Source organism: Phocoena phocoena, chromosome 8 (genome assembly GCF_963924675.1).
Source record: "Phocoena phocoena chromosome 8, mPhoPho1.1, whole genome shotgun sequence".
Classification (NCBI taxonomy): domain Eukaryota; kingdom Metazoa; phylum Chordata; class Mammalia; order Artiodactyla; family Phocoenidae; genus Phocoena; species Phocoena phocoena.
The window spans coordinates 71,603,349-71,707,530 of record NC_089226.1 but is presented as its reverse complement, the minus strand read 5'-3'; the positions used below and the strand labels follow the sequence as shown (position 1 = coordinate 71,707,530).

Genomic DNA, 104,182 nt, shown 5'->3' with positions numbered 1-104,182 from the left:
CCCAGGTCCAGTCAGCTGTGGCTGGGGAGTGGGGTCACATCCCACCAGACATGGCTGCTGAGGCAACAGGGACTGTGGGCAGCAAGTCATGATCAATGGGAGGGGCAGAGAGAGAAAGAAGGGGAGAGGGAGAAACTGCTGGGCTTTCTGATCTCAGTAGAGACAAAGCCACAATGACCTCCTAATAGCTGGCTCGCAGCCGTGCTGAGGAAGTCTGTGTTTTCTCATCTGGCTCCTAACCTGGCTCTGGAGACAATTCCAAAGTGAAGGTCAAAGGAGGGGTCTCACATTTGCTGACACCTCCTATGTGCCAGCCCTGGGCTGGACCCTGCCATCTCAAACTGCAGTGACTGGGATTGGTGCATGGCCCCTGCAAGGAGCCCGGTGATAACAGCCAACACTTAGATAGCATCGGCTATACACCAGGTACTGTTCTATGCTAAGCTCACCTACCTCCCTCAATAACTCTACAAGGTAGGGACTGCTCTTATCACCAACCCCATTTTATGAAGAGAAGATTGAGGTAGAAGGAGGTGAAGGGACTTTCACTAGGTCACACAGTAAGGAAGTAGTGGAGCTGGTATTCAAAACCCAGGTGCTCTGACTCAGGAGCCGGTACCCTCCTCCACTCTATGCTGTATGGGGCAGGGCAACCCTCACTGGAATGTCTCCGTTTTTAGGCTGTTGGCAGGACAGTTCCTCCCACAATTGAACAACTAACGTCCTGCTGTTCAGTAATGGTTACCTCTTCATGTGACCTACTAATACTGCTGCTGAGGCCTTCGACTCATTGATGCCTGGAATCTTACCGTTTGAAATTCATCTACAGCTATTCTTAGTTATTGGCACCTCAGAGTCAATGAGTTTATCAGTGCTTGTCAAGACTTGATGAGTGGGACAAAAAAGAGGGCTTTGAGCTCCTGGTTAGAGAAAAGCCAGGAAAGTGTGCTACTGGGCAGGGCAGGAAGAGGGAATAAAGAGAGGCTGGGGACATGGGTGACATAAGTCCTGAGCCATTAGGTCACCTAGGCCTGGCAGGATGTGGGGACTACTATGGGCTTCAGCCTCCTTCTCTATGAGGCCTGACTCTCTCACTATCATCAAGGAAACCAATTCTCATGTTGAACCCAAAGTACCCAGCAGACATTGGCATTAACCATTTAAGTGGAAAGGTCCAGAGAATGTGTATAGAGGTGGAGTCTAAAGCAGTACCTGGCCTTCTGTGAGGGCCGTGAGGGGCACTACTGGGCCAGAGTCCACCTGGGGGATTGGGCCAGACATGGGAATCCACCTCAGTGCTAAGACTGAGTACTCAGGACTAAAAACCCATCCAGGCCAAGGACAGCCCACACACCATCCATTGCCTTCTACACACATGGCAGACATCACTCCTTCAATCCCAGCACTCTCTCTAACCAGCCAACCAGGCAGCCATTAAAACTGATGAAGTCTGGCCCACAAGAAGAACCCTATTTGCCACCTTTGATTCCAACCCCTGTTATTGGAAATTCAGGAAAATTGAGGCCAAACAGGAAGTGACTTGTCCAGAGTCCCCCTAAGTTGGTGGCAGAGTTGCCATTTCTACTGCACTACACAGTGGTGGGGAAAAAAAACAAAAAAACCCAAAAACAACGAAAAAGGCTGGGAATTCAAGGATGCCCCTTGACTCTGAACTTTTAGCATTTTATCCATCTCATTGAAGTTGTTTCCCAGAGCCAATCCCTGGGGTTGAGCCTGCTTTGAGCCTCTCACCTCTGCATCTGGAAGTTGGAGTGAAAGGGCTGAGTTTACAGCCTCTGTGCTTCCAGGACACCCTCTTTGGGCTTGTGCAGGGCTGGGAAGCTGGTTTTCATCCGATTCCAGCCTAATTCCCAAGCCTAAGTTTTGGAGAAGTATCTTTCCAGAGCTGAAAGCCCTTTTCTCCTCCTGTCCCTTCAGTGACCCTTCCCAGCTCCCTGGGGCCTGGGCTGGCCATGCCTCTGTGAGAACTGGAGGGGCAGACGCGGCCCCTGGGAAAAGCAGGGGGGGCTGGCACAGGGAAAGGGCAGAGAGCCGAGGCCTGCTGCTGCTGGCCTCCTGAGGCTTGGGTTTTGCGGCCCAGGAGGCCGCCCACTGGCCTTAATGAGGTAAGAGTGCTACTAACTACTAGGTGTTTACTAGATGCCAAACACTGCTGAGCCCTAAACATGCAGAGTGACAATTATTATAAGACATTAGTGAGAGGTGGATAATGATGCTGTTTCACTAAGGAAACTGAGGCACTAAGACTTAAGTGACACTCCTGAGGTTAAGTAGATAGTTAGTGGCAGAGACAAGACGTAGACTCGGGCAGGGTGGCTCCGGGAGTCCACGTCATTAACCACTGCGCTTTACTGTTTCGAGGAGATGAGGGGGACATGATGCATAGAACGTGATTTCAGGAGCACCAGGAAAAACTCCAGCCATAAAATAATTCCTCTCTGCTTCTGTTATCTCTGCATCCTGTGTGTTTCACACTGCAGAGTGAACCAACCAAAGCCTGAGTCAGGTCACATAACTGCTCTGCTTAACATTCTCCAACGCCTCCCTTGCTGGCCTTGGGACAAAGTCCAAACTCCCCAGACTGGCGTTCAAATCCTGTACCACCTGGGCCCTGACAACTTCTCCAGGCCAGTCTCTTGCCCATCGCTTCTTTCACGTCCGCCACATTGAACTTGTTGGTTTCCTGAGCTTACTGCGCTCCATCCCTTCCCTGTGTCTTTGCACGTGTTCACTCTACCCCGTCCTCCTCGTGTCCATGTGAACTTCTATGCATCCTTTAAGGCCCAGGTCAACTGTCAAAGGGGAGCAATGGGCCTGGCATGGAACCAGAGCTCAGTCAATGTGAGTTCCTGCTCCCTCCTGAGATGGACCTTTTGGGTTGTAAGTGACAGAAACCCAATTCAAGATGACCACTTAAGTGGAAAATCCAGGGGTATTTGATGTCAGGTCTGGCTGGATCCAAGTGTTAAAACAATGACATCAGGAATCTGTTCTGGCCAGCTGTGATTGTCAGGGGGAGAGAGAGAGAGATTTTAAGGAATTGGCTCACATGATTATGGGGCTTGGTAGGTCCAAAATCTGCAGGGCAGGCCAGCAGGCTGGAGACCTAGTGAAGAGTCGATGTTGCAGCTTGAGTCTGAAATTAATCTGTCCCCCTCTTTCTCAGGGGACATTAGTCTTTTCTTTATTATGGCCTTCAACTGATTGAACGAGGCCCACCCGCATTATGGAGGATAATCTTCTTTACTCAAAGTCTACTAATTTAAAGGTAATTTCATCTGAAAAATACCTTCACAGCAGCATCCAGATGTGTTTGACCAAATATCGGGGTACTATGGCCAAGCCAAGATGACATAAAATTACCCATCACACCATCACTTGTCTCTACCCTCCTCCGGTTGGCTTCATTCTTAGATGGACTCTTCCATGTGGTGCCAAGATGGCCTCCAGTATTCAAAATATATTCTACCAGGTAGTGTTACCCCAGCGGAAAAAAGCACACCTCTATCCTAGTAGTTCCTGCTAAATCCCAAGGATTTACTCTCATGAGTTGTCTTGGGGGTAAGGCCTTCCCTGATTGGCCAGACCTGAGTCACATGTCCACCCATATAGCCCCATCGGCACCCCATGGATTGAGTAAAGGGAAAAGGTGGGTTCCAAAAGGAAAACTGGAGTGCTGTCACAGAGGAAGGGGAATAGATCTGGGCAGGCACAAAGCAGTGTCCACTAAGGACCTCGGTCCCCCAAAGCTCCCTTCCTTCCTCTTTTCCTTCTGGTCTCCCTTTTCCTTTGCTTGTTATCTACTCTGGGAGGAAACTGAGGCTCAGGAGGCCAGGGGATAACTCCCTCAGTGTGCGGAACACTCACCAACTCCAGCTGCCAGGGCTGGCTACTTCGTCACCACTTGGGGACAAGAAATGGGGAAATGAAAGTTCTGCTATGACCACAGAACTCTCGGGCTGAGATACAGGGGTTCCAACACTCACTCCCGAATGTCCCAAGAAGTGAGAACTGAAATCTGACCTTGGGCACATTATTTAATCTCTACCTCCATTTCTCCAACTATAAAAGGGTTATATAAACAGTACCTACTTCACAGAATTGTGAGAATAAAAAGGAATAGAGATGAAGTGCTTAGAAATAGTTCTTGGATCTCAAATTAACATTAATTTTTTAAAAGTCTAGGGCAGGGCTTCCCTGGTGGCGCAGTGGTTAGGAATCCGCCTGCCAGTGCAGGGGACATGGGTTCGAGCCCTGGTCCGGGAAGATCCCACATGCCGCGGAGCAACTAAGCCCGTGTGCCACAACTACTGAGCCTGCGCTCTAGAGCCCATGAGCCACAACTACTGAGACCACGTGCCACAACTACTGAGCCTGTGAGCCACAACTAGTGAAGCCCGCGCGCCTAGAGCCTGTGCTCCACAACAAGAGAAGCCAACACAATGAGAAGCCCGCACACCAAAACGAAGAGTAGCCCCCGCTCACCGCAACTAGAGAAAGCCTGTGCGCAGCAATGAAGACCCAATGCAACCAAAAATAAATAAATAAATTTACATTAAAAAAAAAAAAAAGTCTAGGACAGATAGAAGGAGGCACTTGGGACGCATTTCAGGATGGGGCTTTCCAAAGGTGGGCTCTGAGGTAGAGGCGTTCCTCAGCCTGCCTCTGTGCCCCCACACTCACAACTATGGTAGCTGGGGGGAGCCATCTCCCCTCTCCACGGGTTCGGTGCAGAAAGTCCTCCGTGCATCTTCCCTTACTAGGGAATGCGCACCTGCTCCCCCAGCAGGCCACCAGCTGAGTGTGTGTGTGTGTGTGTGTGTGCGTGCGCACATGTGTACAGGTTGGGTGTTTAATATTCATCTTTATTAATTTTATCCTGAATGTGTGCAGGAGGTATTCTAGATCAGAGACAGATTTCCTATCAATTATCTTACAGGAGATGATTAGGGAGTCAGCCCCTCCTTTCCCTCTCTTCCCTTTGCCCTAGATCTTACCCCTGAGATGATGAGAGGAAAACAAGACGGAAAAATCTCCTACGTGAGCAATAGGACAATCTAAGGCCAGGGATGGAAAATAATGGGTTTTCTCCATTTATATATAGGAGGGAGATAACCATTTCCCTCCCCTCTAGAAAGGGGAATTCAGAAAAAAAAAAGACTTTGCTTCTTTGAGAAGGGATGGAAAGGATTCTCAATCTAAACTTCTGGAATGTACATACCTAGGGAACTAGGGCTCTAGTCTCCCTGGCACCTTAGGCGCTTAACCTGGGGAACTGGCCCTGGCTATAACCTTCTGGTCCTCTTAGGGAGATAAGAGAAGTTTTAATATACGTTTTCTAAGTTGTGGTAAAATACACATAACATACAATTTACTGTCTTAATCATTTTAAGTGCACAGTTCAGTGATATTCAGTACATTCACATTATTATACAACCATCACCACCATCCATCTCCAAAACTCTTTTTATCTTGCAGAACTGAAACACTATACCCATTACCAACTCCTTATTCTCCCCTTTCCCAGCCCCTGGCAACCACCATTCTACTTTCTGCCTCTATGAATTTGACTACTCTACTTATCGCGAATAAGTGGAATCACGTAGTATTTGTCTTTTCGTGACTGGTTTATTTCACTTAGTATAGTTTCATCAAGGTTCATCCACGTTGTACCATGTGATTTTAAGGCTGAAAAATGTTCCATCGTATGAAAATACCGCCTTTTGCTTAGCCATTCATCTCTTGGTATACACTCATGCTGCCTCTACTCTTTAGCTATTGTGAATAGTGCTGCTCTGAATGTGGGTGTACAAATATCTCTTCCAGACTCTGCTTTCAATGATTTTGAGCATATACCCACAAGTGAAATTGCTGGATATGTTTTGTTATCCTTTTGGGTAAGACCAATTATCTAGATAAATGGCCGCAGATCTAATTCTCATGATATATGAAGGGCAAAACACTCCTAGAGAAAGTAAAAGCAAACATTTCCTCTTTATACCTTATACATTTCCAAGTCTCAGGATGCTAGGGCTTTTTTTTTTTTTTTTTTTTTTTAACAGGAGCACTGAGAAATCTAAGGAAGTTTTATTTCCCCACAGTCCACATGCTGGTCACAGGTGGGCAGAAAACGGAGGTTCTCAGCGAGCGTCACAGGCAAGCAATGGAGACAGCCACCTCAGAGGAAGCAGAGTTTCTCCCTCTCTGCCTATGAGCTTCACAGCTGGCCACTCTGGCCACAGACTCTTCATTGGGCTAGGGCAATCCTAAGACCAGTAAGTCAGCTCAGGCTCTCCTCTTCAGGCCCCATTACTCACTTGACAGATACCATGGGCAAAATTCTGGTTCATGTGGCTCTAAACCTTCAGCACAGTTCAACAGATGCCCACCTGACAGCCACCTCAGGCCTGCAGTTCCTAACTCAGGGCCCACGGATAGACTTAGGGAAGGTTTATGAACCCCAGAATTTTAATCTCCTTTTGGAGAAGTGGTCCAAAGCTTTTATCAGATTTTCAAAAGTATCTCTGATCCCAAAGAGGTTAAATCCACTCTATAAAAGGGTGATGATTAAAACAAAAAACAAAAACCTTAATAGTGAGGTGCTGGGAACTCCCAGAAGATTAAACAGTAAGCTCCCTCGGTGCAGGCCCTGTATTCATCACTGGGTGTCCGGCACTCAGTAAGGTGCTGATCACATAATATGTGCTCAATAGAGATATGCCAACAAGTGAATGAAACAGACAAAGAAAGTGCACCTCCATGATACGGTGTAAGTCAATGAGAAAGCTGAATCGATTTATAGACATCAATTTTCCACTTAGTTGACGAGTTCACAGCTGGTACGTCCATGGGGAAATATTATCACTGATTGACTTGTTCGTTCATTCATCTACTTACTCATTCGTTTAACAAATATTGAGATTTGAGCACCTACTCTGTGCCAGAACCAAAGCTACATAAGACTCAGTCTCAGCCCCAGGTGGGGCAGGCAGACCCGCAAATGAATCATCACTATCCTGGGTGGCAAGGGCAGTGACAAGGACTGTACCAAGTGCTGGGAGACCAAAGGGAGGGACCTTTACGTGGCCCACCTCGTGAGATGGCCAGGGAAGGCTTCACCCAAGGAAGTGACATTTGAGCCCAGGGCTGAAAGCTGAGAAGCAAGCAGTCAGTGGGTCAGGGAGCCTGGTTTTAGCTTCCATTGCCTGGTGCTGGGCACACCTAACAGGTGCTTCCTAAATGTGCGTTGTCAAATGAGCAGTGGGGCAGAATCTAGCTGGAAATTCCAGAACACTAGCAATCAAGCCTCCCATTGTCCTCCATGACTGCCCCTCTGTGACTCCCCTCAGAGAACCTCATCCCAACAAGACTCATTGGTTCCCTCACTGCCTCTGGAAAGTCTGATCCCAGCTTCCCCACCTTTACACACACTGATATCCCTCCCCACCCGGACAGTCTCCTCCTTCTTCCCCTATACAAGCTGGGCCATCTCTCAAGGCCACCTTTCCCCTAAAGCTTCAAGAAGGCTAACTCTCTAAGCCCAGTCACCTTTTTTAAAAAAATAAATGTATGTTTATCTTGTTTTCCCAACCAGGTTGTAAGCCCCTGAGGGAAGGGACAATCTGTTATTCCTAATCAGGAGACAATGCGGTAGAGAGCAATGGTTTCCAAACTCTACATGCATCAGAACACCCAGAGGACTTGTTAAAATAGATTTCTCAACTCCACCCCCAGAGTTTCAGATTCTGTAAGTCTGGGGTGGGCCAGAGAATCTGCATTTCTAACAAGTTCCTAAGTGATGCTATTGGTCCAGGGGTCTCACTTTGAGAACCACTGGTATGGGAAGCACACCAGTTCCAGACGCAGCTGAACCTGGGTTTCATTTTAGGCTATGTATCTCACTGGCTTGTGAGTTACGGCAAGTCCCTCAACCTCTCCAGGCTTTAGTTTCCTAAGGACACAATACTACTCAGTTTTACAGGGTTACGGGGGAACCCAGCCTACACCCAGTGGATACCCAATAAATGTCTGTAATCAATTGGCTAATTGCCTCAAATACAGATCGGATCACCCATTGACTGAGCCAAGTTATTTCTCCCAAGTAGGGGAGCAAGCAAACCTCAACACCCCTGCCCCAACACTCTCCCACCACGGGGCTGGATCAGCAAAGGAATTTGATTTGATTCTCCAGCTCCAGTGGAAAAGGTGATGCTTCTCTCCAAACCACTTGGCTCACTCTTCCTAACAAAACTCCTCCTTATGGTGATGGGAGGTGGGGGGGTGGGGGAAGGGTGGGGGGAAGGGATAGTCAGGGAGTTTGGGATTGCCATGTACACACTGCTATATTTAAAATGGGTAACCAAAAATAAATAAATACATACATACATACATACATACATGAATACATAAATAAAATGGATAACCAACAAGGACCTACTGTATAGCACAGGGAACTCTGCTCAATATTATGTAACAACCTAAATGGGAAAAGAATTTTAAAAAGAACAGATACATGTATATGTATAACTGAATCACTTTGCTGTACACCTGAAACTAACACAATATTTTTAATCAACTATACTCCAATATAAAATTAAAAGTAAGTAAATAAATACACGGGGGGCAAAAAAAAAACTTCTCCAGGATCTGTCCTTTGCTCAAGCCCCAGAGCACCCACATCATTAAATGACTGTCTTCTCAAGGGCACATTGGCTATTTAGAAAGCTTAAAATTAAATATATTCACCAATTTGAATTTTTAATGTACTATTTTTAGCTAAAAATAGATTTTGACTCTGTACAGGGCATGAGGGGGGAGCACTTCGGCAATGTTTCCTTCGAGCAGGTAAACATTAGGTAGTGGCTGTCGGCCTGTCTCAACACCTCTGTCTCTCTCACCCCCAACTCTCCTTCCCTCCTTCCCTTTCAGGTCTCTGCTTGCCTGAGTGAAGAGGTCATTCTTTGCCCAAGCACCAGAGAGAAGGGTCTTCTTCCCTCCTCCCCAACAGAATCACAATGGCAGGACTTCCCTGGTGGCACAGTGGTTAAAGAATCTGTCTGCCAGTGCAGGGGACATGGGTTCGAGCCCTGGTCCAGGAAGATCCCACGTGCCACGGAGCAACTAAGCCCGTGCGCCTAGAGCCCATGCTCCACAACAAGAGAAGCCACCGCAATGAGAAGCCCACGCATCTCTACGAAGAGTAGCCTCCGTTCGCCCCAACTAGAGAAAGCCTGTGCACAGCAACGAAGACCCTACACAGCCTAATTAATTAATTAGTTAAATTAAAAAAAAAAAAAAGAATCACCGTGGCAGGTATGCCCACACTTACCTCCATCTATACACCAGGTTTTCACCAGTGCACCAAGAAATAGGCTGTGTACTTAACATACAGGTCCACACCCAAGCGGCCAAGTCTAAGTAAGGACTGTGGTCTTGCTCTGCAGACACCATTTCCAAACAAGTCCGCATTACCTCCTCGCACCTCCTTCCAACTGGAAAGCTCCCACGCCCCTTTTGGCCTTCCTCATTTATCCCACCCTTACCCCAGCCCACCCCTGTTTCTCAGCAGGATGTTCCAACCTGAGCTCTGCTACCTACTTTGCTGGGGGTCCTTGGGCCAGTGACTTTCCCTCTCTGCCTTATGCTCACCTATGTAATGATGATTCTATCACCTGCTTTAAAGGGAGATGATGATCAAGCTAGATAATGCTATAAGGGGCTTGGCACTTTGTCCTTGCCCACTTAAGTTTTAGGTAGGAACTCAATCAATTATTAAAAATCAGTAAGTGTTGCAGCATTATTTATAATAGGCAAGACATGGAAAACAACCTAAGTGTCCATCGATGTATGAATGGATAAAGAAAATGGATAATGGAATATTAGCCATAAAAAGAAGGAAATCCTGCCCTCTGCAACAAAATGGATGAATCTTGTGGACATTATGCTAAGTTAAATACGTCAGAGAAAGACAGATACTGTATGACCTCACTTATGTATGGAATCTAACAAAGCTGAACTCATAGAAACAGAGCAGATTGGTGGTTACCAGAGATGGAGGGTGGGGATGTGGGATAGGGAAAATGGATGAAGGTGGTCAAAAGGTACAAACCTCCAGGTATAAGATACGTAAGTTCTGGGAATGTAATGTACAGCATGGCAACTGTACATGTGAACAATACTGAATTGTATATTTTAAAGTGGCTAAGAGAGTAGATCTTAAAAATTCTCATCACAAGAAAAAATATTATAACTATGTAAGGAGATGGATGTTAACTAAACACAAGGATAATCATATACATATATTTAATCACTATGTCATACATCTTAAGTTTATACAATGTTCTGTGTCAATTACATTTAATAAAACTAGCAGGGGGAGGATCAGTGTCTTGATCAGTGTCTTATCTTTGGATAAAGCCCTCAGCTGATTTGAGAATTGAAAAGCTTGATATGAGGTCTATTGTTTGCCAGGCTTTCTCACACATCTGATCCAGGATCAGAGAGGCTGACTTGCCCAAGGTCACATGGCTGGTCGGGGTAGAGCTGGGACCTGAACTTCCCGAGCATAGAGTTGGGTCCAGGAGCCTCTCCTCAGGCGACAGGAGCTCAGGTCCCTCTGGGGTTGGGGGAGGGAAGAAGCTGAAGGGAAGACAGGTGGTCAAGCAGCACTCCCCCCTCCTCCCCTGCCTGGCCTCAGCTCCTGCTCTGGCAGGGCCCTCCAGGCCCAGAGAGCTGAGACCGTGCTGTACCTGCCAGAGGCACCGTGCTGTACCTGTGCCAGAAAGAGGCATCCTCCTTGGCTGAGCCCAGATAGCGATCCTGCTGCAGTGCGGCCTCGGGTGGGGAGAGGGGCAGGCCAGCGCACCTTACGGGATCCCCATGCAGCTCACATGCAATCATTCCCCTCCATCACTAATGGAAGTTGTCTCCAAAGCAAATCACTGCCAGGTCATTTGTGGGCCTACTTCACCCACAGGTGAGGCCCCACTCAGCAGGACCCCCTCACACTCAGGTCCTCCCATCTGGCTCCCCAATTAATGCCAGTGACTGACGCCATGACTGGGTATTTCCTTTGGCTTCTAACACAGAGAAGAGGCATAATGTACAGATGTGCAAGTTTCCCCAAAAGTCTGTTCTCTGGGGCCTGCACTCCCTCCTCAGGAGATGAAGACTGAGAGGCAGTAAAATCCTCAGTAACCTCAGCATCCCTTTAAGGAGTGACTAACAGTGCAGGCTTTGAAGCAGGGCCTGACTGGGTTTGAGTCCTTTCTCTACTGATTCCCAGCTGTGTGATCTTGGGAAAAGAGCTTAACTCCTCTGAGCCTCAGTTTTCTCTGATATTAGTAACTACTAGCCCGTTCCTCTGAGGTTTAAAACAGGTAAAGTGTGAGGCATACACTAAGAACTCAACAAATGTCGGTAAAACAAAAGAGAGAAAATCTTATTCTCTCTCCCAGTAATCTCTCCAGGAAGAAAGCAGGTTTGAGGTCAGTCAGCAGCTCGGGAAGGGAAACAAGGCATGCTTGAGAAACCCTGAGTGGGTGTGCAGGCCAAAGACAAAAGCTGAGTTGCTCTGAGGACTGAGGGGCATGTTTACAAGAAGAGGCTGTGTGGAAGAAGGAACAGGAGATACGAGAAAACACACAGCAGAGAAGACTGCTGGGGCTGGGGGAGAAATGAGGGGTTTTACTGGGTTTCTGTTGTGAGCTGTGCAAATTACATCTTTCCCGCCGCCCCATGAAGAGTTCAGTAAAGCCTCCTTTTTTTTTTTTTTGGCAGTACGCGGGCCTCTCACTGTTGTGGCCTCTCCCGTTGCGGAGCACAGGCTCCGGAAGCGCAGGCTCAGAGGTCATGGCTCACGGGTCCAGCTGCTCCGCGGCATGTGGGATCCTCCCGGACCGGGGCACGAACCCATGTCCCCTGCATCGGCCAGGTGGACTCTCAACCACTGTGCCACCAGGGAAGCCCTCCACTTTTAATCAATGCACTGGGGAGCTGGATGTTTTGGGGATAAAATGAGGGGACGGGCTTGGCCTCAAAGAGAAACCAGGCCATGCGTGGAGTCGTCCTCTGGCCTGTGTTACTGTAGTGAGGGTGATCTTGGACCAAAGCTTAAGTGGGCAAGAACAAGGACTTTATTTAATTTCTATTTCAAACCTCCATCCCTTCCAGGCTGGCAGAAAATGTTAACACCGGACTTTCTGGGAGTTCCTTCCCCACCTCCCCAGGTAGGTAATGCCAAGAGACGAGGGAGGATTTATCTTGGTCCTGCATCATTCCTCCAGGCAAGTGTGGTGGAGGATCCCCTGTCTCTTCTGTCAGTCTGGTGTCCCTGCTCCGGGGCAAGGATCTTTCTTCAAAATAGCCCTTGTATGGATTTTCTGGCACAACTGACACCTAGCCTTTCCCTTGCTGGCTATCCACCTCCCCTGCCCTCCCAACACACACACACACACACACACACACACACACACACACACACACACACGTGCGCACATCAGGCAGGTAGGGAGGCTGAGCGCAGTCTCCTGATCTCAAGAACTCTCTTTTTGATACACCACTTGTCTGTTCTCCACCTGGAGTTTGCTTCACAGTCATCTGCCTGAAGGGAGAGCTGGGGGGGGGGGGGGGGGGTGCGGGGAGAAGACACCTTGCCGAGTCAGTGCAGATATAGCCCTACTATGTGCTCTGTACTTGCTGCATAGTATGTATAATACCATTTTTGGTTTTGTTTGTTTTTAATCATCTCACTATTGATTGGGGCTATTGAAAGGGTTAATTTCTTGAAATATCACCCCTCTCTATTACGTCACCATTATCATCTTGATGACCCTCTCTGTCATGGTCACTGACACACCTGAGACAGGGCACTGGCGCCTGAACAACATCAGAGCTAGAAGGGACTTTTTTGAAGCCTTGCGCCCAGCTTTCCTTTTCATGCACAAAGGAAGGGACGGGTCCTGCCTGTGGCCACACTCACCTAGTGGGTCCGGGAGCGCAACAATCCAGGTCCATGAAATCCTTCCCAGGTTTTCCATTCTGCTCTGAGGAAGGCTGAGCATTTTCAAAGGGGAATACCCTTGCTCCGAGCCCGCTCCCGATGCAAATCCATCTTCCATCCCCCTGCAGCAGAAGCCAGCAAGAAACTTTGGGTGTGGGAAAGTGTGACTGAGACCCAGCCCTCCCCACAGAGACGTTGTAGCTCTGCGTCTGTTTCTGTTGCAGAAATAAAATGGTTTCATGCTTCACTGACTGCTCTACATCTATGTCTTGGACATCTTTCAGTGTCTGTGTACATAACCCTACTTTACTCTTTGTATTCGCCTCACTGTACTCCACATCATGGAATTACCATGTTGTTTGTTCGTGTGTTAGTTTTATTTTAACCAGCCCTCTATTGATGAGCATTTGGGTGTTTCCAAGATCACAATCCATGTTACAGCAGGAGTCATTTCATGCCTTTTTACGCACCTGACTCCACACTTTTCGAGATAACACCCACGTGACGGGCAGTGTGATGGGTATCCTCACTGGAAAGCTAGGTGTAGGAAAGGGTGGGATTTGCCCATAGTCACGCAGTAGGTTTGTGCTAGAGATGGCAAACGTGGTGCCCTCGTCCAGCCTCCTCTTAGTCCCAGGTGATGACCCCTTAATTGTCCTTTACACCTGGGTCCAGCTTGGGTTGGACAAGGCTTTTTGTTTATTTCAAATGGCCCAGAAGAGGCAAGTGTGTGGGATGTGCCAGGCACTGTGTGCTGAGTGCCAAGGAAGGGAAAGACCACTAGATAACCATGATTGATTGATGGGGTCCCATGGGTGGGCACCCAGAGGATGAGGTAGCCAGGACCATCTTCCAGGTTTACACAGCACATTTATACCCGTGACCTCATTTTAATCCTCTGGGGTCTGTATTATTATCTTCCCCATTTAGAAAAGAGGAAATTGAAGCACAGAATCGGTAACTTGTCCTACATGACACAACTAGTAGTGGTGGAGCCAGGACTGAGGACTTAAAATATATACATATCTACTACTGAAAGGAAAAACGGCACTGCTGAAAGTGTGAAAAACTAAAATTATAACTACAAAAACAAAATGGCAACAGAAAGTTTGAAAAAAAACCTTGGAGCCAAAAACAAAGACCTAAAAGCAATTTTGTTAGGTGGCCAAGGGCACATCATCTCATCTCTTTGTTTGTTTAGTTTGTTTTGTTTTGTTATTTTGCCGTGCTTCGAGGCTCATGGGATCTCAGTTCCCCAACCAGGGATCAAACCTGTGCTCTCGGCAGCAGTGAAAGTGCAGAGCCCTAACCACCGGGCCATCAGGGAATTCCCCATCTCATCTCTTTGAACCTCAGCTGCTTCGTTCTTACAGAAAGAGAATGGTAATAACAATAATTATAAACACAGCAACGGTAGCTAATGTATACTACCCACCACCCTAACGTAACAGCCATTTCCAAGTCTGAGCTTCCCCCGCGGGCTTGTATTCAAACATACATATTTAATATGGCTGTAATCAAAGGAAACACACGATTTTGTTTCTTCCTTTTTCACCTGACATTGTCTCATAAGCTTTTCCCACTTGACTACCACTTGATAGACTCAGCAATCACTTTTTCAGTGGCTGCATTCACCCAGATTAATTAACTCCTGCCACCGGTACGGGGTATTTACAGCCACCAAGTTTTCACTATTTTGTCTGATACTGCATGAAACATCTTTTGCCCTCAGAGAGATACCCAAAAAGTCGGAGACTGTCTGAGGACTTTGAACCCTGAGCTCCTGCCCTCCCCAAGCTCTTCACTCAGCCCCACCTGCCCTCTGCTCTGGTTCCTGTTTCTGCCCTGGCCTCTCTCAAGTCCTAAGGCAAAGCTGAGTCCTTGCCTGACAGCGTCTTGTAAAGGCTTCGAGCCTCAAAGCAGCCTCAGAACAGGCTCAGAGAGGCTCATAGGGAAAAGGGCCGAAGAGAGCTTCCTTGATGACCCCCTAGCTCCTCCTGAGAACAGATGCATTTATGCTCCATATCTCTAACTCAGAAATTTCTTCTAAAATCTAATCCCAAATCCCCTTTCGTCTTCTTTCTTCATAGGATGTAAACTTTTTTGGTCACAGACCTGTGAGAATTTCTCCAAAATGTATAGGAAGGCATAATACTGTCTTTACGATTTCACCAGGTTCTTGAACTCCTTAAGCCTGTCTGTGTCAGGTTAAGGATACAGCCTAGGGTGACATTATCTCTTTCCACCCCTCTTGGCTGCCTTCCATTGCCTTCACTGGATACAATTCCACAGCACCTCTTTTTCAACCTTGGGCCATGATCTATTCTATCCATTCACCTGCCAGTCGCTGGAGGTTTCAATCATGTGATAGACGCATGCCTGAGGTAGATGGGGGCTGGGAGTGCGGGTTGAAATTCGATGAGCTGAGTTCAAGTTATGCTTCCCTACTTGTTGGCAGTGAGACCTTGGGTCAGTCATGTAACCTCCCGGAGCCTTAGTTTCCTCACCAGAAAAATGGGAGCAATTAACCTGTACTTAGCAGGAGTATTGGAAGATTCCGTTTGTGAAAGCGAGGGATACGCTGTAAAGCACCTATGAACGTCCCCCGCCTGGAACCACTTTCGAAAACCTTCGAAGCTCCCCCCTAGGTAACGTTTTTGAATGCTTTTCCTATTCATATGGGATGGGGCTTGTCCCACACTGCCTCACCAGGACCCTCCGCTCTAACTATACCCACGAGAGCCAGGCCCAAGTGAGCTTACACCTCAGACCCCGGGCAGGGAGGTCACACTCGAGACTCCGACCGCGCCCACTCCCGAGCCGCGAGGACCCTCCTCCTCTCTTCTGCACCCCTCACCCTCCCATCCAGACTCGAGCGTGCCCACCCACCCAGCCTGTCGTTCCTGCTTCCCCAGCGCACGCGCGCAGCGGGGCACTCACAAGGCGGCCCCCAGCGCATCGTGCGGGCCGCCACAGCTGGAACTCGGCCCCAGCGCGGCCCGGCGGGTCGGGCTCCCCGCCACCCCTCAGGCCCGCAGGTGGAGGAGCTGGGCGGGGTGGGAGAACCGGAGCGCCGACGGGGCGGGGCCTGCGGGGTGGGGGCTGGGGCCTGACGGCCGGGCCGGGCGGCGGAGCTACAGGGGACAGAGCGCGGGAGGCGCGTGCAGCCAGCCGCAGTTGGAGCCCGAGCCCGAGCCCGAGCCCGCGCCGCCATGCCCCTGGCCTTCTGCGGCAGCGAGAACCACTCGGCCGCCTACCGGGTGGACCAGGGCGTCCTCAACAACGGTTGCTTCGTGGACGCGCTCAACGTGGTGCCGCACGTCTTCCTGCTCTTCATCACCTTCCCCATTCTCTTCATCGGTGAGCGCGCGGGGCGAGCAGCGGAGGAGGGGAGGACGGTGGGAGGGAGGGAGGAGAAGGAGGCGCTGCGCGCCGCAGCGCTCCGCGTCCCCTTGCAGCCAGGCGACCGCCGCTCGCCTCCCCCTTGGGGTTCCCTGCCCTGTGTTATGCCCCGCGGTGCCGGCGCTCACACACCCGCACAGACCTCACTCCCGGGGTGTCCCTGAAACCGCACGCACCACAACGGAAGCTCCTGACCCAGGGGACCCCCAAGTTTTGCCACCGCAGGGCCAGAGCTGCGGTGGAGAAAGGGGAAAGCAGGGGTCTCTGTACGCGCTGGATAGGTCGGGAGGGGGTCGGGCTGTAACCTCAGAGGCGCTGTGTAGGGAGCCGGGCCACCCTCCCCCAAGGCACCCTTCTCGTCAGCCGCAGCTGGGCCCAGGGAGGAGTGCAGCCTGCGCCTCAGAGGCTGGGTGGAGGCCCTGCGAACCCTGTGCTTCCCAGGGGCTGAACCTGACAGTGGTCAGTAGCCTCCGGCAATCCTGGGGTTCCACTCGACCTGATCGAGAAGAGGCTCCACTTCCCCAGCTAACCCCACCGCGGCACGCGCGTCTTCGTAGCTCAATTTCTCGGGCTCGGGGCAGAGCCGATCCGACTTAGCAGCGACCCGGACGGAGGCCACTAGCGCCCCAGTTCGAAAGCCCTCCGCAGAGTTGAGCGTCACTGCCCAGACAGTTGTGTGTGCCTCTTTCCTAGGGTCCCATTTATCTCTCTCCAAGACCTCGAATTTCTCAAGCTAGCTAGCTCTGTCAACTCATAGGGTGTTCCCTGCCTCCCCCAAAACGTGTTAATTTGCTCTAATTAAGAAAAAAAGCAAATCTTAAGATTCATATACAGCTTTTGAGAAGAAAGGAAAAATTGCTACAAAATTTAAAAGAGGAAGATGCTGCAGAAGCAAAAGTTGCTAGTTGTTGACAAAGACAACGAGAAATAGGAAGGAAGCTTATGTTCACATGTGTATCAAAAACTGTACCAGCATTTACACTGTTGCTCTCCACCAAACGTTTATTTACGCGGTTATTTGTCACACAAGGCATATAAAATGGGTACCTGCACATGTGGGCCTCTGTAGGTCCGGGGTTTCATGCAAGGACATTTAGTTCATGTGTACCAGACTGGAGCATTGTCATGGGTACACACCTCATCCCCATCATGGACCCAATGCCAAAGCACCCTCCTGGGGTTCGCGAAACCTCCTCCAGGAGAGCCAGGCTTCCCACCTCTTCCTGTCTCTCCTTGCAGGATGGGGCAGTCAGAGCTCCAAGGTGCACATCCACCACAGCACATGGCTCCACTTCCCTGGGCACAACCTGCGCTGGATCCTGACCTTCATGCTGCTCTTCGTCCTGGTGTGTGAGATCGCGGAGGGCATCCTGTCTGATGGGTGAGTGACTCTCAGAGGACCCAGGAGAGTGGATCTACTCAAGGGTGCTTCCTAAAAGGCCCAGGGAGACCCCAGCTCAGCTGCATTCCATGAGCCAATATCGTTTCATTTGCTAATAAATCCAGCAACTGTTTACCCAACATCTGTGTGCCAGGCTCTCTGTGCCAGGCACTGGACAGTGAGAACCAGGCCCTGCTCTCAGTGCAGCAGGGTGGAGGGGACCCAGATCTGCACACCAAGACCTGGTGAAATAATCCTAGAGCCTATTAGAGTGGATATGCCCAGCCTCTCCCACAAGCTGCTGGGGTTACCTTCTTGGAGGGAAAAAAATCACTCTTGCTTAAGATCTTTCCTTGGTTCCCAGTTGTTTACAAGGTCCTAAGTCCTCAGCCTGGCATCCAGGTTCCTCACAGTCAGCCCTCCCTCTCTCTAGCCTCATTCCTATGGGCCTTCTCCCCATGCCCACCTTGCCTCTGGACCTCACAGCATACTCTTCACACCTCTGCCACAGCATAGGTCATACTGTATGTTAACATCTATATCTATTTGCAAACTGTCTCCCGCCTAAGTCAGAAAGGCCTCAGAGTTGGAATCTTCATGTTATTCATCTTTGTATTCACAGTGCAAGGCACATGAGAAAGCTCCATAGACCCTTAGGGACTCCTTAAGAGAATAAATGAGATAACGTTACAAGTAAGTACTATGGGAGGATAAAGGAAGGCAGAGTTGGGCAAGCTTCATGGCTGAGGGGACTTCTGAGCAGGATCTGGAAGGATGACTAGGGTTCTGACAGGCAGAGGAGTTCCAGAGAGGGAGGGCCAGCGGGGAGTCGTGAGAAAGGTACCGTGGGCGAGTGAGGAGTGGTGGGAGGGGAAGCAGGCAGGGTGGGAGCAGTGCAGCAGTGCGGCGGGGCTGAAGCGTGAAACACGTGGGAGCGATGGAGGCTGAGATTTGGAAACTGGGGGCATCTGCAGGAAGGCTTCACATGCCAGGCTGAGTGTTTGGGTTGAATTTTCTAGGCAGTTTGGAAGAGAAGAGATGTAATCAGCACAGCACTTTTAGGTGAGAACTTGAGGGCAGGGTGGAAGCAGGGAGAGGCTGGAGGTAGAAGCAGCACTTCGGATTGATTGCAGTAGTTTAGGTGAGAGATAAGTGCAGCCCGAAGCGATGCGTCAGCAGTTGGGGGTGCAGATGAGGCGGAGATGAAGCAGCCGTCTCACTAAGGAAGAACGGAAGGATCGGCAAGGCTCAGTGACTGCCTGGGTGAAGGGGTGGTGGAGGGTGGTGGACATTTGGCTTAAATACTTGAGGTCCAATCCCTCTGAGCTGGAATCAGTCTATGCCCAGATTCCACTCCTGCCAGCCCTGGCTCCTGCAGCTGGATGGCAGGGGGATGGGATCCTCACCTCCACCAACACACACACTGCCTTACCCTCCCACTCCCAATGTCCCTGCATCCTGGCTTCAGCAGTAATCTCTGTGATAACTGCTTGCCTTGGGCCTCCTCCTGGCTATCAAAGCCCTCAGATGAGCAGGACCAGAATGCATACTGCCACATAACTAGCAGGTGACAAGTCCGCCTCCCGCCTTCCATCCCAACACCCCTTCCAAAGCAGCACAGATGCTAGAGACGGGAGGGATGCCTTGTGAGCCCTCCGGCCAGAATATACTCACCCGGCTGTAATGAACAAAACAACAGAGGGGAAAATACCCTTCCTGCAGAGAAGGTAGACCTGGGTCTTTGCTAGCATTTCTGCTATGCCACGCACCAGCTGTGGGACTTGGGTCTCACTTTCTCTACCTGTGAAATGAGCGTCATAATTCCTGCCTTGCCTGCTTCGTAGGGCAGTGGAGGCTGAAATTAGAGCATAGACAGGGTGCAGAGTGCAGAGTGGCAGAGCCCTGGGCAGCTGGTATATTCCCAGAATGTGGGAGACTGGATAGAATATGGTTGGGGACTCTGTCCTGCTGGCTGTCCAGCAGGCCCTCCTGTGTAGGGCAGCACCTGTATCCCAAACCTCTCCAGTTCAGTGCAGATCGCCGTCTCCTCCCCAGAGAGCAGGTCAGCTCCTCCATAGGCACTTATCTGGTATTTGCTGGTTTCCATCTGTGGCCTGCACCCCTGGGCAGGGGAGCATGAAGGAGGATGGGAAGGGGAACGGACATGAGGAGAAGCCACAGTCCCTGTCCTGGCTTGGCCGACTTGCCGGAAGTGTACGGGGCAGATGAGAGAGGGGGGCCGTTAAAGCAGTGGCCTTCGAACTTGAGTTTAGTTTAAGGTAAGCCTCATTTAGTGATTAAGTAAGGCATCTAACATGTAGGGCTTCTTGTCTTCCTTTAAGTATTATTTCTCTGTGATGCTCTGAATTCACAACAACCAAAGCAGTTTAGGTTAGTTAGAATTTTTTTTAAAATATAGAATGTTTTCCCAGACCACCATACACTGGAAAAAGCCATATATAAAACTTTTACCTAATTTCTTATCTAAGTCAGTGTATATTATTCAGTAAAGCAGCCAAAATCTATTTAAGTCGTGTCATAAAATACTTATTTCAATTATGGTTATTCACTGTCTTATTTCATCTTATAAAATGTTATCATTTCTACCTTCTATTGCAAAAAAAATGAATGTACTTAAACTTACAAAATAACATTTTGGATGTCACTTAAAAATGTATGCAGGAGTACAGAGTTTTTCAAAATTATTTCAAGGAGTACAGAGGCAAGCGTTTTGAAGACCTCCTGGACAGGGTGTTGGTTGTTTCCAGTGCCCCCACTAGTGACTGCCTTGTACGTCCTGTAACAGTGCGAAGACCTTGCACTGAGACTATCCACTAATCAAGCTTGAAGAACGTCAACGTGTACAGTCTCATTTAACAAGAAATCTGGAGGCCACCTTTTTTAGTTGGTGTGGTGGCTTAGTAATGGCATCAGGGACCCAGCTTCTCCACATCTTTCTATGCCATACTCTGTGTGTCCACCATATCTTCTCTTATGGTTACAAGATGGCTGCCCAACTCCAGGCATCAACTAAGCAAGGAAAAAGGGGGCATGCTGCCCACAAGCCTCTTCTTTATGCAGGAGATCATCTTCTACAGACATTCCTTACATCTCATTGACCAGAATTGGGTTGTATGGCCACTCTTAAACCAATCACTGACAAAGAAGTGTGCGATTGCATGGCTGCTTGAACCAATCACCATCCATTCCCTGGGGCTGGGCGCATGGTTGCTGGAGCAAACTTGTGGTTCTTCTAGCAAGGAAAAAGGGAAACACACTGCCTCTATGCTATATCCTAGTCCCACCAGACCACCTGGGGTCCCAACATGGCTCTCCTCATTCCCCCCACCTTCTCCGTTGAACTCCTGCTCATCCTTCAAAGTTCAGCCTTGTGCCACCTCCTCTGTGAAGCATTCCCTGCTTGCCCACCCTCCCCTGTGTGCTCTCAGCCTTCTGTCCATCTGCAATACCACTTCCCTAGACTGCCTAGTCAGACAGTTAGCTCTGAGCATGGTTGCTTCCCTCCCTACTGTCAGCTTCTCGAGGGCAGGGACTCTTTGCACACTGGATAGAAGGAGCAACGCAAGCAAGGGCAGCACTGAAGCAGAAGACTGGAGAAGGCCTCCTGGGAATGGAGGGGTTCCTAACCATAGCTTCACTAGAAAGAGCAGGCTGGGCAGTGCTGGAAAAGACTTGAGGCCATATCACCTGTGCCTTTGAGTTTTGCTTTCTATAGAAGGGAGCCTTGGAAGGGCATGACCAGGACCAGGCAAGTCGAGCCTCCTCACCAGTCGTGGAGAAGCTGAGTTCTGGGAGGGAGCTCTGGCTCCCTATGGGGCTTATCACCAGACCAGAGCCCACCTACTGAGGCCTCTGTAGGGGGATAAGCTGGTTCTAAGCCAGAAGCTTTGCAGCTGCGACTGCCAAGGCCAGCTCCCCTATGCCAGATTCTGTAAGCGTGAACCCAGAGAGAGAAGGCCATGAATTTCAAAGCCTGAACACCGAGCTCTCATAGCATCTCTGTGTGAACGCCTGGGCCCCTTAGTTAACAGGTGTGTTTGGGGTCTGGGCTGGGCAGAGCTGCCAGCATATGGTATGGAACTATATGGTTACGTGTGTTCTGGAGGCCCCACTGTGTGCTGTGCCCTAAGCACGAGGCCTGGGCTACTCTGTTAGAGTACGACGCAGCTCATCTACATTTTCTCTCTCTCTCTCTCCTTCTCTCTCTCTCCGTCTCTCTTGTCCTTATCTCAGGGTGACCGAGTCCCGCCATCTCCACCTGTACATGCCGGCCGGGATGGCGTTCATGGCTGCTGTCACCTCTGTGATCTACTATCACAACATTGAGACCTCCAACTTCCCCAAGCTGCTGATTGGTAGGGAAAGGGGAGGAGTGGGAAACGGGGAGGGATAGGTACTTCCGTTTGTTCCTTCAGATAATGTTTGCTGAGGACTTACTATGTGCCAGGCACTGTTCTAAGTGCTAGAGGTTCAGAAGTAGAGAAGAAAAATTCTTGCCATTGTGGAGCTTCCAGTCTGGTGGAGGAGACATACAAGCAAAGACAGTAAACAGACAAACAAATAAGTAGTGATGACGCTATGAAGAACATAGAGCTGGGTAAGGGGTAGAGAGTGAAGGCCGTGTTGCTGTCTGTATAGGATGCTCAGAGGAGGTCTGTGATAAGAGTGAGCACGCAGATATTTGGGGGTAGATGTTTCCATGCAAATGGCACAGCAAGTGCAAAGACCTTCTGCTAGGAACAACCTTGGCAAAGAGGCTAGTGTGGTCGAAGGCAAATGAGCCCAAGGAAGAATGGTAGGAGATGAGGTCAGGGGCCAGGAGAGGAACAAGGAAGACTCCTAGGCTTTGGGCCAGAGTACATGGGTGAACAGCGGTATTAGTAACTGACATGGCAAAGGAGCAGGAGTTGGGGTGTTTAGGCCACAGTTGAGTTTGAAACAGCCAGCTCAAGTGTCAGGCGGTCAGTTAGATAAACAAGTTGGGCGTTCCAGAGGAGGTCTGATAGTCACGGCTTCATAGGTGGCATCTTGAGCCCAAATGAGGTAACCGGGAAGAAAGAGAAGGGCCCCAGGACCAGAGCCTGTGGTTTGCCAACGTTTAGGAGTGCCCGCTTAGACCTTCTGACACCATGTGGCCGGGGTCCCAGTCCGAAACAACAGTGATGGATGTTGACATTTACTGAGTGTGTGCTGTGTGCCAGGCTCCGTGCTAAGCTTCCTCCGTGCATTATCTCACTTAACCCCCACACTCTCCCTCTTGTACTCTTGCTATCCCCATTTTACAGATGTGAACACTGAAACTCAGAGGGGTTCCAAATAATAACAGTGAACACTCATTTAGCACCTGCTATGTGTCAGGCACGATCCTAAGCATTTTACATATATTAACTCATTTAATCCTTACAACTCTATGAGGTAGGTACCATTATTATTTCCCTTTTATAGATCAGGAGACCGAGGCTCAGAAGTTAAGTGGTTTGCACTAGTCTCACCAGCTAGTCAAGGGCCAGAGCCAAGTTTTTGTTTTTGTTTTTGTTTTTAACATTTATTTATTTATTTGGCGGCACTCGGTCTTAGTTGTGGCATGCGGGATCTTTCATTGCGGCGTGTGGGCTCTTCATTGCTGCACGCGGGCTTTTTTCTAGTTGTGGCGGACGGGCTCAGTAGTTGTGGTGCGTGGGCCCTCCAGTTGTGGCACACGGGCTTAGTTGCCCCACGGCATGTGGGATCTTAGTTCCCCGACCAGGGATCGAACCTGCATCCCCTGCATTGGAAGGTGGATTCTTAACCACGGGACCACCAGGGAAGTCCTCAGATTCAAGTTTAGATCCCAGGAGTCTGGCACCCAAGCAGGCTCTTAAAAAGGCTGAGACTGTGTGTCTAAGGGTCCTCAGACTGTGCTTAGGCCAGAGGTATAAATCCACAGATCTGCCTCTATGTGAGGCTCAGTCTGCCTGTCTAAGGCCGGGGCTGTACATCTGACTGTTAGGCTGTGGTCAGACCGTGTGTCATTAAGTCAGACTATGATTTTTAGGAATCATAGCATCTAATTGACATCTGGAGTCTGGAACTCTCTGCTAAGCCAGAGACAGCACGGTGTCATGAATGGGTAGCGAAAGTTTCCCAAGCTAATCACAGGTCTACCTTCCTGTGTAAGGTGGGAGCTGGCTCCATCAGGATCATCCAGATGATGCCCCCACCCCAGGGGCCCCCAAGTGAGTATGGTTGGGGGACTAGGGAGCAACAGATGGAGAGGTGTTAAATACAAGCTTCGGAGAGCCTCCCACGCCAGTGTCTGAAGCAGCTCCTCATGCACAGAGGCCTCTCATTAACCACGAGGCCTGGCTGAACGGTGCCCCTGGAAACACCCTGTCTGGGCATCTGGCGAGTTCATTTTCTCATTCTCCAGAAAGAGCATAATGTTCTCTCCGCAAAGCACAAATGACCACCCATGGATTGACCAGTCCTTCTCCAAGGAACAAAGACTAACTCCCCCCTTTGGTAGAGCTTTGCTCTCCACAAAGCCAGAAATTCTAGAACAGGGAAAAGGGAAGAGGATGCACCCCATGAGCTGCAGGACAGCAGGTATTAGGGGAATAGCTGACCCTTTGAGGAAGCTACTGTCCGGTCACAGGTCTGGAGTCCTGCAGAAAGGTGACCCATGATGCGGCTTACATCGTCCCGCGAAGTAACCTTGTTCCTGGACCCAGGTGAGATCAGAAGGTGTTCTGTGAGAATGTCATGTTTGAGCCGAGAACTGAAGGATAGGTAGGAACTAACTGCGAGAAGGGACAGGGGAATGCTTCAGGCAGCAGGAGCAGCATGTGCAAAGGCCCAGAGGCAGAAGATGCAAAGCACATTAGGAAATCTGGGCAAAAAACAGCAGCTGAAGTGCAGAGAGCAGAAGGGAGCTGAACTTTGAAGGTTGGAGTGACAGGTGGGGCAAGACCTTGAAGGCCACACTACAGGCGTTATTCTTTATCCCAAGGGCGATGGGAAGCCATTGAGGACTGGGATGTGTGTGTGTATGTGTTAACATATGCATAACATAAAACTTACCATTTTAACCACTTGTAAGTGTACAGTTCAGTGGCACTCAATGCATTCACGTTGTTGGGTAACTATCACTACCATCCATCTCCAAAACTCTTTCATCTTCCCATTAAACAATAACTGCACCCATTAAACAATAACTCCCCTCAACCCCTCGAAACCATCATTCGATAATACTTTCTGTCTCTATGAATCTGTCTACATTAGGCACCTCGTAGTATAAGTGGAATCATACACTATTTTGTCCATTTGTGACTGGTTCATTTAACTTATTATATTCTCAGGTTTCACCCATGTTGTAGCACGTGTCAGAATGTTCTTCCTTTTTCAGGCTGAATGATATTCCATTGTGTGTGTGTGTGTGTGTGTATACACACACACACACACACACACACACACCATATTTTGTTTATCCATTCATCCATCAATGGGCAGTTGGGTTGCTTCTACCTTTTGGCTATTACAAATAATGCTGCTATGAACATGGGTGTGTTGAGACCATATGTGATTAAATGTATTGCTCTACGGAGGCTAGGTTGGAGGAGGGCAAGAGGGGAAGTGGGGAAACCATGAGAAAGCTCTTAAGGCGGTCCAGGGGAGACATGATGGTGACCTGACCCAGGTGGCCACCCAGATGGACAGAAGTGAATGGATTCAAGATAATTAGGAGGTAAAATAGAATTTGGTAATAGGTAGGATGTGGGGATGAGGGAGAGGAAAGGGAGGGAGGAAGCAGAGGTAATGGGAACTCAGAGTTTAAAACTCACCAGCAGCCCCTGTGTTTTACTACTTTCTTTCCCTTCTCCTGTTCTCTCGGACATGCACTAAGCTTTTACCGAATGCTGCTGTGTCTGGCAACAGGCTGAGGGCTCAGCACTGTAGGATGGGACTGTGGAAATAACCCCTGGGCTTAGTCCTGGGTCCTCAACTAACTCCCTGTGTGACCTTGGACAAGACACTCAGGCTCTCTGAGCCTCAGTTTCCCCATCTGAACAGGAATAGTAAGTCCCTGCCTAAGGCATAGGGTTCTTATAAAGATCAAATCAAACCATATCTGTTACGTGTTAGAGGCAAGACCAATCTGAGACATATTTTAAAGTCTTGGCCTCAGGAGGAACCCTCACGAAGGTCTAAAGAGGTTCTGGTGCCTGGGATAGAGTCTGTTGGGAGAGTATAGGTGTGGATGCAGGGGAATGTCCCCCAGCTAGGGGATTCCTTGTGACCTGGAGACCTGACCCAGCTGAGGGACATCATCCCAGTCTTGAGGGCTGGGACCAGAAGCAGATGCTCCTGCCCTCTATCCTAATGCTCTCAGGTGGCATTTGTCCCTCCCCAGTTCAATGTCTCAACCCAGTTCCCAGCCCAGAGCCAGGCTGGGACAGACCCCAGCTTTTGTCCCCAAGAGATGCCCTGGCATTTATGTCCTGGCCCTCCTAGGGATGAAGGCAGGATGACAGTCTCCTTCCCTCTCTGTGATTCCTCTAGAGAGGAGCTCTAGGCATTTAGGCTGACCTTATATCATATATAAGATCATATATATCATATATCGCAGAGCATATGACTCTAGGGGGTAATTGGGGAAGGACTACCTATGCTAAAGCACCCCCTAAAGGGGCACTTAGTTACTGCTGTCTTTTGTTGTCACCAGCTGACTATGGTTTATTGGTGGATTTGGATGGTGGTGGGTGGGAATTTATAGGTTAGAATCCACAGATGGCTCCTGGTGTTTATGGTCCAAGGTCTGAAATCTGGAGATAACAGATATATTAACAGCTGATATCCAAAGAGCACCTACCGTGTGCCAGGCTCACTGTGCTAAATGCTCTCCATACATTGCTCATGACGACTTTTGAGGTAGTACTATTATTATTCCCATTTATGGCTGAAGAAACTGAAGCCTAGATGGGTTAAATGACTTACCCAAGGTCACATAGCTATTAAGTCAGAGGATCTGTGCCCAGGGGTATCTGGCTGCAGGCCCAGCTCTAACCACTATACACACTGCCTCTCAGGACTGTGACTCATTTTTTTGTATCTCCCACTCCCCAGGCTCCCTGAGGAGCATCATCATGCCGTAGTGGACTCTGGACTTGGGGGCCAGGGACCTAGGCCCTCACCCTCTGTCTGTCACTAACTTGCAGTGAGCTTGGGCATGTCACCTCCTCTCTCTGGGCCTCAGGTTCCTCATCTGTTAAATGAAAGGGCTAGATTGAAGGACCTTTAAGATCTTCCCAGCTTGGGAATTCCGCAAGGAAGCCATTGTAGGGTGGAGCCTACGTGCACAGGCTCTGGCCCTAGGCTGGTCCACTTAATGGCCGTGTGACCTTAGATCAGTTACCAAACCTTTCTGAGCCTCGATTCCCTTGTCCGTTAAACTGAGCATGACGGCAGGACTTCCTTCACAAGGCTAATATAAGAAATAAATGAGATAAATATGTTGAAAGTGCTTATTTGGTATGGTGCCTATAACTTAGTTAAATTCAAGAAATAATTCCACTATTTTTCTTCTTATTTATTGTAAAGGGAAATTTGGCTGACCACCTTGACTTATAAGATGATTATTATTTTTGGACATGCCTATCATGAATGTTTTAATGTACGCACAGTCGCCTCAAAATTACATGCTCATATATTCACACACACGGACACCCCCTTACTCAGAAATGCATACTCACACCCATAACACTTGCTTGTCCGCACACATACCTCTTCCCTGACACACTTATTTTCCGTCCTCTTCCACACAGTCGCACACACACACGTGAATATGTGCACACACATCCTCCGTGCTCTCTTGTCTCCCCTCGGCAGCCCTGCTAGTCTACTGGACCTTGGCCTTCATCACCAAGACTATCAAGTTTGTCAAGTTCTACGACCACGCCATCGGCTTCTCGCAGCTGCGCTTCTGCCTCACGGGGCTGCTGGTGATCCTCTACGGGATGCTGCTCCTCGTGGAGGTCAACGTCATCAGGGTGAGGGTAAGCAGGCCGCTCCTGGGCTGCCACCCACCTGAGGACACACCTGGGCCAGGGCGGGGCTTCTGACCCGTGTCCTGCGCCTGGGTGTGGGTCCCCACCCTCTTCTTAGCCAAACCCTAGAAGGAGTCAGCTTCTTTTACCTGCTCCCAAAAGGTGAGTGGAGGCCAGTGGGAAAAGTTTCAGGAGGAACATTCCATCCAGCCCAGCTGCCCTCTACCCCAGGCTCCCAGGGGGAGAGGAAGTGACAGCTGAGGCTGTAGGAGTCTGGGTTTAATCCCATAGAGAGGAAATAAAAGCTTCAGGTACTGGCTTCTCTGAGTTTGTTTGATTTTTTTTTTCTTTTTGAGGTCAGGGAGGCTTATTTTAATGTATTCATATAGTTACACATGAATGAGTAAATGTGGTAAGTGTGGCTGCATACATGTCTTTTTTTTAAATCATTTTTGCTTGCCCCCTTTCCCTCTCTGAGAGTCATACCCTCCCCTCCCCCAACCTTTCTCTTCCCAGGTAACCCAGATTAACAGCCTAGTATGTGTCCTTCCATTCTTTGCTTTTATTAATATAATACCTTTTATTATACCTCTTTGCTTTTATTAATATAATACCTTTTATTATACCTCTTTTAAATACCTCTTTGCTTTTATTAATATAATTAATATAATGTGTTAAGAATTTCTTCTCAACACATATAAGTATTGTTTTTCTCTTTCAATCTTAGTTTTATAAAAATGGGATCATATTATACATAGTTTTTCACAGCTTGCTTTTCTCGTCTAACAGATATCCCTTGTGACTCCCTCCAAGTCTGATATGGTTAATTTCGCTTCCTTAATGGCTGCATAATATTCCATCGTATGGATGAGCCATAATTTATTCAGCCATTACCCTATTGATGGGCATTCACTTCGTTGCCAACTTTTTACCTTCATAAATAATGGCATATTCAACATTCCTATATCTTTATGTATTGCTGCTTTTATTTCTGGGAGAGAATCCAAGGAGTGGAGTTACTGGCTCAAAGGGTCTGTGTATTTTAAATGTTAATTGATGCTGCAGATTACCTTCCGGAAATGCTGTAACCTACCAGCAGTGAGTCAGAAAGCGCTTTCCCTTTCTCCAACCAGCAAGGGGGGCTATAGCCACTTCTAATTTGCGCCAGTCTGATGAGCATAAAGTGCTCCTTTGATCTGCATTCTCTGACTCCTCTGCTTTAGTTGGTGATTTGCAGGCTATAGAGGCTTCTATATTCCCTACCTCCACTGACCCTCACATCATCCCCTTTTTAGATGAGGATACACTTTAGATGAGATGTGTCCAAAGACGCCTTGCTAGTAAGCGGAAGAGGCAGGATTCAAACCCAGGTCTGCATGGCTCCACATTCTGCAAACCCTATATGAAACACAATGGCATCTTCAGAATTGTAGGAGAAGATGGTATATGGGAGATTCCTGCTCCTCCCCAACTCAACCCACCCCAGGGGATTCAGAGTGGCCCTCAATGAAGGGTTATGAGTCAGGAGGCCCTGGCACTGGTAGCCAAGAGGAGTTGGGGGGTCCTCTTCCTGGGAATAGGCAAATGATGGCCCCATCTATTAGAGGTCAAGGGTGGGATGTCACAACCCCAGATCTTTGCTGAGGCAGAATGGAGGGTGGTGAGAAGGTGCACTTACCCATCCTCAGTGACCCGTGTGCCCCACAGAGATACATCTTCTTCAAGATGCCGAGGGAAGTGAAGCCCCCAGAGGACCTGCAGGACCTGGGGGTGCGCTTCCTGCAGCCCTTCGTGAACCTGCTGTCCAAAGGCACCTACTGGTGGATGAACGCCTTCATCAAGACTGCCCACAAGAAGCCCATTGATCTCCGAGCCATTGGGAAGCTGCCCATTGCCATGAGGGCCCTCACCAACTACCAGCGGCTCTGTGAGGCCTTTGATGCCCAGGAGGTCAGTGGGGGCATGGCCCCACCATCCATTCCCTGCCCTCTGGTTTAGAGTCACAGATGGGGACATCAGAAAGTATCAGGTCAAACCCTTGATGGGACAGTGGGGAAACTGAGTCCCAGTGAGAGGAAGAGGCTTGCCCTAAGTCACACAGTGAACCAGGGACAAGTCCAAGACCAAAGACTCATAGGACAGTCACAGCTGGAATGGCCCTCACAGTTTAGCTCATCTGGTCTGACACTTTCATTGTCCTTGTGGGGAAACTGAGGTCCTGAAGGGAGGTACTGATTTCCCATGCCCTGTGCTCTTCCTTTTGGAGCCCAGTGACTGTAAAGGTGGGAATTTTCATCCATTTGGAGAGCAGGGGCATTAGTAGCCTGATCCTTACAATAACTCTATGATTTGAGCTAGGCAGGCATCTTTCCAAATCACTGATGAGGAAACTGAGGCCCTGAGAAAGGCTGTGACCTCCCCAGAGCTGGCCCACGGCTGGTAGGTAGTAGAGCCGGTTGCCTGACTCCCAGTCCCGTGCTCCTTCGCTGCTTCTGCCCTGGCATCAAGGGGAGACACTGAGGCAGACACAGCGGCACTGGACTGGCATATTTACTCCCTCATTGCAGTTCATCACAGTGCTGTGCTCACCACGTAGGCCCTGACCAGCTGTGTGACCTTGATCCATCATCTGGCCTCAGTTTCCCCATCTGGACCATGTTGGGTCCCCAGGTGGACCCACACAACCACACACTTGGTGGTTCCGTAATGTCTTCCTGGAGTTCGCCTTTTTGCAGCAGATGCCACTGGGTTTCCCCAGGCAGCAGGAGCCAGGAGCTCCCTGGGAAGCTGGGCCCTGCTGTGAACGGGCCCTCAGCCACTCTGACCTGGCCATGGGTCTCTCTGGACAGCGGAAGGACATGCAAAGCACACAGGGTGCCCGGGCCATCTGGCAGGCCCTCTGCCATGCCTTCGGGAGGCGCCTGGTCCTCAGCAGCACTTTCCGCATCTTGGCTGACCTGCTGGGCTTCGCTGGGCCACTGTGCATCTTTGGAATCGTGGACCACCTTGGGAAGGAGAATCACGTCTTCCAGCCCAAGGTAGGCCACCGAGGGGTAGAGCAGGGCACCCTTTGCAAGGTTTTCACTCACGGGTGAGAAAGCGCAAGAGGCCGAAGTGTGTGAGCTGTGGCTGCAACGGGGCAGCTCCTTATGACGCACAGAGCCCTTAGCAATATCCCCCTCTAGGAGATGCTCTGCATCTGGTCAACAGAAATGTTAGAAGGCAAGCTTGTGCCCCTAGAGGATTTGTGGCGCCTTGCTCTTTTCACCATACCATAGTCACCATAATACCTCTCTCAGTTACGTCATCATTCAGAAGGTTGCAGGAAGTGCATTTGTTTATCCAGTGTCTAGAGCTTCTATTTGTTAGCTTTTCGTTCATGTCATCTTAACAGACTCTAAGTAACTTTTCGGGCATCTATCTTCTTCAGTTTTGTATAGGCACAGCACTCAAGGTTCTGCAGGGCCATCTTGGTGGCTGCTGTTGGGGGGAGGAGAGTGGGAAACCTCCGTGTGTAGGGCTTTTTCTCCCTCCACTACAAATTTTATTAAAAGCTGCCCCAGTTTTATTAATATGTTAGACTTGCCCATTAAAATTTCTTTTTTAAAAAGAGTTCCATGTCTTAAAAATATTTGAAGCCCATTGGACTAGATGATATCCAATGGCCTCTCCAGCTCTAAAGATGCTACAGACTGAAATTTGTCGGACAACAGCGACAGAACAATCTTTCTGGGGTTTAGTTTCCTTCCTTGGGGCAATAACATCCACTCTGGGGGTGAGGGTGGAGTACTTAATTCTTCCATCTGTTTCTTTGCTGCCACTTAGGTTTAGATGGTCACAAAGCGGAAAACTTTTCACCTCTAATAAAATTCAGAGTCTTATTTTCCCAGCAGGAACATCATTATAACCTTTTAACCACAAATAGACAGTCCAAAAATGATGCAGGGAATTACTAATTAGGGATCTGACTACTAATTTACGACTCTCCCTTGTGTAGTGTTATTCATCTCGTGGGCTCCAAAATTGCAGATACCATTTAATCCTCAGGAGGTTCATATGAATTTTTTCCAGAGGTATAATTAATCAGCTGAGTACTTTTGGCCGGGAATATGAGACACTCCAAGACTGTTTGTCTGATTTACTCAGCAAATGATTTTTTTTTTTTTTTTTTTTGCGGTATGCTGGCCTCTCACTGTTGTGGCCTCTCCCGTTGCAGAGCACAGCTGGGCTCACGGGCCCAGCTGCTCTGCAGCATGTGGGATCTTCCCGGACCAGGGCACGAACCCGTGTCCCCTGCATCGGCAGGCGGACCCCCAACCACTGCGCCACCAGGGAAGCCCGGCAAATGATTATTGAACCCTACCATGTGCCAGACCTGGGTTAGGCTGTCAGAATATAGAGGCAATGGTTACGATGAGGAGATTAACAATAATAACAACCATTTATTGACTGCTTAATACACGCCTGGCTGTGTGCAGAAGTTATCCATTTGCTATCTCATTTAATCCCTAAAACAGCCCTTTAGGGTTAGTTTTTTTTGTAACAGTTTTATTGAGATATAATTCACATAACCATACAACTTATAAGGTAGGTATTTTAATTACCATTCTACGGATGAGGAACTTGAGGCTCAAAGAGGTTAAGTAACTTTCCCTAGGGTCTCTCAGCTAGTCAGTGACAGAGTCAAGATTTGAAACCAAGTCTCTTTCACTCCATAGTCTGGGCATTTACAGTCATGATGCTAAATTGATTATTATTATCAAGCCATCACCGCTGGCTCCAAGGATTGTGAAACCCAATGGAGGAGAGAGAAATCTAAATAAAATATTTTTATACCATGTGTTAAATACTACTACTCGGAAGTAGATACAAGGAACTATGGGAAGAAGGAGTGACTAACTCAGCCAGTGATCATGACAGCTTCGTAGAGGAGAGGGTATTGGAATGGGACCTTGACAGATGCATAGGAGTTGGCTAGGCTAAGATGGGTAGATTTCTTGTTCAATCAAGAATGTGAGGACTATTAACTTTGAAATAAATTTTACGAAAACTTTACTGTACTTCACAATTTTTATGCTTTTAGAAAATGCTTAAATAATGTATCAATTTCTTAAAAAAGAAACTTGAGAAAGCCTAAAAAAAAAAAAAAAAAACTTTGAAGACTCTTTTTGCTTATTTAGACTTCAGTGGCTTTTGAGCCGCTGAACTTTATTTGGCCTCAAAAGAGGGGGAAAGAGACCGCTTCTCTTGTCCGCAGGAGTGTCACCTTCAGGTTCAGTCTGACCTTAGGTGACCCCCAAATACTCCATATTGATAAAACTGCAGCAGCATGGAACCAATTGTTAATATTAGGGGGAAGTGACACCAGCCAGAGCCCTTATCAGCTTGTCCACATCGTCTTCTCCTTCCTATGTTTCCCAAAACTCTTATGCCAGTCGCCTAAGAACTCTGACGGCGGATGTGTCAAAGAGATGGTGAGAACAACACTTAGAATATTAGTTCATCTGAATGTTAGCTTTGCCTTCTCTTTTCTCTTTGTTTATACACAAACCCTGAGATTTGCTGCCCTCTCATTGGAACGCTCTTGTCTCAGTTACTTGTTGGCACATAAATCACCGAGACAGATGGCACTGCCTCAGTGGCAGCAGGCCTTATCAAATTTAATATTTGTTCCCTGCAGCCCAAATACGATCAGCAAATTACAGACATAGAAACGAGAGTTGAAAGTAAATATAGTCTCCAGTGTCAGCAACAAAGAGTCCTCAATCGTGTGGTTGCTTGGGATATGGCTTAATTCTCATTTGGGCTTCTGGGCCCAGAAAGTGGGGGAAAGGGGTCATTTATTAAAGTTACTTCAGGGCTTCCTTGGTGGCGCAGTGGTTGAGAGTCTGCCTGCCTATACAGGGGACACGGGTACGTGCCCCGGTCCGGGAAGATCCCACATGCCGCAGAGCGGCTAGGCCTGTGAGCCATGGCCGGTGAGCCTGCGCGTCCGGAACCTGTGCTCTGCAACGGGAGAGGCCACAACAGTGAGAGGCCCGCGTACCGCAAAAAAAAAAAAAAAAAAAAAAAATGTCACTTGGTACACCCCACTGCCTCCCGGCAGGCAGCTCTAACCCAGAGAGACAGGTGCTATTCTGGTCTTTATGAACAAAGAAGGAAGCTCTCTAGCTACACGTCACAATGTTTAACAACCCTCTCAGTGAGAAAGCCCTTCTTTCTGCTCAGCCTGAATCCATCCTGCTGCAGTCAGCACAGCCAGGCGCCCATTGTTTACTTTATTATCAGTGGCTGCCCTGTCCTGTCTTCCCTTGCCAGGATACTCACAGTTGGCAAGAATCATACCGCCCTTGGCATCTTCAAGGACAAGCATTTCTTATCTCTTCTTTTATTGTTGGAAGTGTCATATAGCTTGCTAGATCTTTGACACTCCTGTCCCCCTGCCACTCCCCAAGGAAAGCTGGGACCCAGGCTGTGCACAACCCACAAGAGATCTCTTTCCAGCCCCCTCTCTCACCCAACCCCCTCCAACAATCTGTCACCTGCCATGAATGCCTCTGATCTGTCAGGCGGGCAAGGATTTATAAAGAACTGCTGGCATCTGAAACCTGCCAGCACTGCTCTAGGCTGTGAGCTGAGTAGAGAAAAAAAGAATAGTCTGGGTTTGATCTCAGGGCCAAGCTTCGAATGGCCTCTAAACCTCAGTGGGAGTCATGTGTAGGTTAGTGAGTGTGTGTTGTTTCTGAATGAGTTCTCCTGAGACCTGCTTATGAGTGTATGCGTATGTTCATTCTGTTTGTCCCTGTGTCTCTTGGTATGTCTCTTTCTGTGTATATCTGTGTCCCCATTTGGACGCCTATATTTGTGGCTATCACTGTGGGTACTTTGAGAACTTATATGCATTTCTATGATTTTGTGATGTCAGCATGTGGGTTGGTCTCTTTACAACAATGCCCATGAGCTGCTCTGGTCTGGCGTGCGTCACTAACCCCGTCTCAGCTGCCAAGATGCATCTCCAATGTCACCTCCTCCAGGAAGCCTTCCTCTGGTTGAATTAGATGCTCCTCTTCTGTGCTCCCATAATGTCCTCTGCTTGCACCATCAAAGCACCCCTTTTCTTTTTCCTCAACTTGACCCTGAGTCTCCTAAGACAGGACCTGCATTGTCTGACCTCTATGTGCCCAGCTCTGTGCCTGACACCCAGGAGGCACAGGAGAGATTATTCTTCAATGAATAATGTAGATGTAACTGTTACTGCTTACACTTACTAAAAAAATTTGTTACCTACATTGTTACATTGGATTCTCATAACAACTCTGAAGTAGAAACCCTTAATGGCCTCATTTTTCAGGTAAGGGAACTGACGCTCAGAGAGGTTGAGGAACTTACTAAGGACACAGTAGCTAACCTAATGAGTAAGAATTCAAACTCAGATATGGCTAACCTCAAAGTCTAAGCTCTAAACCACGATGTCAAATGGTTGTGGATGGATGGCTGGGTGCCTTGGTCTGTGAGTGGTCAAAGACAGTTCTCAGTGTTTTTATCCAGGGCCTCCCGGAACTGGGACCTACAAGCAATTCACTTTTTGGCCCTTGCCAAAATTGGAAGCAAGATCCCAAGTGTCCCCCTCTCCTTTAAGCTCCAGAGAACAAGGGAAAGGAGGCTTTCTAGTCATACCTCTGGCTAGGCAGGGGCAACGGGAATCAGACCTGTAGAGTCCTGGGTGCTAGGCCTACCTCTGCAACAAACTCCCTCTGCGCCCTTCAACAGTCACTTACATCCTGCAAGCCTCTGTTGGCTCGACTGTAAAATGGGGAAATGTATAGCTTCTATAAAGAGTAGATGGGGGATGAAGATCATATGCATTGATTAATTTAAAATATATTTATTGAGCGCTACTGGGGAAACCCCTGGAAACAAACACAATTTCCTCCCTGAGAGCTTGTGAAAATGTGAGACAAGGACATCTGATCTTCCAAAGCATTTACCACCCGCCAAATGTCAAGTTGTAAGTCCTTGGCCTTTTCTCTCCAGTCTTCAAGGTGCTGGGCAATGCCGGTGCTCTCACAGCCATTTGAAGCTTCCCAGGGCCTGCCTGCCTTGGGCAGCATCCTAGCCCTCTTTGGCTAGTCTACAACCCACTTCTTAATCAAAATGTAGCTATTCTGGCCTCCATCTCTTTTACGCTGTGTCTTTGAAGAGAGATCAAATAATGACCCAATCAATGACTTATACCTGCAAGCAGATTTTCATTTTAACAGGTCACAAAATTCTTGATCCAAATAAATACTATTTCTGACCCTAGGGTGTGTGTGTTGTTAGGGGAAGGGGTCAAGGCTTTGCCTTTAGACCTGAAAAATGAGAATTTGTTGCTTTGTGAAAAATGTACAAATACTGATGAGTGCATTTAATAAATAGCACCCATAGCCTAACCAATGAGATCGGTTGATTTTTCTAGCCCTCATTCCCCAGCGTATGTGCTTTCTGATCATTGTGACACAGTGAATGAGCGCCATTCCGTGCTGCTCGAGAGCTTTCATGGTAACTGGTGTTCTTGGTTGCATAGCGTTCCCATGAGTATCCTAATATACTTACCCATTCCCTGTGGTTAGATATTTACATGGATTTTTGCACTCTCCCCCTGCTATAATCCAGAGATAGTACATCTTTGCACATACAGCTCTTTCCTTATGTTAAATTATTTCCTTTGGGATAAACCCCCATGATGTGCTTTGTGGCTTTAAAATAATGGACTCTATTCTCCAGAGCTGGGTCTCTACAGAGGCTGGTAGAACAGAAGAATTCCAAGGCATGTTAAACAGGACCAGGTTTTTCCCAAGCCCGGGTGACTATATTTTTGACCCAGAACCATGCAGGTGGGCATCTTTCAGTCCCCCACAAGTCACAAGCTTGTAGCTGACAGTAGGAGACTCAAGGTCAAAAGACTGGATGAGACTTAAGTAGTGGATCTACGGTAGTGATCTTGGCATCATACAGGTTCATGTTCACGTGTTGTTTTCCTTTATCAGCATGTGACCTTGGGCCAGCCACTTAACCATGCTGAAACTCCATTTCCTCATGTGTAAAATTGGGCTAATAATGGTACTCTTCTCATTACATATTGTGAGCGTTGCACCTGGTAAATATTGTATGCTGCCCCTTGCTTCCCTGTAAGGTCAGGTTCTTAAGCCATGTGGCCTAGTTTTAAGGTCCATTTTGCTGCTTCCAGCCATCCCCACCCTCTCCCTCTCCCTTCTCCCTTTTCCTGTTGTACTTTAACAAATGAGACAGAGTCAGGGGCTTCAGGTGTCAGTAGGACCCCCTTCTAAGAGACCTCACTTCTCCCTATATCTGCTTCCTTGCTGTCCCCAAAAGGGAGAGACCCCATGCCACAGAGGAAGGGCCATACAGTTGTAACCAGGACCGGCTGCATGGAGCTGTGAGAGCTGGTTAAAGGGGCCTGTTGAACCAAGAGACAAGATCTTCTCTACCATCAGAAAGGCCTGTATCCAGGATGTAGGAATTTCTGACTCTAGGAACAGGACTCCGCTTAGAATCCTGACCCTTTCAGCCTGCTCTGGTGTGGACATGCCATCAGGCTCCTTCTCAGCACTTTGTTCCCACCACTCTTTATCCCGCAGCAGCAGTTCCCACACCCTTCCAAATCACTTGCAAAGTTCAGGGCAGAGTCTCCGGAAGGGGAGAGCTATGTCTTCATGGAAACACTGATGTGGCTCTGCTGGGGAGCGATGGACTTAATAAAGATCAAAGTTTTCCCAGGAGCTGTTGATGATGAATCTAGAAACACATGCTGTTGTTCCCTGGTATCTTTAGCAATGAAGTCAAAGTGTTTGGGTTTTTTTTCCCCCACTGCTTATCATCTGAGATCTTGCTGGAGGTGCAGGAAACCTTACATTTAAAAGGAGGTCCCAGGAGCCCACAAGGCTGGGGCGCTTGGGTCTGAAATAGTCAATTATAGGCAATGAGTTCCCATCTCTCGCCTGGGAGCACTACTGCCATGTTTTCTGCTGGTCTTTCTCCCCAGAAGTTTCTATAGTGCACGCTGTTGGTGAATGTGGGACAAGGCCTCAGCTGATTCTGTTTTTGTAGCAGAGAACACACGTCGTGGGATCTGTTCTAGCAGTTCTAGTTTTGGCTGCTCTGTGATTCGCTCTATTTATTCTTGTCCTATTCAGAGTGAGCTCCCCTGGCCTGGTGGCCGAAAAGCTGAGAGTCATATGTATGGGCATGAGGTTAGAACTGGGCCACATTCTGTTCACCTAAGTTTATTGATGGAGAGAGTATAGGCAACCCTCCCTATAGTTAGAAGAATGCTAGTCTGATTTTTCACTCATAAACAGTTGCCCAAGGCTTGCAAGCATGGAGGGTCCTATAATAATGGCCTCTATGGCCCAGTAACAGGTACCAATGGCAGTCATTTTGCTGGCCACAACTGCCACCTCTGAATTTCTCTTTCCAACAGACACAGTTTCTCGGGGTTTACTTTGTCTCATCCCAAGAGTTCCTTGCTAATGCCTACGTCTTAGCCGTGCTTCTGTTCCTTGCCCTCCTACTGCAAAGGACATTTCTGCAAGCATCGTACTACGTCGCCGTTGAAACTGGAATTAACTTGAGAGGAGCCATACAGGTACTTGAATGATTATTCTTTTCACTTCACAATAAGAACTGCATTATTTGTCCTCACGGATACTCAAGAATGATTCTGCTGTGCATTTATTTTCTTGTTACCCTTTAACAGTGTTTTGAAACGATAACCATTGACAAGGCAGTGTGACATAGTGGAGAGTGCCTTGGGCTGGTCTTGGGAAATGTAGTAGTTCTAGCCCTAGTTCTGCCTTGGACTAGATCTGAGATGTCAACTGCTCAGACTTGAATGGGACAGACATCACTAATCAATCACAGCACTTTTTCCTGCTGAATGCAAGTGCAGCCTAAGAATCCTTCTACAAATATTGTTCCAGGGCTCTGTTACCAGACAGTCTTCTTTGGTTACAGAGAAGCATGTTTGACATACCAAGACTAGATAGACTGTAAGATCTATTTGAACTCTTAAATCTTGGGTCATGACGAGAGAGACATACCCGGCCTGGTAAGTCCCTGGGTCTAGGTTCTTGTTCCTGTCTGCTGTGGCTTCCTTCTCAGAGTCGGTTGAAAGGATGGTCAAGGTCAGGAAGGATTCAGGGTCCCATTAGGCAAGGTGGTGATGAGCCCCAGTGTTTTTTGTTTTTTGGTTTTTTTGCGGTACGCGGGCCTCTCACTGTTGTGGCCTCTCCCGTTGCGGAGCACAGGCTCCAGATGCACAGGCTCAGCGGCCATGGCTCACAGGCCCAGTTGCTCCGCAGCATGTGGGATCTTCCCGGACCGGGGCACGAACCCGTGTCCCCTGCATCGGCAGGCGGACTCTCAACCACTGTGCCACCAGGGAAGCCCCAAGCCCCAGTGTTTTCATTAGAATTTTGGTTCCACTGTTGGAATGGAGAGACCCAGTGTGATAGTGGTTTAAATAGGATAAAAGTTTGTTTTGCACATTTACTCAGGGCTGATGCAGCAGCTATACAATCATCAGAGACCTTGGCTCCTTCTGTAATGTTGCTTTGCCAGCCTTCTTACATGACTTTGTCTCATGGTTTAATGTGACTACTGAAATTGCCACTATCGTGTCTACATTTAAACCGACAAGAAGAAAGATGGGACAATAGGAAGACCTAATGTCTTTTCAAATCATGATGCGGAAGTTGCACAGATCCTCTCCCATCCCACTGGGGAGAAATTGGCCACATGGCTGTACCTAGAGAGGCTAGAAAGTGTGGTCTTTATTCTTTTTCTTTTCTTTCTTTCTTTTTTTTTTTTTTTTTTTTTGGCCGCACCACACGGCACGTGGGATCTTAGTTTCCCAACCAGGGATCGAACCTACGCCCCCTGCAGTGGAAGTGTGGAGTCCTAACCACTGGACCATCAGGGAAGTCCCTGGCCTTTATTCTTTTTTTTTGCGGTATGCAGGCCTCTCAGTGTTGTGGCCTCTCCCGTTGCGGAGCACAGGCTCCGGATGCGCAGGCTCAGCGGCCATGGCTCACGGGCCCAGCCACTCCACGGCACGTGGGATCTTCCCAGACCAGGGCACGAATCTGTGTCCCCTGCATCAGCAGGCGGACTCTCAACCGCTGTGCCACCAGGGAAGCCCCTGGCCTTTATTCTTGACAGCCATATATGCCCTGCTAGAAATTCTTCTTACAGAAAGAAGAGAATGGATAGTGGGGGACAGCTGGTAGATTCTGCCATACCCAGCAATTCCCATGAAGTCAGTAGAACACTAGGAAGTTGTGACTAAATCCCAAAGCCAGCTCATTCTTCAGAAATGTTTCTCAGAATCATGAACATTGATTGGTCCTCTGGGAGCCAGGATCAGAGGCATTGCAGAAAAGGAACTGAGAAGAGAAGGGTATAGCCTGGGCTGGAGACTGTGTCTGGGTCCAAACTCTGGTTATCTTGGTATAGTCCATGTGAGTGGCGCCCTCTGGAGTTGTATAGTGCACAGCTTGTGGAGCTGTCCATCTCCAGTGGTTTTTCATTTCCTCATGAATGTCATCAAGTGAGAATGGTAGAAAGATCCCAGGAAAATCTAAGACCCTCTAAGACTCATAGGGGTTCAGATCTAGGAGAACCAAGCTATTGCTAGTTCAGAAAACCTCTCTAAAATCCCAAACTCTGTCCAGACTCCCTCCAGTGACAGGCAGGCATGTATCACCACAAACAACAGCCAACTTCATAGTCAAGCAGTTTTGTAATTAAATCTACTTTCTATTTCTGTCATAAATCACACACTAGCCCAATATTTTCCAATTATACTAAAAAAGGCAAATATGGTTTTTTAATGTATTAGCATGTAATCATTTTTATTAAACTGTCTGAATCTTTTGCACGAATTCATTATGTCCCCGAAAGAAAATGCTGGCATTAATTATGGGAACAAATTAGAAAAAAACTTCTTCCTTTCAGAGATTTACAGAAATCTATAGATAAGGGTTTATGTCTTCATGAGTTTGAGAGCAACGACAGTTCTTGCATGAAAAGTTATGAAGCAAGATTCCTGTATTATATATAATTTTTGACATATACCAGGTTTCGGTCATGTAATTCTCTATATCCTGGTCTTAATAATGCTTTATTTGATAGTTTACTGTATGTTCTTACTTCACTGAAACTAGATTTATTATTATTCTTTAAAGACTGATTGCACATAACTTAGGATAAGCATAGATCTGTCAAAAAATGTCATTGCCATTATATTAAACCTTACCCATGGTATATATGAACTCGTAAAAGACAGAACAGGTTCATGCTTTAAGCAGACCTGACCCATGAAAAAGCCTGGGTTTACACAAAAGATGAATTAAGGGCTGGGAATCCACCTTGCAACAGAATGCACAGTAGAATTTCATTCAAGAGCAGGCATCCCTAAAGGGAATGCATTTTTCCTTGTTTAAGGGCACAGAGCCTGACAATTGCCACCTTTCTGGGAGGCACAGTCACCGTGCACATAGAGCTTTTAGGTTCGGAGTTCACAGGGAGCCATTGCCATGGCTGCTCCCCATCTACCCTGGTCAAGGTCCTTGGGGTGGCCAGACTCCGGAAGGTGCTGGGGCTGATCGACACAAGCATTTGTCTCACATAAGACCTTCCCAGGCTGAATCCTTGTATTATTTAAAGGCTCAGTTAAGACAGGACTTGGCCCCAGAGCATACCCCCTTTCCCGGGTGAAGAAGCCGCATTAAAACAGATGGCTGCCACCCTTCATCATTTTTGTGGCTCTAAAGTGTGTTCTCCACGGACCTCCGGTAAATCAAGAATACAACTGGACGTGAAAATCTGCTTTTAAGATTTAAAAGCTAATTAAGTCCTGTCTCCAAGGGAAAGGCCTTGCTTGCTGGGGAAGTAGCTTGCCATGCTAGCACAGATTCCTCACGCGAATGCTGCCTCTCTGACTTGCTTGAACTATAGTCAATGCCCTTTACCTCTCTGAGCCTTAGTTACTCCATTTGTAAAACTGGAACAATCATGCAGTGCCCTTTACAGAGCTGCTCTGGGGCTCCGTGGGGGAATGTCTGAGAAGCCCCTGGCACGTTAGAGACACATGGCATCTGGGGTGGTGATTAGGATGTCGATGATGACAAATGTGAAACACTCTGCTCTCATTTCCAGACCAAAATTTACAATAAAATTATGCACCTGTCCACCTCCAACCTATCCATGGGGGAAATGACTGCCGGGCAGATCTGTAACCTGGTAGCCATCGACACCAACCAGCTCATGTGGTTTTTCTTCTTGTGCCCAAACCTCTGGGCTATGCCAGTACAGGTAAGGGATGTGTGCTTTGTTGGGGATTGGGGGACACAAAACCAGAATCCGCTGGTACATGCCCAGTGGCCAGAAGCTCACCATCTTCCATTCCTTGTTTGCCTGTACCTTCTATCCCCTTGGGGTCTCCATGGAGTGTATGCCTGGGTGTCTATACTGTCTTATACTCTGCAAGTGGTCTAGCCATCTCTCTTGATGATCAGAGAAGGCAGTGTCACTAAGACTTTTAAAATGGAGCCAACCTTTAAAAAAATGTATAGAATAATCATGTGTGGAACACTTTCACAGACATTAAAATTATGTTATAGCAGAGTACTTAATTACGTTGAAAAGTGTTCACGATGTATTTTTAAGCAAAAAGAGTAAGTTAAAAATAGTATTCACAGTGTGCTTCCTGCTAAATTGGAATATACACATGTATGTATTTGTACAGATTCACACAGGAGAAAAAAGAAAGTCCTCGTGGTGGGGTTACAAGTGATTTTTATTTTGTTTATGCGTTTCTAAATTCTCCAATAAACCTGTGTTCATTTTGGAAATCTAAAACATGGCATTTCCTAAAGCCAGGCAACTTTTGGGACTGGCTCTGGAGGAGGCACCTTCTCCCCCAACAGTAGAATGAGAATCCCCGGCACGGTTTACCTGACTCCTGGCCTCATCTGCTCCATCTCGCATCTGGAGCTCTTCCACCACAGAGTCTGTGATTCCTGCCGTGTGCCTGAAGATGAATCTTCACTCTGGTGCTCAGGCCGGAAACTGAAATCCAAGATCCATTCCCAGAGGGCCTGCAGGCTTCACAGGGGATGCCTGGTATAGCAGAAAGTGTCTGGACTTGGGTGAGGCAGGCTGATTCAAGTACTTAACCTCTCTGAGCCTCGGTTTCCTCATCTGGGAAAAGAGGATGATTCCTACCCTCTGGAGGTGTTCTGATGATTCAATTAGATAATGTAAGCAAAGCACCAAGCACAGTGCCTGCCGTAGAGTGGTCACTAAGTAAACATCACAGCCCTCTAACTTGCTCACTTTGATGTAAGAACTTTACCAATCCAGAATCCATTGCTTCTTGGGATGTAGATTCCATAAACCTTAATCTAAAGTGATGTATATTGGTCTTCCTTACCTGTAAAGTTTATATGTAAGAGACACTAAAGAAAAACAGAAGGAGAGGCTTGCATAGGGAGGCAGCTAGACAAGATTGGATGTAGGGCAGGAAATCTGATGGTCCTTTTTACGGGAACAGCCATATACACCATTCCCTATTACCACTGACCAACACCCAGATCCCTGTGCCCCCCTCCACTCTGCCAAGATGGATCAGTGACTACAGAAACTATAGAAGGGCCTGGAGAGCTCATCTAATAGTCACAGCCTTTTATCGTTTCTCTTATGTTTCCTTGAACAACCCGTTTGGGAAGATTTTGTCCACCAGACCTGCTGCATTGTTATGGTTACTATTATTTTATTTTTTAAATTTTATTTATTTATTTATTTATTTTTATTTTTATTTTTTTGGCTGCATTGCGTCTTCATTGCTGCACGTGGGCTTTCTCTAGTTGCGGTGAGCAGGGGCTACTCTTCGTTGCGGTGTGCGGGGCTTCTCATTGCGGTGGCTTCTCGTTGCAGAGCACGGGCTCTAGGCGCACGAGCTTCAGTAGTTGCGGCGCACGGGCTTCAGTAGTTGTGGCGCACGGGCTCAGTAGCTGTGGCTCGCGGGCTCTAGAGCGCAGGCTCAGTAGTTGTGGCGCACGGACTTAGTTGCTCCGTGGCATGTGGGATCTTCCCGGACCACGGCTCGAACCCATGTCCCCTGCATTGGTAGGCGGATTCTTAACCAGTGCGCCACCAGGGAAGTCCCTGGTTACTATCATTAATAGTGTTTGTTGCACATGTACCATTGCTAACAAAACTAATAGCTAATAGCCCCTGCCCTGTGCCTGGCCTGCCCAGCCTGTCTCACTTGTGTAATTAACTCTCACAACACCGGGGTTGGGGGTGGGGTCGGGGGGATGGAGGGGGAGATTAGGTAAGAATTTTTACCTCCACAAAGTACTTACATTTCCTTATTTATCATGAAGTATCATTTGATTTTCTGTTTTAATTCCTCAAAGACTGTACCTTTGCCCTTATAGCTTTGACCAGCCTCAAGACACAGTGTTACTACCGGAATTGATAGAATTCCTTCGACCAGGTCAGGATTCCATGTGGAGCCTGGTTGGCCACAGGGCACATGAGGCTTTTGATGGTATTGAAATTAGCTCAGGAGCCCCTGTTCCTTTGTCCCCAGGGGCTCACCCTGATTTGTAATCTTTTTTATTCACATATACTTTTTTAAATAACAGTTTTATTGAGATATAATTCACCCCTTTAAAGTGTACAGTTCACTTTTGCATGTTTACAGAGTTGTGCAACATCATCACAATTTTAGAACACTTTTATCACCCCAAAAAGAAACCGACATCCACTGGCAGTCACTCCTCATCCCTGCCCCCAGCTCTAAGCAACCACTGATCTACATCTACTTTTGAAAACCTAATGAAACTTTCTTCTCAGAAAAACAAATGTGCATTCACACATTTTGCCTACAATTTAAGGGGCTTTGTGGGCCCCCTGAAGCTTATTGACAGCCATGTCAAAAATCTTGGCCAGAGTGGGGACCTCTGTGCTTCCTCATGCCATGGGCATCAGAGGCCCAGAGAGGGCAGGGACCTTACCCTGGGCCACACAGTGAGCTGGTAGGAGCACCATACCCAGGTATCGCCTTTCTGTGGTTCCCTAGTGACAGAGATCCCATGAGGCTTGTTTGTTTGTTTTTAAGAAGGAGGGTCAGGGACTTCTCTGGTGGCCCAGTAGTTAAGACTTTGCCTTCCACTGCAGGGGGTACTGGTTCGATCCCTGCAATCCCTGGTGGGGGAGCTAAGATCCCATATGCTTGGCAGCCAAAACACCAAAACATAAACAACAGAAGCAATATTGTAACAAATTCAGTAAAGACTTTAAAAATGGTCCACATCAAAAAAAGATCTTTAAAAAAAGGTCAGCCACCTTGTCTCCAGCTAAGTGTCAGGCACTATTCTAGGTTCTTATCATATATATGTTCATTTAATCTTATCAACAGTCCTGCTAAGGCGGCAATTAAAATTACCATTTTAAAAATGAAGATGCTGAGATGCAAGATTGCACTGCCAGTAAATGCTGGGACTGCATTCAAACTCGGCTGCAGGCTCCTAGGACTGTGATCTCCCCACCGCTACACGAGATTGCTTTCCTAGCCTGAGACTAGGAGATGAAATAGTCCTTTTATTCCCCACACTTGCTCTGCACACTCAGAATCCCCGATTTCTGGTATGTTCTCTCACAGGGTCCATTCAGACCCCTGCAGAAGGGCAGAGGGGGCAGAAGGGTCTGGGGAGCGTGACAAAGGGTGGCTGAAGTGTGAGGAGGAGCCTGGTGGCAGTAGAAGTCGTCACATCCCCAGCTCTTGCCCCAGCAGCTGCCAGCCTTGGAGGTGGTGGGCGTGCAGACACCGACCCCCCAGCCGGGGCCCTGGCGGTGACTCTGGCAGTGGTCTGAGGGCTTCCCTGGTATCCTGCTCTACCCAAGTTGCTAAACAACACCCCGACTGCCTCCAAATGAGGACAGCTAATGGAAAGAGTGGAAGCCAGGGATAGTTTTCCAGAAGGATGATGGGAGTGGGGGCCAGCAAGAGTAGGAAGGTTTTTCATCTCCTAATGTGATCCTCTGCCCATCCATGCCAGCATTTAACATCAGTTAACACTGGGAGGCAGGTGGTAAAGGGGTCACTTACCCGCCCCCTAGGAACCTGCTAATGCAGGAGGCATTCTCTAACTAATAGACACAACAGAGCCACCCACCCACTCTTTGGCCCTTGAGATGGTGCAGGAGCCTAGTGCCAATTTGGTGTAGGGCTCAGGGAGTGCAGGGCCAACCCAGACACACTTTTGTTTTCTGTTAAGGAAGCAGCACATCTGTTCCTCTAGAATAAGTCCTGAATTTAGAAGCGTCTGCCTTTGAAGGCGACCTGAGAAGTTGTCATCTTGATGCTTTGGGGGCTGGCAAGAGTAATTTATACTTCTCATAAATATTCAGAAGCCAGCTGTCATTTACATAAAGCTAGAAACAGAATGAATTCTCTTTTTAGAGGATGCCTACCAGATTCACTAAAAATTAAAGACACCAGGAGCATAAGGATGAGAAGTAAACTCTTAGACCCTGGACTGGTTTTGTCTGGCATGGATACAGCTATTTTGCTCCTTTGCTTACGTATCACTTTTTTCCAATGAGAGTGAACCATCAACCTCGAAAACCAGCAAATAGAATGAAAGGTGCTGTCACTCACGGTGCAAATTCACCTCTTAGACCTCCATCTGCAAAAGTAGACATGGAGAGAGAGTTAATGCCTCAGCCAGCCTTGCAGATAAATGCAATTAGTTACCAGCCCAGAAATTCTCTGCTTGTGTGAGAGCCCATCATGTTAGTCCCTCCTTCTGAAATTGCTTTGTAACACCTCCTCCTCTTTCCCACAAGAAACTTTTGAAAGCTGGACACAAAGGCATGTCCCACTTTAGAGCACTGGGTTACCAGGTGGGGAGGGGGGTGCCAATACCCCCTGGCAGGGAAGCCCCCAGATCAAAGGGAACTCATTCCCATGACCCTCCCTCAGATCATCGTGGGTGTGATTCTCCTTTACTACATCCTTGGAATCAGTGCCTTAATTGGAGCAGCTGTCATCATTCTGCTGGCTCCAGTCCAGTATTTTGTGGCCACCAAGCTCTCCCAGGCCCAGCGGAGCACACTGGTAAGTATCTGTAGGTGTGCATGCGCCCCCTTTTCCCATCCTTCCCCCGTACTGCTCCCTCTCCCCTTACATTAGTGGGTCTCCTCACTCTTCCCCCAGATGTCACCAAACAGCGCCCCACACACACATCCACACTATGATTGACCTTAAGCAGGTCACTTCAACTGTCCAGGCCTCGGTTTCTTTGTGAAATGGGATTAACGGAGCATCCCCGAGGAGACGGAGGCTGGGCGGAGGCTGTAAAATGGTGAGGGCATTGACTCACCTCCTTCCTCTTGGGTGGGATGGGGGCAAAAGAAACCCTTCTCTGACTCAGTGACTCCTGGCAGGAGTATTCCAACGAGAGGCTGAAGCAGACCAACGAGATGCTCCGTGGCATCAAACTGCTCAAGCTGTACGCCTGGGAGAACATCTTCCGCACGCGGGTGGAGATGACCCGCAAGAAGGAGATGACCAGCCTCAGGGCCTTCGCCGTCTACACCTCCATCTCCAGTGAGTCCCCCGCAACCAGCCAGCCCTGTGTGCTGCTGCCTACATGCCAGGATAGGGTGCCAGGGCTGGGGGAGGAGGTAGGGGTGGCAGAAGTGGGAGACTTTGGGGATCATCCCGTCCAGGAGAGCCTCAAACTGTCTCTTGTAGCAGAGCTGCCAGAAATCAATGTTCTTCAGCTATTTATCAAGCAAACGTATTGAGAGCCTGCTACGTGCAGGGCCCTGGGCTGGCCCTCAAGGTACAGTGATGAGAAAGATAGATGTGGTCTTTGATGTCTTATTAAGCTGATATGTTATTGAGAGGCAGCAATAAATGAATAAATAACAGCAGTTTTGAATTCTCCCAAGTGTGAGGACTTCTTTTCAATAAGTCAGACTGAGCTGCCAGTGCCTTAAGGAAGCTTCCATCTACCTGGGGCCATGAGAGGTAGAAAATTTCTCTTTAAAGAACAAAAGCTCAAGCCTGAGGTACTCACAGGTGTAGGGACTGAATTTACATTAACCAAGTGGTTTGGGAACCCCAAGCCCCGAAAATAGAGAAAAAAAGACCAAAACTGGTAAAACTGCTATGGTCCCAGAAGACACGCATATTAAAACCATTTTCCAGAGAACATAGGACTCCAGTGGCAAATACTCATGTTAAACAATGAGCTGATAGTAAAGAAATAAAAATCCTCCAGAAAAGATGTACCACCAGAGTGAGAGTCAGCAAATAGAAGAATTAGTTCCTCAATACCTCGAGATGATAGAATAGTCTGAAAGAGATAATAAAATAAGTGCTTTAAGGGAACTCCCTGGCAGTCCAAGGGTTAGGACTCCATGCTTTCACTGCTGAGCTCCCGGGTTTGGTCCCTGGTCAGGGAACTAAGATCCCACAAGCTGCACGGCATGGCCAAAAAACTAAACAAAATAAAACCAACAAAATAAGTGTGTTAAAATAATTACAGGAAGGCACAAGGCAAAACAGCAAAAAGAAAGCCAAAAGAACTTCTAAAAATTAAAAATTTAGTTACTGAAATTAATTCAGCTGGCCCCCTGGTTAGAGTGGGCATGTAGAGGTCAGGTGATGGATGGAGTCCTGGCCCAAGTTTATCTCACAGTTGGTCTAGTGGTTCCATGGATCCACCCCTTTGTGGTTACGGCCCAAGTGCATAATTGGGATGCAGATATTTAGCAGCTAGAAAACCTCATTCTGATTCCCTGATCTGTCCAGTTTAAGAGCCCTTTTGGTAGGAAGGGCCAAGAGGAAGCCCCCAGAGAGAAGAAAATAAAAAAGAAACAAAAAACAGCTCAGTGTACAGGTTAAATGAATTAACATAGCTGAAGAGAGAATTTGTGAATAAAAAGATAGATCTGTGGAAATTACACAGAATGTGGCAAGCAGAGATAAATGGAAAATGTTTTTGTAACTTGGGAGAACCATTTTACAGATGGGAAATTGAGGCCCAGAGTGGGGGCATCTTCCTGAGGTCACTTCTGAGGTTAATGGCTTGGCTCAGACTAGATCCTCTGGAATCTCTTAGACTCCCAGCCTCATGCTGTTTTCCACCCAGAGCCAGGAGCCCAAGTGGGGTGAAGAAAACTGAGGGCACAATGGGCACCATGTTCAGGCTATTGTCTCTGAATAGAGGAGAAACAACCCAGCATGGGCTCTGACGGGAGTGGGGAAATAGGGAAGGAAATTAAGAGAGGTAGACACTATGACTACCCCCACCTCAGGCTGAAGTTGGTTCTCTTGGTGTGGCAGGAAGAGACACACCTGTGGGCATGGCAGTGCTGGGCAGCAGTGGAGGGTGCACCAGATGTGTCTCCCAGAGAGGTGCATGGAGAATGAGGTGGTCCCTCAGGTCATCTGTGTGTTCCTGGCAGTCACGTTGCCTAGCGAGGGGGTCTGGTGGGCTCAAGTGGCCAGTGTCCAACCTGAAGGTTCTCACAAGGTGGGGCTTGCACTGAGCACTTCCTTGTGTCCGGTCAGACCATGGCGTCCTGGTCCAGGCACCAGTGGCCAGGCCACCAGCCATGGCACCCTTCTGCAGAAAATCCTGCTAAGAGCTGATTTTCTCAGAACGGAGCGATGAGCATGGCAGTCTTCCTAGATTCTTCACCAAGACACTCCAGGTTCCTCAGCCGTGACCTTGTGGCCTCCAAGCACCCCTGGGCTGAGCACTTGTTAGGACAGGAGAAATAAGGCAGGAGCCTCTGGGGAGCTCAGAGAAACCAGTGTCCACACCCTAGGCCCTCTTCAGCCTCTCTGTCAGCTCTGCTTACCCCAGAGCCTGGTCGTGGTAACAGTAACCCCACGCTATGTACAGACCCGTGAGTTACAGACACCTAGCTTCCAGACACCCCATCAGGGGGAACAACTGCTGAGGTGGGGGAGGTCTTCCCCCTCCCGGCAATAACGTGGCAGGGTGGAGTAGGGCGGGCTCACTGTTGCTACGACGGGAGAGAGGGAAGGGAAGCCGTAAGGAAATTGGGAGCACTGGGTCCCCAAGATTCCTGACAGCAAAGTAGGGACAGCCTCTGGTCATACAGGTGGGGACAGGTGGCAGCTACTTTGGTTCTAAGAGATTTATGCTTATTTCCTGCAATCCAAACTTCAACCTGCTGGGACATGTTTCCTATGTAAACAACATCATAAGATGCCTAGGTTCCCAGGTTAGCCCACTAAGCCTGTCTAGTAGGTGCTTTTTGTCCTATAGGGCCCCCAGAAGACTAGCCATGGCTTTGTGAAGGGTCTGGAGCCAGGAGGACCTGGGGCAAGGAGGCTCCATGTTGTCAAGAGCTGAGATGACAATGGCTCTGGAGCTAAACAGGGATCTCCCCAGGGCCCCTCACCTGTCCAGTACTTGGTGACCTAGAGAGATAAACAGAGCAGCCCAGGCTGGTCCCTGGAAGAGGGCAGAGAGGAGGAAGGGGAAGAGCCCTCTGGGAGAGAGAGCTTTGAAAGCCAAGTGCTGTTTGCTCTGTGTTTGCCCTTGCTGGGATGGGTTTCTTTGTGTTGGTCGGCAGTGGGTTGGGGAGAGACAGGGTGTTAGGGTGAGGGCACCGCCAGGCTGCAGTTATATGCTTTCAGTGTGTTTTCATTTACTTCCTCCTGCACTTCCTGCCTTCTGCTCTCTGTCACCCAGAATTAGGACACAGGTCATTAAGCTTGAGGTAATGGGGCATCTTTCATTCTCGCCTCTGGCACCAGCCATGGGGTCCTGTGGCCACAAAGGAGCCCTGGAGTCACATGTCCTGATGGGGCCCATCCTGGTGCTTCCTGCTGGGCTTTCAGTCTGGTCATTGTACACCAGGCAGACTGTCAGGCAGACAAGGTTACCTCTGACACTCTGTCTGATGGTCTCACAGTGGCATCACTGAGAGCTCCTGTTTGTGGAGCCCTGAGCTGGTGCATGGCAGGACAGAGCAAGGGGGTGAAAAGGAAATGATACAGTTTCTCTGCCATCAAAATCCAGAATCAGCATTTCCTCTCGAAGAAAAACAGATGTGAGTTATTCAGAGGGCGTTAAGTGAGCCCTGCCCTGTGCTAACCACTGGGAGGGACGCAAGGGACCAAAAGATGGGCTCCTGTTCTCAAGGAGTTTATACTCTGCTAAGAAGTCAGAGCTAACATACGTGCAACAGTGTGGCAGGGAGCTCTCGACCACGGGGACCTGCTCCACGCTGCTGCCCAGCAAGCCTGGCTTCGTTTAACCCTCCGAACAACTTTGTGAGGTTTGTAGCACTATTGTCCTATTTTACAGCATGGAAGACTGAGGCTCAGGGAGGTGAAAGGACTCTCTGAGGTCCTCAGCCAATAAATGACAGAGCACAGAGAAGAAGAAAGCCTGCACGGCCTCAGAGTTCACACAGAGCTTCATGCAAGAGGAGGCATGGCTGCACCTGCCACAGGCAGGGTTTCAATGAGCAGAAGACAAAGTGGGGAAAAGCTGCGAGCGAGTGCTGTGCTCACTCCCCTTAGAAACCAATTCAACCCTTATTTCCTTGCAGAACCCGCATAGCTCTAGGTGTCCAGTCCAGCCGTAAATTTGAGGACAAGCTTTGCAGGGGTGACACAGGGGTCCCAGGCCCTAACTGTCAACCAGTTGACATGCTGCCAGTTCATTCTGTCCTTTGTGCAGCACCCATTCCTCCTCTCTGTGCTAGACTCTCCTGAGGCCCTGGACATTAGAGAGGAGGCTGCACGGTCCTCACCCTCGCAGTCTTGTGGGAGACCATGCCATGAACAGGGGCTGTGCCTGTGGTTAGAGCCACAGGGTCAGTTCTAAATCCCCCGTGTTCTCTTTCTGGGCACACCTGGCCCTGGCCTCCTTTATTTCTTTCATTCCCTTATCTAATAAATATTTACTGAGCACCCACTATGTGTCAAGCCCTATGCCAGGCCTGGGGGATGCGGCAGGCTGTTCACAGTCTAATAGGGAAGCCAGACAGGCAGCTGTGTCGTGAGTGACAGGAACAGAAAGTGGAATCCATCAGAGCGGCACCCAACCTCATCTTAGGAGTGGTGGGTGTCAAGGAAGCCTCGTGCTCGGTGAAACCCATTGCCGATGCCCATAGGATCCCATGTCAGCCAAGTGAGGGAAGAATGTTCCAGGCACAAAGGCCTAAAGGTGAAAAGGATGACGGGTGTGTTCAAGACTCGAGTATATCACGGTGAGGAGAGGGTGAGAGTAACAAGACCAGATCATGCAGGACCTTGTGTGCTGGGTTTTCTCCTGAGGCAGGAGAGGCATTGAAGGATTTTAAAGGAAAGGTGGGTCTGCCATCTCTTCCAGTGTTCTGTGGTCAGGGGTCTTCCCTCTTCCCACCTGGGTCTGAACCACAGTCAGGTGGTTCACATCAAATGAATGTGACTGGCCTCATGCTATGTTTTGAAAAGCAAAAAACAAGCCCCCAAGCTCGGATGGAGGTGTGGGGTGGGCAGGATGGTGCCTGTGAACCCCATTCACAGGGCACCCAGCACCTGCCCCTCCCCGCAACCCAGGCCCTGGCTATTCTTGGCGAGTGTCTCCTCCTGGGCGGAGGCCCTGACTCAGAACAGCCAGTGTGCGGGGACAAGGAGACCTCTAGACCTGGTCCCCCTTCCTTCTCCAGCTTCTCTGAACTTCAGCGTCTGCCCTTCCTTCCACGAGCTGGTACAGCCACAGTGGGTTGCTGATGCATAGCCTGGCGGGGGGTTTGGGTGTCTGAGGGAGAGCTGGAAGCCGCAATCAGGGTGGCTGTGAGCCTTCTGCCTCGCTTCCACCACCTCCAGCGCCGGACACACGCCACTGCCTACTTTCCTTCCCTCTGCTGACTTCAGACTGACTACCGGACTGAATAGCTCTGTTCACTTCGAAATGCCTTTCCCCTCCTACAGGTGCAGCCTGCAGTTACTGTGAGCTGGCAGCTCCTCCCCTGGCCCTGGGTAGGGGAGGGGGTGAAGTTAACCAGAGGCACAAATGGCTCACTGTGCCTCCCCGTGCATGGCTTCTGAAATATTTATCAATGTTTTGCAAATGAAAAGCTCCTGCTATTGCAGTGTGCGGGGGGGTGGGGGGGGGGGACTGCCACCCACAAGGCCAGACAGCATTCCTTGGCCAAAGCCCGGCGGGCGGTGGGCGGGGGAGCAGTTGATCTGAGCCCTGCTTTGTTTTCAGTTGATCTGTTGTTTTGTTTTGTTTGGGGGGTATGAAAAGCTGACACAGTTGTTCACTACGGAACCCCCAGAACACAACACAATGCCTGAAACAGCGGAGACCCTCAAAAAAGAATTTCTGAATGAATATTTCTTAAAGGATGGAGGGGCAGTATTAAAACAATAGGTACCCTTATCTCTACTCCATTACAAAAAGGCTTTCCCTCTTGAAGGTGGCCTTTCTGACCTGCCTACATGCAACTAAACTTTTCCATAACAGCATCACACTCACACATCATTTCATAATCTGCGCTCACTTAGTGTTATTTAACAGTGTTCCCTACTCCCTAACATTCAAGAGTTGAGCACTGTCATGTCCTTCTTTTTTTAATTGTTTCCTAGATCAAATCTAAGTGAGTCAGCCCACCCCATGCCAAAGTTGGAGAGAAATCTATTCTTGGTTATATTTCCCACTCCTCCACTGCCTTTAATGTCCCATCGGCCCTTATGTGGTTCAGGAAAATGGAGGCTCCCCAGAGTTGCTTTTTTCCCTCATTTACTAAAACAGCTGCTCCTGTTGGATGTTTCCAGTTTACTTGGTTTCAGGGGTTCGCTGCTGTGGTTGTGGTTTTTGTGTTGCTGTGACAGGCAGTGCTACAGCTAACAGCATCTTCCTGAGGGCTTTGTGCTTCTCTTGAGTGATTATTCAGGATAAATTTCCAGGAGAGGGATGGTAGGATCAGAAGTCTGAACTCCTGTGCAGCTCTAGCTACAAAGCACCAGACTGCTTTCTGAGCGAGTTGTACCAATTTATAATCTAACTTCCAAGCCTATTCTTCAGCTGGGAGTTGAGCCCCCCGTGTGTGGGGGAGGGGTCTTGGCCTGGGGCAGGGGCCGAGGTGGGATGCACAGGTACCTTTTGACAGGATGGGCAGGAGAGGAACGGAAGGTGGCCCCTGCCTGAGGGAGCTCCCTGGAGGAACTGCCTTGGAGGGGAGGGACGAGGCTAACTGTCTTTACAGCTTCATCGTTGGTGATGGTCAGTGGCCCAGGCCTGATGGACATCCTCCTCTCCCTCCCTCTCCCCAGCCAGTGATGGCCATGCTCTGTCCTATGTCCCAGATCTGGGTTCCTTATGCTGTGGGGAAACCAATAATGCTTATCCTGCCCCCTGCAGTAGGAGAGGGCTGTGAGGGAGGGCTGTGGCATTGAGGTGGGCACCAGGAGACCATGGAACCTTCATCAAGAAGGGCAATTAAGGGCTTCCCTGGTGGCGCAGTGGTTGAGAGTCCGCCTGCTGATGCAGGGGACACGGGTTCGTGCTCCGGTCCGGGACGATCCCACATGCCGTGGAGCGGCTGGGCCCGTGAGCCATGGCTGCTGGGCCTGCGCGTCCGGAGCCTGTGCTCCGCAATGGGAGAGGCCACAGCAGTGAGAGGCCCGCGTACCGCAAAAAAAAAAAAAAAAAGAAGGGCAATTAAATCATCGTCATGTGTGATATTAGTGTTGATAAAAAGCCTTGTGGTCGGAGAGATTGGCAGTGCCCCAAGGGCTCCAGCCATATCTTCTCCATGAGACAGGGAACCCTCCAATGGCAGGGCGCATAGATTGGGGATTCCCCAAAGATGGGCACAATATCTTTCCTATCTGCTTGGGAACCCCGTATGGGCATGTTTCCTCTTTCCCGTCCTATAAGGTGTCTCCTGGGAGCATAGTTCCTCCTGTCTCCTTCCTCAGACTGGGAGCCCCCTGAGAACGGGGACCACGTTCTTCCACTCCCTTGGGGTTCCACATCTCCAAGTATGTACTAGGTGATGCAGGACTCTTGGAGTAAGTAGACAATCAGCTTCTTGGAATGGTGTTGACGGTCTGGAATTCTTCAGAGTGTCATACACTTCGCCATTCATTAAACAGGGGCCATGTGCACAGGCTCTGCCCTTGGCCTCTGGCTCCTGGCTCCTGGCTCCTCCTTTAATTTAGCTAATGTCAGAACCAGACTCCTTTCTGCACTGGCCTGGAAGAGGCTCCTGGAAGGAAGGAGGAGGAGGTGGGAAGGTGGCAGCTAGGATGGGCATCTCTTACTCCAGGAGGGCTACTCTCTCTGGAAGTTCTGGCCTGGGGTCAGGGCACTCTCGGGCATCTCACAGCTTGGATCAGAGGAGCAGGGCTAAGCTAGCAGCCCATGAGGTATAATAGGTAGCACTGAGGCATCACAGAGGCCTGTTCCCTGCATTACCTGCTCTCACCTTGGAGAGAGCCAGAGTATGTGAACAAGTAAGTACAAGTTTACAAAAATCAGGTGAAGAAACCGAGGCTCAGAGAAGGTGAACGATCAGCCCAAGATTGCACAGCTTGGAAATAATGGGGAGTCCGCCCTTCTCTGACTTTAAGTCCAGATCTCTTTGCTCTTTGGGGTCCCTATGAAGAGCCTGAGGGCCACACCATAAACAGAATAAGGAGAGAGCCTCTGTTGCAGCAAACCAACTGTCCCACCTGGGCGTGGGCTGTCAGCCTTAGAGCTAAGGCAGACCCTGCTTCCAGCTGTCCTCAGTCACTGATACCTCAGTGTGAATGAGTTTGAAATCCTTCCTAAGAGCCACGGGAGACTGGGAAGCCTCTCAGCCTCAGAGTGAGCCTGGCTTGCGGGGATTCAAGGACCAGACGTAGAGGAAGGAGTAGCAACTTGGTGCCCCCAGAAACACGTGCTGCTGACCTCATGGTTGACCACAGTCCGCCAGCTCTCCAATCCCTTCCCCTGCCACTTTCTCACAGGGCTTTCTTCACACTGTCCACATGGAGCAGAGTAAGAGCATTTCAACCTTTATTTAAAGGCGTAAGTCTCAGAGATGGAGATAAGCGTCCTGAGGGACACACGTTAGGAGCTGGAGGTGCCGCAGAGCTAGAGTTCTGCCCAGCTCCACCCCACAGGCTGGGGAAAGGACCCCAGAGGCTGCCCTGCCTTCACACCAACCTGGGTAGCTTCACTTCCAGCCGTCTCCTTCCTCCCACTAAACTCCCCCTGTGCTTCCTCCGCAGTTTTCATGAACACGGCCATCCCCATCGCAGCCGTCCTCATCGTAAGTGGATCCTTTCTTCGTCTCCCGGTGAGAGTTGGTCGGGCGGGGTGGGGAAGGCTGTCTGGCGTGAGAGGTGCCGAGGGTTTGGCTTTTCTGCACAGGGGCTTCGGAAGATGGGCTCAGCAGCAGGACTGAGAATAGGGTGCTGGATGGAGAGTCTATATATGCAGCCGGTCCCTCCTCCACTGCCCCACTCCAGGCAGACGGGACCTCCAACCCCTGGCCTGGAAGACCTGACGCTTAGTCTCTAGAGCAATTAAACTTTCTTTAAAAGAAAAAAAAAAAAAAACCGATCAAACCTCTTCATTATAAAAGTGAAACTTCTTCATTATAAAAGTAAAAATTTCTACAATGTTTTTGTAGAAATTTTGGGAAATACAGAAGGGAAAGGGCAAAGAGAACTTAAATCACCCATAATCCCACTGGCAACAAAGTTAATGTGTTTTTCTCCAGTCTGTTTTTGATTCACAGAATACGGCATTTTTACAAAATTAGGATTATGCTTCCTATGCAGGTTTGTAAACTGCTTTTTAAAATTTAAGAATATGACACGAGAATTCTCCATGCCATTAAATATGACAATGGTGGTTTTCTAAAGCAATTTTTTTTTTTTTTTTTTTTTTTTTTTTTTTTTTTTTTTTTATGCGTTACGCGGGCCTCTCACTGTTGTGGCCTCTCCCGTTGCGGAGGACAGGCTCCGGACGCGCAGGCTCAGCGGCCATGGCTCACGGGCCCAGCCGCTCCGCGGCACGTGGGATCTTCCCAGACCGGGGCACGAACCCGTGTCCCCTGCATCGGCAGGCGGACTCTCAACCACTGCGCCACCAGGGAAGCCCTCTAAAGCAATTTTGACCAAAGCTGAGTAGGAGCTGAACAGTGGGGGCCGGCAGTGTGCCCCTCAGAAAGGCCCCACGCCCACAGCCCCTCACCCGGGGCTCCCATCCCTGGCTGCTGTGACTTTCCCCCGGGGCCGGTGTCCCTGAACTGTGGCGAGCTCACAGCCTGTCAGTCACACTTGGGAATTCACTTTCAACATGACTTACTGACGTGGTTCCTGGCCTGGTTCCCTGGGGAACTCTGAGTAGCAGAGCCAGGTACCCGGAGGCTGGGGGGCAGGCGGCAGGCGGCAGGCAGCAGGCGAAGAGGTGGTTTTGTGATGATCGTGTTTACGTTTCCGACTGAGGACTACAGTCTGAGAGGGGGCAGAGCTGATCCACCCTGAGGGCTCCTCCCTGGTCATTCCTGGAGTGAAGGAAGCAGGGCAGGGAGGGACGGTTCCATGAGATGGCTGTGAGGATAGTGGTGTATCCAACCCAAAGGGCCCCTAGGTCCCCTGCTTCCCACTTCTCATTTCCTTCCCAGGGCTGAGGGCTGCCAGTGCGGGAGGGGCCCACACCCTGAGTCACGCTCTGTTCTGTCGCATCTGTGCCTCTGTCCGCAGACCTTCGTGGGCCACGTCAGCTTCTTCAAAGAGGCCGACTTCTCCCCTTCGGTAGCCTTTGCCTCCCTCTCCCTCTTCCACATCCTGGTGACGCCACTGTTCCTGCTGTCCAGTGTGGTCCGGTCCACAGTCAAAGCTCTGGTCAGGTGAGAGGAGGGTCCAGCAAGGGCAGTGGTCAGGCCGCTCACCTGTCGGCCCCAGGGCTCACTCTGGTCACTGCTACAACCACAGCTGTTTGGTCCCAGAACATGCCTGCCCGTTGATCTGGGCTTCACTGAAGCTGGTTGTGGTTGGTCAGAGGGCCATGGGCCATGTGTAACTTCCCTCCCTCTAGTCCCTGAGAAGGACTAGCCAACGTGCTTACGTCCTCCAAGGAGAGTGTCACCTCCGAGAGAACTCCATAAAAGGAAAAATTCAATGCTGAACCAAATTTGGTATAACCTCATCAGTTCTAACCATTGGTCCTAGTTCTGCCTTCCAGGGCCCCACAGAATGAGCGCCATCCCTCCCCCACGTGAGAGCCCCTCAGATTTCAGAAGGGAAGCCTGCTAAGGCCTTTTTAAAGAGGGAGACCAGACTCTGGGCTGAAAGTGGGAACAGGACACAGCCTGAAGGTTGACCCCAAGGCCAGCTCCTCCCCTCCCCCACAGCCCCTGCCAAGTCCTGTTGGAACAAGGACAGAGGGGGAAGCGGGCGAGGCTGGCTGTCTGCTCCTGCTGTGGGGAGGGGGTGTCATGCCCAGAACAGAAACAAGGGTGGGGGTGGCCCCAGGTTGTTGGACATTTAAGCAAAAGGTGGGAGAGGGGTACACAAACAATTCTCAAGATTCCCCAGACATCTTGCCCACCCCCAGGGATAAGAGAGAATGAATCAAAAGAGTGAAGCTTTGGGCTTCCCTGGTGGCGCAGTGGTTGAGAATCTGCCTGCTAATGCAGGGGACATGGGTTCGAGCCCTGGTCTGGGAGGATCCCACATGCCACGGAGCAACTAGGCCTGTGAGCCATGGCCGCTGAGGCTGCACGTCTGGAGCCTGTGCTCCGCAACAAGAGAGGCCGCGATAGTGAGAGGCCCGTGCACTGCGATGAAGAGTGGCCCCCACTTGCCACAACTAGAGAAAGCCCTCGCACAGAAACGAAGACCCAACACAGCAAAAATAAATAAATAAATTACTAAACTCCTACCTCCAACATCTTCTTTAAAAAAAAAAGAGTGAAGCTTTTGGAACCTCCTCTGAGTCCATAAAGAAATCCCAGGGGTGGAGAATAGCCTTTTCCTCCATGAGTTGGGAATAATACCTCTTCCACACCTCCCCCAGCAAGATCAAATTATATTATGGGGATTAAATTATGTGCTTATGAAGTATTTAACAGTGTTTCATGTATATACGTGATCAAAAAAATCAGTTGTGGTTGATAGCCAATCCTAATCCTGACTAACCTAAAAGTAACTGATAAAGCCCAACATCCTTCAGTCTAATAACTCAAGACTAATCAACTTTAACGCTAACCCTAAAACTAGCCAATCCCACCTGATCCACGCCCTAACCTACTCCGGCTGACTAGTAGACCCTAACCAACCTTGGAAACACCTATCGCCCCCCATGGGATGCCCCCTGTCTGTCCCCTCCAGTGTGGGCTTTTTGAGGGCCACACCTAGAACCTGGCATCTTCTCAGAGCTGCTCTCTCAGGCCTCGCCCTCCCCCCTCTCCCCTCCCCTCTGCCCTGGGCAGGGTGAGGGGTGTCTGCACTTCCTCTGCAGCGTGCAGAAGCTGAGCGAGTTCCTGTCCAGTGCAGAGATCCGCGAGGAGCAGTGTGCTCCCCGGGAGCCCGAGCCCCGGGGCCAGGCCAGCAAGTACCAGGCGGTGGTGAGTGTCCAGTGTCCCCTTGCCATACCTCCCCCACCCCCACACACAGTGTTTTTCTTTAATGCATGCAGCTCGTTCCCTGCTGGTCCTGCCTCAGCCTTTCCTCACTGGGGGGGAGCTCCCTTCCCTGCACAGCTCCCAGCCCCTGGGCCCTCACCTCCTCCTAACCATCCCCAGCCCCTCAAGGTTGTGAATCGCAAGCGTCCAGCCTGGGAGGATTGTCGGGGCATCATGGGCCCGCTGCAGAGCCTGACCCCCAGTGCAGATGGGGGTGCTGACAACTGCTGTGTCCAGGTGAGTCTGAGACCCCGCACCCCGACGCTCGCCACCCAGCGCCAACTCCAGGAGGAAACACTAAATCTGAAGTGCCAGAGACCTGTGTGCTGAGCCCTCTGCCCTGGAGGTCACCCTGGCTGCCTGTAGAGTCCATAGGAGTCCTGAGACCAGGGACAATGCTTCCATCTCCACCAAGTGGGGGGACCTGTAGCAGTCCTCTGGGGAGGGTGCCTCAGGTAGAGAGGTCTGCACGAAAAGGCCATTCCCCCACTCCCCTGCCTTGGAAGTGATCTGGGGACTGGAATCGGTGTTTTCTGGCTTTCATGGGGGAGGGGAGGCGACGGACTATTCACACTGAGACCCCAGCTGCCTTTCTGTTCTCTTCCGGGGCTGGGGTACTACCAACGAAGATCATTGGAGGCTTCTTCACGTGGACCCCAGATGGAATCCCCACACTGTCCAACATCACCATCTGCATCCCCCGAGGTATGGCTCAGCTCACCCCTCTATCATGGTCTGGGGGTGTCCCCCTTGGAGTCGTGTTCGAAGTGCTCCCTTCCCACGCTCCCCTGAGTGACATGGGGAGAAAAAGAAAAATCAGGATTGATTGAGTACCTGCTCTGTGTGCACTCTTGGTGTGTGCTCTAGGGTATGAAGGTTAGAGAGGGGGTGGGCAACTTCCCCGAGGAGTCCCTGTGCTAGGCAGCAGTGCAACAGCAAAGGCAGGGCAAGACAGCGGGACCTTGATGTCAAGCCATCTGTTGCAGACAGAATGGGTGCTTCACAAAAGGAAAAGCAATCCCCAGTAGCCAGGGAAGTCGTAGTGGAAGAGGCGGGGATCCTGAGAATGAGCCAGGTGCCTGGAGCCATGAGGCAGGGGAGGCAGCAGGAGCAAAGCATGGAAGTGGGAAGGAACGGGTGCCCTTTGTTGGGACTGGGAGGCGCTGGGCACACTTGAGAGCACTGGAAGAAGCAAGTGCTTAGGAAGGGGCGGGGGGATAAGCAGTAGGAAGGAGGAAGGAGCTGGGGAGCCAGAGGTAGGATGTAGGTTTCCAGAAGGAAGGGCTCAAAGGACTCCCTGGGGATTCTAGGTAGGAAGAAAGCAAATGGGGGCCCCAGGGTTGGGTATATCTGTCTGTCTGTCTTTCCGGGTGGTGGTTGTTCAGACTCCCTCCTGGCCCCAGTCCCATCTGCCGCCCTCCCTCCCTGCAGGCCAGCTGACCATGATCGTGGGGCAGGTGGGCTGCGGCAAGTCCTCGCTCCTCCTAGCCACCCTGGGGGAGATGCAGAAGGTCTCGGGGGGCGTCTTCTGGAACAGGTACTACATGCATCCTCTGGGCTCAGTTAGTGGGGAAAGACAGTGGGCAGGTGGAAGCCCTCTTTTCAGCTGTCCTTCTCAGTGGGGGATGCATCATGCATTTACCGAGTGTGTTCACTCAGTGAAAGCGCTGAATTGTTAGGCTCATTACCGTCATTAGTATTTGTTAAGCCCTCACTATGTGCCAGGTACTTTGCTATGTCCTCTGCACACACTATGTCATTTAATCCTTATGAAAACCAGCAAGGTAAGTAGTGTTAACAGATCTCGTGTTGCGGAGAAGGGCCAAACTCTTTGCCCTCATTCACCCAGCTAATAAGTGGCAGAGCTGGAATTCGAACGCAGTTCTGTTTGACTCCAAATTCCGCGTTCACTCAGCCGCACTGCCTCCCAGTGTGAGGGACCGTAACACAAACATTGGTTTCTGGCTTGGTCATCAGCAAAGCTGATACAGACCATTCAGTGGGTATTTCAAGGAGCCAGAGATAAACCAGACAAATGTAGGTTTCTGGGCAAAGATCACTATCCTAATTAAAGAGCCAGAACTCTAGACTGAGTCAATCATGAATCTATTATTTATACCCACTTCCAAAAAGCACTTGAAACTAGTTGATTAAAGATACAAATAAAATAAAGGCTTTTTTAAAAGCCAGAAAAGAAGAGCCAAGAAAGGAAGAGGGTGGAAAAGGTGTTCAGAAACCTGGACAGAACATGGCTACTGCAGTCATCACACAACGTGGCTTGGAGCCTACCGACACTCATCCCCAACACCTCCCCGTCCCCAGTATCCAAGAATCCAAGAGAAAGAGGGATCCGACTGAGGTTTCAGGAATGAAAGTCACAGCCAGTTCAGCAGAGGCAAGATGTCAGGTTTTTTCATAAGCTTGAGTGCAGACTGAGCAGAGAGAAAGACCTTGGGACCAGTGTCTGAACACCTGCATGTACCCGCATTTCCTGTTTTTCCAAAATGTCCCTGAATGGTGCACCAACGGGGCTGTGGTTGGCAAACAAGCCCCTTGGGTTTCCCATGACCTTAGTCTCTGGAACCTTGATTCCACTGGGGATGTGGTATGTCTGGGACAGACGGTCTCTGCATCCATTCCCTATCTTATTCGGGTGTCTCTCAACACAGCCTGACAGGAAAGGTCCAAGCATTGCGTTGCCAGGCCCTTGTACCAACTGCCCCTCAGGGCTTTGGAGGGAGGAGCCCTTGTCCGTTGACTGCCTGTGTGTGTCTGTGATGGGAAGACAGGAGCCCCCAGTGAACTGTGAGCTGAAGAAAGCAACTGATCATTTATTGGGCACCTGCTATGGGCAGGCCCTTTGCTAAGTGCACTGCAAGCACGATCTCATTGAAGCTTCCCGCTGGGTGTTATTGCCCCATTTCACAGAAGTAAGAGCTGAGGACAGAGAAGCTGGGTGACTTACTGGTCAGCAGGCAGACCAGGGTCCCAAGCCTGGGCTCTTTCCCTCAAGCCTGGCCACTGCCTTGGGCTGGGGTCCCTTGGGTCCTAGTTCCAGGGATTATTCTCCAAATTCCATGTGGAGGGCAAACTGGGTCCAGGCCCTGTCTCAGGGCAGGCCTTTCCTAGATGAGATTACAGAGCCCAGAGACTGGGGCTGCCCCTAGATTCCCCTGTCTGTGTCCCACTCAGCCTGAATCAGACCCCTCTGAGCGTGTTCCCTTTGCCCCACTTCCTTCATCTCCTCCCCACCCCCTTCAACCTCAGGTGCCGTCACACCAGTGTCAGCACCTCTCTGGCCTCTACAGAGGCAGCTCAGCCTCAGCCCCAACCTCCTCTCCAAGGTGTGCCAACCCTCAGGGTCTGACTGCTTCCTCTTCTTTCTTAGGAAACCTCTGCCCCAGCCCCAGGGGGTACAGGGGCCTCTCCAGGGTGCTGGAGTGCCTCTTGTGTGCCAGATACTCTGTAAGGCACTTTATTTACTTCATTGTCTCGGTCAGTCTTCACCAAACTCTGTGAAGTAGGCATTATCATTATCCCCATTTAACAGATGAGGAAACTGAGGGGAAGCAAGTTGCCCAAGGCCACCCAGCCCTTAAATGGCAGAAGTGGGATGTGCCCCTAAGTGCTCAAGTGCATGGGCTTTCCACTGTGTGCTGAAAGAGAAGGGGCTTGAGAGCAACACAAAGAAATAGCTAGCCTGACCACTCTGAAGGCCAGCAGCCTCAATGGCTGTGATACCCCGCCACCCCACCTCAGCAGAACCATTGCAGCACAGCTCACAGCTCTGTCTGCGATGACACTCAGTCTCCTCAACCGGCAGGTGGGGCCCCACATCCTGGCTCTGTTCCAGGCTCAGTGAGGGGTGACGGTGAAAGGATCTTTTTGCTCCAGGATCCACTTTGCCCTCCTCCACAGCACAGCTTCCCTCCCAAGCATAGCGAGTGCATCAGGGTAGCCTGCAGCCAACCCCGGGACGTTGTGAGAATTTGTTCATGACTCAACTCATGTTCTGGCTTCTCTACATTGATGTATTCGCTCACCCCATATTTACTGAGCACCTGCTGTGTGCCAGACCCCGAGCACAGCAATAGGAATGCAAAGATGGTGAAGACATGGCCGCTGCTTCCAAGGGAGGAGAACAGAGATCAGTGCCACCATCGAGCACAGAGGAACAGTGAACTCTGTGGTCAAGGAAAGAAGGCTCACGTGGACATGGTATCCGAGCCTTGAAGGATGAGCGTGGTTTCGTCAGATGGAAGAGGCCGGGGTGGGAGAGGAAGGTGTTCCAGGCAAGGGTATCAGCGTGGGCAAAGGTGTGATCATGTAAGAGGGTGTGGTTCTGGTGCCAGAGCAGTGGGTGTTAGGGACGCTGGTGAAGGACAGGACTAAAGAAGTGGGCTGGGGGCTTCCCTGGTGGCGCAGTGGTTGAGAGTCCGCCTGCCGATGTAGGGGACACGGGTCTGTGCCCCGGTCTGGGAGGATCCCGCATGCCGCGGAGCGGCTGGGCCCGTGCGGCTGGGCCCGTGAGCCATGGCTGCTGGGCCTGCGTGTCCGGAGCCTGTGCTCCGCAGTAGGGGAGGCCATAACAGTGAGAGGCCCGCGTACTGCAAAAAAAAAAAAAAAGAACGAAAGAAGTGGGCTGGGCTGAGGTCAGACGCCCTGTATACCTGGCCTGGGAAACAAGATTTAGCCTGAAGGCTGTAGGAGAAACGTGCTGGTGATACAGGATGAGGGATCGGGGAGAGAGAGACTGCAGGAAGGGAGATCAGTCAGGAGTTCATTACAGCGGATGGGAGAAGGAGGCTGGTACCTGGCTCAGCTGGCTTCATCTGCTGTTTGTCTCTCATTTTGAGACAAACACGTACTGGACACGTACACAGCTCTGCCTGGCCCACCTACCCTGGGCAATGAGTTAAGTGTGGGGACTGTGTGTTGAGGGACCCCCTCCGTTACTTGCAGGAGCTCCATGCCTCAGACCCTGGGCTGCAGGGCTGCAGGGCAACGATGCGCTTGCCAAGTGAGCCAAGAGCAAAATAGCATTTGACCCAGCAGCCCCTCCCGCGGGCCTGCCTGTCTGCAGCCAGAGGCAGGGGCGAGGCCAAGCCGCTCCGGTGTTTTTCATCCATACCAGGGCCAAGACCTGGTGACCAGGCAGCCAGAAAGAGTTCCAGGAGGTACAAGGCAGGGATTTGGGGGATTAGGAGGGTCACAGCAGAGAATGCTCTGGGGAGATTGCTTTGTGTGTACAACCATTCATTTATTCCTTCCTTGAAGAAAATGAGCAGTATTACTGAGCGGATAGGAGCAAACGTTCTGGAGGCAGGCTGTCTGGGTTCAAATCTGGACTCTGTGCTTTGGGAAATTCTGTGACCCTTCTGTACCAGTTTTCCCTTATTACCCGTGGAGTTAATGTGAGGCTTAACCTGGCATGTAGCAAATGCCCTATAAATATTATTATAAATATTATTCTTTGACGATGTACTTCTATTCCAGGAACAAAATTCCCCTATTGCTCTTTAATTATACTCCAGCCTGTCTCCAGGAGAGATTGTAGTGAGCTCCCTGGGGATAAAGATCATATCTTGTTTGTCTCTCTGTATCCACAGCGCCTTTGCTAAATGAATGCATTTGCTAAATGAATGAACCAGGAACAACTTATGACCTTTAGGAGACTGCAATTAATACGCCTTTACCTCTCTCTCCTTCCCACATGCGTTTGCCCAAGCTGTTTCCCTCACCCAGACCTCCACCACCCAACTTCTCCACCAGCATTTGGAATGTGCAAATCCTATTCGTGCATGCCTCACACCGTATGCTGGGGCATGTCTCCCCCATGACACTGAGCTCCTTGGAGATGGAACTGGAGGGCTACTCCATGCCATGCCCCAGGTGCCCCCCCCCCCCACAGGATGTGTATTTTGTGAACCACTCTGTGTAAGCTACAAAGGAGAAGACCTGGCCCCTGCCCTCAGGGGGCTCACCAGTCCTGGGTGGACAGAGGCCTGGGATGCGCATGGGGGCTTCAGGGGTGAGGCCCTACATTCTAGGCTGCAGAGTTACTGAGGCAGCCTTGAGCAGGTCCTGCACGTCGGTTGTTGCCCGGCTCCATGTCTCTGGGAGAACCCAGGTCTCGTGCGGCTCCCAAATATTCACTTTACTGATAGTCACCTGCGCCTGCCTGGCTCTCTGCTTCGATGCACTGTTAACCGGGGAATTTGCAAACTCTCTCCTTAATCTTTAAGAGGAAAACATTCTGATAAACACTCAAAATTAGCAGATATATTCAAGTGAAATTCTTTCCCTGGAAATAAAAAATAGGGCCATTAATGTCCACAGTAGATTGATTTTAAATAGCCCTGGGGAGACAGCAGGAAGCAGGGATCCGAGAAAAGTGTTGAGGTACCTCCCCACGAGGAACTGCAAACTGGCCTCTCTGGAGCTCCCTGCTGCCCCTGCCACCCATGGAGGTATGCGCCCCGGGCCCTACTTGTTCTGAGCCTGCCTCAGGACGTTGTTGCCTTTTGGTGTGAAGGCTGCCTCCTGAGACCCCCGATTCCCCAGGGTGAAAAATAGGCTTGTCTCAGGACGACTCTGTGATCCCATCTGTTCATACAGTTCCTTGGAGCCTTTGGGGAGTTGGCTTAGGGGCTCAAGGGCACCCCAGGTTTCCTGCAGGAGGCAGGTGTGGTGAGACGGTGAGCAGACAGCAGGGGCACCATGTGGACATGATGAGCCCGACTTGGGAACTAGATAGTCTCTGGTTGTGGTCCTGACTCCGCCACTCGATAGCTGTGTGACCTTGGGCAGGTTACTTCACCTCTCTGCATCTTAGTTTCCTCATCTGAACAATAAGAAAAACCCTTTCCTCCCTCAGAGACTTGGCATTAGGACCCAACGACATCAATCAGAAAGGGCACTGTGTGTGAAAGGTAACATTTCAGGGCAGCAACAAGCCCCTCTGGGGCAGGATGAATGGACCATGGAGACCCATAAGTCCTAACTTCCCCTTCCAACCTCAATTTCCACCGCTTTCCTTTTTATTTATTGCTGGGGTCTTAAATGAATGTTGGGGCCATTGGACTCCTCCTCTGCCTGTGCCTTTGAAACCAAGCACCGAGCTGAAAGGATGATCTCCGGCCCACCCCATCCCTCATTCTCGAACCCCACCCAGGTCCTTCCCTCCAACCAGCTATGAGCTATGTTGGTAATACATTCTCCCAGAGTCATGGTGAGGTTCCTACCATTACCCCAGTTTTATAGATAAGGAAACAGGTTCCCCTAAGGAAAGGGACTTGCCTAAGATTTCACAACCAGTGAGTAGAGAAGCCCATCGGATACAAACTTTAGAGCTCATGTTCTTTCCACTTCTCACACTGCCTGCACTCATGCAGGCTCCTCCTGCAGCCTAGAATTCCCTCCCTCCACCTCCGCTGTCTCCATCCTTCCTGCTTCGTGGTTCCGTTCACCTGTAACTTCTATGAGCCCTTCCTCACTTTCTCAGATTTCTTCCTCCTCCAAACTACTTGTAAAAAGTACAGTTTTCTCTGACTCTAAAAGAATGTACATTAAATGAGAAAAGTATAAAGAAGATTAAAAGCCACCTAATATCCCGCCACCCAGAAGTTTCCAGTCTTTTCTCTGCATATTTGCATATGTTTGTGTGTACTTTTCCCCCAAATTTCTATAGGACTTTCTTGCTCCTACTTTTCTTTTGGCCCTTATAACTTTCTGACATCTGTACCTGTCTGATTCGCTCTGCCAGACCGTGAGCCCTTTGAGGGCAGGCTCTGTGCAGTGATTCAGGTTGCCATGTACACAGGCACCCAGCTCACAGCTGGCTGCAGGGAAGGAGGTGGGTCAGAGAAAGGGAGAGATCATCTTCTTAGCTCACTGCTTGGTCCCAAAAGTGCAGGCAGAAGAGGAACAATCATTTAAGAGCCCAGCAATCAATGAGAGGAAGTGTGTGCCACATATACCATTTTTTACTTTTCAGATTAAGACATACACACACAATGAGGAGGCTCATTCTAGGAAGGCTGGAACTACACTGGAAAGAGGAGAAGATGAACCTGGATTCACATCGCAGCTTCCCCTCTTTCTAGCTCTGTACCATTGGGCACATCAGGCAAACTCTAAGCCTCAGTGTTTCCATCTGTAAGATGGGGATACTAACATCTTTTTATAGAGTTGTTGTGAGGATGAAGTGACGAATACAAACAACTTCACACAGTGCCTGGCATGAGGATGGCCCGCATTGAGTGCTAACCCCCCTCCCTTCCTTCCTCCCAAACGATTAGAGATGTCTGTTACCAACCTCCATTTATTACAGACCTGTCATGTGCTAAGCACTGTGGAGCTGAAAAAGATGCTCTTCCTGCCTTAAAATCCCGCTGGGGATAAAAGACTTACACAGGAGCTGATTAGAGAAGAAGGTAGTCCATTATAAGGGCTAAATGAACAGCCCAGATAATGCTGCAAACTGAGTTAGAGCCGAGGGAGTTCAGTGTGTGCTGGGGTCCTCAGGGAGGCCACAGATGTGCTTCCCTCCAGAAAAGTAACAGCCTTTGCAACTCTGGAAGCAGTCAAGGCAGAAGACTGCAGCGATGAGCTTATCTGGGCTGTGGCCGCAGAGTTGGAATTTGTAAGCTTGGGTTTTTTAATCTGTCCCACATTACCAGCTTGTCCATAAACTGCAGCAATCTGATGGTTAGGGAACATGAGGTTAGGTTGAGTTGAGGGAGTGAAATGAAACCATAAAGATCGGCGAATAGGATCATAGGGAACTGGTGATTACATATCCATCAGGGTCCATTCTGTTCTGCTCCTCAGCAGAGGACAAAAGAGAATTTCATCAGGCTTCTTTCCATCCCTGTTTTTGTCCATCCTGTTTCCCTGGCAAGAAATTTATCAGAGGTATGGCCTGGGTAATCACAGTGAAGCAATGTAGCATAGTCATTAAGAGCATGAAGCTTTGGAGTTAGACAAATCTATTTTCTTTGCTATTTGCTGGCTGTGTGACTTTGGGCAAGTTACTTAGCCTCTCTAAGTCTCACTTTCCTTGTCTATAAAGTGCGACCTCCTTCATATGGTTTTTTTGAGCTTTAAAATAGATAATACTATTGCAGTGCTTATCACAAGTGCTTATAAAAGTTCAATAAATGTTAGCTGGTTTTACTATTATTAAAGTAAGATCTGCATGAAGACAGAACAGCTTGATTTTCCCCAAATGTGCATGTCAGAAGTACATACTTCATTGGCAGAAGGTTGCTTCTGGAAGGTTGAAAGGTGGCCTGGGGCAGGAGAAAGAGCACCGACAAAGTTGGCACCAAAATTCAGGTCACCTTACTCAGTGTTTTTTGTTTTGTTTGTTTTGTTTTGTTTTGTTTTTTGCGGTACGCGGGCTTCTCACTGCTGTGGCCTCTCCCGTCGCAGTGCACAGGCTCCGGACGCGCAGGCTCAGCGGCCATGGCTCACGGGCCCAGCCGTTCCGCGGCATGTGGGATCCTCCTGGACCAGGGCATGAACCCGTGTCCCCTGCATCAGCAGGCGGACTCTCAACCACTGTGCCACCAGGGAAGCCCCTCACTCAGTGTTTTTCAAAAAAATTTTTACTGTAATCCACAGTATGAAACAGATTTTACATCACAGTCCACTACATTTATGCATTGATAGGTAAGAGGAAAAAAAAATTCACACAAAAAGTACACATCTTGACCACATGCAATGCACATTGGTATTTTCTTCTTTTCTTTTCTTTTCTTTTTAAGTGCAGTTGCAATTTACTTGTTTCAGACGCAATTTTCGGGTCCCAATCCACAGTTGGAAAACGCTGTACGAAATGATTATGACCTTGGGAAAGTCATTTTCCCTCCCTGAGCTTTAGTTTTCCCAACTATAAGCCAGTCTTGATGCCAAACCAGCTTCACTGCTGCTTGGAGTTGTGTCAGGAGTACTAATGAAGCCCTTGCTGTTTGGAGGGGGCCCATCCAGTTGCTGCGGGAGGGACAGAGATTGAGGAGAACAGTTTCTGCCCCCATGGAAGCCACTTGGGGGCACTGGGGATGGGTCAGAGGGGTGGGGATTGTGGGGTTGCTTCTCCCCAGAGACACAGTGTGATGGAGAGGAAGGCAGTGGAGTGAGAAGTAACTGGTATTGTTTTTTCCCATTTGTGCCCCAGCAGCCTTCCTGACAGCGAGACGGGAGAGGACCCCAGGTACAGCCTTGGAGCTCGGTTGGAAGTGGGTTCCAATAAAGGGAAGGGGCTTGGAGAATTCCCTGGCGGTCGAGCAGTTAGGACTTCGTGCTCCCAGTGCAGGGGTCATGGGTTAGATCCCTGGCCGGGGAACTAAGATCCCACATGCTGCACAGAGCGGCCAAAGATAAAAAAATAAAAAATAAATTTAAAAAAAAAGAAAGAGAGAAAAGTTGAGAAACAAAGCTATAAAAAGCGGAGGTGGGTATCCCCTAGGCAGACAGAAAATTCAGTCGTGTTGCTTTATGTTCAATGTGCTTTATATTCTGGTCGTCTAAGACATCCAAGTGAAATAGATTGACGTGGCTCTAAGACCTTCAGAACCCTGCCTAACCACACCTCTTTCAAGACAGTCGAGACACACTGGAGGTGGTGGGAAGTCAGGAGTGGGAGGCTGACTTGACTTTGGAAATCCGTTTAAGCTTCTGGCCTTCACTCTCCAACACCACAGAAGTTTCACTTCCCCATACTTTCTCTGCCCTTTCTCCCATCTTGTCGCCAAGTGCCAGGGCATGATGACAGCCCAGACTCTCTAGCCGTAGTGACCATAGTTCTTGAGCCAAAAATCAGGCCTCATGGTATGTGACAAGTATGAACGCATGGATGAGCACAACGGGACAGAGTATTTGACACTGGAGCAGTTGGGGTCTGTCCAGGCTACGTGGGCACCACAGCTGACCATGTCCCTCTCGGCAGATCCCCCAGGCTCCACGGTTGTCTTCTGACAGGGACCTGGGGCTGCAAATCACACCTGGAGCCCTTCTCAGCTCTCTAGGTGCCACACTGAGTTCCATCGGCTGTAGGTTGCCATCCCCAGACTGCAGGCACCCATGGTGGCCTGCCCGGCCTCGCCTGGCTACGGTCAAAGCGCACTTCCTGCCCCAAACATTTGTGCAGCCATGTCAGCCCGAGACCTTGGCCAGTGCATCCGCGCCCTAATGCAGAGGCTGGCTCTGCAGAAGCCACATGTTGGACCTCATGCTCCTCTGACGTGGGAAGCACCCCCCACCATGAGCCTACACCAGTGGTGCCTTCCCCCCACTGTCCCTCGTAACTTAACCAGGTCCCCTGAGGCCTTCCTCACACGTGCCGCGTGTATTCAGGCAGTGGAGGCTTCCCCTGGGTGGCGTGTGGCTTTTGTGGCTGCAGTCTTGGTCTCAGGGATTATAAAGGCACTCACGCTGGGTTTGAGGGAGCTCAAAATGTCTATGGAGAACTCAGTCTACTCAGGTGAACCCTGAAGGTATGTCTTTCCTCCCCTGCTGCAGCCCAGAGCGGGAGACGGCAACCGACTCGGATATCAGGTACTGTGTCCCGAGAGCATCGCCCTCCAGGGCAGACTTCCTCAGAGGAGGTCTCAGGCCAAGGGAACCACAGAACTCTGGAAGGCAGCCCCCCAGGTCCAGCCCAGCTGCAGAGGAGGCCAGGGCGGGCGCTGTGCTTCATGCGGTGGTTCGGAGGCCACCGCCGCTCCCTTCACACCAGATCAGTTTTGTCTGGTGGTCATCTTTTGCTTTTCTTTCTTTCCTTTTTTTTTTTTTTTTGTCTTCAGAAACCACATCACACTAAATGTGGGTTCCTTGACTCTTCATTTTTAAAAAGTTCCGTTTGGAGTGTTACCTGCTAACATCAAAGTCGAGTGGTTTGAGGGCTACTCAAGGAAGGAGGAAATCAGGGTTCAAGTATTTACTTAGTTTGGTCACACTTTGGGGTCTTCCCAGGCTCTGGGTAGAGACTTAGGAAGGGCAACAGACTGAAGGGGTGGGATAGGGAGGGGTGGAGAGCAGGGAGGGGTTGAGGTCCCTTATCCCCCTGCCAGCTAAGACCCAGCACCCAAGCCTGCCTTGGGCCCTTGGGGAACAAGAGGCCACCAGGAGCCACTCAAAGCAGATTTCTGCCAACTGCACCTCCTCATCTTAGTGCTGCCCCCACCCCCTTGCCCCAGTTTAAGCCATCAGCTTGACAACCACCTCTGACAATGACGCCCTGAGAATACCTCCCTACTCCTGCCCCGCTTCTTCCAGGAAGAGAGGCCCCGTGGCCTATGCTTCTCAGAAACCATGGCTGCTAAATGCCACCGTGGAGGAGAACATCACCTTTGAGAGTCCCTTCAACAAACAACGGTAAAAGCCTCGAGGAGGTGGGTTGGGGGGCAAGCTGGGGGGAGGGGGAGCAATTGGTCATGCATTAGCCACTGCCCCAGCCCCCAAGCCCGGCCGGCTGCCTGCTCCTCCGTCGACCTTCCTCACCCAGCCATCCTGCTCTCCAGCCCCCTTATCTGGATTCCAGCCTATTCCATATGGTCCATCTGGAAATGATCCAGATGTGCTGGGTATCAGGGCAGTCCAGCTCCCGTGGTTGAGAAGGCAGAAGGGGAGGGAGGTGCAGGAACCCTGGTGCCTTCTCTTGAGGTTGGTGAAAAGGCTCGCCCAGCCCTCCATGAGTCTCCATCTCGTGATTCCCTACCCCCAGCTGCGCAGCTTGTACACAAATCCCTCCAGTGCTAACGACTGCTAACATCCATGGAGCTCTTTCCAGCTGCTCTTGCTATGCATGATTTGCTGTAATGCTCACATCAATCCCAGTAGGCAGGTACTATTATTATCCCCATTTTATAGATGAGGAAACCAAGACTCAGGAAGGTTAGGTAACTTTCCCAAGGCCACCCAGCCAGTAAGTGACAGAAATGGGTTTCAAATCCAAGTCTTCCTGACGCCCAAGTACATGTCACCAAGACACTGTGATGCCTCCATGCACTCTGGCTGGCACCTGCCCAGGCTGAGAGCTGACCAGGGAAGTGTGAGGGGAGCAGGCTGGGCGAATATTTGACCAGCCATCATCATTTACTGCCTAAGCAAACCAGCAGTGATTTTTCCCTGGCAGTGCTCCAAGCATGGGCTCTGGCTACAGCTTTTCCCACTGCACAGGGGCCCCAGGCCCTCTCTTGTCACTTTCGTGGCTATCTGCTCCCATCCAATTTCATCTTTCAAATATTTAACTTTCTTCATGATGGTGTCAGGTGCTGCCCTCAGCTCTTTTCAAGCTCACGGGGTGTTTGCTTGCACCCATCAGGAGGCCCGTTAAAGCCATTGCTCCTCCTGGGCACGCCTGCCTGGAAGGTAATGACCCTCTGCAAGTGCCCAGGCCCGCCTCTGGCCAGGCTGATCAGCTGTGTCCCCACCCACCCCACTGCAGGTACAAGATGGTCATCGAAGCCTGCTCCCTGCAGCCAGACATCGACATCCTGCCCCATGGAGACCAGACCCAGATTGGGGAACGGGTTAGTAGCAGCTTCCAGGGGGTGGTTCTCAAAGTTGGGGCCCTCAGCCTCCCCTACTCCCCACCCATCACCATCACCATGCCCTGACATCCTTCTCAGGGAGAACAGGTAATGAGAAATGAGAGAGGGGGAAGGCTGAAGAGTTGCCTGCAGTGGGATCAAAATGATCTCCTTGAGCCCTGGGTGGGTGGCTGTCCTCGAAAAGTTTTCGGTCTTGCTTGGTGCAGAGGTCAGCTTAGCACTTTCCCAGGCTGGAGATGACTCGACATCTCCATTCATGCCCCAAGTATGTACTGAGAGCCCGCACAACACTGCGCTAGACTCAGGGTGGTTCTTCCTGTTCCCTCTCCAGTCGGGGTCCCTCCTCCATAAGCTTAAACAGATAGGATTCTTCTGCGGCTGTCCTCCTTATGTGTGATTTAAATCCGCCCTTCCTCCATCCTGGTTTTCATGGGTCAGATGGTCCCTAGCACCTTGGGAATCATTCTCCCCACTTCTGAATGAATTCAGTAAACATGTACAAGTTCCCCTTCTCTGCCAAGTGAGGAGGGGGCAAAGAGGTGCATAGAGCCAGGCCTCCCTCCCAAAGAGCTCACAAGCAGGGGCCAGGACAGTCTCTCCTGAAGGGCTGTGAGGGCATGACCTTTCCTCCCCTTTGGCGGCAGGGCATCAACCTGTCCGGTGGTCAGCGCCAGCGCATCAGCGTGGCCCGAGCCCTCTACCAGCACACTAACGTCGTCTTCTTGGTGAGTGCACCAGCTGGTACCTCCTTGGGGCCCTCGTGTCTGGCTGCCACCTTGGCTCATTGCCTACATAGATAGACAGACCCCCACACACCATCACCCAACAACCTCCCCCTCCAGGAGCAATCCTCTCCTGCCAGAGATATTACCTACCCATCTTACTGATGGAGAAACTGAGGCAAGGTTAGTCCAATTGACCCATGTGGATTTCACACTGGGCTCTGGGGAGGCGAGTAGTAATTATAGGCCTCCTCCCTGTAGGACAGCCCCAACCTATTAACACTTATTTAGCCCGACTATAAAAATGGCAAATACATGGAAGGTGAGTTACCGCTTCACATCTCATGCCCAGAGCAGACATTGCTAATTGATCACAGCTTTCTTTCCCATGGAAACTTAACCTGGCCTCAGAATCCTTCTCAACACAGCACTCCAGTTAACCACTAGTAATCAAACATGAGATAAAACTTATCTATACCTGCCCTACTTCATGCCAAGTTCTGAGTGAGGTGCCTTAGTTGATACTGAAGAATTCTAAGACCCAGCCCTTGGCCTCAAAGGTTGAGAGTCTGATTAGGGAGACAGAGCTTACCCACACTCAAGAGCCACAGCCCACTTAAAAGCCAAACTGTGTGACACAGACTATGTCCAGGGAGACAACTGTGAGGGCTAGAGTAATCAGGGAGGGCTTCCTAGAGGAGGGTCTTGAAGAGTGAGTCAGTTAAACAGAAGGAAAGAGGAAGCCCATTTGGACAGACGGTTAGAAGAAGGAACCTCAGGTCTCTGACCCCAGCTTTATTCTCCACCCTCCACTATTACTATGAGTAATAGTTCACCAGACAGACAAGAGGCAGATCAGCACTCCAGGCAGAGGGAACAGCTTGGGCAAAGGCCTGGAATGGCAAATTCCCTGGAAAGCTGGAGCGTAGGGAGCTTGCACAAGACAGATGAGAAGTGAGACTGGAAAGGAAGACTGAGCAGGTGGTAAATAAAGGGCCTGGATTAGTGTGCTAAGGAACTCAGACTTCATAAACTATAGGGAGTCAGTGGAGGTTCAGGAGTCAGGAAAGGCTTGTGATTAGATCTGTTTGAGAGGCATAACTGATAGCCCCATTTCAAGATGAGGCAACCGAGGCCCAGAAAGGTTGGTTGCACTGTCCAGGACCACGCAGTGGGCTGGGTTCGTGTCAGCCCCTAAAACAGAGCTGGTGTAACTCTGGTGGTTTTTACACTCACCGTTATCCCCTCTTCCCATGTGTGTCCCTACCTTCTCCCTTCTGCCTAGGATGACCCCTTCTCAGCTCTGGATGTCCATCTGAGTGACCACCTGATGCAGGCTGGGATCCTTGAGCTGCTGCGAGATGATAAGCGGACCGTGGTCCTAGTGACGCACAAGCTACAGTACCTGCCGCATGCAGACTGGGTGAGGGGCCACAAGGGGTCAAGCTGTGGAGGGCTGAGCTGGGAGAGGCAGTCGGACATCTTCAAAGGAGTCAATCAGATGTCTCAGTAGCAACTGCTGAGGGCCACAAAGCAGAAGAGGTCAGCAATGGATGGCTTCACACAGGCTGGGCCAATCAGGGAGACCCTGCATAGCCCAAGGTTTGGTATCACCTAGAGCTGCAGACATCCATATCCTGACACGGGCCCCATGTGGGTACACACAAGGCTGGCACAAAGAAGTCTCAAAAAGAAGCAGACACTCAGTTCTTACCTCTGTTTCCTGCCCAGTTTGATGACTCACCCCCCTAGCCTTGGGGAGTGCCCATTTGGAGGGGAGAGCCATCTTTCTGCCCACTAGTGTATCAGATTCAAGTTAGGATCATATGGAAACAAACAACGGCAGTAGTAATAGAAACTTCAATACTACCAGTAGAATGCAATTTTGTGAAATCCCACATCAGTTAAATTCCCATATTCCTCAACATAAAGACAATAGTTACTTTTCAAATAACTGGAAAGCATTTAATTTTTAAGATGGAAATCATGTGACTTGTGAAATCTGGGTCTTGCCTGAATCCTACATAAATTTGTCCAGGGAAATTGAGGTTCTTCCTAAGCTTCAGGTCTGTGTTAATCGGCCCTGCTAATTCCCCCCAAATAAGTCTTCCTTCTACATGTGGTAAGATCTTCCCTCTACTGCGAAAAAAAAAAAAAGATCCATATTTTTCACAAAAAGATATTAAAGCAGAAAAAAGAAAAAAAGTTAGATTTCTTTAAAAAGCTATTAAAGCAGGTACAGGTTTGTGTCTGAGTTTTTGTGGTGATTCTGGTGAGACAATCCAGGACAATCTTTAGTCCAAAGAAGGCAGACACGGAGGTGCCTGGTTCCTCAAGGTGTCAGTGAACAGGACTCCTGGGCATCCGTCCCTGAACCCCAGCATGGGGTTGGTGGGGGTGAGAGGAGCAGGATGGGTTTCTGAATTACTGATGGGTCTACATGGATATAAAACATTGAATGTTTCAAATAAAATAAGTTTTATTGATTTCAAAGAGGCCACACACACTTAGACCAACAGGTGCTTTGCCAAACACGGGTGGAACATATCAGACCTGCCATGAGGAGGCGCTAAGGGTAATGTGCTATTAGCCCTTTCAGTGTATGGAAACAGCTCTCCTATCCTTGGGGATAACCAGACAGCTTGACCAGGATGCTCTAATTTGCTCTGCAAACCCTCCTATCAACCACAGGGCAACCATTGAGAATACCCGCCCCCCCCCCCCCGCCAGAGGTACCAGACTCTAAATCCTGGAGTGTGTTGCTGAGGGCAGTGGGCAAGCTGGAGGCCGTTTGTGGTGGGGAAGAGATAGGTGCTCTGTGTACATCCATCTTAGACCTCTCGGTCAGGCAGGGGTGTGACCTCCTCTCTTCCTCCCCAGCCAGCCCCCCGCCAGGTTTGTTTCTGTCTTTCCAGATCATCGCCATGAAGGATGGCACCATCCAGAGAGAGGGCACGCTCAAGGACTTCCAGAGGTCTGAGTGCCAGCTCTTTGAGCACTGGAAGACCCTCATGAACCGGCAGGACCAAGAACTGGAGAAGGTGGGTGTATTTTGGGGGTCAGTCAGCCACCCCCTGAGGGGAAGGTTTTGCTAGAACCTAAACTCATAAAGGTCTTCCTGCCCTCATTGGCCCCAGGAAGCCCCCCCTCCCCCCCCACACACACAAAGGACAGATGTGGGAGCTGGGCATGAACTCGCTTCCACTAGAGAGCCAGTACCTGTGCCAGCTACCCAAGGCAGGGTCGGGAGGATGACATCCGCTTATCCTGAGATAGGTACCATTTAGTTACAAAGCTTCAGATAACCAATGCAAACTGGCTAAGCAAAGAAAAAAAGGGTGGGTAGTTAAGGATTTATTGGCTCAAGAAACTGGAAAGTCAGTGCCATAGCTTCAGGTGGAGCTAGATCCAGGTAGTCAAGCAATATCATCAGGAATCTATTTCTCGCCATCCCTTGGCTCTACTCACCTCACATTGGCTTCATTCTCATATAACAATGAGGGTCACTGGCAATCTCAGGTTTCCATTCTCCCAGGTCAACAACTCTGCCAGAATGAAAGTGCCTCTTTCATGATAGTTTAGCAAAAGTCCCAGGGCTGACTCTTATTGGTCTGATTTGGTCATGTGCCCACCCCAAACAAATCACTGTGGTCAGGGATGTGGAATGTGAAGATTGACCAGTCCTGGGTCACATGCACACCCCAGAGCAAGGGAGAATGATCAGCCCCCTGAATCACAGAGACTAAGAATAGGGGAGAGGTGGTCTCCCACAGGGATATAGGGGTGCTAGTAGCTGATGAAGGGGAAGGAATAAATTCTGGCAGGCAAACGTGTCCATCTGGACCGTCCCCCAGGCAGCGGCAACCTAGAAACTGACACTGGACATCACCAGGGGTGGTTGCCCCCCTACCCTCTCTTTTCCCCTCTGCACACCCTAAGGACATCGGCCAGACCCATCTGTCTTTTAGGAGACCATTGTGGAGCGAAAAGCCACAGAGCCACCCCAGGGCCTGCCCCGGGCCATGTCCTCGAGAGATGGCCTCCTGCAGGATGAGGAAGAAGAGGAAGGTACAGACAGTGGGACTGGAGTGAAATCATGGCCTGAGGTCTGATCAACCATGAGGAGACTAAGATTTAGGGTTCTGGGAGTGGGGAGATAGTGTGCCTCTGATGAAATCCCATCCCATCTGTGTGCCTCAGGCTTTCCACCTGTAAGTGGGGCTGACACACACCCCTGGTTCCCCTCAGAGGGGTGTGCAATGTGAAGCCACAGGGAGGGTTCTTGCGGCCTGCAGAGGAGGTGGCCGAGAGTGAGGAGGAGGACAACTTGTCGTCGGTGCTGCACCAGCGCGCCAAGATCCCGTGGCGGGCCTGCACCAAGTACCTGTCCTCGGCCGGCATCCTGCTTCTCTCACTGCTCGTCTTCTCCCAGCTGCTCAAGCACATGGTCTTGGTGGCCATTGACTACTGGCTGGCCAAGTGGACTGACAGCGCCTTGATCTTGAGCCCCATGTCCAGGAACTGCTCCCTCAGCCAGGTGTGGCCAGCAGCCCCAGTGCCGGGGCAGGGGTGGGGGGAGGGCTGAGCATGGACCCTCCCCCCCCCCCGCAGGACCCTGCCTCATTCTCTGCCAGGCCCAGGAGTGCTCCCTCGACCAGACCGTCTACGCCATGGTGTTCACAGTGCTCTGCAGCCTGGGCATCGTGCTGTGCCTTGTCACATCCATCACAGTGGAGTGGACAGGGCTGAAGGTGGCCAAGAGGTTGCACTGCAGCCTGCTGAACCAGATCATCCTGGCTCCCATGAGGTAGGCCTCTCCCCTGGCTGTGCTGGGCTGTGGGCAAGTCATTGTTCTCTGGGCCTCAGGTCTCCCATCAATAAAATGGGGATATATGATCTCTGTCACAGGCTTCTGGGGGTGACTCAAGGAGATGATGTGAGAAAAGTGCCCTCCTCGGTGCAGAAAGCAGAGGGAAACTGGCATGTACTCAGCCAGACATGGTGCTAGGAATCTTACATGGTTAGCTCATCTAATTGTCACCACAGCCCTTCACAGCGAGTGTCTGCAGGCTCTGCGTAAATGTTAGTTTCCCCTCCCTAGTCAGGTACCACCCACGGTTCAGCTCTCACCTCCCCTGCCTCTCTCTCCGCCCGCAGCCATTCTGCAGGTTCTGACCCCAGGGACACACAGGGAAGCTGTTCTCATCCTCCGTAATGGGATGGATAAAACCCCCAAAGGCTGCTTGGCGTGAAAGAGGTTTAAAGCTGTCGCAGCCCAATTGGCTGGCTAACTCGGTTTACAAATACAGTAGGCAAACAGCTTATCTGGCCCCTCCTCAATGCCAGACCTCACCATCTGCACTTCTTACTTTTCAGCCTTGTGAGCACTCTATGGCCCACAGACACGGCCTCCGGGTTTACTTACCCTCTATTGGTCCAGATCTGTGGTTCTGAAATCCTCTTGTTGGGGTTGTGCCGGTTCTGGGTCACAGCTGGAGTGCTGACAGCCGGAGTGGCCTTGCAGGGTCAGCCGGCCAGCAAGCTGCCCTGGGGCCCTGTCCCCTCCCCACCCTGAGAGAGTTGTCCCTCTGGAGAGAGCTCTGTGTCCCCAGGAGGACACAGAGGGAGTCCTGAGTGTGTCGGGCAGAGTGATAAGCTGAGAACGGTGGCAGAGGTCACACGTGGGCTGTAGGGTCAGAGAGGCTGGGGAGGGGCCGGCACTCCTTTGGGTGGCCACCGGAATTCTCAGCGACACAGGCCAGATGTCTACAGACCTGCAAAGGCGCATGCCCCTGGGAAAGCAGACCTGGGGATGACCCCATAGACATTGAAACGAAAGAAATAACTGTCCTCCTTCAGTAAACAGGAAGGAAATCAGTAAACACATGAGTAACTGCTCCTCTGGTTACCTCTTAGGTTTTTCGAGACCACACCCCTTGGAAGCATCCTGAACAGGTTCTCATCCGATTGTAACACCATCGACCAGGTACACAGGACGGCGACGCATTTCCGCAGTTCAGAGAGGCCAGGCCCCCAGGAGCTTTTCCTGTCTGGCACTGGTTTCCCCAGATCAGAGCCATGGGTTAGGAACCCAGTGGCCCCCATCTGATTATAATGCTGCCTCAGGACCTGGGGCCTCCCCTGGGAGACCCTCATAATAAGGCTGAAGGAAACCACATCCCTTTGGCTTCCGTCCAAGCCCCCTCTGGCTCACAATAAGGTTCCAAGCATACTCTAGACCCAGGTGACTGATTTTGTGGAGAATATTCATTTTGATTCAGCCTGTGTTCTTTCTTTGCCATCATACTAGATGGTGAAAAACAAAGCTCTAATTCCTGTTCTCAGGGAGCCTACAGCGTAGCTGCAGGGGTAAGACATGCACCCGTAATAAAGGAAGAGAGCAAAATATGGCGCCAGGTAACACACTGAAGGTGATCAAATACCAAAACTCACCTCCCTTTCTCACCCTCCCCTCCTGCAGCACATCCCGTCCACGCTGGAGTGCCTGAGCCGCTCCACCCTGCTCTGTGTCTCAGCTCTGGCCGTCATCTCCTATGTCACACCTGTGTTCCTCGTGGCCCTCCTGCCCCTGGCTGTCGTGTGCTACTTCATCCAGAAGTACTTCCGGGTGGCATCCAGGTGATGGCAGCACTTGCCAGGGGGTGAGGGATGGGAAGTTCTTTGCCACAGGCACTTCAGCACTGTTATTAGAATCATCATCGTAGAAGCAGTTGAGTCGTGTCCCCCAAAACAATGGAAAATTGAAGTATTCATATTCCACTACCCTAATATAACCATCTGTCAGCACGCACACACTGCAGTTACTCTCTGAACTGTTTCCTTGGGTGATATGCTCAGGACTGGGATTGCTAGGTCAGGGTGTAGGCACGTGATTATGCCCTTCATTCGTTTTGCCAAAGTGCTTCCCGGGAGGATTGTATGATTCCAGTGTCCAGGCTGATGGCTGATGCATAAAATCAGAGGGCACCTGATGTGAGGGGTCTTATGGCAACCAGACCTCCCAACCCACGTGGATCCAGAGCGTGGCTAGAAGCCTTGACTCGAGGGAGCCTCTCACGGCCTTTCGCATTGATCACATTCGCCTTCATGAGCCTTGGAGCCACGCATGACTCTTTCCTACTCAAAATTTTCTAAGAATGTTCTCTTGGAAGTTCTTTCTGGGAGTGATTCTGTTAAGCTCATAGATTCAAAGGTTTGTAGGGACAATTTTTAAGAATCTTTAGGCCAGTGTGTCTCAAACTGCCAATCACAACCTATCAGTGGGTCATGAAATCAGTATCATAGATCACAACCCGTAACTTTTTTAATGAAATAGAATAGAAAATATGAGACTGTATTCACATAGTAACAGTAAGCTTTGCTTGATGAAACCTTTGTTTTGGTCATGTATGGTGGTGTGTGTGTACTGATTTGTGATACAAAATGTGTTTCTTACTAGGAGTTGTGGTCAGAAAGGTTAAGTACCTCTCTCAAGTACACAGAGTTTGTTAGAAATGAGTCAAAATACTGATTGGCTATGATAACAATAATTAAATTTAGATACATTTTGGCCACAATTACCTTGCCCACAAGGATCACGATTTGTATAAACGGCTTTTTGCCTGGGTGACCCAGAATCCCCTGGTACCCACGTGGAACATAGTGCACTGATATTCACAAAATCACAGTGGCTTTTTAAACACCGTACAAGCTGATCTACAAGGTTCATTTCTTCTGCCAGAGAAACCACCCTGTTCCCCTGGCACCCACTCCGGCCCTGGGGACCAGTTTGTCCAGGAAAGCTGCTTCCTGCATTCCCAAGCTGACCCCCTTGGCACTAATACACTTGTCAAGGTGCAGCTGTGGGGAGCAGGAATAATTCTGTTGCCATGGAAACCACTGGCCTTACCCTCTCCGGGAGCTCTTTAAATCCAAAGCCTGTGGTGGTTATCACGGAGGGGACTGAAAGCGTGGAGTTTGGTCTTTCTGTTCCTTTGACTAGCTGTTCAAGTTGTTCGCCTGTGGAAGGGAACTAACACTGCTGCAGAGTGAGGCGGTGCGGCAAAGCAAAGAGACAGATGCAGACGTGAGGTGGACGATGCCCAGGATAACAGTAACCGTTCAGCGTGCTCTGCTCAAGTATCTACATAAACGAGCTCATCCAGTCCTCACGACTGCTTGATGGGGTGGTACCCTTGTCTCCCCTCTTTACAGGCGAGAAACTGAGGCCTAGAGAGGTGAAGCTATTTGCCCGCACTGTAGTAGGAGGTGGAGCCAGGATTCAGACCCAGGCTGAGCCCTGAGCTGCCCTCTTAACCATTCGGCTCTGCTCCCCTGCACAGGGACCTGCAGCAGCTGGACGACACCACCCAGCTCCCGCTGCTCTCGCACTTTGCCGAAACCGTGGAAGGTCTCACCACCATCCGGGCCTTCAGGTACCAGATTCACCCTGGGGGGGTAGGGGGGTGGGGATGGAGCCAGGGTCACAGGTCATGAGATTCAATTCTCAGGGCTCTGCTTAGGAAAGCCCAGGACACATGTCTCCCACCCCCTCATCAGTCCCCAAGGCCAGTCCACCCAAGGTGTCAGGTCTAGTGGACTCTAGCGGCATGATCCAGAGAGGAGAATCTCAGGCCTAGAGCCAAGCCCATGGCCTCTGTGAACTAAGGCAAAACATGAAAAGAGAAAAGGCTGGGACAATTCCTCACAAATCAGTGCTGGAAAGGCCCTTACATGGTGTGGGCCAGCCCTGAGGCCATCTTCCATTGAGACTTTCCTGTGAGCCAAACACTATGCTCAGTACTTTCCATGCCAGTCTCATTCATTCTGCACTGCAGTCTGAAATGGAAAGCTTGACTGTTCCCAGTTCTCAGATAAGGAAATTGAGGCTGTCTGTAAGGTCCCACAAAGTACAGATTTGAACCTGCTTGTTCATTCAACAAACATTTACTGAGTGTTCACCAAGCCCCACACCAGGCACTAAAAAGACAAAAATGAGTCAGATGAGCCCCTGCCCTGGAAGCATTTACAGTCCAGGCTTTGAGCAGGCCAGGACAAACCCACGTGACAAATACTCTGAAAGAAAGGGGGACACAGGCTCTGGGAACATAGAAGGGAGGCAGTCATGGAAGGCTTCATTGAGGAGGTGTCATTAGTGCTAGGACTCAAAGAGGAGATAAGACTTCACCAGGCTGGAGGAACTCTCCCAAAACTTCAGTTTCAGTTCCTCCAAAACTCCCACCATCCTCTTGCCGCTCTGAGTTGTGATATTGGGCTTGACAGAAGCATCTGAGGCTGCCTTGGGAGTGGAGGGGGCTGTTGCTCCCCACCTCAGTCTCTGTCTGAAGTATTAGGGCATCTCTCCTCCAGATAGACAGGCCAGAGACCCCTGACCCAGATACTGGGGCTCTGGTCTCTAAGCCTCACCCAGAGAATGATTCTAGGTTATTTTTAGGATGGCACAGCTGTGCGGGGCATGACAGTAACCATGTGACACCAGCCTTGTGTCCAGTAACCCTAGGGCTCAAGGGCCAGCCGACAGGGTTTGAGGAGGCTTGCCTGCATCTCCTCCCTCCAACCCCCAAAGTCTAGCTGCTGCCCTGGGAGAGGTGCCCAGGCTCCTGGCACAGCACCGCAGCCCCAGTTCACTCTCTGGGGCATCTGGGGCCGATGGGAGGTCCTCTTTGGGGTCTTGTCCTAGTAAAGCAAAGCAAAGCAGAGCTCTGCCATGGCCTTGGCTCTGCTCCCTGGACATCCCCTGCCACTGTGCAAGCCTGTGCTGTCTTCCCCACAGAAGCTCCCTGGAGCCTGGCATGACTCCAGGGTTTCCTTCCAGCCTCCTCCTCTTCTCAAGCCTGAACTCCCCAGTTCCTTCACCTTCCAGACCCCTCAACACTCCTGGGCCAACCTCTACTCTAAGTTTCGGTGATGCTCCTCTTAGAATTGATATCCTGGAGGCCTTTGGGCAGGGCCTGGGGCAGAGAGAGTGCGACTTTCCTAGAGTGGGCCAGACCCTTCAGTAGGATCTGAGTGTATGCCCACATCCTGCAACCAGCCTCAGACCAAGCCAGAGGTTAGCCAGAGAAACTGCTGCTTGGGAGGCCTCCCACACCCGGCACTGACATGGTCAATGAGTTTTAAATTTGAGTGAAGGACTTTTTACATCTTCCCTGAGTGTGTTGAATTCATTGGCTTTTTGCCCAGAGGCCTGTCCTGCTGAGAGCTACCTAGCATTTATTGGTTGTACACTTCCCACGTGCCAGGTATGTGTGTGGGTTATTACATTTAATCCTCATAAGAGCCTCATGACATAGGTAGGAGAAGCTACGCTGTACAACTGAGGCTGAGTATCCAGCCCAAGGTCACACAGACAGTGAGAGCTGGTGCTGGGCTTGGAACCCAGGCCTGGCTGACCTTCCGGGTTTTTCTGGAGGCCCTGCTTTTTCCCAAGGAAAGTTTCAAGGGTGCCCAACACTGAATGGTTGTTTCAGTCCATGTAGGAACTATTACTATCCCCATTTTACTGGTGAGGAGACTGAGGCTTGGTCCTGAAGCACAGCCTGTAAGTAATAATGCTCAGACTCCAACCGGGGTCCACATGGCCCCAAAACTGGGGCTCTTTCCACATTCCTTATACCGTCATACACCTACCACAGAAGCTCCCATCTCACGCACACTCTCATGCACACCCACCCCTCAGGCCAGTCACACACCCCTCAGACTCCCCAGTCACTAACACATGAACTCACACATACATACACATCTACAGCACCCACTTACTCACACAGACCCTCAGACCGATGGTTTCACACTCCCCTCAGACACATCACCCACACACACACATCGACCCTGTGGCTGGGCGATCACACCCTCTCACAACTCAGAGACTTGCTTTGCTCTCCTCAGACACATGATTCAGACACAGGCCCTCCACTCAGAAAAAATCGAAGCGGAACAAACAGCTTCTGGGAGTGAAAAGCAAATGCCCACGAGATCCATCTTGAGTTCTTCTGAGTCCCCTCAGTTGTTTCCCTGAGAGCATATGCTGAGACAGCTTTCATTCGTTCTTTCATTCACCATCAAACAAGTACACCTGGCCCCTCCTCTAGGCCTGGCGCAAAGTCTGAAGGGGTGGCCAAGGAGAGCGACACCAGGAGCCCAGGCTTGTCAGAGAGAAGAGGCAGATCCCTACAAAGTAACCCAAGGGAGAACGTGATGAGGGCATGAGGGCAGGAAAGAAGCCTCCAGAGTTCCTTGTACAGAGAGGTCCCGTCTATCTTAGAGGGTCAGGGAAGGTTCATTCGTTAGACAGATATTTATTGACAGTGCCAGGTGCTGGGGATACATTAGTGACCAAAACAAACATGGTCTCCATCCTCATGGAGTTTACAGTCTAGTGAGGGAGATGGACACTAAACAGCTAGAGAAATTAACATATGAGCAGAGGTTATGAAATAAACAGGCTGCAGAGATGGAGAAAAAGAGGCCAGGAAAGGCCACTCTGAGGAGGTGCCACTTAAGGTAAAGCCTGAAAGTGGAGAGGAGTCAGCCTTGGGAAGAGCAGAGGAGAAAGCCTTCCAGGCAGAGGGAACAGCATGTTCAAAGGCCCTGGGGTGGAGAAGAACTTGGCATTGTCACAAAACTGAAAAAAGGCAAGTAAAGTAATAAATTACTTTACTGTAATTTCTGTGTCTGCAACACAGTGAGCAAGGGAATTTGTGGCATGGAAGGAGGTGGGTGAGGTTGGCAGGAGCTGGCTCACACAGGCTTCTGGCAAGGAGGTGGTTCTTTATCCGAAAAGTCATTCATATTCTTAGCAGGGGAGAGATAGGATGCAATTTATGACTTAGAAAGATTATGCTGGCTGCTGTGTGGAGGGTAGACTGAAGGGAGATAGCAGGTAAATCTATCAGGAAGCTGATACAATAGTCCAAGTGAGTTTGCAGTGGGCAGGAAGCAGGCCAGAGGCAGGCAGAGGCCAGGGCTATTTTGGAGAAAGACATAAGAGGACTGAGGGATTGGATGTGAATCCCGATGATTCCTGGGTTTCCAGCCTGAGCACCTGGGTGGGTGGAGGTGCGCTTTATTGTGACAGGGAAGCCCTGCAGAGGAGAACAGGTCTTGGGGTGAAAACAAGCGTTTGAAGGAGGTGGCACCTTTGACAGGTTTGAATAAGCAGGAGGGAGCTGGGAAGGAGTTCCAGGAAGGAGTGGCATCCATAAGGCGGCAGAGGTGGCATGTCTGGGGGCTGCTGAGGCCCGGGCAGCCCCCTCTGCAGGTGAGGAAAGTCCCAGGGGCTACATGGACCACGATTATTCCCCCTCACCCTCCCCATCCTCCCCCCAGGTACGAGGCCCGGTTCCAGCAGAAGCTCCTTGAATACACGGACTCCAACAACATCGCCTCCCTCTTCCTGACGGCCGCCAACAGGTGGCTCGAAGTTCGCATGGCAAGTGGCCCCCAGCTCCCCGCACCCCGGGGACAGGGGGTTCTCACAGGGCTGTGCAGCCAGAGCAAGGGCCAAACAGGGACCAGAGGGTGGGAAGAGAGGACGGATACCGGCCTGGTGTGCACTCGGGGTGGGCATCGAGCCTTCCTGCTTCTCCCAACTCTGCTGGTCCTCCCCGTGTCTGACCTGAGCCCTCCCTTCCTTATATCACTGCCTGGACGCTTGTGTGTCTGGGGTGTGTGCCAAGAGCGAGAACAGTTGTGTGTTTAGCTGTGACAGGTGTGTCTGAAGTGGGTCATATGACAGGTGTGGGCCAGCTGGTGAGGCATGCGTGCTGACCTTGGGGGCGGGGGGAGCAGAGCTGTGTGCATACGTTGTCTACTGGGGCTCCAGCCTTCATAGCCTCCTGTGTGTCTGATGATATGTTGCGGGGCTGGGGTTGAGTCTCGGCTGAGCTGCTCTGTGCCCTGAAGGGAGTGAGGGGTAGGGGTGCTGTACCTTCAGCCCCTGAGGGTCCAGGCCAGCTCCACTCCCTCTGCAGGAGTACATTGGTGCATGTGTGGTCCTCATCGCGGCCGTGACCTCCATCTCCAACTCCCTGCACAGGGAGCTCTCTGCCGGCCTGGTGGGCCTGGGCCTTACCTACGCCTTAATGGTGAGTGGCAGCAGGTGGGGCAGGGGAGGAGTCAGACACCAGCCCCTGGGGAAGCCCAGGGCACCTTCCCTGACTGAGACGCTCCCAGGCCTTAACCCAAGCTATACCGAGTCTGATGCCAGAGGGACCATGTGGACAGGAGGGCTTACTGCAGGTCCCTGCCCCTTCACCTAGGCCTGGGCCCCAGGTGGGGGTGGGTGAGGATCCACACTCACTGTAACCTCCATGGAGGGCCCCCTGGACAGTCAGCGGTGGGCAGCAAAAGGCATCCTCAACTGTAAGAAGAGCCATCCTGGTGGCCAGGGACAGGACCAAGTGATCACTAACTGTGAACGGCTTGCTCCCCACAGGTGTCCAACTACCTCAATTGGATGGTGAGGAACCTGGCGGACATGGAGCTCCAGCTGGGGGCCGTGAAACGCATCCACGGGCTCCTGAAAACTGAAGCAGAGCGCTACGAGGGGCTGCTGGGTGAGGGGCGCGGGAGGACTTCTGGGGAAAGGGCCCAGCATGGATGTGTGTTTGGGTCGAGGGGGACACGAGGAGCCTGGGGTCAGGAGGGCATACCTGGATGCCAGCTGTGGCCCACACCTGGCAGCTGACCCCCAGCCCGGCCCCCAGCACCATCGCTGATCCCGAAGAACTGGCCAGACCAAGGGAAAATCCAGATCCAGAACCTGAGTGTGCGCTACGACAGCTCACTGAAGCCAGTGCTGAAGCACGTCAACGCCCTCATCTCCCCAGGACAGAAGGTCAGGGGAGCGGGGAGGGCAGAGGGCTGGACCGCCTCACAGAGTCACCTCCTGGCCCTCAGGGCCCGCCAGGCCTCACACCCATTCAGACCCCCAGTCTCCCAGGCCCGGGCCTCTCGCCTTCTCCTCCTGCTGCCCTCACTCACCCACCAAGGAGATGGACAGGACACCCCAGACTCCCCTGACTCAGAGGGGTTTTGTCAGGGCCCCCCACAAATGGTTAGGGGCTCTCCCAGGACACTGTACCCTGAACTTCAGAGCAGGGTCCTGGGGCAGAGAGTGAGGCCCTGGCCTGGGGAGGGAGCTCCTGTCTGGCGCTCCGATTCAACTCTGACTGACTCCCCCCTCTCTCCCCCTCTGCTCCGACGCTGCCCCTCTCCTCCTGTCTCTTTGTCTCTGTCTCTCTCACTCTGTCATTGTCTGTGGCTGTCTGTCTCACTGTCTCTGACCTTTAGATGTACCTCTGTCCCTGCCTCTCTTATCCTTCTATATCACCACCTCTGTCTCCGTATCGGATGCGATGGGGTGAGAGACCACTCCAGTTCAAGGTGGGGTACATCCTGCACACAACGTTCAGCCACCCCTGTGCCCTCCCGCCACACCCAGGCACATAGAGAGACACCCGTGTCCCCAGCTCCCCTGCAGTCATGTATCACACCCAGCCAGACAAGTAGGAGCCCCCTCTGGATCCACTGCAGAAAACAAGCCCAAACCCGGGCCCAGCCCTGGCTAAAGAGTTGCTGGTCAGAACACCAGGACGAGAAGAGACGCTGGGGCTTCCCACGCCTGCACAGCCCAGCACTAGAGGCTCCCAGACACCCCAGGTGCCCACAGCGTACCTGCTCCTCTCTTTTCAGATTGGGATCTGCGGCCGCACAGGCAGTGGGAAGTCCTCCTTCTCTCTTGCCTTCTTCCGCATGGTGGACATGTTCGAAGGTGAGCTGTACGACGGGCACCCCTCATGTACCCACAGCCACCAGATGGTACCTCAGTCCTGGGTATGGTCAGACATCACAGGAGGCCCAGCCATCACTACCTTCCCCCGCATCCTCGTTGGGACCCATGTTGCAGGCAGACCCTGTCCGCAGTGCCACCGTCTCCCCGCTCCTTGGTGCCCCACCTGTGACACTGTTTGCATGCAGGGCGCATCATCATCGATGGCATCGACATCGCCAAACTGCCGCTGCACACCCTGCGCTCGCGCCTCTCCATCATCCTGCAGGACCCCGTCCTCTTCAGCGGCACCATCCGGTGAGCCCCCTGACCCCCGCCACCAGGCCCACCCCAGCCCCCGGCCCGGCTCCTCTCCTCCAGATCTGGGGCATAGAGAGGAAGGGGTGGACGAGCCTCCCTGGGCAAGCAGCCCTGCTCTAGCTCTGGGCATGAAGGGCTGGCGCGGGTTCTTTAAAGCTGCACCCTCATGCCTTTCTCTTTTCCGTTAGGCCTAGGCACTGGTAGGGGTCCCCCAACCCTCAAGCCTGGGATGCTTTCCTCCACCCACTGCCAGCACCTTGCTGCCCCCTCCCAGCCAGGCCCCCAAGTCAATCAGTTCCCACTCACTGCTCCCTTCACCAGCCTCACCCTCTGCGAGTCCCCTGGGAATAGAGCCAGGACCCTGCTCCCCTCTCTAAGGGCTTTGTGTGTCACCCTCCAGATTTAACCTGGACCCGGAGAAGAAGTGCTCTGACAGCACACTGTGGGAGGCCCTGGAGATAGCCCAGTTGAAGCTGGTGGTGAAGGCGCTGCCAGGAGGCCTCGGTAACTACTCCTGGCTGAGCACAGGCCGGGTACTAAAGGACACTTGTAAGGGCTGGGAAGGGACAACTCACACCCGTGTCTTAGCTTTGCTCAGAGTTTAGAGTCTGGGGTCTGGCAGGATCCCAGAGACCATTAAGTTCTACTTCTCACTATATAGGAGCTCAGAGATGTCAAGTGATTTGTCCCAGGTCACACAACTGGTCAGTGAGGATCTGGCCTCTCCTACAGGGCACAGGGGTACAGTAAGGGACTTGCAAGTCCCCAATACCATGATGGTATATTCGGCCCTGCCCTCCGCATCCACCTGCCTGCCCAGTTCTGCCCTGAGGGGGGAGAGGACTGACTGGAAATCACAGGCACAGGTCACTCATCAAGGCTACTGGGAAGACTGTGTCCCCACCCCGGGGGTCAGCAGAACCTTGGTGTATCTGTTGAAACCCCTGGGACAGTGGGGGCCGGCCAAGCCTTGGCTTCAGAAAATCACCCCACCAAGGCCTATACACATGCAGGACGGACACACTCTGTGCTGATGCGCCTCCCAGAACTGCCCAGGGCCACAGCCGTGCATAACTCCAGGGAGCGCTCTTCTCTTTGTAACTCTAGCAGATGGCATCCGTGTTGTGTAAGGTGCAGCCACGCTGTGCACACCTGTACTCATGACACACACCTACATATTTACCCCTGTACACACACTTCCTGAAACCCCAAGCCACTCCATCCACTAAACTCACAACGCAGAATTAACTCAGCCCTGCGCCCCCTTCCTGGGGCTGTTTTCAGATGCCATCATCACGGAAGGCGGGGAAAACTTCAGCCAGGGCCAGAGGCAGCTGTTCTGCTTGGCCCGGGCCTTTGTGAGGAAGACCAGCATCTTCATCATGGACGAAGCCACGGCTTCCATCGACATGGCCACGGTCGGTGCTGGGCACACCCATGGGGTGGGGGTCTTGGAGAGGGTTTTTGGGGGTGTTAGGGAGAAGGTTGCACAAAATAGTCCTGAAACTCAAGTTGCCTTTAACATCAAGTCATATGGAGCAGAAAAGGCGACGGGCTGGGGGACCCTGATTCCAGCTAGTCTTAAGGCTGGAATATAACACACATACACACAAGCTGCACACGGACCCACAAATTTCACACCCATCCCCACAACCCAGCACACCCAGACACACTCACAGCACACACACATGCACGCAGCTGAGCTCCCCACAGGCGGAGCCCAGCCCCTGAACACTGGGAGCCTGGTTGGTCCTATGGGGACTAGAGCCAGAGGGAGGGGGTGGGGCTAGGGTTGGGGTCAGATGGGAGCTGGGCCAGAAGCCAGGCCAGACCCCACCCACTGGGCAGGTGAGCCAACAGTTGCTGCTCCGACCTGGCAGGAAAACATCCTCCAGAAGGTGGTGATGACGGCCTTCGCAGACCGCACTGTGGTCACCATAGCGGTAAGGGGCCCATGATGGGGTGCAGGGGGGACACCCAGAGAGACAGCTGGCCTCCTGAGGCTGTCATCAGTGGGCAGCCTCTGGGCTCACCTGTGCCTGGTAATCAAGAGAGGACCCTGTGGCAGTGCAGGGCAAGGAGTCTGGCAGGCTTGCAGCGAGCCTGGATTGCAGGATTTGGGGTGTAGGAGGGTTTGTGCCTGCACTTCCCTCAGACCTCCCCTCTTTCTCCAGGTTCCAAGGTCCGCTCCTGTCCCAAGGGCCTGTGAGCTAGGCTAGGGTTACTTCTCCAGAGCAAATGGGAGATGGGGGTGTTGGGAGAATCTCTGAGTCTTGAAGCCTGGAGGTGGGGCAGAGCTGAGACCTGGTGAAGGAGAGGGTGGCATTAGCAGATGGAGGGTTTGGAGTTACAGCCACCCCGGGAAAGGGCAGTCACCGCAGAGATAAGACATTCTGGCCACAAGCCTCCTCCTCCAAGCTGCAGGAGGGATGCCTCAGCTGCCCCAGCCCGGCCCCCCACCCCCACACCCTGACAGCCCCTCCTGCCCCGCCCAGCACCGCGTGCACACCATCCTGAGTGCAGACCTGGTGATCGTCCTGAAGCGCGGCGCCATCCTTGAGTTCGACAAGCCAGAGAAGCTGCTCAGCCAGAAGGACAGCGTCTTCGCCTCTTTTGTCCGTGCAGACAAGTGACCTACCAGAGCCCAAGTGCCATCCTATGCCCCACCCTGCCCCCACCTCCCGCCTGGGTTCTCTAACTGTAAAATCACTTGTAAATAAAGAGACTGGTTATTTCCTACCAGAGGCCGTGGGTCTAGTGGGCAGGGACTGGGGTGGACCATGGGTCCCGTGGAAACAGTCTGACTTTAGCACCAGGCAGACCTGACGAAGCTCCGTGAGTGTGGGCAAAAGCATGTTTCCTCATCTGTGACATGAGGGCTGTCTTAGTCTGCTAGGCTGTATTCGTCCGCTGCAACAAAATGCCATAGCCTGGGTGGCTTAAACAGCAGAAATTCATTGCTGACAGTGCTGGAGGCTGGAAGTCCAAGATCAAAGTGTCGCATGCTTGGTTTCTCCTGAGGCCTCCCTCCTCGGTTCCAGACAGCCACCTTCTAGCTGCGTCCTCATGCAGCCTTTCCTCTGTGTGCACACCCCTTTTATCTCTCTCTGTCCTTATTAGGATACTAGACGTATTGGATGAGGTTGCACTCCTATGACCTCATTTAAACTAAATTACCTCTTCACTGGCCCTATCACATTGCAGGGGCTCCAATATATGAATTTGGGGGGGAATGCAATTCAGTCCATAACAGAGTTATAGTATTTTTGTGATTATCTCATCAGATAAGGTAGCAGATCTGCATATATCTTGGTCCCTTTTCCTTCTCAGTTTAATTCTTGGATTAAAACTGTGGGTCCCCAGGTACCCCGGATTAGCATTATTTCCATTGCAAATGACAGGAACCCAACTCAAAGTGGCTTAAACAGTGGAATTTATTATCCTATGTGATTGAGAAGACCAGGAGGTTACTACTTGAAGCACGGCTAGATCCAGGTGTTTGACATCAGGGGTGATGAATTCCATCTTCCTCTCCCTCCCCCATGACAGATGGCCACTAGCACCTCCAGCTTACATCCTACCCCTCTGAAAAAGAGAGGGGCCTGAATCACATGTCCCCATCTCCATCCCACACATAGGGACATTCAGAAGTGGGAGAAGGGCGGCCGTTCAGAGAGAAAGCACAGTACATATGCCACAAGTCATCCAGGTAGTGACTGGGACATACTGGGGCCCAGACGCTGGGGAGACTAAAAATCAGCTGTCCTCGGACTCCACGTGCATCATGGGACACGAGTGTATACCTGTCCCACCAAGAAAGGAAGGTGCTTGTTTGCGTATCATTTTATTATCATTTACACGTTGCCTTCAGTACCGGCTGTACCAGGCCCTTGGGGTGCAGACCCAGGAGTCTGGGGCCTTCATCCTTGTTGTACGCAAGGGGGTCAGAGTCATACGGCGTAAAGAAAATCCACCAGTCATTGGAGAGGGGTCCAGCACAGACCCTTCTGGCTGTTCCAGGAGCCAGAGGAGCTCAGGAAAGGAGAGCTCTGTGAGGCCTGGCAGGCTCCTGGGAGAGGCAGGATTTAAGTTGGGCATGGGAAGGGTGGGAATTAGATAAGCAGAGAGCTAGAGAAAAGGGCCCATGAGGGGGAGGGGAAATAAGATCAGAGAGCCTTGAATGCCAGGACAAGGAGTCTGGGACATGCCTATGCACAAAAGGGAAGTGGAGAAGGTTTCTGAATGCGAAAGGGACCTGACAAGTGCAGTGTTTGGGGGAGATGAGTATGAGGAGGTGCAGGATGGAGCAGAGCAGGAGGCTGAGCCCTTTTGGTGGGGGGCTCGCCTTCCTGGCAAGCGAGGCCTCAGGGTCACGCTGTGAGGCAAGTCCTAGCCTTTCCAGCTCTGCGATGCCTCTGGGGGCCCGGCACTCCCTCCACCGTTGGGCCTCCCGGGAGCAGAGCCTAGGGAGGGAAAAGAGGATTCCCACCCCCCATGCCTACGACCAGCCAAGGGATTACAGGGAAGTAGCAAGGGCACAGGGGCACGTCACAGCTCACACTGAAGTCTTGCAGAGATGCCTAAGGCCATTCTAGCCCAAATTCCTCTATAGCACCCCTGAGGGTGTGCCAGCCTCGACTTGGATACCCCATAGGTGAGGGTCATCTCTGGTAATTAGAAATGACTCTTCCATACGTGAAATCAAAGCCAGCCTCTGTTCCACTCAGTGTCTATACTGGTTTATACTTTGGACCACACAAAATAGTCCATCCCCCTTGGACCTCAGGGGTTTCTGTGATAGTATCTGAACTCCCTGGGAAGACTCTCCAAGGTTCCTTTTCCGATGGCTGAGCAGCTGTAGTTGCCCCAGGGTTTTCCTGTGTAACTCTGTCTCCTTGAGCTGCCCTCTCTGCTCACCCTATTTTCCTTTCCCCACCCTAAGCACTGCATCTCTGGCAGTATAGCCCAAGGTCTACCATGAGTAGTAGAGGGGGCCCAAGCCACAGGACAATACTAGGTTGATGCCTGCAGTAGAAACACCACTCCTCTTCAGGCCAAGAGCTTAGGACCCCCAGTGCCCAAGCTAGCCCTGACACAGCTCCTCAGGCTGCAGGTGTAAGGAGGTGTAAAGCAAGTGCCAGTAGCTCAAACCCCCTTTAAAATGCAGGGGTGGGGGCTTCCCTGGTGGTGCAGTGGTTAAGAATCCGCCCGCCAAAGCAGGGGACACGGGTTGGACCTTGGTCTGGGAAGATCCCACATGCCGCGGAGCAACTAAGCCCGTGCACCACAACTACTGGGCCTGCACTCTACAGCCTGCGAGCCACAACTACTGAACCCGTGTGCCACAACTACTGAAGCCCAAGTGCCTAGAGCCCGTGCTCCACGGGTCACCACAATGAGAAGCCTGCGCACCTCAACGAAGAGGAGCCCCCGTTCACTGCAACTAGAGAAAGCCCACGAACAGCAACGAGACCCAACACAGCCAAAAATAAACAAATAAATTTTTTAAAAATTTTAATAAATAAATAATAAAATAAGATATAATAAAATGCAGGGGTGGGATTGAAAGTGTGGGTCATGATTGAGAAGACGCAACCACCCAGGCTTCTGGGCTGCAGCATCCAGTATCCCCTGTAGTGGGTGTTAAACTATGTTTCTACACCTACTAAGGTACATCTCCACCCCCCCACCCCCAGGAAGTCCGTGGCTTTTATCAGACCCTCAAAGGATTCGTGACTCTGAAAATACTAAAATCATTGCCATAGAAAAGAAGCGATCAGTTATGAGTCCTCGGGCCACCTAATCTCCCCGCCCCAACCCCAGTCACCAGGTTGGTGACACAGCTCCTCGGTACCTCCTTTTGCTGGGAACCCACAAAGCCCAGGCGGATATTGACCCAACCCAGGATGGGAAAATTGCGGTGGGACCAAGGCGACAGGGCATCGGTCCCCAGAATGGGAGGGCGGGTCACGACTCCCTTCACCCCGCCCCCGTCCCGCCCTGCCCCGCCCCGCCCTAATTTCGTAGCGTGTGGGCTGGGAGGAACCTCTTTAGTCCATCTGATTGGGCAAACTCCCAAGGCCAGACGAAGCGAGCCGGGAGAAGGAAGACGGTGGGAGGTGAATGGCGAGGGGCGGGGCTTGAGCTTGTGCCCGCCAGCCCTCCAGCCCAGGAATAGGTCGGGCTCCCCCTGGCGGCCCCCGGCCCCCACTCCACGCCTCCGGCGTTCGGTGTCCTCAATTCTCCACCCCACCTAGCACAGGTCGGCCTCCGCGGGCCGATTGACACACAGAAGGACCGGAGGACGGCCCTCCGCGAGCGCCCGGGCAGCAGGAGGGGGCGGGGAGGCGAGGACTGCGGCTTGATGAGCAGGAGCAGGTGCCGCGGCGAGGAGCGCGGGGGGCGCAGGGACGGAGCGGCGGGCGGGGTCGCGGCGCCGGCGTGCGTGCTGCCGGCGCGGAGCCGGGAGGCCGCGGCTTAGAGTGGGCCCCGCCAGCCAGGTCGCGCTGGGGGCGAGGGGATCAGGAGTGGAGCTGGGTGGAGTGGTGACTCTGGAGGACGGAGGATCCCAAGGAGACAGAGAGGACGAGAGCTAGAGGGAGATCGGAGAGCGGCGAGAGCTCTACGGAGGGTGGGTTAGGAAAGAGGTACCTGGAGGTGAGACGGTATGAAACTGGAGCTTGGAGGGGAGCCCGGGGCCGAAATGGGTGAGGCGGGAAACACGGTGCGGGTTGTGTGGGGTGTGGTCGGTTGGTAAGATCCGGAGGTGTGACGTTCCCAGGTGGGAGAGGTGGGTTGAGAAAGAAGGCTGAGTGGAGAGAAGGGTCCTAGGGAGACGCCCAGGGGTGGTCAGTGAGTGGAGGAGAGCTGAGCTGGGATCCAGAGCCAGGTGGGGAACAGGCAGAGTAGGGGGTTCAGTAGGCAGTGGGCAGGTGGGCTGAGGTGTGAGGCTGGTATAAAGTGAAGGAGGGGCCAGGTGGAGCTGAGGATGAGTCTAGCTGGGGAGGCATCTCAGAAGTGAGGCCGGTGCAGACTTAGGGTGGTCCCAGGGCAGAAACCCCAAAGTAGGTTGAAGGCTCAGTCGGGTGGTTGCTCCTCCCCCATGGGGGAGACCTCTCCCTGGTGGTCGCTGGAGCCATGCTGTCCCGCAAAGGCATCATCCCTGAGGAGTATGTGCTGACGCGGCTAGCAGAGGACCCGACAGAGCCCCGGTACCGTGCCCGTGAGCGGAGAGCCCGTTTCGTGTCCAAGAATGGCAACTGCAACGTGGCCCACAAGAACATCCGGGAGCAAGGTCGCTTCCTGCAGGACGTGTTCACCACGCTGGTGGACCTCAAGTGGCCATACACGCTGCTCATCTTCACCATGTCCTTCCTGTGCAGCTGGCTGCTCTTTGCCATGGTCTGGTGGCTCATCGCCTTCGCCCACGGTGACCTGGCCCCTGGTGAGGGTGCCGCTGTGCCCTGCGTCACCAGCATCCACTCCTTTTCATCTGCCTTCCTTTTCTCCATTGAGGTACAGGTGACCATCGGTTTTGGCGGGCGCATGGTGACCGAGGAGTGCCCTCTGGCCATCCTGATCCTCATTGTGCAGAACATCGTGGGGCTCATGATCAATGCCATCATGCTGGGCTGCATCTTCATGAAGACTGCCCAGGCCCACCGGCGGGCTGAGACCCTCATCTTCAGCAAGCATGCGGTCATCGCCCTGCGCCACAGCCGCCTCTGCTTCATGCTGCGCGTGGGCGACCTCCGCAAGAGCATGATCATCAGCGCCACCATCCACATGCAGGTGGTGCGCAAGACCACCAGCCCTGAGGGCGAGGTGGTACCCCTCCACCAGGTGGACATCCCCATGGAGAATGGTGTGGGTGGCAATAACATCTTCCTGGTGGCTCCCCTCATCATCTACCACGTCATTGACGCCAACAGCCCGCTCTATGACCTGGCGCCCTGCGACCTGCACCACCATCAGGACCTTGAGATCATCGTCATCCTGGAAGGTGTGGTGGAAACCACGGGCATCACCACCCAGGCCCGCACCTCCTACCTGGCCGACGAGATCCTGTGGGGCCAGCGCTTTGTACCCATCGTGGCCGAGGAGGATGGCCGCTACTCTGTGGACTACTCCAAGTTTGGCAATACCATCAAAGTGCCCACGCCGCTCTGCACGGCCCGCCAGCTGGATGAGGACCCCAGCCTGCTGGATGTCCTGACCCTCGCCCGCGGGCCCCTGCGCAAGCGCAGCATGGCCGTGGCCAAGGCCAAGGCCAAGTTCAGCATCTCTCCAGATTCCCTGTCCTGAGCTCTGCTCCCTTGGGCCCCCCTCCTCATGTGCGTGCAGGCCAGTGTGGCATGGTATGTAGAGTGGACGTAGTGCGGGCCCCTCGGCCAGGCCAGGACCTGTTAAGAGGCTGGGCCCTCCTCATCTCAGCCTCCCTGCCTGCTGCTCGCCCAGGGTGTTGCAAGGCACTTGTCGCTACTCTATTTCTGGCCTCAGCAGGAGCCTGTGCCGGGTTATTTTTGTCCCTGCTCCTCCCAGCCCCAACTCAGGACTGGCTTTCCCCCCGACCCTGCCCCAGGCTAGGGGAGCTGTGGGACGTGTCAGGCCCTAAAGCTGGGACTCCATCTAGTCCTCGGCCCCCACGACCGACTGGCTGCAAGCTGGACGGGTGGCTGGGGAAGAACAGTCCCCAGATGGGAGGCCTGCTGCTCTGTTTCTGTGGCTCTGAGAGATGCCTGTGGTGAGGCCCCAGCCCCTACTTGGTCCCTGAAAAGGTGATGGCCAAAAGGGTGGGCCTGGCCTGCTGGGGAGGGCAGGCAATGAGGGAACACAGTCTAGCTGGAGGGCTGGAGATGTGGAGCCTCCCTGGGGCGGGCTTGGCAGAGAGGAAATGGCACCGGGAGGCTTACCTTGCTGAGCCCTGCCCAGGCACGGGGAAGGGGAGACAGGGCCCTTACCCCTGACCCCAAGGCTTCTTCAGCGGGGGCTCCAGGGGCTGGGGCTGCTGCACCTGCCTACTTCCATTCTGTCCCCGGCCCTGGGAGGCTGGAGTGGGCTGGGGCGGACCCTGGCATGCCAAGCTGAAAGAGGCTGGGGAGAGACTGGGGTCCTGGGCCCACCACGCTTGGCAGGTCTCAGACTGTACTCTGGCCCGGCTCCCCCCACCCAGTGGCTGCCACTCACTTTGTCCAGAGGGTGGCCATGGAGGGCCTTTGGGTTGCTAGAAAAGGAGATGTTGGAAAGCTCAGGATGGAGTGGGTGTGTGAGGTCCCTGAGGCAAAAAGGCCCTTGGTCCTGACAGGCTTGACCCCCAAGCCGGACTCTTGGAGCAGTGCTGTGTGTACTTGCCCAGAATTCTGCCTTCTCCATTGTCAATAAAGCCTCCCCCTTCGTGACCTAAACTCTGGGCTGTTCTTGCTGGTGGGCAGGGAGAGCAGGGGCTGGCAGCTGCCAGCCTACATCTCAGAGGCGCCATGGACCCCAGCTGGGAGGCCAGGAAAGGGACCTGGGGCTGGCCCTCTTCCCCTAGTTCAGAGACTTCCCCTTCCTGCCTTTGGTAGCCCAGCCCTACAAGACCATCTGACCATCTCCGTTGGGCACCCATCAGGCTTATAGCCCTGAGCCCTGCCTCCACTCCCAGGGGGCTGATGGAAGGCCGAGGGGCTCAGGAGAGAGGCGGGTATGTCACAGGCATTAGTGTGGCAATTGGAGCGTTAGCTCTCAAAACAGTTGCTTGAGTTCTAAGACCTTGGTCACATAACTTAACCTCTCTGTGCCTCAGTTGCCTCATCTATAAAGTGGGGATACTACAAGTACCTACCTCATAGAATTGTTGGAGTAAGTGAAAAGCGTTATGTCAAATGCTTGAGTGCCTCGTCCATAATAAGTGCTCAATAAATGTTAACTGTTGAGACTGCTATTCAATCAGCCACGTGATGAGACAACTGAGCAAGCGAATGCTGAGAGAAGGTGCTATTATATGTCCCCTGGTGATGCGTTTCTCTGCCTGGTCTTACTTTCTACACAATGTCCCCTCCCAGCTCAGACCCTGACGACAGGGGCTGTGACTGCAACTGTTACCTGGGCTTCTTGTCTCCGTCTCATCCTCTGCACACCATCTGCCATGTAGCCACCAGAGTGGTCTTATTAAAAGACATCGTTCTCTCCAACGTCAAGTGCCTCCAGTAGTTCCTCATCACCTTCTGGTCAAGGCTAGACCTGTGACCAGTCATTTCAGGCTTTGCCTGCTTTCCAGCCTTACAGCTTACTGTTCTCTGGCCAGGACACTGTGCAACCACCCGTCCCGCTGGCAGCCTCAGTATCCCCTCCTTGTATTTATCTTCCTACATCTGAGCTTTTGCTTGTTTATTCCCTTTGCCTGGAATGCCCAAGCCTCATCTCTACCTGTTGAAATCCATTAAGGTCCAAACCAAATGATGCCTCCTTGAAGCCTCCCCTGATTCCTCTAGAAAGCGATGGTCCCTTCCCTCCCTCTGTGCTGTGGGCATTCTACTTTTGCCTGTGTTTATGGGTCCGTCTCCCCATCCCCAAGTCCATGGCTCCTTGAGGTCAGGGACTGTGACTCAGCACTGTGACTGGCCCTGAGTAAGTGCTGAATGAATGAATGAATGGTGGATAATGTACAGGACAACAAGCCAAGGTCAATGCTGCAGTTTGAGGCCTGCAGAGGGCTTTGGCTGGATCAGTGAGAGTTTGTCCCAGGCTACTCCAGAGGCAGGCCCGAACGGCCAGGAAGCTGCTGGTCGAAGCTCTAAGATGCCCCCTCTCTGCACCCACAGACCCCCCCAACATTGATTCTTTGCTGAGCTGACCTGTTTCTGGCATAGAGGAAGAAGGGATGAGAAGCTCCTCAGAGCTGGCCCAGAGTTCTGGGGACAGTGCCTGGCTCTTGGGACTCAGCTTGACCGTCCTTAAGACCAGAGCAGGAGGCCAGACTCACTAATGAGAAGCCCCTGGGCAGCACCTTCTCTGGGGATCATCCAGAGTAACCTTCCTCCAACTCCCTCATGCACCTTAAACAGCTGGTGACAGTGAACCGGCAGAACTGAGGGCTCAGCGCCACCTGCTGACCACAGACAAGACCTACTTGATCCCCAAAACTCAGAACCACTGGTCCTAGGCTTTCCGCTCTGAGACCCCTAGCCTTTAGGCTTAGCTCAGGGAGGAGCCGGAAAGTTCCAGGCATGGAGGGACAGCTGGACCAGACCTTCCTTGACACCCTCCACCGGATGTTCTTGTCCACTCACAGTGCTCCCACCATTTGGGGGCACCCCCTTTTTAAGGCACTTGTCTAAACTCGACAAGGGAGCTCCCCTGAGCTCCACTCAGCCCAGCAGGAACTTTTGTGAGAATTTTGTTTCTGATATTCCGCCTCGAGGACAGCACTGGGTGTCACGTGAGAGCAGATGTAGCAGTCCAAGCTCGTCCACACCCTGTGTGCAGAACTGGCTCTCCAGATCCCAAGGATGTATCTCAGGTCACTGTGGTCCAGTGCTGACAGAGGCACTGTTCTCTGGGTTTGCAGATGAGGAGTCGGGATCAGACTTGGTGTTAACTTGCTAACATCTCACAGCTAGTAAGTGGCAGGCCCAAGATTTGAACCCGAGTCTGTCTCAAACCACAGCCCTGCTCCCTTCCCCCTGCTGCACAGTCCCAATTTCCTGAGCGCCACCTTTCTCTAGGGGTGCCACCTTGATCTCAAGCGTCATGTCTCTAGACCAAGAACAGGAAGGGAAAGCACAACTCAGGAAGGTCCCAGATTTGAGACTGATACGGACTCCGCTATGATAAGTGACAGCCTAGATCATGTCCAAAACACCAAGGGAGCCAGAGGGACTGTTAACTGAGTCCAAGCTTGTACTGCTCGCCACATGCCAGGCCAATAAATCAAGAGACGAGCTGTTGGGGCAAAGAACAGCGACTTTATTCATAAAGCCAGCAGACGGAGAAGGTGGTGGGCTCGTGCCCCTAAGAACCATCTTGCCTGAGTTAGAAATTCAGGCTTCTTTTATACTAAAAGGGGAGGGGGTAAAGTCAAACATGTCCTGGTTCCTGTCAGCCTCCAGAGGGTATGTGTTAATTTCTTCCTTCCTGCAGTCATTCACAGGTGGGCCTGGTCAGGATGTTTCCTTTGAGCTAAACAAAGGTATTTTAGCTTAATACTCATTACATGGGAGGCAGGGTTCCCAGGGACAGGCCATTATGTATAATTTAAGCTTATAGGCAATATCCCTTTAGTGATTAACTTGTAATAGAATACAAAGGTTCTTCCCTATTACAGGACCTCACCAACACTTTCTCCCACCCATGTGTACGATGAACCCTCCATCTTCTGCCTTCTTGCAAATGGACTGGGGTCCCTACCTTCCAGGCTACCTTTCCCACAGCCAGTCAGGTGGCAATGCAGACTAATGGGGCACATCTGCCACTCCTGTCTGTCCCCAACTCACACCAGGTGTTGTGACATGTGTCCTGGGCCTCAGTCCTGAGTTCAAGAGAGGAGGGGAGCCAAGCCACCCTCTTCCAGTAGTGAAACTGAATTGCTAGTCTGGGAAAACTAGCCCACTAGCCATACTGGAAACCTGCTCAGGCCTAATGCCTCTGGATTTGGCATCTCCAGCCAGTCACTGCATGGCCCGCATGTGGCCCGCTAAGGTGGACCTCCAGCCTTTCTGCTGAGGAGGACTCACCCAGCTTCTATAGAACCCATTCTCCTCAGGTAGCATCCTCCCAGCTCTGTCCTGCTCTTGAGTTCCTCTCCAACATCTTCTTTTAGGGAGAACTTTCCTAGGGAGCTTGCTGCAGGGAGTAGCCCTGGCTCCCCACATATCTCTGGGCTCACCTTTGAGGTCTCCCCAGGTCCAGTGTCAGACACCCTATTGTACCAAGAAACGCAGAAGACTTGGGGGAAGAAGACATGAATGTTGCTGACCCTAGACTGGGGCAGGCCTGAAGAACAACAGATCTGTTCCAACTTGAAAGGAATTGCGGAAAGGCCGAACAATGGGATTAAGGTCAGAACTGAGTTCCAGAGAGTGGGTTTGTTGCATTAGAATCTAGATTACTGGCATCCTCTGTGCCAGGACCACCTGACTGGGGCATTGTACATCTTCATCTACCTACACCCTACTCTATTTCCACTCTGGGCTGGCCCAACTCTGGAGTGATGTGAAAGACAGGCCACCTAGACTGGCCAACTTGGGTACAAGAGTGTGAACTTCTCGCTGTCCCCCATACTTAGGTCCTTCCAGGCACTGATGCCAATGAGTAAAGCAGTGATACACTACACAATTTATTACGCAGCCCTGCCTCTGTGTACTCTTCACTTGATCAACTCCAGTTTTTCCCATAATGCCATTATTATTGGGGAAGGGAAGATACTCCAGCGTAAACCAGACGGAAGTAAATAACTACAGTTCTGACTGAAACTTAGACATAGGTCTTCTACCTGTGAAGGGAGGAAGAAAGGACGATTGGCTAGCAAGAGCGTCAATGACAGTGCAACTCCAAGAAAATCTCAGCCACCCCAACAGGGAGCTCCAAAGATTCCTGCCTTGATCGGCCATTGGCTGGCCAGGACAGCATGGCATAAGCTCAAAAGCTACAGCAGATCCCTGAGATGCCATAGCTGGAACATGGTGGCTAAGTACACTCTTCATAGCAGGCTCTGTCTTGGAGGGGCTCTCAGCAGCACATCTCCACGGCAACCACACTTTTGGGTCAAAATTCAGCTTCCTGGGGAGCTGTATCAGTTAGCTTTTGCTATGGAACAAACTACCCTAAAACACAGTGGCTTTGAAAAAATAAGTATTTCTCAAACAAAGAAAGAAAGAAAAACAAAGCGTCTTCCCTGGTGCTCCAGTGGTTACGACTCCATGCTTCCACTGTAGGGGACATGGGTTCGAGCCCTGGCCGGGAATATTAAGATCCCACATGCTGTGACACAACCCATCCACCAAAAAAAGAAAAAGAAAAAGAAAAAATAAGTATTTCTCATGCATTTGAGAGTTGGTTCTGTTGATGCTGATGATCTTAGCTAGATTTGCTTACATGTCCGGTGGCTGTCATCTGATCTAGACTGGCCTCCACTACAGCAACTAGCTCCAGCTTCCAGGGTCTCTCACCCTCCAGCAGGCTCTATGAATCAGTCGGTCAACTTTAGACAAACAGCCTTTTTTCTTGATTAATCGATTGTTCTGCTTTTCCTAAAGCATTTATAATGAGATATATTAGCTATTGCACAGATTCTGCCTTGGCAGGCTCATAAATAACTGGAGGCAATTTTATTACCTAGAACCATTTAACCAACACATTTACACTGGTCTTAACAACAGCCTGAGTTATTTTATTTGCTATGTGGGCCAGAGGGATAAACATGTTTGGAAACATGTTTTAGTTTGGAAACACCCTCACTAGGGTTAGAAGTTCTTGGTTAAACCAGTAAAATCGGGGTGGTAAGTTATCTCATTGAGCTATTAACAAAATATGAGCAACTGGGGGAAGGAATTCCCCTCTCTGAGTTGTGGATTCTATATGTGAGAACACTAGTGCAGCCCACATCATTCACAGGCCTGGTGTGAACAATGAGGTCAGGTTTGATTTACAGTGAGACTTTATTATGAGAAGGCAGAGGGGCTTTACAATGCATCTCTCCAGAGTCCCAGGCCACCACATGGAGACCAAATGAGACAGTTCCTCCCCAACACATCAGAAAAAGCCACACACCACAAACACACTTAGAATATCCCAGCATCAACCCTGAGAACTCCCCAACACCATGCATTGGCCATGACTTCTGAATTCCCAGAGCCTACTCCAAAACATAAGTCTAAACTTTGCTTTGCAGCCTCTTAACTTCCAAATAAAATAATATAAAAATAAAATTAATACGATCAGTCCAGTAGAGATCAATCCAATATACAACCAAACAATCCACGAGTCAGTTTTCTTCTCAGATTCTGCAGAGAGAAAGAAGAGGAGAACATTAAGAGGAAACCTACTGGCAGGGGCCAAAGAAGACCACACGACTGCTTCTAGGATCTGTGTGGCTGTGTATCATCTTCCCTGTCAGAGATAGAACCACCAACCTTCTGCCACACGTCTTTGCATCCTCCATCCTATCACTTAACACCTTCACACATCAAACAGCCTGCTTAGCACTTGCCAGAAAAACACCGCA

The 104,182-nt window shown here is 51.0% G+C and overlaps 2 protein-coding genes across 5 annotated transcripts; both read left to right on the top strand.

Moving 5' to 3' along the window:
• Positions 1-16,233: 16,233 nt before the first annotated feature.
• Positions 16,234-91,719, top strand: ABCC8 (ATP binding cassette subfamily C member 8). Of its 2 annotated transcripts, none has more exons than XM_065882138.1 (39): positions 16,234-16,381; positions 17,663-17,804; positions 22,059-22,180; positions 27,690-27,856; positions 29,555-29,797; positions 30,697-30,885; positions 38,331-38,495; positions 42,068-42,223; positions 46,905-47,039; positions 47,369-47,531; positions 56,190-56,230; positions 57,672-57,817; positions 59,431-59,536; positions 59,714-59,830; positions 60,223-60,298; positions 61,025-61,130; positions 69,777-69,809; positions 71,117-71,152; positions 71,873-71,971; positions 73,044-73,128; positions 73,794-73,874; positions 75,157-75,294; positions 76,787-76,912; positions 77,840-77,939; positions 78,167-78,408; positions 78,512-78,678; positions 79,788-79,857; positions 80,353-80,510; positions 82,214-82,306; positions 86,217-86,319; positions 86,861-86,974; positions 87,325-87,445; positions 87,596-87,726; positions 88,584-88,662; positions 88,869-88,977; positions 89,381-89,484; positions 90,265-90,398; positions 90,861-90,923; positions 91,476-91,719. In XM_065882138.1, the coding sequence occupies exons 1-39, from the start codon at positions 16,234-16,236 to the stop codon at positions 91,611-91,613; spliced, it is 4,746 nt and encodes a 1,581-aa protein (XP_065738210.1). In that variant the 3' UTR covers positions 91,614-91,719. The 2 variants fall into 2 exon arrangements, with proteins under 2 accessions (XP_065738210.1, XP_065738209.1); XM_065882137.1 differs by having other exon boundaries at positions 69,774-69,809; positions 91,476-91,613.
• A 3,499-nt stretch (positions 91,720-95,218) lies between these two features.
• On the top strand, positions 95,219-97,284 carry KCNJ11 (potassium inwardly rectifying channel subfamily J member 11). 3 transcript variants are annotated; one of them, XM_065882177.1, is made up of 2 exons: positions 95,219-95,358; positions 96,363-97,284. In XM_065882177.1, the coding sequence occupies exons 1-2, from the start codon at positions 95,345-95,347 to the stop codon at positions 97,282-97,284; spliced, it is 936 nt and encodes a 311-aa protein (XP_065738249.1). In that variant the 5' UTR covers positions 95,219-95,344. The 3 variants fall into 3 exon arrangements, with proteins under 3 accessions (XP_065738249.1, XP_065738248.1, XP_065738247.1); XM_065882176.1 differs by lacking the exon at positions 95,219-95,358 and adding an exon at positions 96,118-96,191; XM_065882175.1 differs by lacking the exon at positions 95,219-95,358 and having other exon boundaries at positions 96,118-97,284.
• Positions 97,285-104,182: the final 6,898 nt, after the last annotated feature.

What these genes read in the sequence shown, in the direction of transcription:
- ABCC8 (XM_065882137.1), top strand. Translation starts at nt 16,234, where the DNA reads ATGCCCCTGGCCTTCTGCGGCAGCGAGAACCACTCGGCCGCCTACCGG. An exon ending in ATTGTAACACCATCGACCAG is followed by an intron (nt 79,858 to 80,352) that starts GTACACAGGACG and finishes CCCCTCCTGCAG; the next exon opens with CACATCCCGTCCACGCTGGA. An exon ending in CATGGTGGACATGTTCGAAG is followed by an intron (nt 88,663 to 88,868) that starts GTGAGCTGTACG and finishes GTTTGCATGCAG; the next exon opens with GGCGCATCATCATCGATGGC.
- KCNJ11 (XM_065882175.1), top strand. Translation starts at nt 96,118, where the DNA reads ATGCTGTCCCGCAAAGGCATCATCCCTGAGGAGTATGTGCTGACGCGG.